The following is a 144,179-nucleotide window of genomic DNA, read 5'->3' as shown; positions in this document are numbered from 1 at the left end:
GAATAATTCTTTGATAAGAAAATTCAATAATGAATGTTTTGAGACAGGGAGGAGAGAAAGAGAGAGACATTCACAAAAAAAAAAAAAAAAAAAAAAAAAGAAAAGAAAAGAAAAAGAGAGGGAGAAAGGAAGTAATCCTTCATAAATTCCACAAGAAAAAAATACTAATGGAGGGCCTGGCTGGCTGTGGGTAGAGCATGTGACTCTTGATCTTGAGGTTTTAAGTTCTAGCCTCACATTGGGTGGAGATTACTTTTTTTTAAAATTTATTTAATGTTTATTTATTTTCAAGAGACAGAGAGACACAGTGTGAGCAGGGGAGGGGCAGAGAGAGAGGGAGAGACAGAATCTGAAGCAGGCCCCAGGCTCTGAGCTGTCAGCACAGAGCCTGACACGGGGCTCGAACTCACAAACTGTGAGATCATGACCTGAGCCGAAGTCAGACACCCAACCGACTGAGCCACTCAGGAGCCCCGAGATTACTTTTTAAAAAATTAATGAAGGGTGCCTGGGTGGCTCAATCAGTTAAGCATCTGACTCTTCATTTTGGCTCAGGTTATCATCTCATGGTTCATGAGTTAGAGCCCCACATCAGGCTCTGCACTGACAGTGTGGAGCCTGCTTAGGATTCTCTCTCCCTCCCTCTGTCTCTGTTCCTCCCCCACTGGTACCCTCTTGCTCTCAAAATAAATAAATAAACTTAAAAAAATTAATGAAAGGAAAGACCAGGTTCCAATGTTATCTATACTGCAACATATTGGAACATGAAATAAATCAGTATCTCAGTCCCCAGAAATTTTAAGACAATGGATAACTCATCTAAGACAATGTATATTTAATAGAAAAGTCCCAAAGTGAAGCACTGCGGTAATCTAGAATGAACATGAACAGCTTCTGATGTTAGGCACATTAAGAGTGAGGTGTTTTGGGAAAACAGCTTTCTGTTTTTGACAAGTACCACATCCGAGATGACATCTGAATAATTAATATGTTTAGCCTTGATAATACATTTTCAGAAGGAACGTGTTAGTCTGGATACAAATTTTCAAATAGCGAACAGCACTTCTTACTGTCACCTCCCATTATGTGTCTTTCATCATCTATTTAGCCAGCTGTGCTGTTATGTAGGCAAAAGCAAACGTATAACAGATGCTCCTAGAACTTAAAGCATGAGGTGTTTTCAAACATGGCTAGCTACATTGGTTAGAGATGAAAGGTGTCTGCACTGGAAAACAGATTAGTTTATCCACTAAGAGTAGTAGATAATGGAATAAAATTCACCACCTGCCAGCTAGCTATGTGTTCTTGGGCTAAGTTATTTAAACTTTCCAAGCCTCAGTCTTCTCTTCTTCCAGGGATGGCTATGATAATTTAACAAGATAATTCACTTAACAACAAACACATCTGGCAAAGGGTAAATGTTCAATAGATGTTAGCAATTCATTATTTAATTCTTATTGAATCGCATATGTGAGAGCTTTGGCGAGCAAGGAAATAGTTTGAAGAAAGCAAGTTGGTTTGGTGCAGTACTGCAGCTGAGGCTGCTGCTTAGTGGCAAAAGACAAACAAAACAAAACAAAGAATACCTGTATGAGTGGTGCTCCCAAACTCTCACCTCAGCTTGAAGCAGAGAAGTTCAACTTTTATCATCTATATATTGAAGTTCTGGATAAAATCTCAAAAAAAGTAGGGCAGCTGGGTGGCTCAGTTAGTTGAGCATCTGACTCTTGAGTTTGGCTCATGTCATGATCTCACAGCCTGTGAGTGCAAGCCCGGCATTGGGCTCTGTGCGGACAGTGTGAAGCCTACTTGGGACTCTCTCTCTCCCTCTCTCTCTGCCCCTCCCCTGCTTGCTCTTTTTCAAAATAACTAAAAATAAACTTTAAAAATTTATTTTCAATAAAAAACTAAATATTACTACTACTTAAATAATTTACAATAAGTGATAGTGGGTAGAGCCTCTGATGTCAAATCTGTACATTACATATCTATGATGAAAGTCTTAGAAAATTAGAGATAATAGAGAACTTACATAACATGATAAATGGTATATACCAAAAATGTACAGCAGTAATATACTTAATAGTAAAATGCTGACTGATTTCCCTCTAAAATAAGAGTGAGAAAAGGATGCCTGCTTTCCATTCAATAGTGTACCACCCAGTGCAATAAAGCAAGAAAAAGAAATAAAAGGTATAAAGAAATGAAATAACAAAAATGTCATTAACTTCAAGTAATATGATTTTAAACATAAATATTCAAAATAGTCTACAGATAATTATATTTAATATGTTCATTAAAATTGATGGGTGCAAAGACAATATACAAAACTCAATTCTATTTCTATATCCCAGCAACAAATTAGAAAATAAGTTTTTAAAAAGACACAATTTTCAATAATTTCAAAAATATCAAATACATGTTAGTAAATCCAGCAAACAAAATGTTAGTGAGGTAAATTTTTAAAACCTGAAATTTACAGATACAACATGTTCTTAGATTGAAAGACTCAATGTTGAAAGAATGTCAGTTCTTTCTAAATTGACTTCCAGTTCAATGTGATCTCATTAAAAATCTCAACAGAAAATTTGTGAATTGAAAAGGTGATAGTAAAATTTATATGAAATTCAAACAGCTAAGAATAATAAAAAAAAAATTGAAGAAGCATATAAAGTATGAGGATTTGCTGTACTGAAATCAATGATTATTATAGTAACAAAGAGAGTAAGGTGTCAGTGCAAGAATAGAAAATTACAGAGTACAGAAAAGACCCATATGCATTTTGACACTTGCTTTACATTAAAGGTAGCAATGCAGAGAAGTGGAGGAAAGATGGTTTCTCCAATGTTAGGTATCCTTATAGGAAAAACAAAACTTGACCCCTACCTCTAATACAATACACAAAAATAAATTCTAGATAAACTTTGTTTCTAAATGTAAAACGTCAAACAGTAAAGTTTCTATATAGTAACTTAGTAAATCATCTTTATAATTCTCACATTCTCCCTCTCAGATCCTATAGGGGAAATCAGCTCCAGGAGACAAAATGATCAGCTGATTTACATTAACATATAAATTCTAGGGGTTGGATGTACCATTAGAGGTCATAAGGTTCAGTTCCTCCTCATGGTGCATAAAGAGACTGGCAAGAGTTTAGCTATTAGCATTCCCAGGCCTTTCAACTCGACTATGGAGTAAGTTTCCTACTATGAAAGTTAAGTGCCAGACTGCTAAGCTGACGAGAAAATTTTAGTTCCCTGAAATATTACCCTCTGAGTTTGGGTTGTGCTTGAATTATTTCACTTTGAAGGAGATATTTTGCCTGGAGCTTTGGGCCATGTAATAGTGGAGGATCCTAAATCCTCAGAAGTTGTTCTGAGGAGGGAGAGGGATGTGGCTCATCACCTAAAGCAGGGTGACCAACCGCCTTGGTTTGCCTGGAACTGGGGGTGGTGGGGTCAGGACAGGCACTCTTGACTTGGGACCGAAATCATCTAAAGGCTCACTTACTGTATGTCTGGTCAGTGATGGTGACTACTGACTGGTAACTTAGCTGGAGTTATCAATTGAAACACCTTTACATGAACTCTCCATGTGGTTGCCAGGGAACCTTCACCACGTGACAGCTGAGTTCCGAGAACAAACATCTCAAGAGAACCAGGATGACTTGTGTTACCTTTTATGTTCTAGCCTCTGCTGTCACATAGCATCACCAGTCACCCAGATTCAAGGAGAAGGGCCCTAAATACCGCCCCTCCATGCAAGAACTCTCAAAGTACATTGTAAGATAAGTGGGTAGGATGAGAGATATTGTGGTGGCCATTTGTGGAAAATACAATATGCCACAGTCGTATACAGAATCCACTGAGACACCAGAAGGACTTGAACATACAGGTGACTGGTGTGGAGTGTGGCGGGGCAGGGAGCAAAAGAAAATCATTCTCTCAGGTGCTTCTCATTATCTTCCACATCTTATAAATCAATTTCTATCCTGTGGGTTCTAGGTTTTTAAATATGAGCTGGATTTCCATAAAATTATGATAAAGAATGAAAGCAATGTGGCTGGAAAGGACATCTGTTCACAGTTCAGGTGTGCTTTACAACTTTGGTGATATTATATGAATGCAGAGTGGGGACTGGTCACCTGATTTGGTCAGAAGACTGTCATTTTAGGGTTATAAATTCTGTCTCCTTCTACTGTTACCTCCATTGTTTCATCTTACGATGTTGGTCAAGTCACTTGTGTCTCAGGTGCCTCATTTTTGAAATAAGAGTGATAGCAATACTTCACTTATTCACTTGATAGCTGTAGGAATCAAATAAGATCAGTATAAGAAACTGCCATGGAAGCATAACATTTATAATATTATATAAATGTGTCAAGTTTAACTTGCTATCTTCAAAAAGGCTAAGTATGAAAGCAAAGACAAGAACAGCCTTGGATGGGATAGATGACCTCTCAGGCCCTATTAGATCTGTCATTAAGACCTTGAACCAAAATAATCATTTATATCTAACTTACTGAATTAAAACATTTTGACCCAATGAGGACCAAATAACAATTAGATGATAACACTGTGTTTAATGCATTACTACAGTAAATCTGTAGATCAAGTAAGGTCCAACTATACCCATTATTTTTGGAAAATAATAGAGAAGAACATAGTTTCATTTTTATAGATACAGAGCTTAACAAACTTTTAAACTTATTTTATTTAACCAATGTTCCACTCTGCTGAATTTCATGATGCAGAAAATGGACCATATTGTAGAAAAGGCTATTGGGAAACCCAAAATTGAAAAGTAATGATCACAAGCCACTATGGAAAGTGGTTGTAAAGAATTGAATGAAAAATGAGTAACACTAAAAAGAAGTTAAATCTCTCAACTTAATAATGAGTCTAGTAAAGAAGTCACAGACTGAAGGGGTGATAATAACCACCTCGTTGGATAATAAATTTGATTTCATTTCCGTTCCTAAGATAGCAAATTTATGAACAGCTCACAGTGGTGCAAAAAGTAATCTGAAATACACAGTAAGTTAATCAATGCTTGTTTTATGATTGCTGACCTAGGAAATTGCTGGCTGAGAAAGAGAAACACTCTGGGTCTCAGCTTCCAGTAGAGCCTCTCAGGCCTTCTCATCTGGTTTTTCTTCTTGGGTTGTCTCAATCCCTCTCAAAGTTCCAAACGGTCACCTTTACATGGGTGTGTGCCCTTCTACCACTAACTTCACTCTCTGGGCTCCAAGCTCATGTTAGTAATGGCCTACTTATTATAGGGCAAAAACTGTCCCATTTTGCTTGGGAATGAGATTTCCAGGATGCAGACTTTCAGGGCTCTAACTGGGCAGGGCCCAGCCACACTGGGACAGGATACAACTTACTATTAAATAACTCTCCTTGGTCACTCCTGAGGGAACTTAAACTCAGCATATCCAAAAGTTATTGACCATCTTCCCCTTCAGTGCAGTTCCTCACAGTATTCTCTCCAGCAATGCTTGGCACTCTGTCTGTGCTGACTACCATGTTAGAAACCTTGAAGTGATCACAGGCCTATCCTCCTCACCTATCTCCCACACAAAATTAATCGAGTCCTCTGTGTGCGTCTTTTGAAAGCGATGTCTCTTTAGTTGGTTTAACTTCCTTATAATCTCTTACATAGACTATTGCAAAGGCCTCTTATAAGATAAAAATGATAGGGGCACCTGGGTGGCTCAGTCGGTTAAGCGGCCGACTTCAGATCAGGTCATGATCTCGCGTCTGTGAGTTTGAGCCCCACATCAGGCTCTGTGCTGACAGCTCAGGGCCTGCAGCCTGTTTCAAATTCTGTGTCTCCCTCTCTCTCTGACCCTCCCCCATTCATGCTCTGTCTCTCTCTGTCTCAAAAATAAATAAACGTTTAAAAAATAATAAAATAAAATAAAACAAAATAAAATAAAATAAAAATGATAATTAAATATGCACTCTCTGACATGCCTCATTACTTATATTATTTGGGCTCTGTATTCATGTTTCTTTATTAATAAAAATATTAATATAAAGACTGAGAAAATGTTTCAGGGTAATGGGACATGATAGAATCTTAGATTAGGGGAGAAAGTTCCCATAAAGGATGATATTGGGACAATCGAGGAAAACTGAATATGGACTATAAGTTGATAATAGTATTTTATCAATATTAAACTTCATGAGTTAAGTCATCACTCAGTACGTATGTATCTGAATGTCTTTGTTCTTTGTTTTTAAGTTTTATGTATTTATTTATTTGTTTGTTTGTTTGTTTATTTATTTAGAGAGTGAGAGAGAGCACAAGCAGTGGAGGGGCAGAAAGAGAGGGAGACAGAGAATCCCAAGCAGGCTCCACACTGTCAGAACAAAGCCCAACACAGGGCTCAAACTCACAAACTGTGAGATTGTGGGATGCTTAACCAAACTGAGCCACCCAGGCCAGGCGACCCTGAATGTCTTTGTTTTTAAGATTTACATGCTGTTGGAATGATAGGCCATGATCTTGGCAATTTTCATATTTTCAGGAAAACATTTTAAAAAAATAAAAAAAAAGAAGGGGATAAAATAAAAAATAAAGAAGATATCTTAGATGTGTGTAAGATACCTTAGGTGTGTGTAAGCACTTGGCAACATTGTTGAAACAAAACATTAATCGCTGGTGGGCCCACGTCAGGCAATGTGTTCAGAAGTCTCATTCACAGCAAATACAATGAAAATCTTGGGTCTAGTGTGACATCAGCGTAAGCTGTAAAGCCAAAGACTTTCCAGAAGGCCCTTTCTGGTCTAAACAGATGTTAAGGGGATTTGCTAAGTAAGTGCTTACCAAAGTAAAACTTGGAAGGAGTCTAATAAGACAAAAACAACAAATATTGCTTATTGCAATTCAGCCTTCCGCTTTCTATTGCAACCACTGTCTTGCAATCCAGCCTTCTACTTACTGAATTTTTTGCGTCTCTGACATTAAAAAGTGAAGTCTTGGGGTGCCTGGGTGGCTCAGTCAGTTAAGCATCCAACTCTTGATTTTGGCTCCAGTCATGATCTCACAGTCATGAGACCCAGCCCCACATCAGGCTCTGTGCTGGGCATGGAATCTGCTTGAGATTCTCTCTCCTTCTCCCTGTGCTCCTCCCTCACTTGCACTCTCCTGCTCTCTAGCGCTCTCTCTCTCTCTCTTTCAAAAAAAAAAAAAAAGTGAAGTCTTGAAAGGATTCGTCTATAATATAGGGTCAACTGACTGTATGTCTTAAGGAAACCAGATCAGACTTGACCTTGCTGGTAATTTCCCCATTGAGTCATGAACCAGTGACTGGAGAAGATCAGGTAATAGGCAGTGAGGTCAGCCCATGAGAAGAGCACCTGTTTTGTGAATCTGAGGCTTCCAACAGCTTCCCGCAAGAAAGTCACCTCCCAAAGTGTGGTTTGGGAATAACAATGTGTTGCCCGTAGATGGCATCTTAGTTTTAAAGCCAGGATGGTATTCTCCAAAACCCAGATTCTTAGACTAATTGTTCTGCTGCCACACCCAGACCCTGAACAACCTGGTCTTGTACTTCTGCCCTACATCCAACTTCTATGCCTACTATTTCTGCAAACATGGTTAATTTTCAACTCTTTCTAAATCATCGGCCCAACATTTAACCCATACTGCCCTCATATGTCTCCATATCTTTGCTCGTGTGTTGCTTCTACTCAGATGACCCCTAAGCTTTGCACAGTGGCAGAATCATAGTCAATGAGGTTTATCCAAGACGTGATTATGGCTAATTGAAAACTTTTCCCTACTCAAAGGACCCTTACCCACTAGGCATGCAAGAAATCTCACCTTGCTTCAAAAGTTTATAACAAATGTTTGCTTTTTAAAATCTTTAGTGAAATCTTTTCTAATTCCTCCAAGCAGGGGTTGGCTTTCTCACCTATGACTTTATACATATTTCTATTATAATTTTTATTTTTAATTTTGTTTTATTGTTACTTTCTATGTCTGCCTCCCTTGGTAACTCCTTCAAGGCCCAAACTGGGTCATTGTTTTCTTTCCATATGGCCACCTTTTCAGTTTCTCTCCAGTAGGCATTATTAACACCTCATAGTTTTGTCCTTATGCCATACCAACCTTCCAGTGTCCTGCTGACACTCAACACCCACACCAATCATTTTTGTTATTGTCATTGTTCCCTCCCTATCCAGGTTTTGTGCTTAATTAGCTACTGACCCCCATACACTTAGACTGAGGGAGGAGTAAGGGTAACACCATAACTCTAGGGTAGAATACTGGCATGCAGCAGGAGCATTCTTGGGATGGTATATTTTCCTTTTGCATCACTCATCCTGATTGTTCTTTCAGTTCACTGGCTATTGTACCAGGTGTCTGTGATGCTTACTGTTACTGTTCAGGATGGTTTGAAACAAATTTCTATTTCCCTGCTTAGTATAGCAGATTGGATAGTTTGGGTGTAGGATGGAATCCCTTGGTTAGATCATGAGGCTATAAACAAGGGCAGGGATGCAAACAGAAGTGGAGACAGTAGGTAAAAGGCTATTGTGTTAATCAGTTTGATTGCAAACCTAACCCATAAGGTGAAAAATCTATATACTGAAAACTATAGAAAGCTTATGAAAGAAACTGAAGAAGACACAAAAAATGGAAAAATATTCCATGCTCCTGGATTGGAAGAACAAATATTGTTAAAATGTCGATACTACCCAAAGCAATCTATACATTCAATGAAATCCCTATCAGAATAACACCAGCATTCTTCACAAAGCTAGAACAAATAATCCAGAAAAGAGCCCAAATACCCAAAGAAATCTTGAAAAAGAACCAAAGCTGGAGGCATCATAATCCCGGACTTCAAGATGTATCACAAAGCTGTAATTATCAAGACAGTATGGTACTGGCACAAGAACAGACACTCAGATCAATGGAACAGAATAGAGAACCCAGAAATGGACCCACAAACGTATGGGCAACTAATCTTTGACAAAGCAGGAAAGAATATCTAATGAAATAAAGACAGTCTCTTCAGCAAGTGGTGCTGGGAGAACTGGACACTGACATGCAGGAAAATCAACCTGGACCACTTTCTTACACCATACACAAAAATAAACTCAAAATGGATGAAAGACCTCAATGTAAGACAGGAAGCCATCAAAATCCTCGAGGAGAAAGCAGGCAAAAACCTCTTTGAACTTAGCCACAGCAACTTCTTACTCAACATGTCTCTGGAGGCAAGGGAAACAATGCAAAAATGAACTATTGGGACCTCATCAACATAAAAAGTTTCTGCACAGTGAAGGAAACAATCAGCAAAACTAAAAGGCAACTGAAAGAATGGGAGAAGATATTTGCAAACAACATATCACATAAAGGGTTAGTATCCAAAATCTATAAAGAACTTATCAAGCTCAAAAATCAAGTAATCCAGTGAAGAAATGGGCAAAAGACATGAATAGACACTTTTCCAAAGAAAACATCCAGATGGCTGACACATGAAAAAATGCTCCACATCACTCATCATCAGGGAAATACAAATCAAAACCACAATGAGATACCACCTCACATCTGTCAGAATGGCTAACATTAACGACTCAGGCAACAACAGATGCTGGCGAAGATTTGGAAAAAGAGGATCTCTTTTGCACTGCTGGTGGGAATGCAAACTGGTGCAGCCACTCTGGAAAACAGTATGGAGGTTCCTCAAAAAATTAAAACCAGAACTACCCTACGTCCCAGCAATTGCACTACTAGGTATTTATCCAAGGGATACAGGTGTGTTGCTTGAAAGGGGCACATGCACCCCAATGTTTATAGCAGCGCTATTGACAATAGCCAAAGTATGGAAAGAGCTCAAATGTTCATGGATGAATGAATGGATAAAGAAGATGTGGAATGAATGGATAAAGAAGATATATATATATATATATATACCACATATATATATACACACACACATATATTTATACCACATACACACACACACACACACACACACACACACACAGACACACACAGTGGAGTATCACTCAACAAGCAAAAAAGAATGAAATCCTGCCATTTGCAACTACGTGGATGGAACTAGAGGGTAGTATGCTAAGTGATATAAGTCAGAGAAAGACAAATATCATATGACTTCACTCATATGAGGACTTTAAGAGACAAAAAAAGTGAACATAAGGGAAATGAAGCAAAAATAATACAAAAACAAGGAGGGGGACAAAACATAAGAGACTCTTAAATACAGAGAACAAACTGAGGGTTGCTGGAGGGGTTGGGGGGGGGCGTTAAATGGGTAAGGGGCATTAGGGAGGATACTTGTTGGGATAAGCACTGGGTGTTATACATAGGGGATGAACCACTGGAATCTACTCCTGAAGTCATTATTGCACTATATGCTAACTAACTTGCATGTAAATTTAAAAATTAATTAATTAATTAATTAATTAATTAAAAAATTGGTTTGATTGCAGAACATATATGAAGTAATGAGTGATTAGAAGAGACTAGAGCAACACTGGACTCTTACCAGTTGGATATTGCTCATTGGATTAGCCTTGTCTCTCTCTCTATCTTGCAGTCACTTGCAAGGTGGTCCAAGAGCCTTACTGAGCAGCTTAAGTTTTCTCCAGGAATAAGTTAAAGGGTGGAGCCTTCTGGAATGGGAAATATTAAGAGAAAGCCAGTATGGTAGAATTTGGTAAATATAGTACAAAATGACAATGAAAAGCAGCTTCCTGCTACTCTGTTAAGGACTTTGATCTTTGGATTTAGAGCCCTAGGATACAACTCAGTGTTTTTAAGCATGGTGGGGGTATGGTACTGGGGACATCATCAGATTTATATATGTTTAAAAACGACTTAGTTGTTATATAGAGAACAGATGGAAGTATATCGAAAAGATGAAGTTCATAGCCCCATATGTGCCAAGAAATTTATCTTCAATTTAATCAAGCCTCTAGATCTAGTTCATGGAAAATGTGAGAGCTAGAGGAACATGTTAAACAATATCACAAGGATATAGTCAGCCAAATCCAGACTGTGGGACATTGTATAGGATGAATGACCTGGTTTCTTCAACAAATGAAGGAGATTAAGAAGAAAGGGAGGAGGGATTATAAATTGTTTGGATCCTAACTGAGACAAAACAACTGCACAAGAAATTTGGGAGCAACTGAACAAATTTGAGTATGGGTGTTATATGAAAATGAAGAAATAATTGTTTTGGGGTGCCTGGGTGGCTTAGTTGGTTAAGTATCTGACTCTTGGTTTTGGCTTAGGTCATGATCTCAGTTTTGTGAGTTCAAGCCCCACATGCAGCTCTGTGCTGACAGTGCAGAGCCTCCTTGGGATTCTCTCTCCCTTTGTCTTTGCCCTTTCCCTGCTCACGCTGTCTCTGTCTCTCTCAAAATAAAGAAATAAACTTAAAAAGTAAAAGAAGTAATTGTTTTCTTAGGTGTGGTAATGGCATTAGAATTTGTTTTTGAAAAATTGACCTAAAAAATTGACCTTATATATTATTGATATTTGCCAAAGCATTTACAAATGAATATATATGATATCTGCAATTTGCTTTAAAATAATCCAGAGATAAGAAAAAAGGAAATTAGAATATCTGGCAAATTGTTGGCAATAATTCAATCTGGTGTAATGGGACGTTTTATTATATTATATTCTGTCTACTCTTAAACGTTTGAAAATTGTACATTTGACAATTTTTATGATAAATTCTTCAAAAAATAGATTAATAAAATTTGGGATTAAATCTGACTAAATTTTAATAACAGAAAGTAACCATCAAACTGTGAAATCTACCCAACATTTCACCATATCCCTAGTGATATGGGAGACAAAAGCAAGAATCAACACTACCACCACCAATGACAAAAATCAGTGATTGGAGAAGAATAAGACCATTCCCTTTTTATGCCCTTTTCTCCATCCTCTCCTGTCTCTCCCCCCCCCCCCCACCTCCCCTCTCCCAAAGAGTGGATGCAGTAAAACAAGTTAAAATGCTACTCCTGTCGTCCAGTGAAGGGACAGCCTAGACTGGGGAAGTGGCTTTGGAGATGGATGAAAAAGTGTTCGGGTTTATTTATAAAGTTGTGTATGTGGGGAAACCTACAAGGATATTGCAGTGATCTCCTGTGGTGGCCAATTGGATGCTAGGTCCCTTAAGCGTAGAGATTTAAAGAGAGGGAGCATGAGCTGGAGTAAAAGGGGAGAGTCATGTGGAGTTGGCCTGCTTCAGAAAAATAGCCTTCAGTAAGGAATGCAGCCAGCTCACAAAGCAGGAGCCTGGGAAGCCAATACCCTGACTTAGTCTCCTCCCTCTGCAGAGATAACCAGGGACAGAAGCCCAGTGTAAGACAGGCACATAGCCCTCAATACTGGGCCTTGAGTGGGCAGAGCAGGGTGGAGAGTGGATTGGGAGGGGCAAACATAAGGCGCTCAGCACAGGCTTCAGATTTTGTGCATGACCTATGCTATGAGGTTCACACAATCTGAATACTCCCTGTCTTGCCTCTTCTCTAGCCACACCCCTATAAAATGGGGGTATTAAGGTATAAGAGCATCTAATTCATAACTGTTGATCAAGTAAGCATCGCACGAATAAACTTGTGTAAAGCATTCAATTTGCATAGTGCTTGGCAACTGTATGCCTTCCTGGACATAGTTCTCTTCCTCTGAATATTTTTTTCTTCCCAGGTTTCTCTAGGAACTAGGTCTTTTTTTTCTTCCTTCGTTTTGTTGGGTTTTTTTGGTTGCCTGCAAGAGTAGGTATTTAATAAATACATGTTCAGTGAATTAACACTTACTATGTGTGCTAAGTGTTTTAACCTGCATCATCTCAATTATTACAACAACCTTATAAGGTAAATATTATTCCCATTTTACAGAGAAGGCTATTTGAGGCTCAGCAATGCTCCAGCTTGCCCGAATCAGACCACACAGGACTGTTTTACTCTAAAACCTACGTATGTTCTTTGCTTCATACCAATAGCCTCATGCAAGGAGGGTTTTCTGCATAGAATGAATGCTGGCCACTGGAGTATCACTCTGACACTCACTCCACTGTGAATCCCCAAAAATGGGCCTCTGTTCACCAGAAGCCAGGTGACCATATGCCTCTTATCTGCCAATAGATTTCTGGGTCATAGAATCTCTGTCTGAATCATCTTTGTGTCCCCACAGGACAACCCATTTCTTGGTGCTAATCAAGGTCTACTGACTTCAATAATATTAATAAATGATAGGCTGTCTTCTTCTGCTCTTGCTGACCCTGCTTCCAATGTGCTTTGGTCCCCTGAGGGGTTGGGGACCTTAGCCTCCAACTCATAGTCTGGAAGGGCTCTGCCTAACATCCAGTAAGCAATTTCACTGCCAGGCTTCCTTCTAGGTGCTTTACACGTAGTCATTTGCTCATCATGACAAATCTATGTCTTAAAGTTTCTCCTTATTCCTATTTAAAGTTTCAGGAGGGGCACCTGGGTGGCTTAGTCGGTTGAGCGTCTGACTTCAGCTCAGGTCATGATCTCGCGGTTCGTGAGTTCGAGCCCCGCGTCGGGCTCTGTTTCTGACAGCTCAGAGCCTGGATCCTGCTTCGGATTCTGTGTGTGTCTCTCTCTCTGCCCCTCTCCTACTCATGCTCTGTCTCTCCGTCAAAAATAAACAAACATTAAAAAAAAAATTTAAAGTTTCAGGAAACTGAAGTTCAGAAGAGTTTAGTGAACTTTTTCAAAGTCACACAGCTAGAGAGAAAGCCAGGATTTGGAATCCAAGCAGTCTGATCCAGAACCTGTACCTTTAGATATTAATAAAGAAGAGCTTACAATTTTCCAAATGGTCACTCTGCCCTTTTCAGTCCTTTATACCTCTTGTAGTTTTGTGGCCTTCAGCTCTTCCCTGCTCACTATTAGCCTACAGGGCAGCTTTACATTGTCTCTGCTGTTATAAGTAACCGTTAAAAGCAAAACAAAGTGAAAGCTTTTTGCCAGAATTTTTGTTGCCTACATGCTTCACATAGATCAGTCTCACTTCCTTATCTTTGTCAAGCACATTTAGAGATGAAGCTGCTGAAAGGGAGTTCAGTTCAGCGTTTTGTTTCTTATTGTCTTTTCCCCACAGAAGACATTTGGCCTGGACGGTACTAGTAACAAACCAAAACCCCAAACTTCATGGCAGAGTGTTGATTAAAGAAGACTGAAGAGAGAGATGTAAAGCAAGCAGCACAAAAGCTAGAATGGTCTGCAAATCTTTGCTGGAGACAATGTTACCTTTTTCATTTTTTTTTCTTTTTGAGAGAGCGAGAGTTGGGGAGGGGGAGAGGGAGACTGAATCTTAAGCAGGCTCCATGCCCAGCAGGAGTCTGATGTGGGGTGGGGGTGGGGGGGCGGGGGCTCCATCTCAGGACTGTGAGATCATGACCTGAGCCAAAATCAAGAGTTGTTTGTTTAACTGACTGAGCCACCCAGGCACCTCAGTACAATGTTAATTTCATTGAAACAATCACTAGTTCTTTAATGTGACCAAAATAGTAATAAACTCAATTATTTTAAATTCATGACACTAATATATGTTCCTTTAAAATTTACTATTTTCCCACCCTACACATTTTTCTTTCCCCCCTTTTAGTCTTTCACTGAATTTACATATATTTTTTTGAAGTTCCTGCTTTTAATTCTTTTGGGCATATACTTAGAACTAGAATCACATGGTAATTATGTTTCTAATTTTTTGATGAACTACCATATTGTTTTTTGTAGTCGTTACACTTTATATTCCTACCAATAGTGCACAAAAATTCCAATTTCTCCACATCTTCACCAACACTTGTTATTTTCCGCTTTTTAGATAGTGGTCCTCCTAATGGGTGTAAAATGGTATCTCAACGTGGTTTTGGTTTGCATTTTCCTAATGATTAGTAATGTTAATCATCTTTTCATGGACTTGTTGGCAATTCATAGATTTTTGAAGAAATGTCTGTTCCAGTTCTTTATCCATTTTTAAATTGGGTTGTTTTTTGTTATTGTTGAGTTGTGGTATTTTTTTTTTTATATATTCTGGATATTAGCCCCTTATAGGATCTATGACTGGCAAACATTTTATCTCATTCCATAGGTTGCTGGGGTGGGTGGGGTGTTATTTTTTGTTTTAAGTTCAGCTTGATAGACATTTATATTATCTGCCTGGTCCCTTTGGGCATTTGAATTTCTGAACCTGCTGACACTTTCTTATATGCAACACTTAACATGCCTCCCTGAAGTTAACACAAGCCTCCTTGATTAGATTTTGGGTATTTCCACATTCTTCAGTTATTATTTGAAGGCATTTCTTTTGTCGTATCATTTGTACAAGTGGTTGAACTCAACTGTTAAATTTTGAACCCACCTAATTTCATTTCTCATTAAGTTTAACTTAGGAAGTTCCTTGTTGTGATCCCTATGCATATGGGATTTTAGCTTCACTGATCTTATTCTACCAGTTCTTTTTACTGTTGAATCTTGAACAACATGAGTTTGAACTGCACCAGTCCACTTACATGGGGATTTTTCCCCATAAATATAGTACAGTACTGTAAATGTATCTTGTCTTTATAATTTTCTTAATAACATTTTCTCTAGCTTCCTTTACTTTCATTTTAATCTTTCTCTCCTAAAAGAAAAAGAAAGAGAATTTTCAAATCTGCAATTTCAGTGATACCTGAAAATTGCTTGGTTAATGGTATTACTTTTCCATATTTTAAAATTATAAGCAGGTACTTCTTCTGGAAGCAAAGTTATGTGCACAAAGGGAAACAGAAGCCATGAACTAACAGAGCTGTGATGTACTCACAATGCTGTCATTTCTCCTTTGAAGAAATGTTTCTATGATATCTGTTCTGTGGAAGGCACAGACAAATACAACTCATACACAAGACAAAAAGAAACAGACTTAAAGACCAACAGGGTGAGGGGGCAAAAATAATATTAAAAACCAGCAAACAAAGCAAAAAATTAAAAGAACATTGTTTCTGGATCTCAAGAGACATGATAGAGTTGCTTTTAATTGGCATAACAAAAGCATACAAAACTCTTCAGTTGCCAAAATCAGTCTTCAGAACTAAATTCCATGTCTAGAACCTCACGCAGACTTATTTTTTTCTTTTAGAAAAGACCTTGAGAAACACTCTGGATACCATCTCATCACTTATGTTCAAGTTTGGATTACAATGAAGGTCTTGGAAACCCCAAAGATCTTACTTAGGTCTCCAGTAAATTCTCATCCAAGGTCAAGCCAATTCATATAAGTCCTTATTAGTGTCTTGATTAAAAGCAGAAACTGATTCCTTCAACAAGCTGGGCAGGGAAGGAAGAAAATCTCTCAGAGAGTGTGCTTTTAATTTCAACCAAAAAAAAGAGACAAAGGCACGTGTGAAACATTTGTTTTAGGTTAGCTAGTGATAATCTCAGTTAGACAATAAGCCAAAGCCTCATCCAGTATTCGATGGGGAATATATTTCTACATTGGAGATGCCTAAACTGTTCTTTCTGGGGAAGGAACTATCTATGATGAAAATACAGAAGTGGAATCTCTTATATCTAGGATTGAAATACTTCTCCCTCAACTGACACATACCTCCTCTTTAAGATTCTGTTGAGCATCATTGCCCACAGATTTCTGTATATTCCTGAAGAGTCTTTGGGAGACCCGAGACTCTTAGAAGCAATATGGTATGCTTCTCTACAGACTAAGTTCTGGGTGGGAAACAGAAAGACTCAGGCATGTGAGTTCCCTTTTCAGAGACAGAAGGACACGAGGTTGAAGGCACTCTGGAATCAGACACACCTGGTTTCAAATCCCAGCTCCATTACTGAGTGGTCACGTGACCTTGCCCATGTTACTTAACTAGTCTGAACCTTGTTTCCTCCTCTGCAGACTTAGAATAGTAAGTTCTAAGTTACTTCATAGGATTATGAGGAGAATTTTTGCTACCTATAGTGTGTGACAAATTACCCCAAAACTTTGTGGCCCAAAACAATTTACTTGCTCTTAATTCTGCTTCTATGTTGGGCTCAGCTGGGCAATTCTTCTGTACATCTTGCCTGGGGTTCTCAGGCAGCTGCAATCATCTGGAGGCTCAATTGGAGCTGGGGGATCCAGAATCACTCACAGCTGGGAACGCCAGAATACCTGGAGGCTAGATGGGCCTCTCCCTCCATATGGAGCTCAGGGCTCCAAGCAAATGAAAGCATCAGCTGCTGGGCCTTTGGAGACCTGACCTCTCTAATTCATATGACATTATTTTTGCTGCATTCTTTTGACCAAAACAGGTCATAAAGCTAGTGCAAACTCAAGGGGAAGGGAAATAGACTCCATCTCTTAATAGGAAGAGCAGCAACTACACGGAAGGGAGGAATTTGGCTGCTCCCTTTGTAGACAATCCACCACAAGGAATATATGAGATAATGCTAAGCACAGTGCCTGGCAGACAGTAGGCTGTTCATAATGCACTGGATAAAAACATATTTCTGGGGGCGCCTGGGTGGCGCAGTCGGTTAAGCGTCCGACTTCAGCCAGGTCACGATCTCGCGGTCCGTGAGTTCGAGCCCCGCGTCAGGCTCTGGGCTGATGGCTCGGAGCCTGGAGCCTGTTTCCGATTCTGTGTCTCCCTCTCTCTCTGCCCCTCCCCCGTTCATGCTCTGTCTCTCTCTGTCCCAAAAAAAAAAAACCATATTTCTGGTATTATATTGCTTGAGTTCAAATCCTGCCCTTACCACATACTAATGACTTGATGGTAGATAAGTTTTAAAATTTTTCTATGCCTCAGTTTTCATCTATGAAATCATTGTAATAATTATATGTATCTCACAAAGTTATTGTAAAGATTAAATGAAATACTACATGTAAAATGCTTAGAAGAATTGATTTAAAAAAGAAACTATTTTGGTACATAAGGCTCTAAGTTCTATGGCTCTAAATTAATTTTCTCCAGATTATTGACTAGTTGTCTAAGCATTCATAAAATCATGCTTCCCTCTGCCTTTATTTTGTAGTGTCTCTTTTATTATTGCGTGTAATAAAGTTCTATTTCTGAGGTTTCTGCGCAGTTCCATGAATCTATTTTGTGCCCTTTTATAAATGCTTGTTGCATCACAATGTGATATCCTATTTTGAAAGCTACTGTCTCTTTCTTTGCTCTTCTCATTCAGGCTATTCTTTGATAGCTTAACCTGCTTAGTAAATTTCATATTTAATAAGCTTTCTATCACTTTTACCTAGTTCGACGAAAACTCCTATTGGCGTTTTCACTGGGAAGGTATTAATTTATAAATTGACTTGGAAAGAACATACTTATGGCATTTGTTTTGTTTTCCTTTGTTTTCTTTAAGTTGTCATCTTCAAATATCTAGTAATGTCAGTGTTCCTTAAGTCTATTTTATACTATCTTCATTGCAATTATCTATTATTTTTACCAAAATATTTTCAAGGCGGTTAATACTGCATAAGTGTATGGTTTTTATCATTTATTTATTACGTTTCATATTAGACTTCACTTGTAGAAGTTTTAGTTCATCATACTTCTTAATTTATACATGCACATGTGTATATATAATTTCTTCTACCTGCATAGAATTCCACATCCCCCACATTTTACGTACCCATCCCTAACATGCCTCTGGCTCACTATTTCCAGAAACACTGCAATGAGTATTACTGTAGAATTCTTCAGATCCATTCAAGAATTTCTCTGGTATATGTATACCTTGAGATAATGGAGTCTGAGGCACACACTAACTCATCTTCACTGAATTCTGCCAGATTGCTTTTCAGAATACCTGTATCAGTTTACACTATTTCCCCATATTCTCGCCAAACTGATGTGTACCATCTTTTCTAATTTTTGCCAATCTGACAGATGTAAAATTGTGTATCATTTTGCTTTTTTATTTATCTGCTTACTGGTGATGTTGAGTAGCTCTTCATTATTTGTTACCTCTCTCCTCTTTCCTTACTTCAAATCTCTTATTCATATCTTTTACCTAGTTTTCTATTCAGTTTCTAATTTTATTTCTAGTTATTTGCAGGAGCTCTTTGTATATTCTAGTTTAAGTGTCCTGTAAATGTTTGTCATTGCTAATATCTTGTCCTAGCCAGTCAGCTGTCATCTAAGTTTGTACTTTATTGAACAGAAATCCTTAAATTTTATGCAGTCGGAATTATCATTTTTCATCTCATGTTTGCATTTTTGGGCCTTGCTTAATAAGCTGTCCCCCTGGTTCATAAAGATAGTCTCTGTATTTTCTATTACATTAGTAGGTTGTAAAATCCATTTTGAATCCCCTTTGCATATGGTAACAATGCAGTATCCAACTTGATTTTTCCCTGTATAATAGCCAGTTTTCTCATGCTGCATAGGAAATAATCCTTTCTATATTGTTTTGTGGTGCTGCCTTTATCAAATATCAAATTTGCACATATTTCTAAGCTCTCTATTCTGTTCCACTGGTCTGTCTTCCTACATGACTTCTATACTATTGTTACTATTATGACTTTGCATAAAAATGACTGATTACATTTATGCTATACTTGGCCAATTTTTTAATAGATTTTCAGTGAAGCTATAATACCATTACATTTTCTTTTCCCTTTTTGCAGTTGGTACAATTTGTCTCATTGGAAGAAGCACATAATGATTGGTGTGACTCTCTTAATAGTGATAGCAATAACTTTTATTTAATCACATTTGTTTCCCCCAAGAATGGAAATATTTTTAATTACACAAGAGGGTCTTCAAGTCCATATCAAGCAGCTAGGATGTTTAGTCAAATCCTTTTCACACAAACTTTTCAGTTTTTGGGATTTCTTTCATACTCCTTGAGGCCCCATATTCTTCAGGAATATGGGTGAGCTTTATCAGCTCCCCTAGTAATTGCATGGAGTTGGTTGGCTATCTTACCTACCAGACCCATTTTTCTGGAGGTGGGGGAGGACTCATTTCTATACTCCCACTGGCTTGATTTATTTTGTTGGGTTTTTTTAATTTTTTAATGTTTATTTAATATTTTTGAGAGAGACAGAGACAGAGTGTGAACAGGGGAGGGGCAGTGAGAGAGAGGGAGACACAGGATCCAAAGCAAGCTCCAGGCTGTGAACTGTCAGCACAGAGCCCAACATGCGGCTGAATCCATGAACCATGATATCATGACCTGAGCCAAAGTTTTATGTTTAACCAACTGACCCACCCATGAACCCCTGACTTATTTTGGATAAAATTTTTAGTATGCCTATTACCTACTAACTGAATTCCTCTAGGTTTTGGGTTGCCAGACTGCCATGCCATGTTCCTGCAGATACTTGTTCTGCAAACATTAATCTCTTCCCTAGGATGTGTTACTTCTGTACCACTTTGTCTTATTCCAGGTAGCTTCCTGCTAAATCTCCCTCACTTTTCCTGCCTTGTCCAAAGAAGAAGTAGAAAATGAAATTTACACCCAGAATGTCCTTAGCAGGAGAATGGAACATGGCAAATAAAAAGTTTTTTTGTTCTGCTGAACATTTGGATAGGTTGGGATATGTAAAGTGTGTCTGGACTTTAGCTTGGAAGCAGACACCAGTGAGAGCTGCTGTGCTCTGCATAAAGAACAGGAATTTGCATTGGGGGCTACAGTCCAGGAAGGAGAAGGTGCTAATGAGATAACAGACCCAGGAGAGAGGAAGAGAAACAAGCTAGCTAGTGTATGGCTGAACCTCTATATGGGTGGGAACTGAGTAGACTGATACCTGAGAAAAGGACTTTTAAGAAGTGCCCAGTTTTCAGGGCGCCTGGGTGGCTCAATTGGTTAAGCATCCAACTCTTAATTTCAACTCAGGTCATGATCTCATGGTTCATGAAATCAAGCCCCGCAATGGGCTCTGCACTGACAGTGGAGAATCTGCTTGGGATTCTCTCCTTTCTCTGTCTCTGTCCCTCCCCTGCTCGTGTGCTGTCTCTCAAAATAAATAAATAAATAAACCTTAAAAAAATAAAAAATAGGGCGCCTGGGTAGTTGCATCAGTTAAGCATCTGACTTCAGCTCAGGTCATGATCTTGCTGTTCCCAAGTTCAAGCCCTGCATCAGGCTCTGTGCTGACAGCTCAGAGCCTGGGGCCTGCTTCAGAATCTGTGTCTCCCTCTCTCTCTACCTCTCCCCCCCTCATGCTCTGTTTTTCTCTCTCAAAAATAAATAAACATTAAAAATTAAAAAAAAATAGAATAATATATTTAAAAAAAAGAAGAAGAAAAAGTGACCAGCTTTTGGGACACCTGGCTGGCTCAGTTGGTGGAGCATGTGACTCTTGATCTCAGGGTTGTAAGTTCAAGCCCCAACTTGGGATACAGCTTACTTAAAAATAATTAATTAAAAAAATAAAATTGAGCTTTGTTGAAGCATTAGTGTAGCCATTTAAAAAAAAGAAGTTCTCAATCTTAAAATGGAATGAGTTCACACTGTTGAGCTATAAGTATTCATACCCCAGTTGTCTCCCAATATTTTCACTAAATTCTGATAAAAACAAAAGTGTTTCATGCTATCAGATACACACATCTGTGTGTGTTGAGGGGAGAGGGGGTGGTGGTGTTATGAGCATGTATCAATTGAGAAAGGGAATGGAAATGACCAACTGATTCACATGGTGCCGAATGGGACAACCTGGGTAAGAAATAGTGAGACAATCCATGAACTGACCATGTTCAGTAGAAGCAGGAACTCAGAGCCAGAAGTCATAATAATAACAAGGAGGAGGTGTAAGGAAAAGAGAAAAGGAAAAAGAATGAAGATGGAGAAATAATTACCACTTGTAAAATGTGCCAGAACTTGTTCTAAATGCTATGCTTTAGATATATAATGGTGACCATAAGAACATAATACCCAACACCTGCCTGTCTCTCCCAGCGATGCACAGAAACCTTAGGGAAGGTTCCCATAGTAAGTAGTGAGCATTCAAGCCAATCCTGTTTGATCTCATAACATATGAGACCTCAGCTAACATCTGGAGAGAGTTTAAGCATTAGCCCTTACTCCCCAAAATACTTCAAAGGCAGCATAAGTCCTGACACAGTGGTATATCACAACTTCCTTCTGGCTTCTAGCCCTGTAAGGGCCCCTTAACTCATTATTAGAACAAGCTTTTGTTGCAATTTCGTATCGTAAGACCACAAATATTTTAAAAGGAAAGATATTTCTGAAAAATAGAAAAAACTTGCCAGCCAACAGTTCCTTTTATGGATCTTGATCTTGCATCTCTCTCTCTCTTGTCTCTGACTTTGACACATGACAGCAACTTTCTGCTTTTTCTTAATCTCACTCTAGGGTACCTTAGCTGGGTTCTTAACTTCCTCTACTAACTCTATTCCTTGTCTAGTCAAGTTTGAGCTCAGCAGGCCCCAAAGTAGTCCTATATGTCTCTGGGAATTTCCACAATGGACAAGAAACACTTTCATAATCACTCTTGAAGGTCTCAGCTGGGTCTCTCCATAGTAGTTAAGGCAGCTCTTGGCTGCCCTCTTCTGGGATCAGGTCCCTAAGTCACTCACTACTACTGACCAGCAACCCTGTAAGTCCCAGCTTCCCTTTGAGCTGGGATAGGTGAGGTAATCACAGCTGTAAGTCTGTGACTCTCTTCTGTTTCCATAGAATCTCAGCAATGTTGTTTTATACATGTACTTGTTTTTTTAATTTCTTAAATGTGGTAGCTCTTTTATCAACAAGGAAGATTTTGTGGAAGAAAAAGCAAAGAAATGCTGAGGCCTCTCAGATAGTAAAGCATTAATGAATTCAATAAAAATAGATAACAATGGAGTACCTGGGTGGCTCAGTCCCTTAAGTGTCTGACTCTTGATTTCAGCTCAGGTCATGATCTCACCATCCTGAGTTGGAGCCTTGCACCGGGGCTCCACACTGAGTGGGGAGCCTGCTTGAGATTCTGTCTCACCCTCTTGTCTGCCCCCTCCCCCACTGGCACTTTTTCTCTCTCTCTCAAAATAAATAAATGAACATTTTTTTAAAGAAGAAAAAATAGATAACCTTATCTTGCACTATCTGTTAAATTATCTTTTCCATCTAGGTTGGACATAATAGCCATTAATAAATATCTCAAAGTTAAAAAAAAAAAATCATCCCTTGGGGCACCTTAGTGGCTCAGTTGGTTAAGCATCTGACTTCAGCTCAGGTCATGATCTCACAGTTCATGAGTTTGAGCCCTGTGTTGGGCTCTGCGCTGACAGCACAGAGCCTGCTTGGGATTCTCTGTCTCCCTTTCTCTCTAACCCTCCCCTGCGTGTGTGTGCTCTCTCTCTCAAAATAACTAACTTAAAAAAATTCTAAAAACAGTTAATCTCGGGGTGCCTGGGTGGCGTAGTCGGTTAAGCGTCCGACTTCAGCCAGGTCACGATCTCGCAGTCTGTGAGTTCGAGCCCCGTGTCAGGCTCTGGGCTGATGGCTCGGAGCCTGGAGCCTGTTTCCGATTCTGTGCCTCCCTCTCTCTTTGCCCCTCCCCGTTCATGCTCTGTCTCTCTCTGTCCCAAAAATAAATAAAAAACGTTGAAAAAAAAATTAAAAAAAAATAAAATAAAAACAGTTAATCTCTTACACTATTCTGAGATAGCTAATTTTTAAAGATTAAATTGAGATATACAGAGTAAGGGAATATGCTTTATGTTCCTAAAGTTCCCATTTTCCAGTTTGCCCCATGAATTATCTAAGAACACACATTCCCTCAACACACACATGCATAGACACAAGTAGCCATATCTTTTCTTTGAAATATTACTAGAATTAAATTGCTTAGGACCTTCAGACTTTCAATTGTTTCTATATTCTGGCTATGAACACAGTTTGTTCCTAAATTAAGAGCTCTCTTCTCAATTGTATGGAAATGATTATGAGGAAGCAAAAGGGCAAAATAAAAAGAAAAAAAGGAGGAAGCGAAAAAACAAAAGATTAGCATACACTGCTAATGGAAGTGTGAAAATATATAATTACTTTGCCAAACTGTGGCAATTTCTACTAAACTATATGCCACTCTATAACCCACCATTTCCACTCTTAAGTATTTATCCAAAAGAAATAAAAACAAATGTCCACATAAAAACCTGTATAAGAGTGTTCACAGTAGCTTAATTTATAATAGCTCCAAAGTAGAAACAACTCAAATATCCATTAACACTTGAATGAATAAATAAATTTGGATATATTCATCTAATAGAATACGAGCAACAGTATAGATGAATCTCAGAAACATGATGTAGGGCAGACATAAAAGAATACACACTCTTTGACTCCATTTTTAAGAAGTCCTAGGATAGCAGAAATCAGAATAATGGCAACGCCTGGTGGGGGGCTGGTGGTTACTGATTGGGAATGGGTACAAGAGAACTTACAGTGGTGAAAGCAATATTCCATATCATGCCTAGGTAGTGGTTAATGGGTGTATACATAGGTAAAAAGTCATTGAGCTACCCACTTAAGATTTGTGCATTGCTAAATGTCAATTATATATCAGTTTAAATGAAAGAGAATGGACAAAGAAAAGGAAATCAGAAAATCAAACAGTAACAGGGCTAGGGAAGAGAGCTTCCAGTTAGAGAATGTCTAACTGCAACCCATAATGTCATTACATATCCCATCTAATTTAATAGTAAAATAATTTTGGGGATACCTGGGTGGTTCAGTTGGTTAAGCACCTGACTTGGGCTCAGGTCATGATCTCATGGTTGTTGAGTTGAAGCCCCACATCGGGCTCTCTGCTGTCAGCACAGATCCCACTTTAGATCCTTTGTCCCCCTCTTTCTCTGCCCCTCCCCTGCTTGCACTCTCCCTGTGTCTCAAAATAAATAAACTAAAAAAAAAAAAAATAGAATAACTTAAAAAAATTTATTTTAGGGGCACCTGGGTGGCTCAATTGGTTGAACATCTAAGTCTTGATTTCAGCTTGGGCATGATCTCACAGTTATGGGATCAAGCCCCTTGTTGGGCTTTGTGCTGATCTCAGCATGGAGCCTGTTGTGGGTTCTCTCTCTCTCTCTCTCTCTCTCTCTCTCTCTCTCTCACCTCTCCCCTGCTTGCATGCATGCACACATGCACACTCTCTTTCACAAAATAAACTTTAACAAAATTTTTAATTTTAATTGCAAATTAGGTCCCAATATTACAATAATTTTCCAGGCTCTGTCTTTGCTCAGGACCTGGTAAACATACTGAGAGGGTTGAATTTTGGCCCTGGGACCAAGGTGGACTTCAGGGATACACAACTTAAGAAAGTAACGCAGGGTTCCCTGTTCAGAAATGTCCTGTATGTAGTTAATGTTCTGCTGTTACTCTCTTAAAACTGTTAAAAATTCTATGTTTGAACTTCTGTTTTGCAAGTGAGCTTCAATGGAATAATGAAGCCAGTGCAGAAACAGATGAGATACACACAATGTGTGTGTCTGCTGTTCCTGTCTGTCCATTTGCGCTTATCATTTGTGATGCCCATGGGCACAGAATTTCTCCCATCTACAATGTCTGGGAGTTCCCTGTGACTCAAACCAAGTACTAGATAGTATAGTACATCTATGACTGAGTAAAGTGGGAGGTTCTGACAGCCACCAGGGCCATGTTAATCTTCTTCCACCAGAACTTGTTTCCAAAACAGTAAAAAAAGCACTGGTGTTCTAAGAAGCACAAACCATCTAGATACCTCGCCATATCCTTTCTTACCTTTGCTAATCTCTTATATGAGCCATGTGAACATAATGCCATAAAAGTAAAGGGAAATAAAGGGCAACTCATTTTTTCCCCCTTTAAGTCATTCCTTACTCATCAGAAAGCTGAAAGTAAGATGTAGTGGTACAACGGATGCATGTCAAGAAGTGAAATAGTCATGCAGCCACCATCTCTTTCTAGTTTCAAGACATTTCTATTGTCCCAGAAGAGACCCTATGCCTGGGGAAGTAGTCATTTGGATCTCTTATTTACATTTATGCTCTAATTTCTCTTTGGAAAAGAATAAATGAATCTGGGTTTAAATTATAGCATTATTAAATAAATAAATAAATAAATAAATAAATAAATAAATAAATAAAATTATAGCATTATAAAAGGGAAGTGAAATAAAAACAGATGAGTTAGTTTTATACAGTGTTTCACGGTTCTGGTAAGAACAAAGTATATATACACAAATACAAACTATGAAATATAAATTGTGCAATTTTGGTAACTACGCATGCAAGTTAAATGCTCTAACATTTGCATTGAAAACTGACATTGCATACTATATAAATAATGGTAAAATTCATGCTTACTTTAATTTTTCTTACTTAGAACAACAAAATACCATGACAAGGCAGGGGAGAGACTGTAGGAGATAATGAAAACTTTATATTTTGGTGCCTTTTAGGGGTGCCTGGGTGGCTCAGTCAGTTAAGCGTCCGACTTCAGCTCAGGTCGTGATCTCATGGCTTGTGAGTTCAAGCCCCATGTCGGGCTCTGTACTGACAGCTCAGGGGCTGGAGCCCGTTTTGGATTCTGTGTCTCCCTCTCTTTCTGCCCCTCCCCTGATCATGCTTGCTCTCTCTCTCTCTCTCTCTCTCAAAATAAATAAATAAATAAATAAATAAATAAATAAATAAAAATAAACATTATATTTTAGAGCCTTTAAGGGAGCTTTTTCCTTGGTATTTGAACAAGGGAACTGACTTTTCATTTTATACCAGGTCTAAAAAATCATGTAGCCTTTGTCGCCTAGAACTGAAGCTTTCAAAAATAGATGTACTGTGGGAAGAACAGAGAAATGAGAAAAATAAGGAGATGGGATGGGCACCTAAGAGTCCCTCTTAACCTCCTAGACTGAGGGTCCCTACTGCCAAAAAAGCTCATTCTAAGTAGGAGAGTCAGAGAGCATAGTCAGATTTGAGGTAGGAAGGGTCAGCAGAGCAGTTTGATTTTGAGGGTTGTCCTGTGTGCTGTTTCTTTCAGTACCATCTGACCCAGGCTTACCAAGATATCTCCAAGTGGGACACTCACAGAAATTAAAACAGCAGTTCAGAAAAGTCTCACAACACGAGGACTGTTGTAAATGGTGGGAGGCCTGATCTAAGGTTTGAGGTCTGATACCACTGACACCACAGGTGGAGCATGGGGTTGGGTGGATCTTTTTCCGTCCTAGAGTGGGGTGTTACTTGCTAGGTCTTCCAGGGTGTTGGTGAGAAGGGTAACTTCAGTATGCAGTCTACAACAGGGCCTGAAGTCAGCTCATTTCACCGAGAGCCTCAGGGTCATCAAAAGCTGAGGGGACCCAGCTATCCAGACTTGGAGATGAAATCTAACAGACACAGAAGTTTTAAAACATGGTCCCAAATGCTTTGGTGCTTCTCCCATTGAGAGGCAGAGTATATGTCCCCTCCCCCGAATCTGGGCTCTGTGTTTGACCAATAGAATATAGCAGAAGTGATGCCATGACAGGTTCTAGCTCCAGGCCTTAAAACACTGGCAGACTCCACTTCCTGTCCCTTTTGGTTGCTGGCCCTTGAAACCTATCCATTATGCCCCAAGAAACTTGAAGCAGATTGTGAAAATACCTACACACAAAGGAATCATGTCCCTCTCCCCCGTTTTCATACCTGGCTGAGTTCTCAGTATCAGTCACCACCAACTAACCAGCAATGAAGGTGAGCTAAATGGGAAGTGGATCTTGCTGCTTCACTTGACACTGATGGATCAGAGATGAGCTTCCTTGCTGAACCCCATTCAATATTACAGACCTGGGAGCTAAATAGATTATTGTTGTTGAAAACCGAGTTTTGGCATTTTCTTTTAAGACGCGATATATAACTGATATACTTCTTAGGTTCTACTGGGAGAAAGGTGGACCTGATTTAGAACTTGAGGTTCTAGCATTTTTACCTGTGGGAGGTCCAGAGAAGATAGAGGTTAAACACATAGACCCTGGAGTTAGGCTGTCTTGGTTAATATTCCCAGTGCCACCACCTAACAGTTGTGTAACTGTAAGCAAGCCACTTATACTTGCTGTATCAGTTTCCTCTTCCATAACAGAACAATAATGAAATGATATCCTGTGACATTGTTGTCAAGGTTAAGTGAGTACTTGAGTATTTGACACAGAGAAGCTCCATCATTATTTCCAGAGCAAGTGCATCTTCATCTTTTTAAATTATTCCTCACCTGTGATTTTTACTCTCTCTAGAGCTTGAGGAAAAAACTATCTCACGTTTTACACATTTAGTAATGACCTCTCTTTTGGGATTCCACCACCAGTCTGCCTCTTTACATTCTATAAGAGAATGTTTTACTTTATTCATAATCAGAATAAATGAAAAAAAAAATCAGCAGTGCAAAGAGATGAAGCTCATGCTGAAAGCCCACAAATTGGATTTGAAGCTGTCATGTAGGTATTTAATCTCATGCATCTGTCTTACAACATATAATAACTTTGTATTACTTTGTTAGTTATAAACATTATAGATGAGGTCTAGGTTATAGGAACACAGGTATTATGTTTTTCTCAGCACTTGTCTGTACTTTTAACATCTCTTGAAGTTAAAAAAGAAAAAACCCAGATGTTTATTATTCAAAGTATGGAAAATACAAAATGGTAAGACAATCACCCATAATTTAACAGCCTGGAAGTAATTTCTCTGAAAATGTCACTACTATGTCTTAGCAAAGGGAAAATTAACCAATCTTCTAGAGATTTCATAAAGGTTAAGGAGGTGGCATCTGAAAGCAGAGGAAGTATTGCTCTTGAGAACACGTGTTATCAGGCCCTTCAAAATAAGCTGGGGGGGCATAAAGAGGTACTTGACACAGAGGCAGACAGAAGGGTAACATCTTAAGACAATCAGAATATTACAACACAATGGTAGTAATTTACGTAAATAAAATTTTTAATTCCATATGAACATGTTTCATAACTTTGTTATTCTAATTAGCAGGACCATTCACATTATATACTGAGAGTGGATTCTCATAAAACAATTTTACTTTTCCTTTGGGTCTACAGGCAGGAGAATTCTTTTTGTAAATTTATTTCTTCACCCAACTTTTAAGTAATAAAGTTATCTCTACTGTATCAGTTGTAGATACAGTAGAATTTCTGCCAGTTTGTTTATTTCTACTGACACAGGTAGACTTCTTAGGTGATTAAAATTTTGCTCCTGGCTCTTTCTACATAGATCCAATGGCATGGAGATTTCACCTGAAGGAAGGGGGTCTCAGACCATGGTTTGAGGCTGCTGAAAGTTATGTTCCTGAGGCAGGAACCCCACAAATGCAGAGGCTCCCTTCCAGCCCCGCCCAGTGTTTGCTCACAGAGACTGTCCTAATACAGGAAGGACACAGTTTGTGGTTTTTTGCTTTAAAATATGACACCATTTTCCCTTTCCCCAAATTGCATCCCCTAGAGACTAGACTCAGCTGGATTGGGGTTCCTCTGCTCATTGGTAAAAACTCTTTGATTTAGCACTCTATCTTGGGTCTCTTATTTTTTCTCCTTAAAGATGTAGGCTCATATAGAAAGTTGTTTTGGCAAGTGAGAGAGGCAAGGACTTTATATAACTTTCAATTACCTCAGTAAGGTAGAAACTGAGTTTTTCAGGGGAGTGATGGATTGGTTAGAAGACCTGAAGAAAGAGATAAGGGACCACTGCTTAGGGAATTAGGAGAAACCGGTCGCAGGAAAATACAAAGATCCATGAGAACTGAAAATGGACACTTGTGAACTTTCAAAAGGGATTTAGTAACGTTCTACAAGAGAGTCCTCAAGTGTAGAGAGATAATCTTCTGAAAACAAAATTCATATAAAGGAATGGTAGAGAACGTTCATTTATAACGATGAGTATATAAGTGAAAAGGGAGTGGTAAAGCATCCAAAATCCAATTAAGGTTTCCTTTTAGTTGTGTCCACCCAGGTATGATAGGAAAAGATACGATTCAATAGGCAGAGGGGAAAGATTAGGACCTGAGGTCCCTGGGTGGGGAAAAACACGTATTTTGGAACAATGCTGGGAGCTTCTGACCACAGCAAAGCCCCTTAGGCATAAGGTTCCTCTTAAGATTGTAACAGATACCACCTACTACCCCTCAGGCTCCTTTCAGGAATTTGACAAAAGACCTGACTAAAAATAAGTAGTACTCCACTCTAGCCATTTGTCCCAATTTAAGTTTAGAAATTATCAGTTTCAGTAATTGCTGAATTTCTGGTTTTCTCAATAGCTGTTCAAATTGTTAATAAAAGTTTTTTTGTGTGGTATAAATAAATAAATAAATAAATAAATAAATAAATAAATAATAGACCATAAGACATATGGCCCATCCATAGACCACCCCTCATGTAATAGAAAGGAACCAATCAAAAAGGAATGACTAGGCATTTAGAGTTACCTGGCCAATAAGGGTAGGACCTGAGAACGTAGGACCTGAGAAGAAACAAGGGAGAAGGAGGTGGGGGTGAAATCAAAACCTTATAAAACAAAATCCTTGCCTATTGTCACTGGCATTCACTTCCGAATGCCCCCTCTCTGTAAAGAGAACTTTCATACTATTCTTACTTTCTGATTTTATCTTATACTCGAATAAACTTTTGCCTGCTGCTCATTTTGTGTCCACCTCTTCATTCTTTGAAGCAGTGAGACAACAAACCTTGGGTATTGAGGTAAAAAAATCCTGCAACACAGGGAGGTAAAAAAAAAAAAAAAAAAAAAGATTTCCCTTTATTAACTAATCAGATCTAGTGATTTCCTTAAGTCCTTCGCATTTCTAAAAGAAAAATACTGTAAAGAGATTTGTTTTGTCCATGAATTCGCCGCCCCCCCCCCCCCCCCCCCCCCCGAAAGACAGGAGGGAGTGGTGGGTAGGAACTGAGGCCTGAGGGAGAAGTGGGGTTGGTGACCTTCACAGACCTGCCCAGTTCATCAACACCGAATATGGCAGGCCTATCCCCTGAGGGTGCCCCGAAATCTGGGAGGGTGCTTTTGATTGTTACAAAGATAGCATTTAGTAAATCCAAATTTTGACAATCTAACTTCTAAAAGATTGACATTAACCATTCCTATGCCACTCTAATGTACAATTTTGTAGAAATACAACTACTGAGTAAACTGGAAGAAAATCATACTTTCATGAGAAACTTTTTATCAGGAAACATTCTGAACTGTAGGCACTCCAAGGAGCTGTAGAAAATGGAAGACGTTTACGGGCAGAAGGGAGCAGGAACCAGGAAGTTAAACAATAAAGGGGGTTGGTTATTGCAAGGTTACTTACTCTTACAGGATGGCAGGGATCTATCTGGCAGATTACCTAACTAGTGCTGATCAGGTGACTCCCCATTCGTTTAAGATTTCATTTCTGGGAGGGTCAAATTTAATCAAGTTAAGTTTGCTTGGTGAGGTGGGACTTAGGATAAATGATACCATTTTGGGCCTGTGTTCTTATTGTTGTTTTTTCCTGTTTTTTGTTTTGTTTTGTTTTGTTTTGTTTTGTTTGTTTTTGAGTTTTTTGTTGTTGTTGTTGTTTTTTAACAGTACAAACATATGACTATCCCATTATGCATTTCACTGAAACTGGAACTAAGCATTTACACACTGAATTGTGTTTTACTAGAAATTACCGTTTAGGGGGCAACACAAAATATTTGTGATTAACAAAAGGAGAAGGACATAGATAAGTGGAGTTGAGACCCAGTGGCCTAGTATAAGCTTTTCAGTTGGGGATCAATAGACTCCTTTCAGAATATGATGGACACCAGAAAACTTCCCATCCATGCATAACCACCCTGTGCTTTCATATATGCAAACAGAGTCACTCTTCGGGGGATATTTTGAAGGTGAAGTAACGGAGGAGGATGTGCAAATAGTGTAATAAATAAGCTAGACTTGGTAGGGTGCAAACAGAAAACAACTCTATTCCTGCTCAGTCTTGGGCATTTAAACCCTCTCTCTAGAATGGTTCTTGTCTTTCTCAGGACAAAATCTCAGGCATATTCCATAGTATTTTCACCATCACTTTCAGATCATCTATATTCCAAACTGTCACCAATTCAAGTTCTCCCTTCCCTCAAACTTTAATCTTATAGGTTTTAAACCTTTGGTGGGGAAAGGGGTGTGGTCAGTGTCTTCCCTACTACTTTCCTGCCCTGAATTTCATTGCCTTCTCTTGTTTCATTGTTTTATTCATTGTTTAATCTGGTACTGATGTCCTCTAGATTGCATGCATTCCAAATGTTGATTCTCTCCCACACAGCTCTTTTCCAGGGATTTAGTAAACCCTTACCACTTTGAGAATTTCTTTTTCTTTTTTTAAGTTTATTTAATTTGAGAGAGTGTGTGCACATGCTGTCAGTGCAGAGCTGGATGTGGGGCTCCATCTTGCAACTGTGAGATCATGACCTGAGCTGAAATAAAATCAGACACTCAACTGGCCAAGCCACCAAGATGCCCAACACTTTGAGAATTTCTGACCTTAAGAACTGTATTTGTGGGCTCCCCCTGGTTCCTCTAGCTGACCAGCCTTCCTTAGCTCCTGGTTTTCACAAAGAGTTTCTCCTTGACCAAACTCCAGCCAGGATCCTCTGAGCCTCTGAGGTGGAGAAAGTAGGCTTCAATCTTGATCTATAAAAACTTAAACAAACACTGACAGTTGCTAACATTCCAAAGCTACATCCCTAGGATGGCAATAGCACTTAAAGTGCCTACCAGAGAAAACTCAATGTTGCCAAAAGAACTTACTGTGTGTTCTAGCCAACACTTAAAGATGGAACCCCTGTCTCCCACTCTCTGTGGAAAGGCAGAACTCTTAACTTTGATAAGGGCAAATTAACAAGCTCAAATGTGTTACACATAGGAAACCCATCCCCTCCCCAAACTTTTTGGGAGTTTTCATTTCCCTGATTGTATGGAGCCCCTGCTCTCCCCTCTCCCTTTTCCTTTATCCTCCCTTTATTTAACGTTTATTTATTTTTGAGACAGAGAGAGACAGAGCATGAACAGGGGAGGGTCAGAGAGAGGGAGACACAGAATCTGAAACAGGCTCCAGGCTCTGAGCTGTCAGCACAGAGCCCGACGCGGGGCTCGAACTCACAGATCGCGAGATCATGACCAGAGCCGAAGTCGGCCACTTAACCGACTGAGCCACCCAAGCACCCCTCCTTTATCTTCCCTTTAAAATGCCAGTCACTTCTGTACAAATTGAAATTGAGTTCAGTTCACACAGGACTCTTTCCCCTGTTGCGATACTATATAACTGATTAAAATTTGTCCTTACCATTTTTATCGCGTCTAGCTTTGTCTGTCTTTGATAGTTTCCAGGGGTTTCCAATAATCTACCTCTCTGCTGACATAACCACAACCTTCAAGTGTTCCTCCTGGGTAAGTCCAGCCTGTTTATCTGAGTCCATACATGGCTCATGCATCCTCTATACCACCAAACTTTGGATGTGGGCCTTTCCCAACACAGCCTGCTTGCTTAGCTCTTTTGTCAGAAAAGCAGGCCATCACAGTCTTGAGACTTTCAGACCAGAGTCAGGTGTCCTGTCTTCCAAACTTCCCTCTTCATTACCTTAGGAATAGACTAAGCACCCTCCTCCTTTTGCCCATTGCCTAGGGTGTTTGGGGAGCTTGGAGAACCTCAGTACAATAATACAGTGGGTGTTTGATATTCATTTTCTTTCCTTCCTAGAATCTAATTCTGACTCATACAAATATAGATGGACTCATTGGTATCTTACTCTTTGTTGCATCCTCAGCATTTACCTGGTGCCTAGGTCACAGTGAGCTTTATATCTATTTGTTTAATGGCAGAATGACCACGCCATTGGAAAGTACACTTTATGTAAGTTAAAGAAAAGAACCACAAAGAAAATGCTGAGTAAGGTTATTTTCCTGTTTTAGTTTTCTTGCTCATCCAGTTTTATTTTCTCATTGCAATTCTACTTTTCTCTCACTCTTTGAGTCACCAGCATCTTTCCCTCAAAGTGGGAAATTACCTTCCTTCACTACCTATTCATTCTGCACTTCTAAAAGTTTGGGTGAATTCATCCTTCGCAGTAGGAAAGAATACTAACTGTAAGGAGACTTCCCAGAATCTTTCTCAGATTCCCTTTTCATTCTGTTGAAGTGAAAAGAGCTTCTGCCCTGGATGATAGAGGAAAATTGGATAGGATAAATTGTTTCCTTTTCAATTTATTTTCCACAAAAGGGATCCTGCTTTAAACGGAAACTTATTTATAGATAGAATAAGTGGATTTGATTTTTCTTTGGGCTAGCCATAGTGTCGATACAAAGGACAGAAAAACACCAGAAGTGTTACGCTTACCCCATTGGTTGTTTTAGGTAGCCAGCTTCTTTACCAGAAACTGAAAATCTGTCACAAATGACTTTGAATATCATGGATGAAAGAAAACATTGCATAGTATCAATCACCTTACAGGACAAAGACCCTGAATTTGTAGGTACTCCTTGGACAGAAAGGGACAGAAACCCAACACAAACTAATAAACAATAAAGGGATTTATTTGCTTACATTTGCTTACATATATATGAATACATACACACACACACATATACATGTTTTGTTTTGTTTTACAAAAACAGTCCTCTTTAAACTCCTTCCAAGTTTGAGGATTTACCAGATGGCAATCCCTTATACTCCTTGGTTATCCATTCCAATATTTAATAAATTTTTCCCCTTCAAAATCATCTCCTTATTTCTAGTGAAAATCATTCATGTTTTAATTTATAAACACATTTATTTTGTTGTAATCTTGATAGTGATGTCAAACAGCAGTAACAAACATTGCTTTAATAACATTACGGCTTGGAAAAAGAGAAAATTAGAAAGAAAAAGGAAAGAAAATCAAGGAGGAAAAGACACAAATAAAATACATGCAAAGTAACTCCAAGAGTAAAGAAAATAGTTCTAAGATAACAGTAGCCTTAGTTGTCATGAGTGAGTGCTGGAGATGACTGAAGTTAACAATGGTGCCTGGAGTTAATAGGGGTGCCTGGATGGCTCAGTTGATTAAGTGGCTTACTCTTAATCTCAGCTCAGGTGATGATCTCACGGTTTCATGAGTTCGAGCATTGCTTCAAGGTTTGTGCTGACAGCATGGAGCTTGCTTGGGATTCTCTCTCTTCTTCTCTCTGCCCCACACCCCACCCTGCTTACACTGTCTGTCTCTCTCAAAAGTAAATAAATAAACTTAAAAAAAAAAAAAACCACAATGGGATATAGAGTTTATTATGGAAACTTCGCCAAGTTGTATTTCTTTCCCATTGGATTTTGTGGTTTAAGATTTGTACCCACTACATATCCCAAACTGAACTCATGATTACGTCTTCCACTTAACCTATTTCTCTGCCTCTGTCTCCTAGCTCAAGGAATGCCACCAGCATCAACTCAAGGGTTTAAATGGGAAACTCCATTTAATCTTGGATTTTTTTTTCTTGCTCTATCTTCACAAACATTTAAACATAACATTCTATGTATCCACTCTTGAATCTCTTCACATCTCTCCCTCCCCACTCACTCACACATTTCTCATGAAATCTAGAGTCCAGTGGGTGAGGCATATATCCAAACAATAACCATATAAATAACCGCTTAATTTGTAATTAAATAATTTATCATTTATAATTATGTTCAGTGCTAAGGAGGGATCAGGGTATCAAAGAAGGCTACCTAAGGAAGTGACATTTAGGCTAAGACTTTAAAGCTTGTAAGAACTGGTGGTTGAAAATGGGGGAGCATATGTATGTGTTCCAGCCAGAAGGAACAGTCTGTGTGATAACCCTTCTCACAATTGTGTGTGTTAGAAACAAAATGGAGGATAATTATGATGTGTAGGAGAAACTGAAAGATGGTTAGGCTGGTCTCAGCCACCATCACCTTTCATTTGGATTACTGCAATAGCCTCTTACCTTCTTTCTCTTCCTGGAGTCTCATTTCCTTAATGTTTTCAGAGGATCACAAGCAGCCTCCTTGTAAAGTATGAATCTTATCATAACTCTCTCTTACTTAAAATACATTAGTCTCCCCTTACCTAGAGGGAGTAAGTTCTAACAACTCCGTGGATGCCTGAAACCACAGATAGTACCACACTTTATATGTTTTTTTCCTATACATACATACCTATGATAAAGTTTAATTTTTTTAAGTTTAATTTATAAATTAGTGACAGTAGGAGATTAACAACAATAAATCATAATAAAATAGAGCAATTATAACAATATACTTAGTCCCTGAACAAAGGGATTAGGGGTGCTGACCACGTAGTCAAAAATTCGCATATAACTTTTGACTCCCCCAATATTTAGCTAATAGCTTAGCGTTGACCAGAACCTTACCAAGAAAAGTCAATTAATGTATATTTTGTGTATTATTACATACTGTATTCTTACAATAAAGCAAGCTAGAGAAAAGAAAGTGTTAAGAGAATCATAAGGAAAATACATTTACTGTACTGTACTTATATAAAAAAAAAAAAAAACCCTCACGTATAAGTGGACCTACACAGTTCAAACCAATGTTTTTCAAGGGTCAACTGTATATATAAAAAAAGTTATTTGAAAGTGATCTCTCTCAAAATATCTTATTGTACTGTACTTACCCTTCTTGTGGTGATGTGAGATGATAAAATGCCTCTGTGAGGAGATGAAATGAGGTGAAGGACACAGGCATTGTGACGTGGAGTTAGGCTACTACTGACCTTCTGATGATACATCAGAGGATCCTCTACTTCCGGATCCTGGTTTACTGTGAGTAACTGAAACCTTGGAAAGCAGAACTGCAGATAAAGGGGCACAAAATGTAAAAGACTCTCCAAACGCTTCAGAATAAACATGTGATCTTCGTAGCAGAGGGTCAAAGCCCTTTTATTATGGTCTCTGTGTTGTTTTCTAGCCCTCTCTCATGGTTCCCAGCACCCTGTATGGTGGCAGTCGCTTCTCTTTGCATCTTTGTAAATGCCGTGTTCTGGCTTATTTTCATCCTTTTCTCCTGGAAGTCTGTTTGACTCATCAGACTTAGTTTTTTCTTTTTCTTTTAAAGTACTCTCCACACCCAATGTGGGGCTCAAACTCATGATCCTAAGACCTTGATACCAAAGATCATATGCACTACTGACTAAGCCAACTAGGCACCCCCATCAGACTCAGTTTTTAAGGCTTCTTCTTGGAAAGACATGTCATAGCACTCTATGCATGCCTCTAACAGCACTTGGCACAGTCTTAAAGTTCATTCACTCAACAAATAACATTGAGTGGTTACTATTACTAGGCCCTGCTCTAGACACTGGAGGAACAGGCAGCGAACAAAATAGATATTATGTCAGCTTCATCTCTCAGGCTGTAAGAATCTGGAGGACAGATGGTGTGTGTGTGTGTGTGTGTGTGTGTGTGTGTGTGTGTGTATTTTAAGTTTATTTATTTATTTTTGGTGGGTGAGAGGGGCAGAGAGACAGGGAGAGAGGGAATCCCTAGTGGGCAGGGCACCCGACTTAGGGCATGAACTCACAAACTGTGAGATCATGACCTGACCCAAAATAGAGTTGGATGATTAACAGACTGAGCCTCCCAGGCACCCCGGACAGATTGTGTCCTAATCATTCCTATACCCTCAATAAATAGCATAGCAACAGCACCTAGTATAATAAATCTGAACTGACCTGTGCTAGGATTCAAGCCCAGGCCTAACTCTAAAGCTCAGGATGTTTCCAGTACTATGTGGAATCAAGATTAATCTGAGTCTATTAAAGTAAAAATAGTAGCAGTATTAAGAAAATGGCAGCATGGATCACAACTAACTGGGACCTGGTTCATCATAAATACTAGTAAATGATGTTATTTTGCCAAATCTTCCTTAAAACTACCATCGTTGGCTTAATGACTTACCCACTGGCATTTATCATAATTTTTCTACCACTTACTTCTTTTTCCTTTCCAAACACACTCTAAATTCAGAAACATTACTATATGGTTTATAGGAGGAAAAAGTAGATGCAATTTAAATGTCTTTCCAGAAGACACTGGTTAAATAAGATAAGGTGAATTCTTTCAATGGATTATTACATAATTCTTAAAAATAATAAGTATCAAGTATACTGACATGGAAAGATGTCCATATATTATTAAGTTGAAAAACAAATTACAGAATAGTATATATAAATCAATTTTATTAAATATATGTTTCTATGTATAGAAAAAATCTACAAGGATGGGGCGCCTGGGTAGTTTAGTCAGTTAAGCATCTGACTTCAGCTCAGGTCATACTCTCGCGGTTTGTGAGTTCAAACCCTGTGTGGAGCTCTGTGCTGACAGCGCCAAGCCTGGAGCCTGCTTTGAGTTCTGTGTGTCCCTTTCTCTCTGTCCCTCCCCCACTCACACTCTCTCTTAAAAATGAATAAACATTTAAAAAATTTTTAAAAAAAGAAAAAATCTAGAAGTATCACAACAAACTTCACAAAAGTTTCACTCTAGAGGTATAGTTGGACTTTACTTCTAATTTATATACTTTTAAAGTATTTGAATATTTTTAAGTGTATGTTATTTTCATAATTAAAAGGAAGAAAAAGGTTAAAGTATAATCAAATATGCTCTCATGATATAAACCATTATTTTATTTATTAATATTATTAAAAAAATTTTTTTTAACATTTAGTTTTTTGCGAGAGATGGGGGGAGAGAAAGACAGACAGAGTGTGAGCAGGGGAGGGGCAGAGAAAGAGAGGGAGACAGAATTCTAAGTAGGTTCCAGGCGCTGAGCTGTCAACACAGAGCCCGACTCGGGGCTCAAACTCACGGACCACGAGATCATGACCTGAATTGAAGTAGCATGCTTAACCTACTGAGCCACCTCTGCTGCCCTATTATTTTTAATATTTATTTATTTTTGAGAGACAGAACATGAGCCGGGGAGGGGCAGAAGAGGGGACAGAGGATCCAAAGTGGGCTCCGCGCTGACAGCAGTGAGCCTGATGTGGAGCTCGAATCCATGAACCATGAGATTACAACCTGCGCTGAAGTCAGATGCTCAATGCTCAACCGACTGAGCCACCTAGGAGCCCCACCACTTTAATTCCTATGAATTTTAATAAAAGCCAGTTAGTGTGAACACAGTTAGTAGTCTCAGTAAAGTTGGAGTGATCTATAATCTCTACTCCTAAAACTTAAAGGCTTCCTAAAGTATCAAAACTAGAAATTTTCAGGTTTTACTTCCATCTCTGATATTGTTTGATTGGCTTTTGTGTCATTTAGCTTCTGTCTATATCTCTATATGCCAATTAGGTAATTAGACTTAGTGTTATGGGAGGCATTAATGCATTTAAGTAGAATGGTTTGGAAGGGCTGCCACTCAGTTGCACTTGGGAAGCTACTGACTGATTCAATAAAGTTTCTGATGTACATGATGCATTTCCTTTCATAAAATGGGTGTTCAGAGTCAAAAGTGGAGGATGCTATCTAAAAATGAACTTGGAAACCTCAGAGAATAAATATGAAGGAAATCTGGCCATGGAGAATATTCCAAAGCAGTGTCCCACATGTTTATTGTACCTAGAATAAAAAGGTAGCAAAGTAAACCAGTCTGGATTCAGCTTCTCCTCAGATTACACAGTTCATGACAGGGTGAGGCAACAGGGGCAATTACACCTCCAGGGTTTTTTGTATTCCATTCCAGAAATGATAAAGGATACAACATATTGAAATCGAACACAAATCTTTTTTAAAAACTGTAAAATGTGTTTTTTTTACCTCATCTACAACCATTTACATGCTTATATTCCTACTGTAGGTGTAAAACTGTTAAAGCTGTGTAAGAGAAGGCTGTGTTTTGGAAGTCACATATTGGAAGAGAACATTTTAAAACTTTTGCTGGTAATTTGTGCTCATGCTAATGGTGTTCCTCCACACCTCCTGGTACAGAGTGGGGAGCACAGAAGTGGACATGCCAATAAGGGAAACTGGGCCACCCATAACTGAAGCCTGGAGGAATATTTGTCAACGTACATATCTGCTTTAAGAAGTAACTGTTGGGCTTCCTGTTTTTATATTATTTTTGTTTTATTTATTTAATTTTATATTTATTATTATATTTTATAAATAACATGTTATTTATGTAATATATATTATGTATTTTTATAAATAATATATATAATTATATATATTATTTTATTATTATTATATGACTTATTTTATTTTATATTATTTTGTTTGTATTTTTGTCTCCCTGTTTTTATATTATTTTTGTTTCCTTTCCCTTATGTTCATCTGTTTTGACTCCTAGAGTCCTCATATGATATAAAAACAGGGAGAGGGACAAAACATAAGAGACTCTTAAATATGGAGAACAAACAGAGGGTTACTGGAGGGGTTGTGGGAGGGGGTATGGGCTAAATGGGTAAGGGGCATTAAGGAATCTACTCCTGAAATCATTGTTGCACTATATGCTAACTAATTTGGATGCAAATTAAAAAAAAAAAAAAAAAAAAAGAAGTAAGTGTTGGGGCACCTGGGTGGCTCAGTTGGTTAAGCGTCTGACTTCAGTCCAGGTCATGATCTCATGGTACTTGAGTTCAAGCCCTGCATCAGGCTCTGTGCTAACAGCTCAGAGCCTGGAGCCTGCTTCTGATTCTGTGTGTCTCTCTCTGCCCCTCCCCTGATCACGCTTTGTCTCTGTCTCTGTTTCTCTTTCTCAAAAATAAGTAAAACAGGGGCACCTGGGTGGCTCAGTCAGTCGAACGTCCGACTTCTGCTCAGATCATGATCTCGCGGTCTGTGAGTTTGAGCCCCGCATCGGGCTCTGTCCTGACAGCTCAGAGCCTGGAGCCTGTTTCGGATTCTGTGTCTCCTTCTCTATCTGCCCCTCTCCCGCTCATGCTGTCTCTCTCTCTGTGTCAAAAATAAATAAACATAAAAAAATTTTTTTTAAATAAGTAAAACATTAAGAAAAATCAAAGAAGTGTCAATTTTCTCATCAAAAGGGAGAAAATCTTGATAATTTAAATTTATAATCACAGAGGAAACCTTAATAGAATCAGGAGAATTTTCTGATGGTAAGAAGGTCAGAGAAGTTGATCAAAAATATAATCATCCTTATTGTGTTAAAAATAAAGACATCATACAACTATCATAAACTGTTTTAAATTAGGAAATCAAATCTTACATTAGTCTTTAAAATGGAATATAGACAAAATGAAGACTTTTTAAAATATGGGGAATTTTAGAACATACAAAATAAAAAATGGACACAAAACCATATATATGGGGTGCCGGGGTGCCTCAGTTGGTTAAGTTTATGGCTCTTGATATTGACTCAGGTCGTGATCTCATGGTGGTGAGATGGAACCCTGTGCTTTAGGCTCTGTGCAGAGCATGGAGCCTGCTTGGGATATTCTCTCTCTCTGTCTCTCGTTCTCTCTCTGCTTTTCCCCTCCCCTGCTCATGCTTTCTCTCAAACAAATAAATAAACAAAGACCATGCAACTCTTGATCTTAGGGTCATGAGCTCAAGCCTCATGCTGGATATAGAGATTACATAAATAAATAAATAAATAAATAAAATTAAGAAAATTATTTTTAAAATGTTTTTATTTTCATTAACCAGTCTTTCCTCCAACCAGGTAGTATTTATGGAGTACTTACCCTGTGCCCAGTTTTGTGCCAGGTTTTGGGGACACAACAGGGAACAAAACAGGTATGGGCTCTTGCCTTATGAAATCCAGTGAGGAGAGGGACCCATTAAATGGATCAGTACAAAATTGTGAAACGTGCTAGGCAGAAAGAGTAGCATGCAAATGTATTTTTTTTTATGATACCAAAGAGAAAACCTTTGTGAGTTTCCGATTTTGTCCAATTTAGGTGGTTGAGCCTCAACTCAGACTGTCTGTCAATCACCAGAGTGTAATAGCAGGACCACAATCTGTAGTCAACAGAGAACAAGAGAGGACCTCTGCACCTAGGCAGTGACCTCAAACAGGTCAGGCTGTGTGGGTGCATGGGAACAGGAGCTGAGTGGGGTATGGATGCTTCAGTCATCTGTCTGCCAGTTATATTTATTGAGGACCTTCTATGGATTGAGCATTGTTTTAGGGACAGGTAATGAATGGAATAAGGGTCTCACCATCTAGAAAGAGGGACACACAGGAGAATAAATAGTGATACAAGTGAGTGTAAATCCATGTGAGAGTCCAGAGAAGGAAGTTCTGAGCTTTACCTGATTGTGGTTTACTTGAGTGTTATTTGAACAAGGTTTCCAGGTATTAGAAATAAGAATTTGCAAAGCAGAGAGTGGGGAAGAGAAAGGCAATCTAGTTAAAGGGAATAATATTTGCATAGAATGTTCAAGAACAAGGGAAATTCTGAGAACTGCAGTTAGTATGAGGCTAAAACAAAGACTAAAGGTAGGGAGGTGGTACATTGAACAAATATTGGAGACTTTACATCGCGGCTGAAACTTTGCTAACTGCTATGAATAAAGAAGGAAAAGATACAATTTCTGCTTTCAAGGATATTTTGAATTCAGTGGTAGAAATAAGTAAGAAAATTGGCAATAAGAATCTAGGGTAATAAGTGTAGGAAAAATGCTAAGGAAATTCCTGCACACCCTTTAAGGCTCAAGGTAGAAGTAGGAATGGATAATTAATCAAAGGGGTACGCACAGGATTGTACAATGGGAACACAGAAAAGGGACTTTGGATATAATTTTGAATGATTCAAGGTTTCCTACACAAATATTTCATTACATTCTTCAATTGTTGCAGATCACTGCATAATTAAATTTTATGTATTTAGTTTTTTATTTATTTAAAAAAATTTTTATTTATTTTTTCAACGTTTTTTATTTATTTTTGGGACAGAGAGAGACAGAGCATGAACGGGGGAGGGGCAGAGAGAGAGGGAGACACAGAATCGGAAACAGGCTCCAGGCTCCGAGCCATCAGCCCAGAGCCTGACGCGGGGCTCGAACTCACGGACCGCGAGATCGTGACCTGGCTGAAGTCGGACGCTTAACCGACTGCGCCATCCAGGCGCCCCAAGAAAGAATTTTAAGCAGGTTCCACGCTCAGCCCAATCAGGGCTCGATCCCACTACCCTGGGATCTTGACCCGAGCCAAAATCAAGAGTCAGACACTCAACTAAATAAGCCATCCTGGTGCCCCAAGTAATTAAGTTTTAAACATTAAATTACTCTAAAATAGTATATTCAAATAGCACAACAATGAATAAAATAAAGAATCCTGATTTAATGAACATTAAAGAATTATTTTTTAGGCATCATGATGATGATGAAGCTACACTTTTATCTCTTAACAAAACATATTGAACATCTCTGACAGTGTATTATAGGTCTACCTTATTTTTTTTTAAGAGCTGTATTCTGTTACATCAAAGTGCTTTACTTTTTGTTTTAAGAGACAGCAAGAGAATCTTTTTTTTTTTTTTAATATTTATTCATTTTTGAGAGACAGAGAATGAGTGGGGGAGGGGCAGGGAGAGGGAGACACAGAATCCCAAGCAGGCTCCAGGTTCTGAGCCGTCAGCACAGAGCCCAACGTGGGGCTCAAACCCATGAACTGTAAGATCATGACCTGATCTGAAGTCAGATGCTTAACCAACTAAGCCACCCAGGTACCCCAATGAGAGAGAGAATCTTAACCAGGCTCCATGCCTGATGTGGGGCTTGATCTCACGAGTGACCAGGATATCATGACCTGAGCTGAAATCACGAATTGGATACTTAACCAACTGAGCTACCCAGAAACCCTTTTACCTTAGTTTTTTGCACCAGTATTCTGTTGGCAGATGTTAGGTTTCTTAGTTTTCTCTGTTACAAATAAGTTGGAAATGTTTATATATCACTGTATATTTGGGCTAACATTAATTTGGAGCAAGTTATTTAATCTCTTTGTGGCTGATATCTATAACATCATTGAGAGAATTACCAAACTCATTTAATTAAACTCTCTTGCACAGAGCTAAAGAAATGTTCTCCTGAACTACTATATTTATTAATAAACTAATTATGTGATAAATCCTTTTAGTTTTCAGTAAATGAATAAAATAAAATAATGGAAAACATGCTGGTTGGAGACAGGTTCTTGTATTTGTTCAATTTGCTTTTTAAAAACTGATTAGAGGGGCGCCTGGGTGGCGCAGTCGGTTAAGCGTCCGACTTCAGCCAGGTCACGATCTCGCGGTCCGTGAGTTCGAGCCCCGCGTCAGGCTCTGGGCTGATGGCTCGGAGCCTGGAGCCTGTTTCCGATTCTGTGTCTCCCTCTCTCTCTGCCCCTCCCCCGTTCATGCTCTGTCTCTCTCTGTCCCAAAAATAAATAAAAAATGTTGAAAAAAAAAATTTAAAAAAAAAAAATAAAAACTGATTAGAAAAGTAACATAACCTCTTATCAAATCTAAATAATAAAAATAAAGATCCTCTATTATTCTGCCACCTAGAACTAAGCACAGTCAACATTTTTGTAATATTCAGTCAGATTTTCTCAAATGGTACATACTTTATTTTACCAAAAATGGGACATTAGTTTTATAATCTACCTTTTCTTTCTTTCTTTCTGTATTACTACCTTTTATTTTTGTTATTGGTATGCTGTGAATAAAAACGTTTTTTGGATGGTAGGCTGTGAAATTTATTTCATGTGACCATTAAAAAATGTTTGTTTTTTTATTTTGGTGGGGGGAAGGGCAGAGTGAGAGAGAGAGAATCCCAAGCAGGGTCCACCCTCAACTCTGAGCCCTAGTCCAACTCGGGGCTTGATTTCATGACCATGAGATCATTACCTGAGCTGATATCAAGAGTCAGATGCCTAAGTTACTGGGCCATCCAAGCGGCCCCTATCCCCCACCCCCTTTTCCTTCCACAAAAAAGCACATCATCATGTTTGTTTGTTTAAGTAATCTCTATACCCAATGTGGGGTTTGAACTCATCCAAAGATCAAGAGTTGCATGCTCTACTGACTGAGCCATTCAGGTGGCCCTACACCATCCTTTTTAATGGCTTTGTATTCTATACATGGTTGTCCAAAATTTATTTACTCAGTCTCTTTATTTATAGGAATTTAGGTTGTTTCCAATTTTTTTTGTAGTTATAAGCAATTTATCACAGAGTATCTTTATAAATTGTTGGAAACCTTTCCCATTATTTTATTAAAATTGATTCTAAGATGTAGAATAGCTGGGCAAAGTGTATCTTTAAAAAATTTTTTTTTAAATGTTTGTTCATTTAAAAAAAATTTTTTTTTTTTTTAACGTTTATTTATTTTTGAGACAGAGAGAGAGAGAGAGCATGAACGGGGGAGGGGCAGAGAGAGAGGGAGACACAGAACCGGAAGCAGGCTCCAGGCTCTGGGCCATCAGCCCAGAGCCCGACGCGAGGCTCGAACTCACTGACCGCGAGATCATGACCTGAGCTGAAGTCGGACGCTTAACCGACTGAGCCACCCAGGCGCCCCTTTTTTTTTTTTTTTTTTTTTTAATTTTTTTTTTAAAATGTTTGTTCATTTTTGAGAGAAACAGAGCTGAGGGGGGGCGGCAGAGAGAGAGGCAGACATAGAATCCCAAGCCTGGATGTGAGGCTGGAACCCATGAACCTTGAGATCATGACCAGAGCCAAAGTCAGAAGCTTAACTGACTGAGCCACCCAGGCACCCCAGCGCAAAGTGTATCTTAAAGATTTTTTTTTTTAAATGAAAGCCAAACTATCTTCCAGAAATGCTGTATAGATTTTGATTCTTGATATGTTTAATGCAATTATGGTTATCTATTCCTTATATCCTCATCTAGGTTTTATTCTTTTAATGTCATTGCCAATCTAATAGGTGAAAAGTATCTCATTGTTAGCTTTATTTTCATTTTAATGATTTCTAGTGAGGTAGAGTATCTTTCCTATAAAAAATTTTTTTCTTATTATTTATTTATGTTTGAGAGAGAGAGACAGAGGGAGAGACACAGAGTGCAGGTGGGGGAGATGCAAAGAGAGGGGGAGACACAGAATCCTAAGTAGGCTCCAGGCTCTGAGCTGTCAGTACAGACCCAGACACGGCGCTCAATCCCATGAACCGTGACATCATGACCTGAGCCAAAGTCAGACGCTTAACCGACTGAACCCCCCAGGCTTCCCAGAACATATTTTCTTATAATTTCTGACACACACATTACCAACTTGTTTTTGTCCTTTGACTTTCTAAGAGTTAGTATAGTTATCTTTCATGATTTGTAAAAGCTCTTGATATGTAAATATAATATCAGATATTAAGGTAGTGACTATGTATGTACAATTAAATATTAAGCAGTTTGTCATTTTATTTTTCCATTGTTTCTCCATTTTATTTTTCAACTTTATGTCTTTTGCCATAGGACAGGCAATTTGTGGATGTTCTATTATCAATTTTTTCTGTTGTTTTTACTTATACTGAAGCGGTGTAGTGTAAAGAATATGGATTAAGACTTTAGCAAATTTTAGAGGTACAGCCAAGCTGGTGGCGCTCAGCTTCCATGTACTGCAAGCTTAAACGTTACTTAACCTGAACCAGTTTTCCTCAACTGCAAAACGTGGCCAATAACACCCATTTCATAAGCTGGTATAAAGACAAAGTGCCTGGCACAGATAAGATATACAGCATGTGTTAATTGTCTTTTCTTTGCTCTCGGTAAGGTATTAATTGCCCAAAGTGTCTATTTCCCCGATGCAAACTAAACTAGAAGGTTGGGAGGTGAAATTTTTGTTGAATTTACATTCAAACATTCTTTCAGGGAGCTTTTAGAAGCCGTCCATTAAACTACAAATCCCATAATGCATATAAAAGGACTATAAAGTTACTGTGTATGAAGGCTTTGTGGCTTGGGGGAGTGCAGAGAGCCAAGGACTTAATTACTGGAATTTCTCTGGTTGAGACACCTCCCTTAACATTGTCCTTTAAACACATGTGATTACTTTCATTCCTCTTAGAAAGCTAACTTCACAGGTTTCAAAGTAAGCCTCCTGTTACAAAGGGGGAAAGTATCGCAACTAGATAACTGTGAATACCATTAAATTCATTAAAAAAAAATTGTGTGGGGTGTGCCGGCCAGAGACAGCGTTGAAATAATTCTCACCTCATGTAGACTTAGCAGAAGGAAAAATGATTATAGCACGATTACATCTAGTAGCCATTTTTACCCTTTAAGAATCTGAGCTTAGTACCCACCGAGTTAGTTCCCTTTCTTCAGCCACTGGACTCCGGTACAAATTGTTTATGTCTGACACACTCATATTTGCATTCGATGATGGATCCATTGCTTCAGGGCGCCCAATTAGCCCTGTGCCTGCACCACCAGCGTTCCGCCCGCGCAGGGCTGTGTACAGGCAAGCATGTGATCTCCCTTCCGCCCAGGCCCGAGCGCGGTACCAGGCGAGGGGCGCGCGCCGCGGCTCCTCCGAGCGTCCAGCCCGGGAAGACGCCGTTGCGCGCGCCACTACAGCTCGTGCGGCCGCTTCCCGGCTCAGCCTTCTCCCCTCACCCGCTCGGTGGCCCCACCATCACAGCCTCCGGGGCAGCCCGGGTGGGGGAGGGGCGGGAGGAGGGGCTCCTCAGGGAGCGGCGGGGAATTCCCCCTTCCACCGAACGTTCCCGATTGTTCACCGTCCTCACGTCAGCAGCAGGGGGTAATCCCCGACTCCAGCTGCTCTTGACGTCACTGCGCGGAGCCACCGCCCCCCACGCGCCCCTACCTCCGGGGCTTCCTCGACGCCCCGCCCCCAGACGTAGCCACGCCCCATTCCCCTCCCCCCAGCCGCCCCACGTAGAGGGCGGAGCTTCTTCGGCCGGGGCGTGAGCGGTTGCTTGGGCCAGAAGGTTCTCTGGTGGAGGCGCTCCCCCTGCGGCCCCGCCCAGTAGGTTCGTTCGCAGCGCTTCTTCCACACCCTTTCTCCCTCCTCCTTCTCCTCGCCCCGCCTTTTCCCTCCCTTCTCTTCAACCCGTCTAGTTCCTTCCCCGCCTCGCCACCTTCCACGATCTCGCGAGACTTGACCCAGAACATTGCGGATCGGGTCGGCGCCATTTTGGGACTGAGACTGGTTGTGGGGGAGGGAAAAGCGGCAAAAGGGGATTATTCAAAGTACCGAAAACCTTCTCCCGGGATCGAGCGCAGCGGCACCCCCAGGCCAGGGGCACCTCTGGTGTGGCAGAAGGTAACACCGTCTTCCGTGCTCCGCGCTGGAGTCTGGGGGAGGAAGGGGGTGCCCGTGTCGGCGTTGGGGTTTGAGGGGTCGGGAGCGGCGTTGGCGGCGCGAGGTGTGAGGCTGCCCTCGGACGCGGTGTGGGGGGTGGAGGAGAGCAAGGAGGGGGACGGAAAGACGGCGCCGAGAGGCCTCTATATATTTACTGGGCCCCCATGAGGCGGGGGTGGCGGTTGTGGCGAGGGGGTGGGTGGTTGAGGCTTGGTGGCTGGGGGGATGTTTGGCGGAGGCTCAGAACGGGTCCGACGCCCTCCGTGCTCGGTCTTCCTTCCTCCGGCCTCTCGCACACGCCCGCCTCCTTTGGCACTACTGCTCCTCTTAGAGAGCTGAGGGAGTCGAGGCCGAGTTGTGGCCTTCGGTTGTTTTCTTCAGTAGCGCGCCCGCTTTCCGCCTCTCCCGGGTCTGTGGCACTAGCTGTGTACGGAGTCCAGTGCTACCATGTCCCCCCGAGTCCTGTGGGGCCTGAAGGGACCTATTCTGTTTTTGGAGAGAACCACTCTTAACGTGATTTACGAGAAGGGTTGAGTACCTACCACCCCCTCAGTGTTGGGAGAAACCTGTTTTCTTAATTCAAGGAAATGGGGACCGACACGTTTCTCCCACAGTTGCCCTCTGAAGCCAGGGAAGTCTCACCCTCAGGCGAGTTTAAGGAATGTTCATATCCCGTTTCTCACCCACCTACTTTCTACCCTTAGTGGGGAAATGTGTCTTTTCTCTTAGACATTCTAATTTGGAGGGAGCGTCTTTCCTTTTACATTCCTTATTCTCTTAAGTTGCATTTACTAATGCCCCATGGCACCACACCTGCCTGTTCGTTTTTCTTCGGTAGCGTGAATTGAAAATATGGAAGATCTTTTATAAGATTGTGTGGCAGTTTCATAGTTTTAATTTTTACTCCCAAAGTGTGGGGAAGGTTTGTTTATATAATCCCCCTGTGTTATATCCGCACCCCCTTCCCAGTTGAAATCACTCCTTGTGTTCTGTAACATCATCTCCCACCTTTTCCTCTTATTCTAAAGTCTTTTTAATACATTAAAGTGTTTTTGGGCACTTGCTTGGGCAGAGCCTTTTTTTAGATCCCAGTAGAATTGGATAGAGGTGAATTTCTCTCTAGAAGTAGGCTTCTTCATGATGGGGGTTAATTTTTTGCTCAAAATTAAAATTCAGTGTGTAATTTTTTTTTGTTTTTGTAACTTTTACAGGTGATTGAATTACCCGTTTGTGAAGATCATCTTCTAGGTTTTGTGTTAAAAGGCCCCGGATATTTGAAGTGGCCATTTTGGGATTACAATATCTTTGGATAATTTTGCCCCAGAAGTTTATTAAAAGTGGCAAGAAGCATCTCTGAAGTGAATTTATAGTAGTGAACAGTTCTGCAAGCTACTTAAAGAGACCCAGTCATTTCTTCAGTATTTTGGTTCAAACGGATTATATAACTGGTTAAATTATTTCAGCTGGTGGTATTTTTTTTTGCCCCTTCCCCCCACCCCCACCCTTCTCCTGTGGTTGGTGTTCTTCAGCCAAAACTATAAGATATGTTTGATTTGTGTACTAAGTAGTTTCGGCGGTTTCAAATTACTGTTTAAGTACTGCTGAAGTTTCATGGCATTTTATTTTTACCTTTATTAAAAGTTTTAGGAATTTTTGACCTCAGCTATTTTCATGTCACAATGGGACAGCTTTTCTAAATGAAGACGTTGAAAGAATACAGAGTTTTTTTCCTTTTATCTTTTATTTACGTGGAAATTTAAGATGTTGCAGTTTTCCAGCAGCATGGTAGTATTGAGATAGCTATGTGTCTCTCTTTGTGCTGATGTTTAGGAATGTTCTTCAGATGTGAAATTTTCTTTTTGTTTTTGCTTTTTGGCTCATAAATTGGATATTTCATCTGGAGTGGATAAGTACAACAGTGACAAGTACATGGAATAATAAAGAAGACTTTAAAATCTTAAATCCAAGGAACTTGGCTAATTCTGGAGATAGCCGTATGAAAACTTTAAGACAGAAGTATGGGTAGCTGACTTGAAGTAACTCTATGTCAAATAGTCATAGGTTAAGTATCTTCAAAGAACTTGGATATTATTTCAGAGGATACAAAATAAAAAAACAAACTGGAAAACATAAAGATTACAGAGAAAAACCCAACACCTTCCTGTGCAGTCCTGTTGGAATTTGTAAGTATTAAATGGTGAGCAAATCAAGAGTTCATTTGTAAATTAATGAGTCAAGTTTATCCTATGTTGGAAGACTTTCTGTTTCTTGGAATAATACTGCTTGGCTTAGTTTCCTGGACGGTCTGAAAAGTACTGTTAAGTAAATTGAAATGAAAAAAGAGTTAAGATTTAAGAATATTTCTGATCAAACAGTCCACATTTTACATTTTTGTGCTCCGAAAGTAAAAAAAAAAAAAAAAAAAAACAACGCAAAAATCCTTATGATCAGTATTCATCTTAATTTTTATGGATTCATAGATTGTTAAAAAGGCGAGAAAAATGTTTCATGAGTCTTTCCAGCCAGTTTATTTAAAAAAATTTTTTTTAATCTTTATTTATTTTTGAGAGAGAGAGAGGGAGACAGAATCTGAAGCAGGTTCCAGGCTCTGAGCTGTCACCACAGAGCCCGACTTGGGGTTCAAACCAGTGAACCATGAGATCATGACCTGAGCTGAAGTCGGATGCTTAACCGACTGAGCCACCCAGGCACCCCCAGTTTACTTTCTTAGTGTGAGTTTAGACTGCTTTCTAAAGGCAATTTTGTGTTACAGTTTAGTTAGGTAGTTTAAATTATAACATAGGGCTTGGTTTTTAAACCTGATATTTCATAATCGTTCATAATTCTTTTAAATAACTGATTTCCTTTTCGGAAGTTTATGCTGGCTTATGTTTATAAACAAAGCTTTTTTAAAAAATTAGAAATATTGCTGTAATAGAGATCTTCTGACAAATGAGAATTCTGATTTAATAATTGTTATATTTTTCAGAATTGAATAATAGTACTTTTAGTTACCGTATAATTTTTCAGTCTATTCTAGGCATAGGAGTGTTTTTAAAAATTTATTAAAATACATTTTATAGATAGTTACTACTAGTGAATATAATAAAACTAGAGTTTATTTCATTTAATTACTTTTCTGAGATAAAAGATTGTAATTTTGAACATTTTGCCAAGATGGCCTTACAACTTGTCAGTACTTCACTTATTTCAAAACTTTTTTGCTTTGCTCTTGAATCCTTTTATCTCACTTAGAGCAGAAGAGGTAGTAGAGTCCAAAAGAATGGAAGTGTCCAAATACAGCATTTATTTCCTGATCTAAAATTGAGATTAGAGTTCATTAATTTTGTTAAAATAGACTGAGTTAGTTGTGTTTTCTCTGTCAGTGCTATGTAGTACTTTTAATTGAACTTCCACCTTGATTTATGTAAAAAAAGTGGCAAGACCATTCTCCACACCTTTTCACTTCAGATTGCCTGCTATTTTATTCATTTCTCAATTTAATGACTTTTCAAGTAATTTGTCTAAGAATATATATCTTAAATGAGATTAAAAAGTTGAACTGCGGGGTGCCTGGATGGCTCAGTTGGGTAAGTGGCTGACTTCGGCACAGGTCGAGATCTCATAGTTCGGGGGTTCAGGCCCCCCATCGGGCTCTGTGCTGACAGCTCAGAGTGTGGAGCCTGCTTCGGATTCTGTACCTCTCTCTCTTGTCTCCCTCTCAAAATTACATAAACGTTAAAAAAAAAATGTTGAACTGGAAGGGCACTTGGGATGCTCAGTCGGTTAGCACCTCACTCTTGATTTTGGCTCAGGTCATGATCTTCGGGTTTGTGGGATTGAGCCCCAGTGTGGTTCTGTGGTGACGGCACAGAGCCAGCTTAGGATTCTCTTCTGTCTCTCTGCCCCTCTCCTGCTTGCACGCGGGCTTTCTCTCTTTCAAAATAAAATAAACCTTTAAAAAAAGTTGAACTGGTAATTATTTTTTTTTCGTGGAAAAGAACAACATTAATTGTGATTATCTTCCTTTAAATTATTCCTATGGATGTTACCTGAAAGCCTTGGTGTCAGGATAAAACTAACTCCAGAGTCAGGGTTTTTAACAATTAACTGTAATCTTTGAATAGTCTGACGTTGGTGAACTTTGCTTACAGCAGTTGTTCAAGGACCTATTTACTTACTTGAACGTCTTGATAAATATTTTATTATATTCTTGGCATTGAGTAGATAACAACACTAATTGGAACAGTTGCTGGGCTGCTCCCCCTACCCTCTTAGTACCTCTTTTGAGCCTCTTTTTCTCCCCTACTCTATTGTTTTGTTGTTTTTTTTTTAATCTGTGCCTAGACTATAGACATAGAAGTAATCTAGTAATGCTTATAGATGATGACAGTGTCACATATTCTGTATAATAAACATATTTACCTAGAATACCTTAACCTTAGAATAATTCTGTGAAGAAAGTGCTGTTATAGTGGTATAGATAAGAAAATTAAGATTTAGAAAGACTGAAACTTGGAGAAAGTTACTTGGTTAGGACCAAAGTTACCTAGGAGTCTGGGCCAAATCTCTCAGGTCTGACTGGAGGGCTCCACACTTTCAGTTACCGTGCTACACTATAAATGCTAATTTGAGCATTATCCATGATATTTTTGTTTCTTCTCTTATACTGCTTCTCTTTGGTTAATATTGACTACTAGTGGAATTTGGAATTAGGCTAAAAGGTAGAAGAGAAAATATTGTTCGTATTGCTGTTTGTTAGTAACTGGTAAAATTTTGGTTAGCCAAAAATTAAAATGTGGTTTCAGGTTTTGTTCATGTCTTACACACCCATAGCCTCTTTGTACAAGTATGAAGCTCAATTCATTTTAGCTTTGTTGTACTTTTTCTCTGGTTTTGAACTGAGATTAGTCCATGAATTTTTGTGCTTAAAGTTCCTGACGCTTGAGAATTGATGAAGGGAAGAATAGTAGGGAAATAAAAGGAATAGAAAATAATAGGGAAACAAGAGTGAGAAGAAAGAAAAAAATGAAATTTAGAGAGTTACAGAGGAATAAAGATGGGAACCTCTAGTCTGAAAGTGAAATTAGCAATTGAGGATAGAACCTAAACTCCAGGCCAGGGGCCCCTGGGTGGCTTAGTTGGTTGAGGGTCCCACTCTTGATTTCTCCTCAGGTTATGATCCCAGGGTGGGTCATGGGATTGAGCCCTGTGTTGGGCTCAGTGCTGAGTGTTGGAGTGGGTTTGGGATTCTCTCTCTGTCCCCTTCTGCCGCTCTCCCTCACGCTCTCTTTAAAAGAAAAACAAAACAAAACCAGTAACATAAACCCAAGCAGGATTATCTAATTGTCTTTGACCTAACCACCTTTTCTGTTTAATTTTTTACAAAAACGTTAAGGTAACCATTTAGATCCAGGTAAGGGTAGTGATGTAGAAAAAGAGAAATGGCTGGGAGTTAAAAGAGATTTTTGGTTTAGGGATTGGAAAATTTAGAAAAGAGCCTATGTGACCTTGTATATTTACCTAATCTCTTTGGTGTTAGTGTTTTCATAAAACTGATGACAATAATATATGAAGGCTTTTTGTTAATGGAGAAGCATAATCTATAAAGTTATATTCTAATTCCAATATTTTAAGATTCTGAGTGTTACATGTCAAATCAGTATTTGTCAGTCTGAAGTTATTTCTTCTTTCAAGTTTATTTGTTTATTTTGAGAGAGGGAGAGAGTGCCAGCAGGGGAGGGCCAAGAGAGAGCTGGAGAGAATCCCAAGCCAGTTCCATACGTAGAGGGTCTCTATCCTACAACCCAGGAGCTGAGCTGACATCAAGGGTTGGGTGCTTAACCCACTGAGCCACTCAGGTGCCCCTGCAGTTTCATTTATTATCCTAGCTTGGCCTTTGAATAAGAAGGTAACCGTACTATCTCATCTCTTTGCCTTTTAGTTCCATTCTCTTTTTTCCCATAGTCTCTCCGTGGCCAGAAAAGTCTACCTAAAGTAGGGCTCTTTGTTTTGTTATCTCACTAGCCTTTAAAGTGATGGATTTGACATATTTAGGAAGAGCAGGTTGGAAAGAGATTTGTTCACTGTCCCCTTCTCCCCTTTTATAAATGTTTTATGTATCAGGATTTCCTAAAAATTTTTTTGGGTGGGGGGGAGGCAGCTACATAAGTGGGTGTGGGAGACTGTGGTTTGAGAACTGTCTAAAATTGATTATTTTGGGGGCGCTTAAATATTTTTTCTCAGGAGCGGGTCCATTGGTTTGAGCAGGACTCTCATTAGAAATTGAATGTTAGAATTACTGATAAACCTTTTGTGGTTTGATTTTCAGTTTTACCTGTTTGCTTTTCTCCTTTTTGTTAGCTGCTACACCCAGCAGAATGGTTAGAGGCTTTTGCTCTATGTCTTTTCAAGTAATTACTAGTTTCTGCATCTTTTTATACAAGGTATCCCATTCTTGTTCTTGAGTCATCTTTGTGTTCACAGCTTTGGTGAGTGTAGTGTTTTGGTATTTTATTTTCTGCCCTTTAATTCAGTTTACAGATTATATTTTTTGAAACCATATTTAAAAGTTTTTTTCAGGGGTGCCTGGGTGGCTTGGTCGGTTAAGCATCCGACTTCGGCTCAGGGTCTGTGAGTTTGAGCCCCGCGTCGGGCTCTGTGCTGACTGCTCAGAGCCTGGAGCCGGTTTCAGATTCTGTGTCTCCCTCTCTCTGCCCCTCCCCTGTTCACGCTCTGTCTCTCTCTGTCTCAAAAATAAATAAAAGTTAAAAAAAAAAATTAAAAAAAAATAAGTTTTTTTCAGACTTATTTTTTAGCAAGAAAGTTTTAAAATTGTAGTTAAATATGTTGTGTTTCCTTTGAAACTCAGAACTTGCAAATACCCTTTAAGAAATTCTTAAACTGAAAATTGTCAGAAAGTTATCTATACGTATACATATTAGTAAAAGAAATTAGTTGGTTTTTCAGTGAATGTAAATATTTTAATGAAGGAGCTTTAAAAAATAAAAATTGTTACTATCTCACATGATTTCTGTGGGTGAGAAATTTGGCAACAGTTGAGCTGAGTGATTCTGACTCCCTCTAGGTCCAAATCTAAAATCTACATCAATATGGTAACCAGGGCTGCAGTTATTTGAAGGCTTGACTGGGGCTGGATGATCTTCTTCCAAGATGGTGTACTCATTGGCCTGGCAGGTTGATGCTGGCTCTTACCTGGAGGACTCAGTTCCTTACCGTACATGGATCTCCATGGAGCTCTTTTGAGTGTCTTCTACGGTTTCTTTTTTTCTTTTTTTTTTTTTTTTAAAGTAATCTCTAGGGGTGCCTGGGTGGCTCAGTCGGTTGGACACCCACCTTCGGCTCAGGTCATGATCTCGCGGTCCGAGAGTTCGAGCCCTGTGTCGGGCTCTGTGCTGACAGCTCAGAGCCTGCAGCCTGTTTCAGATTCTATGTCTCGCTCTCTCTATGACCTTCCCCCATTCATGCTCTGTTTCAAAAATGAATAAATGTTAAAAAAAAAAAATTTAAAATAAAAAAGTAATCTCTACACTCAACTTGGGGCTCGAACTCACAACCCCAAGATCAGAAGTCCAGTGTTCCACCAGCTGAGCCAGCCAAGTGTCCTTCCTCCTTAAGTTTCTTTAAATGTGGCAGCTGCAGTTTGTAGAGCAAGTCATCTGAGAAGAGAGATAGGTAGAAAGCACAGTACCTTTTAGGACCCATTCCAGAAGTCACTTCTGCCACATTCTTTTCGTTAAAAGCAAGTTATTAAGTCTAGCCCTCAATCAAAGGAGGGTAGTTAGGCTTCATCTTTTTTCAAAACAATTTCTGGGCATACTTAAAAACCACAATAGGAGGTAATATTTCACAACCACTAGTTGTCGGCTTAATTGGAATTAGGCAAAGTCGGAGCTAAAGTCTTAGCTAAGTATGGGTAGGTTGGTCTATTACAAGTTTAGAGAAAATATATTCTAAATTTAGGAGACTTAAATCTTTCTACTTTTTAGCCATGATACGAGATTTGGAAGTAAGGGTTTTTTTTTTTCCCCCGCCTTCATACTAATCTTCCAGTCATTGTAATGAGGGATAACTTTTTTTTTTTTTTTTAATCCTGGCAAAAAAAACCTAAGGTTTACCAATTTAGCCATTTTTGAGTGTATAAGTGGCATTGAGTGCCTTCACATTGTTGTGGATTCTTCATTTCCAGAACTTTTTTTATCTTCCCAAACTGATACTCTTTGTACCCATTAAACATTAACTTTGCATTTTTCCCTGTCTGTAGCCCCTGGCAATCACCATTCTACTTTGTATTTCTATGAGTTAGGCTACACTAGGGACTTAGTATAAGTGGAATTGTGCATATTTGTTGTTTTGTCATTGCCTTATTGTACTTTGTGTAATGTCTTCGAGGTTCATCCATGTTGTAGCATGTGGTAGAATCAATTTCCTTCCTTTTTAAGACAAAAGAATAATCCATTGTATGTATGTATCAAATTTTGTTTACCCATCATCTGTAAATCGACACTTTAGTTGTTTCTGCCTTTCTGAAATCATGAATAATGTTGCTGTGAAAGAGAGTGTACAAATAATTGTTTGAATCCCTATTTTTTTTTTAAATCTTTGATTTTAATCCTTTTGGATATATACCCAGAAGTGGAATTGCTGGTTCGTATGGTAATTATATTTTTAATTCTTTGAGGAGCCCCCATAGTGTTTTCCATAGTGATTGCACCATTTTTTATTCCTACCAGCCGTGCACATGGGTTCCAGTTTATCCATATTCTTTGCAACATTTGTTGTTTTCTGTGTTTTTGATAATAGCCATCTTAGTGGTTGTGATGTATCTGTGGTTTTGATGTGCATTTCCCTAATAATTACTGATGTCTTCTCATTTGCTTATTGGCCGTTTTTTTTTCTTTTTTTTTTTTTAACGTTTATTTTTGAGACAGAGAGAGACAGAGCATGAACGGGGGAGGGTCAGAGAGAGGGAGACACAGAATCTGAAACAGGCTCCAGGCTCTGAGCTGTCAGCACAGAGCCTGACGCGGGGCTCGAACTCACGGACCGTGAGATAATGACCTGAGCTGAAGTCGGCCGCTTAACCGACTGAGCCACCCAGGCACCCCACTTATTGGCCGTGTTTTAAAAAGTTTATTTATTTTGAGAGAGAGCATGTGTGTGGGGAGGGACAGAGAGAGTTGGACAGTCCCAAAGAGGCTCCATGGTGGTAGTGTGTAGCCAGAGGCAGGGCTCAGTCTCACAAACTGTGAGATCATGACCTGTGCTGAAACCAAGAATTGGATGCTTAACCCATTGAGCCACCCAGGCGCCCTTGCTTATTGGCCATTTTATATCTTCTTTGAAGAAATGTGTATTCAAGTCCTTCACCCGTTTTCAAATTTGAATTGTTGGAGTTCGGCATATATTCTGGATATCCACACCGGTCATGATGACTAGATTTTGATAGCTACTATTTATCAGTGCTTACCATGTTCCAGGCAGTGTTCTAAACCTTGGAAGTGAATTAACTGTAATCCTCATGGACGGTGTGTGTGGGAAGGTCCTATTTTCATTTTACAAATGAGAAAATGAAAGCACAGAGATAGAAGTCACAAGGTCACATAGCCAGTAAGTGATATTTCTGAACCTACACATTCTGTATATCCAGAGCTGAGACTTCCAACTATGAGGGCTAATAGTTTAAGTTTTTAGGGTGTTAATAATGAGCAAAGTAAAAATACTACTGTTTCAGGACTGGGAAGATACATTATCGTAAGCCAGTGACTAAATTTTATTTTCCTTAATGAGATACAGTTGTGACTTGTTTATAATCTACCTTTCACATGGGTATATTCTTTATTCTCATTCGGGAGTATTTTACTTTTGGATCACTTCGTAACTAGTATTCACAGTATTTTAGATTAGAAAGTGCTTTTCCCAGTTATAATGTGAAATAACTGCTCTTTCCGCTCTGAGGTTAATTTACCCAAGGTTGTCATTAAGTGACAGCCAGAATTTCAGTTCTGTTTATCTGTATTTCCTTAGGGTTCTAAGTAGATCTTATTCTAGAGCAGTGCTGTCCAATAGAACTTTGTGAAATGAGGGAAGCAGTCTGTGTCTTTGCTGTTTGTTAGGATAATCTCTAGACCTAGGTCATTATTTGAGGTGTGGCTAGTGCCGATGAGGAACTGAATTTTGAGTTTTATTTAATTTTAATGTACATTTAAACAATCACATGTGGCTGTTAGCTGCCATGTTAGCGCAGTTCTAGAGCCAGCGGTGTAGGATCCAGTAAGATCCGTGTATCTTTTTTTTTTTAATGTTTATTTTTGAGAGAGAGAGAGAATACAAGTGCTTGTGCCCATGAGTGGGGGAGGGGCAAAGAGAGAGAGGGAGACAGGATCTGAAGTAGGCTCCATGCTGACAGCAGAGAGCCTGATGTGGGGCTCAAACTCATGAACTGTGAGATGTTGATGTGAGCAGAAATCAGGAGTCAGACAGTTAACCGATTGAGCCACCCAGGTGCCCCAGATCCATGTATGTTTTATAACAAGTACTTATCAAAGTCCCCTTCACTATCCTGAAATAAAATTTTATTCACATAAGATCATATTAATACACACCTGAAGAAAGACATTTATAATAATAAATTTTAATATGTAGTAGTACAGATGTGAGAATTCTAGAAGACAAATGTTTCCAAAACATTCTCACAAATTTCCAAACACTATTTGCCCTTCTTAAAAGAAACAAAGTGACTAGTGTTTTTTTTAATAATTTTTTTTTAAATTTACTTATTTATTTTGAGAGAGAGCGTGTGTGCACATGAGAGAGTGGGGAAGGGGCAGAGAGATAGGGAGACTCCCAAGCAAGCAGTGTCTATACTACCGGTGCAGATCTCTAAACAGGGCTTGATCTCACAGACCCTTAATGGTCTGAGCCACCCAGGTGCCCTAGGATTAGTGTTTTAAGTACTTCTGGCTTTTTAGGAAGAAAAGTATGTCGGGTAGATTAATAATACAGTGATTAAGGTACGTTTCATTTATTTTTCTAATATTTACTGCCATTTCAATTGAGTAGGCAGTTAGCTAACATTAAATCTGTCTTAGGGTGTAGTGGCATGGTATGTGTAGATATGATCAAAAGAAAAGTAATTATCAGCTTTCCTCTCATAAATTGAAGGTAAAAATCAGTATCCAATTTGGATTGGTGGCCTTGGTTGTTGATGTAGAGGGGAAATTGTGAGATTAATTTATAATTCCTCAGAGCAAAGAATATAAATATAGGGTCGAAGTAGTATAGGGGAAACACTATTAACAATAAAAATTAACATTTTAATAGTTTGTTTTTACAAAAGTGTGTGTGCCTGTTAGTTTATTTTAATGGAAGTGTGAATGCATTTTTAAACTAGGTGTTTTGAAGTGTAGTTTACATACAGTAAATTCACTCTTTAAGCGTACAGTTTGAAGATATTTTTTCAAATCAGTTGTGTAATCTTACCACGTGAGAATGTAGAGCATTTACATCACCTCAGTTACTTTATTGTCCTTTATGGACAGTCCTCTTCCCTCACCTCTGTTCTCTGGAAACCACCAATCTGTTTTTCTTGTCTTTTGTGTATTCTGGAATGTCATATAAAGGGAATCAGACACTGTGTATACTTTTGTTTCTGGCTTTTTTCATGCATGTTATTGCATATGTTATAATTCATTTTTTTTTTTTTTTATTGCTAAGTGGTATTGTGTACACCACAAATGTTTATTCATTCTCTGGTTACTAGGCATTTGGGTTGTTTCCCATATTTGGCTTTTGTGAATAAAGTTTCTGTGAACATTTGCATACCGGTTTTGTTTTGTTTTGTGGAGAATTATTTTCATTTCTCTTGGGAAAATTACCTAGCAGTGTGATTGCAGGGTCATATGAATTTGTGTATTTAACTCTGCTGAAAACCTACCAAAGTGTTTTACAGACACTAAACTGTTTGCATTTGCACCAGCAGTATGGTGCATAGTTCTGCATTCTTGCCAGTATTTGATGTCAGTCTTTTAATTTTATCCATGGAGTTGGTGCATTGTTTGAATTAGCATTGTGGGTTTTTTTTTTTTTTTAAGTTTATTTATTTTGAGAGAGCACAAGTGTGAGCTGGCGAGGGGCAGAGGGTGAGAGGGAGAATTCCAGGCAGGTTCTGTGCTGACAGCGCTCAAGATTTCATCTCACGAACCATGAAATCGATGTCAGTGGAAACCGAGTTGGATACTCAACTGACTGAGCCACGTAGATGCCCCTTGCATTGTGGTTTTAATTCGTATTTCCCTAATAATGATGCTGAACATCTTTTTATGTTTTTGGTGGTGTCTGTTCAGATCTTTTGCCTGTTTAGAAAAGATGAGATTGTCTTGTTGAATTGTAAGAATCATTTATATATTTTTAGATACAAGTGTGTGCAATACATGTTTTGCACATAATTTCTCCTAGTCTCCTAGAAATCTTTCTTTAATCCGTAATTGCAGGATTTTGTCTTGCTTTCTTCTAGAAGTTTTGTAGGTTAGCTTATAATTTTTTTTTTTTTTTTGCATGTGGTGTGAGCAGTGGGTTGAGGTTCTTTTCTTTCTTTCTTTCTTTTTTTTTTTTTTTTAAATACTGTAGATGTCCAATTGCCCCCCAAAAAAACAAAACCTTTTTTGTTTGTTTTGTTTGGTCTTTTTCCAGTACCATTTATTGAGAAGATTTTGTTTCCCATTGAATCAGTTTGAAATACCTCTTAAAATGCAGTTCTGTGAAACTGCTGATTTATTTATCATTGCCGTATATGTTAAGTCAGTAGTTGATAAATACAGATGCTAGCATAGATCTTTTCTGCCTTATTTTTAAAATCCGGATATCTCTTGCTTTCTAAAATCTTTTATAGGAAATGTGGACTTAAAAGGAGAAATTGTTTTTATGGGCATGTGAGTAAGACCTGTTGCAAAATAATGCCATCTTGAATTGATAGAGCAATCTTCTTTTGAGTGGCTTGAAATGTTAGATATTATCTAATTTGTACTTGAACATGTGAAAATATTTCTTCATTGGAAGTGAAAGGAGGGAACAAACTATCAACTTACTGTAAAACACTGACTCACCAATGGTTCTGGGATTCTTGAGTGCTAGTCTGCTAGAGATGTTCATTGCCTTAGCAGATGTTTTAGTGCCTACTGTGTGCCTGCTCTTTCATGTACTGAACATTTATTTTACTTTTATTATTATTATTTTTACAATTTACTAATTTATTTTAAAAGGATATGGTAGAGGCACTGGAGTGGCTCAGTTTATTTTTTTAAGTTTATTTTGAGAGAGAGAGAGAGAGAGAGTGAGCACAGTGGGCTGGGAGAGAGAGAATCCCAAGCAGGCTCTGCACTGTCAGCACAGATCATGATGAGGGGCTTGAACTCAGGAACCATGATATCATGACCTGAGCTGAAATCAAGAGTTGGGACACTTAACCAACTGAGCCACGCAGGCACTTCTGTACTGAATATTTAGTAGCAAGGCAAAAATGTACTATTTCTGAACTCATCTAGTCGGTCTGCTCTGAAGTTCTGTGAATGCAGAGTAAATAGAGTCCTTAAATTGGAATTGTGGTTTCTTTGCTTCTGGTAAATAATAGCTATTTAATGATGACCAGGGTAGCCTTTGTAAGACTCTTACTTTTGCTCTGATAAAACTGTTCTTTTTTCCTGCCTCACAAGATTATCCTTACAATCCAGTGAAATAATGAGTGCTGAATGCTTTGAAATTGTAAAATGATGCAGACGTTATTAGCAGTATTGTTCTGGCTTCATCACATAGATAGTCGTGATTAAGGAGCATTATGATCAACTAGGAGAGAGAGAGCTTGTAGATTGGGAGCATAGGTAAATGTAAATTGAAAGGACAGAACTAAGCAGAAACCAGGTATATTTAGATTGTATTTTAGAATGTTTGAAATTGATGAAAATATAATGCATTGCCTTCTTTTGAAGCAATATTTGTGTAATCTGGGTTATGGTACCATAGTTTATGGTACACAAATGATTTCACGTTAAATCTGCAGTCCATCTCTCTTCCCCGTATTATACTCTTGTATTTTTTAACTGTCTTCTTGACCTCTCCATTTAGTTTACAAATTTAATATATCCAAAACTGCACTCTTTTGAGTCTTAACTTAGCTCTATTCTTTCTCCATTCTTTCCTAGCTCAATAGATGGCTACATAGTCCATCTACTCAAGCTAAAAAAATGTGGCAACCACCTTTGGTTTCTTTTTTCCCATCTAATTAACTAGCAGATCTATTTGAAATATGTCCATTTTTATTCCACTGCCACTGGACTTGTCCAAGCCACCATTTTCTCTAACGAGAACTGCTATAGCCTTGTAACTTTGTTCCTCTGCCATTCTTATACACTTGTAGTTTATTATTCACAGAGCCCACTGTACATACACATAATATGTAGACTCTAGGCTGTAAGCATTTATGCATTGTTTGTCCCTTCCATTTCTTTGCAAGCTTCCTTAAGGTCTGATACCATTGGCCTTTGGCCCTCTTTCTCTTTGAACACAGGAGGCATTTTCCTTCCTGTCTTAGGGCCTTTATGCTTACTCGTTCTTCTGTTTTCCCCTTGTTAGCTCATTTTTAGTGTATATGTTATATTCTAAGTGACCCTAACCATTCTGTGTGAAATTGGCAACCCCCCTTCCTAATCCTTTGGTTTCTCTTATCTGTTTATCCTATTTATTTCATTCAAAGCCCAGTCTCTGTCTTGTTTACTTTCACCCATATTTATCACTTAACTATTCTGAGGGCAGGGACCTTGTCTCATTTATTTGTTATATTCTTAGTGCAGTTACTTGCAGAGTAAAAGAATTAACAATTTAGATAATTTAGGTTAACTTATTTTTTTCCCCACCTTTGAGTATGTGCACTTGGTATTTTTATTATAGCACTGCTGTTTAACTGTTGGGGGACTAGGAGTAATTTGTTAGGGATTATTTATAGCCCAGTTGATTTTGTTGTCAGATCATTTAGAAGCTTTTTTTCCTGCCTAGACTTAAATAATTTGTTTTATGAGCTTTTAGTCTGTTTGCTAGATTTAAGACAGGCTTTGAATTTGCTGTTAGCTTATTGTAGGAACTGCCTTTTAAGGACTTACACGTTATGACCCTTGCCTTTAAAAATGTTCCTTAGTTAGAACTGTTGAGTTGGAGGGATTAAAACGTAGTAAAATTGTTCTCTCAAGTTTGAAAAGATAAAACACACTTTAAATTTCAAGGAGTAACTTTGAAATAAGTGAGTGAGCAGAATTTTTGGCTCCTCATTTTCAGAAATGAGAAAGGCCCCGACAGTTCATTTATATTAACTAATGTCTTGTTTTGAGAAGGAGACATAATCTTTTTATGTTTCTTCCTCCATGGTACAAAAGGGGCTGTGTGCCCATAGAGTTCAATTATTTTTGGTATTAAAAATTTTCTCCGTGTGTTCTTGCTTTGGTTCTTTCTAAGAGCATGTTAAAGGTTGCTTACAAGGGGCTATACTTACCAAAGCTCTAGAAGGATGCTAAACTTGAGGCTGTTACAGTGGGTGATGAAATAATTGTTTCAAGGAACAGTAGCTAGGTTGAAAACTGCTTGAAAAATGCATTCACCTGATAATCATGATGTTTTAAAGACTTTTCGTTGTAACTTAGTTGCCTCAGTTTTTCCATTTAAGACAGACGACTGGTAGTTTTCAGATTTTTCACATGAATTACTCTTTGGTCTTTTTCATTAAAATGAATCCTTGTTATAAGAACATTGTAGAAATGGGGACAAGTGAGTGAAAATGTTTTCAGGTTAGTCCTTTAAAGTAGGACTTTGAAGGCAATTTGATGAGAGGAGCGTCGGTTGGAGACAAAGTTGGCTTAGGTTAGTGGAAAGCAAGTTAGGACTGCAGTGGTAGCTTAAACTATTGCTCTTCTATGTGTTTTGGAGATTACGATTGTATTTTATATGGTTGTAGTTGTACCTCAAGGCAGTGCCTGACAGGTGAGACTAAAACTAACACACAGAATTTAGGGAATTACTAATACAGCTCTTACTAAGATTAATATTTTGTATAAGGTAAGATCTGTACTTAATGTATTCTCAGTTACAGTATGTAAATAGGCAAATATGTAAATATGAATTTCAGGGGGACCTGGGTGGCTTGGTATGTTAAGCATCTGACTTGGGCTCAGGTCATGATGATCCCAGTGTTCATGAGATCAAGGCCTGTGTCAGGCTCTGTGCTGACAGTGCAGAGCCTGCTTGGGATTCTCTCTCTCCCTCTCTCTTCCTTCCCTGTGCTTGCTCTATCAAAATAAATTAATAAACATTTTCTTAAAAAGCTTTAAAAAATAATTTCACTTATCACTGATTGGTGGGACCTTGGAAACTTTTTTTTTTTTTTTTTTTCATTTTAAAGCTTATTTATTTTGAGAGAGAACACAAGCAGGTGAGGGGCAGAGACATGTATAGACAGAATCCCATCCAGGCTCTGTGCCATCAGCATAGAGCCTGATGTGGGGCTTGAATTCATGAACCATGAGATCATGACATGAGCAGAGATGGAGTCGGACACTTAACTGACCGAGCCACCCGTGTGCCCCAGACCTTGGGAACTTTATTTACTTATTTATTTTTGACCTTGGGAACTTTAAAATGGGTTTCACATCTATACAAAAACCTATTTATCTTTTTTTGAAGAAAAGATTTTATCAGTATCCTCAGGGTGTACTGAGCACTGAGATACTTGTAAAGTCCTATGCAAATTGCCTAGTTAATAGTGTGTGTGTGTATATATTATATATATTATATATATGTATTATAAATACATAATAAGTATATTATGTATTTTTAGCTATTGTCTTTATAATCAATAAATCAAGGTACTTGAGTTTCCAAATCTTTGATTTCATGTGAAAGATCCGATCTCTGAACTCTTTGTGAAATGACTAGTTCATAGTGTTAGGTTCATTTTATAAATTCATTGGTTGAAACTTGTTTGCTGCTTTTCAGCCTTATTTGGCTTGAGAAAAAGGTAATGTTAGTTTGAGGATTCAAGAAATGATAAAGTTAAGTCAGAGTAAACAGAATTTAAAATTATTTTGAACACATGCACCCATTACAAATTACAAAAAGTACAAAGATTTTTAGAGATCACCCCCTCATGCCTGTTTCCCAGCACTTGTTCTTATCTGAAGAAACCACTGTTTTATGTACTTCTCTGGAGAGCTGTAATGTGTGTAAGTGCTTTATATTATTTTTAACGTAAGTAGTAGTAGCATGAGGTTCACCTTGCTCTACAGCCTATTTTTTTTTTCTTAAGGAAATATTTTGGATAGTTATTTCATAATAATGCATGTAAAGCTATAGCTATTCCATTCTTTTTATATTGATGGCTTAATGTCTGTTTAACCAGATCTTTTCATGTGCATTGTTGTTTTTTTTTTTTTTTCTATTAGAAATAATGGTAGTACCCTTGTAAATGTGGGATACATTCTTTTTTATTTTTTAAGTTTATTTACTTATGGGAGCGAGAGTGAGCAGGGGAGGGACAGAAAAAGGAGACAGAGAAGAATCCCAAGCAGTCTCCATACTGTTAGTGCAGACCCCAGCACAACCCTTGGATCATGACCTGAGCTGAAATAAGAGTCTGACACTTAACTGACTGAGCCACCTAGGTGTCCCGTGGGGTACATTCTTACAAGTGGAATTTCTGAGTGCAATTTTTGAGTGCTATGCTAAATTGCTCTTCATAGAGGTATAACAGCTTAAAGTTCTAACACTATGTGGTATCAGATTTTTTTCTTAGGTGTTTTATCTTTTGAATTAAAATGAAAATTTTTCATACATATGACCCTTTTCTGTCAATTCTGTTTATATGCTTTCTTCATTTTGAAGTTCTTTTTTCTGTTGATTTGTAGGAGCATTTAATATATGAAGGGAAGTCAACCCTTTATATTTACTCTTTGTAAGGAGTATTCCCCCCATGTTGTTTGCTTTGACCTTGGTTGTGAATTTTGTTGTAGAAAGTGCTCTTTGTGTTTATGCTTATATTTGAATATATACATATATTTTTATTACTTGTGTTTTGTATGTCATACTTAGAAAAGGCTTACCTTCCCCCTTCTGAGATTATAAAAATTTTTCTCATGTTTTTTCCACAATTGTGTCAGTAATTTTTTTGTCTCTATCCCTTTCAGTCCTCATATTCAGGATTTTTATTCTTCACAAATAAATCTGATGTGGAGTTTTCAGCACAGTGTAACCAATTATGGAATTACTTTGATATCATAGTAATTTAGTCTGCTGCATTTCCCATTTTGGTAGTTGGAAGATAATCCTTACCATTAATTGCACCTTTTTCTTTTTTACCTGTAATTGCTACTCCTGGTACCAGAAAGAATGCAGTAATCCCCCTACCTTCTTCACTTTCTTCCCCTCCATCCCCCTTCCTTCATTCCATAGTAGTATGCATTCTTGTCACAGAGAATATTGTTTAAAGTGCTTATGTAGAGTAGCTGCTCCATAAATGTTTGTGAATCAATTTTGTTATTCAATAAGCAGATATATCAAATGTTTCTTTAGGGAAAGCAGAATTTTCCTGTTTGTAAAGTGAAAAGAAATTTGAAGTTATTTTGGTTACTTTCTGAAAACATATTTGGCAGGGCAAGAGAATGAGTTAACTTTCAGTAATTTATGTTGGAGAACTTGAGAGATCCTGGTATTAAAAGAGCAAGCAAGGGGCGCCTGGGTGCCTGGGTGTGTTGAGTGTCTGACTTCAGCTTGGGTCATGGTCTCGCAGTTCGTGGGTTCGAGCCCCGTGTCGGGCTCTTTGTTGACAGCTCAGAGCCTGGAGCCTGCTTCATGTTGTGTTTCTCCCTCTCTCTCTGCTCCTCCCTCACTCACACTCTGCGTCTCTCCCTCTCAAAAATAAATGTTAAAAAAAAAAAAAATCAAACAAGGCCTTTTGAGACTGGAGGGGCTTGAGTTCTTCTTGTCTGTCCAGGTTCTGTCAGTACTGGCTGTGTATCTTAGGGGTTGTTTGTCTCTTGGTAAATCAGTCCCTTTTTCAGAGCACATGTTTAAGCTGATTGCAGTGTATGTTTTCTTTTTTTTAAAGTGTATCAGTTTACTTCATTTGAACCCTCATAACTTGGATATTTTCCTCATGGTAAATACTTCAGGTAAAAAACTAATTTGCTTTTACATCTCAACCTTTCTGATAGAAGGATTTGAGGTCACAACCTACCTTTCTTTTTTGTTTGTTTGTTTCTTCCTTCTTTCCTTTCTCTCTCTCTTTTCTTTTAATAATTGTTAACCCTGTTATAATGTTAGATCTAGAGGGACGGCCTTCTTGAGTCTTTAAGGATCTTCACTGTTTTGACTTCACTTTGTTTTGAACACATAGGCTCTTCGGTAATTAAGTTTATTCAAATTAAGTTTTGTTCCAGTTGAGTCCAATTTGTTTGCGGTATTACTCTAAATTACAATATACCATTACCAATCCTTAAAGGAAAAGGGTTGAGTTAGAAAAATAAGGCTGAATTAGAAAAAAAAAAAATCAAGGATGACTTAACCTACTTGAGTTTTATGAAGAAAGAGAAGCTCAGTGAGCAAAAACTTGTTCATAGAGTAAGGCTTGTTTTTTTGTAGTGAATTTTACATGAAAATTAAATCATTTCATTTTATGTTTCAAAGATCTTGAATTCTGTGTATTGTACCTTTTAGTAGTCTAGAAACTTGAGAAATAGAAGCATCGTGTTTCTAGTAATGATATTTTGTCCTTTAAAATTCTTTTTGAAGAGTGAATGTAGCAATTTCTATATGTGATAATTTAATAATAAGAGTTCTTTAATACTCTGGTTTTTTTGTGGGGTGGGTGGGTCGTGTAAGCAAAGCATGGGAAGGTACTGAGCAATTAAAGAAGGAAACGGAGGAGCATAAGGGTCTAACAAAATTCCAGGGTAAAAGGAAGCATTAAAATGAACCTTTTTAATGGATGGAAATTTGTAATGCTCTAGATTTCTTTTTTTTTTTTTTTTTTTTTAATGTTTACTTATTTGAGAGAGAGAGAAGGTGTGTGAGCAGGGAAGAGGCAGAGATAGGAGACCCAGAATCTGAAGCAGGCCCCAGGCTCTGAGTAGTCAGCACAGAGCTCCATGTTGGGCTCGAACTCGCACCACGAGATCATGACCTGAGCTGAAGTTGGTTGCTTAACCGACTGAGCCACCCAGGCGCCCCTGTAATACTCTAGATTTCTTGTGAAGTTTTTTAATGCTTTCTTATATTTGAATGTCTAATCTATAATTTTAAGTAGAGTTCGATAACTGAAAATACTGGGCATTGTTTCATGGTCCAAACTGTAAAATAACAAACTATAGAATATTTTCCTTTAGTGTGGCCATGGTCCTTAGGCAAGTATTTTTTTTTTTCTTCTTGATGTTTATTGCAGCATTTACCATCCTTTCTTGATGATCATCACTTTACTTATTTACTTATTTATTTATTTTAATGTTTGTGTATTTTTGAGAGAGGGACAAAGCATGAGTAGGGGGAGAGGCAGAGAGATGGGGAGACACAGAATCTGAAGCAGGCTCCAGGCTCTGGGATGTCAGCACAGAGCTCGACGCCTGGCCCAAACCCACAAACTGAGAGATCATGACTTGAGCTGAAGTCAGACACTTACCGACTTGAGCTGTCCAGGTGCCCCTATGATAATCACTTTAAATGTTGATTTAAAAACATTTGTAGGCTCTGCTTAAGACCTATGGAATCAATCTATGAGGGGGGGGGGGGACTCTTTTACTTCGTATTAGGGAAGTCTGGAAATCACTTAGCACTTAGTATGTGCCTACTTAAATATTAATAAGAATTTTACAACATTGAAAACAATTTCAGTGGAACAGGATGTCCTAGTATTAGTTCTCAAAAATTAGAAATGTGACTCACAAAACTATAGAATAAATGTCACAGACTGATCATTTTTAAAGAATGATTTTCCTTTTATAACCTGATACATGAAGGTTATCGGCCAGTTATTGTAGTATAACTCTTTGGAGAGTAGCATTTCTCATTCAGACAGGCTCTGCTTCTTTGGGTTATGCATCTTTGGCTAGAATATTACAAAGTAAAGTAGTGCTTTCTTCTGCTCATTGCATTCTATCATTTGGCACACTATTTCAGTTTGTTCTGTGACTGATGATGTTCACTTTGATCTGTTGATTAAGGATTTCCCAGGCTATTTGCTTGGCTGTTTGACTGCAGAGCTGTAGTAAGTAGTTTGTTTTTGTTTTAGAGGGTGGGAGGTACTTAGAAATTGTGTAAATAACCTCTTCTTCCTTTAATTTTTCATTGTATGCCTTTATATCCAGATTCATGGTGTTTTATTCAAGGGGTTGTAGTACAGCACTCTTATTTTTATTGAAGTGAAACTCACATTACATGATGTTAACCATTTTATTTTATTTTTTTATAAACAATGCATCAATTTTATTTCAGCCTTCACCTTTTTTTTTTTTTACATTTTTAATGTTTATTCTTGACACACACACACACACACACACACACACACACACACACACACACACACACACAGCATGAGCAGGGGAAGGAGCAGAAAGAGAGGGAGACACCGAATCCAAAGCAGCCTCCAGGCTCTGAGCTGTCAGCACAGAGCTTGACACGGGGCTCGAACTCATGAACTGTGAGATCGTGACTTGAGCTGAAATCGGACGCTTAACCGACTGAGCCACCCAGGTGTCCCAGCCATTTTATTTTATTTTAAAAATCATGTTATTTTTTAGAGGGAGAGTGTGCATGCAAGCTGGGGAGAGGGGCACAGGGAGAGGAAGAGAGAATCTCAAGCAGGCTCCATGTTCAGCCCAGAGCCCTAGACGGGGCTTGATCCATGACCCTGGGGTCATGACCTGGGCCAAAATCAAGAGTGGGATGCTCAACTGATTGAGCTATCAAGGCACCCCTGAAGTTAACCATTTTAAAACACAATTCAGTGGCATTTAGTACATTCACAATGGTGTAAAACCACTTTTATCAAGTTCCAGAACATTTTTGTCATCGTAAAAGAAAAATATGTATTGATTTAGCAGTCACTCCCCATTCCTCTGTCCCAGCAATTTTTGGCAACCACCAGTTGGCCTATCATCTCTATGGATTTACTTATTGTTGATATTTCATATAACTAGAATTATGCAATATGTGATCTTTTGTTTGGCTTCTTTTCACCACTTAGCATGTTTTTGAGTTAACTCTTTTAGCATGTGTCAGTACTTCATTCCTTCTTACACTGTATATATATTATGCCACATGTTTATACACTGATGTGTGATGGACATTTGGACATGCCACTTGTTATTGTGAGTAGAGCTGGTGTTGAACACTGGTGTGCAGGTATTTGAATACCCATTTTCAGTTCTTTTAGAGATATATACATAAATATATGTAGTATTTCTGGGTCACACACACACACACACACACACACACACACAGAGACATATATTTAACTTTTTGAGGAGTTACGGGAATTTTCTGCAGTGCTTGCATCAATTTACCTTTTTACTAACAATGTCAAAGGGTACCAATTTCTCTCATATTTTTTTTTTTATTAAAAAATTTTTTTTAAATCTTTATTATTTATTTTTGAGAGAGAGAGTATGAGCAGGGAAGGGGCAGAGAGAGAGACACAGAATCGAAAGCAGGCTCCAGGCTCTGAGCTGGTAGCACAGAGCCCGATGTGGGGCTCAAACACACGAACTGTGAGATCATGACCTGAGCTGAAGTTGGACGCTCAACTGACTGAGCCACCCAAGCGCCCCTTTATATTTTTGATATTAGATCCTTATCATATAGGATTTGCAAATATTTTTTCCCATCCTGTGAGTTGTATTTCCACTTTCTAGATAATACCCTTTGCCATAGAAGTTTTGTATTTTTATGAAGGCCATTTTCCCCCCTATTGCTATTTATGCTCTTGGTGTCATCTAAAAATCCATTGACAAATCCAAAGTCATGGAGCTTTATCGCCTATCTTCTTCTGGTAGCTTTTATTTTATTTTATTTTATTTTATTTTATTTTATTTTATTAGTATTTTTCTGATAGCTTTTATAGTTGTTTGATGATCCATTTTGAGTTTATTTTTGTATGTGGTGTGAATAGTATAGTCCATTGAATATCCACCAGTCTCAGCATCATTTGTTGAAAAGACTGTTCTTTCCCCCATTAAATGTTCTTAGTGTTTTGCTCAAAAATTAACTGGCCATACATGTATGACCTCATTTCTGGACTCTTTGTTCCATCCCACTGGTTTATATATCCTTATGCTACTGTGATTTTATTTTTGTAACTTTGTAATAAGTTTTGAAATACCCAAATGTGAGTTCTGTAAATGTACTCTCCTTCGCAGTTAATGTTTTAGATGTTTGGGATCCCTTGCAGTTCCAAGCGAATTTGAGAATGCCTTTTCTGTTTCTATGAAAAATGATGTTGGAATTTTAATAGATAGTATGCATATGTTATATACTTACACTGTGGTGGGCGTTGGTATGTTTGATGGTGTCCTACATGTCTTTTTGTAGCTGGGGTGCAGAGATAGGTGCAAAAGCACCTGGCTCTGAGAGTCCTCAATACACCAGGCTCAGCCCCTCAAGGCTGACAAAATCCAAAGGTAGAAAAGTGACTGGGGGTGAAACAAGAAAGGAATTTATTTCATTGAGGCCGACACCAGGAAGACTGTGGACTAGCATCTCAAAGATGATTTGTAAAATAACCAAAAATACTTCCGGGTTTTGCATAAGGAGAATGTATGCCAAGGAGAATGTGAGATAATTAAAATTTTAATGAAATTAAAAGAATTAATGGAAAAATCCATGGTGAACACAATGTAAAAGTGTAAATGAATATCAAGATCAGTAAGTTATCTTCTCTAAAGGTAGCAGATCTTTTCACACATGGGTCAAACAAGGAACCAACTTTTAGTGCTTACAGGTTGCAGCTTTTAATAAGACTTGACTAAAGATTTATTGGTTACAGAAAGTAATTTCAGTGCAATACAATAGGAGTTTTATTTCTGCTGTCTGCACATACTGCTACTTTGAGAGCTTTTCAAACAAGAGCCACTTTTACCTAAGTAGAGATACCTTTAACCATGTTCAGCTAGTGTTTTGTTGGAGATGCATGTCTGAAGACAAAAAGGAATAAAAGGAAAATTAAAAAGTAATTTAACTTTCCCAGTCTTTGCCTGTTGGGTCTTTGTTGGGGAATTTCTTGAATGGTTAGCCACACAGTTTACAACTTAGATTTCATTTCCTGCTCTTGTTGAAACTAAAGATCAGTCTGAAGTGAAAGTTGAGGGTTTTCTCAGGGTTTTTTTCTGAGCAAGTGTCTTGATCTGGGCATATATGGTGTGGTTTTCTAAGTCTCCTGGTATAAGGGAGTTCTCTGCAATGTCATAATTTCCCAGAGAAATTCTCTCGGCTTTATTTACAGCCTTTGGGTGTGCTATTGTTTACTCAGTTATAAACCTTGGTCCCAGGGAGGAGGTTGTTGATTTGCTGTATAATGTTTTGCAGGAATGCCTCTAGTTTAGCAGTTTTTCCTTGCATGGTAGGTAAAACAAAGGCGGCTACCTCAGGTCATTCCTTAGCTCCCAGACAGGTTTATACAGATAAACATAATCCTTTGAGAATAAGGTCTACTTGACTCCAGAAGCAAACCTGGGTTTCACACTGGCTTCAGGACCTCCACTATGCTAGGGAGAGATGGGAGTCAATGACAAATAAAAATGCTATAAACCTTTTCTACTGTTTTTAAGTTTGCGTTTTCTGGATTCATTGTTTGCTTGATTGCTGTAAGCCTTTTGATTGTTTCAGAGTACTGACAAAGCTGATTTTGACAGATTTTGCTTGACTTTTTGGTGTTTCTGTGAAGGGGTAGGCTCTTGGAGTTCCTTTTTTGGTCATTTTTGTGTTGATGTCCTTCACATGTGTTTTCTTATTTTAATGCCCGTCTTGTCCCTGATTTGGCCACTGGGAACCCATTCATGCTGGTTTCTATGTCCTCTTGATATTTTGTAATCATTATTTAGACATTTCTTTGCTTTTTGCTAAAATAAAATATTCTGGGCTTATTTTGTCATCTTCTTTCCCCAGCCCTGGAATCAGCTATTTTTCAAAGCCCTGGTTTTGTTTAGTGGAAAACCATTTTTAGAAGCCGAGGCCCAGTGTTAAGTATGCTCATTGCTATTGGAGTCACTATGCTCAGGCTCTCTCATTGCAGAGTTGGGGGAGGTATATATACATAAACAGGAATATTTACCTTTATGGTTATATGTGAACATTAGTATCTTAATATTATTTTTTAGTATATTAATATTGTTAATATGACTGAATTAATCGTTCATGATAGTGATACATTACATTACAACACCACAGCATTCTCTTTAGTTTTCACCCTTTCTGTTACTAGTTGCTGTGTTCTTTGAATAGTATGAAACTTACCTTTCATTATTCTGAATACTTACTTGATTATTTCCCCTGTATATAATCAGTTTTCTGTCGTAGCCATTGTCACCTGCCCCATGTGGATACCCACCTCTCCCAGCTTAGCCTCTTGACTGTGATCACTCCTTTCTTCCCCGCACACGGATGCCTTCCTTACTACTCTTTTGGGCTCAGTGTCCCATCCCTGACTGTCCCTCTTCGTGGATACCCTTCCTCACTTTGTTTTGATATCGACATCCTGTGCTGGGCCACTCCCAGGTGTTGATACCCTCTTATCTGACTCTGCCTGTTAAGATCTGGATCCCCTGGCTCCTCTGCTTTTCTCCCATATAATAACTGGGATAATAAGTGGGAAGAGGAAGACCCACTTTTTAAATAAAATCTAATATATTAAACTGAGCTTATACTGAAAAAGTATTTCACACGTGAATTTGAATAGTTGTTTTCTGGTTCTTACCTTATTAATGAAGGATTGTGAACAGTTTGGCTAAATGAAAAAGTTAACCTTGTTAAAGGGTTCTATGTAGATAGTCTGATAATAAAGGGTAGTTGTCTTTTTAGAACTTTAATAGTTATCAAGTTGAATCTTGAAAGGTAATTGGTAGTTGTCTTAAATTTTAATAAAGAGAAGAAACATTTTGGTGTTAACTTACCAAAGTCAACCAACCTAGGAACTGAGTTGATTTGAATCTAGGACAGAGTCTGAAGCCTGTGTTCTTTCTTAAAAATCTTTCTTAGTTAAAAAGTTAAAATGCCTTAGCTGTTAGTTGGTTTTGCATGTTTTTGACGTGCTTTGTGACTTAAAGTTTATTTATGGTGTCTGAAATGTAAACCATTATAAAGATAGTAAGTTCACTGTTCATCTGAATTTGAGGTTTTCATTGAAAATATTTGGCACAAACTTTTAGTGGGTTCAGAAGTAAAAGTATTATAGGAATTAGGAAAAATCATATTACTTGTGTACTTTTTGCCACAGTGCATTTTTCAATCTGAAGAACTCCATTTTGGATATTTAAGTCTGGTGTATACACTTAATACATATACAGTATTTCAATTAGGGTTTTTTCAGAACCAGTTTTCCCCTGGAGAATTTTTTTAATAGTTGATGTTTTAGACTGAAGGCATTTATTCATGAACAGGTTGTAAGTTGGTTGAGATTAGAAATTAGTATTTTCATACCATCAGCTTTTTTTGTAACTTTATTAAAAAAATTTTTTTTAATGTTTATTTTTGAGAGAGACAGAGTGTCATTGGGGGCGGGGGTGCAGAGAGAGAGACTGAGACACAGAATCTGAAGCAGGCTCCAGCCTCTGAGCTGTCAGCACAGAGTCAGATGCGGGGATCGAACCCACAAGCTGTGAGATTATGACCCGAAGTCGGACGCTCACCTAACTGAACCACCGAAGTGCCACCATACCGTCAGCTTTTAAAACTCTTAATTATTTATGTCTACATGGGCCCATCAGACCTAATGGATCTGGTGGAAGTTTCCTAATAACCTGGAATTACTGGTTATTTACCGCCCCCCCCCCAGCAGTTTCCTGTAAGTACTAGTTTTTATATACAAACATTTTTGATGAGCGTTATTTCTGATACTGTTTGTATTCATTTGTGTTAAGAAACAATTCATCATAGTAAATTTAAAGATCAAATTGGTTTTATTCAGTTTCATGAATGGGGTAGCATCCTATCTATCAAATAGATAAGAGCTTCTAGGAGCTGTACAAAATGGCAGGCTTTTATAGGCAGAAGAGGCTAGGGACAGGGAAAAAGTGGACTACTATATCTTTCATTAGGGAATGGAAGGGGTCTATCAGGTGATTACCTCACTAGTGCTGACCAAGAAATTCCAGACTGACCAGCTAAGATTTGATTTTTGGGAAGGTCTGAAAGCACAGTCAGGTTACATAGTAATAAGTCTTGGTTTGTTGATGTGGGGCTTAGAATAAGTGACTCAGTTTGGGTCTTTTTGTTTCTTTTTAACGTTTACTGGGGAAGCCATAACAAAAACAAACTGAGTGTCTTAAATAAATTTATTTTCTCACAGTTTTGGAAGTTTGAAGTCCAAGATCAAGATGCCAACAGAGTTGGTTTCCTCTGAGACTTCTCTCGGTTTGCAGATGACCACCCTCTTGTTGCCTCTTCACATGGTCTCTTTTCTGTGCAACCCTGGTGTCTTTTCATTGTGTCCAAATTTTCTCCTCTTATTAGGGCACAGAGAATTGGAATGGGACCCACCCTAACACCCTCATTTAAGTTAATCATCTGATTAAAGCCTTTATCTCCAAATATGGTTACATTCTGAGGTTGGGCAGTTAAAACTTGGATATGGGAGTTTGTGGGGGCAAGGGGGCACAATTTGTCTCCTAATATTATGCAAGGAAAGTAAGAATGAATTCTGATGGCACTAAGTGTGGCTAAAAAGAAAATGATAGGGTGGCACTTGCGAAAATTTAATTTGCCTTTATACAGGTAAGGGGGTAAAATTTCTTGTAGCCTCCTAGGTTCCCTGGTTTGGGGCACTGTAAATTAGACTGACAAAAGACAGATTAACAAGAGAAAAGAAATAAAAGTTTGTTAGAATATTCTCTCATAGGGGAGTAATTTAGGGATGGTTAGAATTTGCTTAATAACTCTTTACCTAATTCCATTGGGGAGAGAGGGAGGGGAGAAAGGGCAGTAATGGAAAAACAAGATGGCTTGGGAAAGTTAGGTAAGTGGACCCTTAGGAAAATTGATGGGAGAAATGATAGTTTGTGGCAATATCTCCGTTTGGGACTGAATTTTTTTTTTTTTTTTTTTCCTTTGTAGAGAAGAGTTGCTCCAGGGGAGCGGAATCATAAATCCTTTGGGAGGCTCTGCTTTTAGATAGATAAGGGATTTCAGGAACTAAAATGCTTTAGCTCAAAGCATTTGAGCTTTAGCTCAAAACTGTTAGGTTAAAATGGCATATTTTGGGGTGGCATATCATAATTCCTTCACACACTGTAAATGCCTTAATAATTAAGCGTTTTTTACCTTTTTTTTCAGAACGTGAAAATTTCTGCCATTAGCTATTCATACTTTGTTCGTTAAAAACTAGGTTCAAATCACATTTAAAGATATTGCAGAAATGAATATGTAATAATAGTGATTTGCCACCTAGGGATTGTTTTTAGCATATAAGTTAGTGAAGATTGTTTAAAATAAGCTTTAAATTATTGGTTATTTTAGGTTATCTGCATTTCCCTGTGAATTTTTGATATAAAGTATAAAAACTTTTTATTCCCATTTAGTTACTGAAACTGTGATTTTAAAGAGTTTCCAACAAAAAGTTGTTGGAAAAGTAACATCTTGTCACAAACATCACAGAGCAGCTTAGTTTGTAGCTTCATTTCAGAATAGATAATGAAAATCCTTTATACATCCAAAGACACTTAAGTTTTACTTTTAATTTCAGAAAACTTGAAAATGTAGTGTAAGATGACAGTAGAATTAGAGTTTACTGGGTTGTTTGAATTTTTATGTAGTTAAGTATACTCTTCCATTTGTTTCATAAACGTATTACTGGAATTTGTCTCATATTTTTCAGATTTTATCAAGGTTTTTCCACATTGGGCTCATGGCTCATACGAGCATTTAGTATTTGAACATTTTCATTACCATAGTGAGTTAACCATTTGTATCTATTTCTGTATCTGGCCACTCTTAACCTTAACCTTTAAATTTTTAAATAGGTCCCTACTGTTTGGAATAGTAAAAAAAAAGACTACTTCTGTAATATTTGAGAATGTTTTTTTAAAAAGTATTTTAGCAAATTGGTGTGACTAAAGGATTCTGGCATAGAAATTATATTTGAAAGAATTTGGAAAAAGGAAGATTAACAATGGTATCGATTATTTTTTTTTTTTTAATTTCACTGTTGAGATTATGCAATTGTAAATACATTAGTCATTAGTAAACTCAGACCTTGGTAATGCATAGAAAATTTGATTCCTTCATCAACTGATAGTCTAAACTTTATAATGAAAGGAGTACAGTTGTCCAGTTGGCTTCTGCATTATTTAAAACAAACAAACAGAGGCGCCTGGGTGGCTTGGTCGGTTAAGCGTCCGACTTCGGCTCAGGTCATGATCTCGCGGTCCGTGAGTTTGAGCCCCGCGTCGGGCTCTGTGCTGACAGCTCAGATCCTGGAGCCTGTTTCAGATTCTGTGTCTCCCTCTCTCTCTGCCCCTCCCCTGTTCATGCTCTGTCTCTGTCTCAAAAATAAAAATAAACGTTAAAAAAAAAATAAAAACTATGAATTTCCTGTTTAGATTGGGCTGGCAACTTGAAACTTTGATGGAGTTGATAGAGGCATCCAAAAAGTTAAATTTAGAGTGCAGAAAAGCTGTAGCTCCTGAAATATTTAAGATGACTGTTGTGATGATTATAATTTTAAACAACCATTTTAATTATGGGCATTTTCAAATACACCTGTGACTAGGGAAAAAGTATACACCTCCTTGTACTACCATTTATAAACATGTGCAGCCTTTTTTTAGAAAAAAAAATTTTTTTTAACATTTACTCATTTTTGAGGGACAGAGAAACAACAGGAGTGGGGGAGGGGCAGAGAGAGAGAGAGAGAGAGACAGAATCCGAAGCAGGCTCCAGACTCTGAGCTGATAGCACAGAGACTGACGAGGGACTCAAACTCATGAACTGTGAGATCATGACCTGAGCCAAAGCCAGACGCTCAACCGACTGAGCCTCCCAGGTGTCCCAGCCCGTACCCCTGTTGAACATTATATGATTTTTAAAGCAAATTAAAAAAAAAAAAATGTTTATTTATTTTGAGCGGGAGACCGAACTCATGTCTGAGCAGGGGAGGGGCAGAGAGAGAATCCCAAGCAGGCTCCTCTTTGTCCACTTAGAGCCCCACTGGGGCTCAATCTGAGAAACTGAAATCATGACCTGAGTCTGCATCAAGAATTGGGACTCTTAACTGACTGAGCCACCCCAGGTACCCCTAAAGCTAATTTTAAAGCAGATCCCAGGTGGATCAATTTAATAGACTTCAGTATTTCTTTTAAATACCACCATCACACCATTATTATATCTAAATTGACTAATAATTTCTTAATGTCATTTAATGTTCACTTCATGTTTAAATTTTTGATTCATAATATTCAGTCTTTAAAGGTTGTTTGGTTTGAGTAAGGATCTGTATAAGGCCCACCTGTTGTGTTTGATTATTTGCATATTGACAGCCATTTATTTGTTGGGAAAAAAAAAAAAAACGCAGATCATTTGACCTGTCCAGTATCGTGTGATCTGGATTTGCTGGGTTATTTCCCTCAGATGTCCTTAATTTGTTCCTGTTTGTTGAGCTTCCTGAAAGTTGGTAGTTAGATCAGATTTCAGGTTACATCTGGGGTGGGAGCAAGAATGTATTATAGGTAACATGGTTGTGCATCGTCATGTGTCACATCTAGAGACACTTGATGTCTAGTCTATTTGTGATTAGACCATTGTAATTTTAAAAAATAAGTTTTATTGAGGTATAGTTTACTTACACTGAAGTTGGCCAGTATTAAGTGTACAATTTGATTTTTGACAGATGGGTACATTTGTATAACTACAATCAATATAAAAACCTTGTTAGCTCAAAAACTTCCTCCTTCCCTTTGCAGTCATACCCGTACGCCTCGGGCCCTCACCCCCACTCTTCTGATCTAGTTTTTGTTACTGTATTTTTGCCTATTTCAGAATTTCATTATAATTGGAATCTTACAGTAGTAAGATCATTGTCACTCAGAAGAGAGCATAAGAAGATAAATTGGGCAAGGAGCTCCAGGTCTAATTTCCTTCCGTTTTAATATGACAGGGACTTGCCATGAGGTGTTGAAGCCTTGTTTCACTGAGTTGGAGAGACTGGACCTAAATGGCGCAGCATGACTTTGCTCCAGCCTGGCTTAATTTTCCTACTCCACCATCATCAACAAAGGTACTCTTTCTTGCATTTCTCTTTGTCTTTTTGTGTGCCTCTCAGTTCATGTTCTACACAAAGGTAGCTTAAATGTGAAGCCTTAGTATTTTTGAGGAGAAAATTTGTGTTACCGTCTAAATTCTTTCTTTTTTTTTTAATGTTTATTTTTGAGAGAGACAGAATGCAAGTGGGGGAGAATCAGAGAGAGGCGGGGGGCACAGAATGTGAAGCAGGCTCCAGCCTCCGAGCTGTCAGCACAGACACTGACGCGGGGCTTGAACTCACGAACCGTGAGATCACGACCTGAGCCAAAGTCAGACGCTCAACCGATTGAGCCACCCAGGCGCCCCAAAATTATTTCATGTTGAATTTGTCAGTTTTAGTATATCATCACCATACTTGTTTCATTTACTTTGGTTGTCTTTTGTGCTAATCAAATTTGTACACATTTTGTTTTTTCTTTTAAAGTTTATTTATTTATTTGAGCCCATGCATGTGCAAGGGAGTGAGAGAATCCCAAGCAGACTGCATGCTTTCAGCACAGAGCCCGCTCAGAGCTCTATCCCATAAACCCTGTTATCAAGATGATTGTAAATTGAAATCAGGAGACAGAAGCTTAACTGACTGAGCCCCCCAGGCATCCCCCACACATTTTTATTCAGACCTGTTGGATACATTGAACTTTACTTTTGGATCTTACCTTTGCCTATACTATTCTTCAAAGAAAATTTTTTTTAATATTTATTTTGAGAGAGAGAGAGACAGCACGTGAGCAGGGAAGGGGCAGAGAGAAAGGGAGAGGCTCCAGGTTCTGAGTTGTCAGCACAGGGCCCAACACCGGGCTCAAATTCCCCAGCTGTGAGATTATGACCTGAGGCAAAGTTGAACGCATAACCTGCTGAGCCACCCAGGGCCCCCTGTCTGTACTATTCTTAAGAAAAATTTGAGGACTTTGAAGTCTTTCCATGCAACCAGAAGACTTTTTCAGATACATAAGACTTTGGCACAGCTCTAAAATTTCAGGAGTAATGAAAACTTTGCAGTGTTATAGATGAGGCCTCAGTAATGTAAGAAATGTTCCTTTTACTTAAAAACCCAAACATAATAGTTGGAATAAGACTTGTGAGGCACTGCAGTTGTCTTCCACTTAAAGACTTTTTTAAGTGTGGTGCCTGGATGGCTCAGTCCGTTTTGTCCGACTTCGGCCCAGGTCATGATCTCATGGTTCCTGAGTTTGAGCCCTACATCAGGTGTCTGCTGTCAGCCCTGAACCCGCTTCTGATCCTCTGTCTCCCTCTTTCTCTGCCCTTCTCTGTCTCAAAAATAAACACTTAAAAAGCTTGCTAAGTAAGAGAGGGACCTTGGAATTTGTTAGAATCCATCTGTCTGGCTTAATAGTTGTCTTTGACTTTGTTTTTTCCATAATGCAAAGGAATTGAGAGAGTCTTAATCATCTGTTTGCCTGTTAATCATACTCTACCATGCTAAGGTGTTCACCTAGGACCTTTTGAGGTACAGACAGTTCTTACAAAAACAGTTTGTTAAAAGTAGCTCTTATGGGAACAATTTTTGTACTTTGGAAAGTCGTTCCTCAGTCAGGACATGTCAGATCATAATAATTGGTCCATAGTTTTGGCTCATAATTTTGTACAGATGGATTCTCTGGAAGGTTAATTGAGTTCCTTGTTGTTCATACAATTACTGTGAGCCTAGACTAGAATCCAGGGTGCATTTCCTATTCCATTTCTTGACATAGGACTTATTTTGGAATGCTGTCAAATGATTAAACATCTCATTTCATAGCCTATAAAATGGGATTTGAGATTGGAGACTTCTGTTGATTAAGCTACTGAGATCACTTAAAAAAAAATTTTTTTTTTTTAACGTTTATTTATTTTTGAGAGAGCATGAGAAGAGGAGGGGAGAGAAAGGGGACACAGAATCCGAAGCAGGCTCCAGGCTCTGAGCTGTCAGCACAGAGCCTGACATGGGCTCAAACCCTCTAACAGCAAGATCATGACCTGAACCGAAGTTGGATGCTTAACCAACTAAGCTACCCAGGTGCCCCTGAGATCAATTTTTAATGTTTATTTATTTTTGAGAGAGTGTGAGCGAGCATGAGTGGGGGAAGGGGCAGAAAGAGGGAGACACAGAATCAGAATCAGGCTCCAGGCTCTGACCTGTCAGCACAGAGCCCTACCAGGGGCTAGAACTCACAAACCCCAAGATCATGACCTGAGCCACAGTTGGGATGCTTAACCAATTGAGCTACCAGGCGCCCCTGAGATCACTTCTTACAGATTTTCCTCCTTTCCTCTTAGGTATGGGTCTCTGCAGTTTGCTCCTCACCCTGTTAAAACCCAGCTGCTCTAATCTAGCCATTTAGGGGTCATTCTTAATTTCTGCCCACTTCACAGCCTGGATACATAAGAGTTTCGTGCTCCCCACCTTCCTTTTTTCTTTTTTTGTTTCCTTTTCTGAAATATGTATAAGACTTGTTTTCATTTGCGAGCCAATTAATAAAAATTATCAGTACCTGGAAAGTTAGTTACAACATATTAAAAAGTTTGGGAATACATCTTTTTTAATCAAAAGTGATTACTTTAACGTATAAATGTTATGGTCTGCCATTTTATTTAAAATTTTTTAGCTTTATTTACTTTGAGAGAGACAGTGTGAGCCGGGGAAGGGACAGAAAGAGAGGGAGAGAGAATCCCAAGTAGGCATCTCACTGTCAGCTCAGAGCCTGATGTGAGGCTCTAACTCATGAACTGCGAGATATGACCTGAGCTGAAGTTGGACATTCAACTGTGCCAGCCAGGTGCCCCTAAAAAATTTTTTAAGTATATCCATTTATTTTGAGAGAGGGAGGAAGACAGGCAGGGCAGAGACGCTGGGGGAGAGAGAATCCTAAGCAGGCTCTGTACTGTCAGCGCAGAGTCCAGTGTTAGGCTCCAACTCACTGACCTGAGCTGAAGTCACGAGTTAGATGCTTAACTGACTGAGCCACCCAGGTGCCCCTGTGGTCTGCCATTTTAATCTGTAATTCTTTTTTATGTATGTATTTATTTGTTTTAAACTTTGATTTAGTTTTTATTTGAATTATAGTTATTTAAAGTACAATATTGGTTTTAGGAGTAGAATTCATTGATTTATCACTTACAGTGCTCAAAAAATTGAGATTAATTTTTGTCTTTGTTCAGATGTTAATCTGAGATTTATATGTGGTGAAATCCTTACTGCTTTCCTGAACCTGACTCTTTCTGGATATAGGTCTACATGAATGATGATGATGATTTTAGAAATTGGGATTGCCTATTCTGAATCTCAATTCTAATTTGTTCTGAATTACCTACAGAAAATAGTATTTGAAGTCTTAACTAGCAGTAGTTGAAATTATTTGTTTAGACCTTACCCAGACCTTTTGTGACAAACACAAAACTTTTAGTAATGACTTCTTAAACTTTCCATCTTATCCTTTCATGTCTCAAAGTCTCACTATTCATCGAGTCTCATTTATAATTAACCTCTTGTTTTCTGCCAGAGCCCTTTTAATCTTCTATGAAATAAGTGGAACAGACATTAATCGACTGTGGGTTTCTCTATTTCAACATAACAGAATTCTTTCATTTATTTGTTGTTTGAAGGGATGATAAGAGGACTTGAAATAAAAAGAATGTTTTTAGAAGAGCATTTTAGCAGTTTTCTGAGGTGTGTAGAGTTTTAGCCCCATCATGTGGTGAAATTATAAATTGCATGTGGTTGATTATATGTCTGGCATAACCTTGAGCTGTTGATTGGGACCCAGTAAAAAGTAAATTTTACATAATGTTTTTGTATACACACAGTTGTAACTAAAAAGTCAGTATACCTGTGGTGCACTAATATATTCTCTTGTTTTCTGTTCTCTTTTTTTCCATTAAAAAAATGTAAATTGTTACTGATACTATCATCCTTTAATAGGTCCTGAGTTGCATTTTAAAGAACATTTAAAAAGTAGCAATTTTATTATTGAAGCATTACTGAATTGAAATGGTTGTAGATACTGGAAAGTTTTAAATAACTCTTTGGTTTAGAATCTTCTCCTTCTAGTTGTCTTACTTGAGGAAGGATGATAAAATGATCCCTGTAATAGGCTGCTCTGAAGTATCCTTTCATAGTATTGTTAGAAGGAGAAAGACTCCAGGGGCACCTGGCTGGCTCATTCAGAAGAGTACGTAACTCTTGATCTTGGGGTCCTCAGTTGCAGCCCCACAATGGGTGTGAAACCTACTTAAAAAAAAAAAGTAGGGGGGAAGGTGCCTGGGTGGCTCAGTCACTTAAGCTGTTAAGCGTCTGACTCTTGATTTCGGCCCAGGTCATGATCTCACTGTTCAGATGGCGCAGAACTTGTTTGGGATTCTCTCTCCCCCTGACCCTCCCTCTCTTTCTCAAAATAAATACACTTAAAAAACAAATTAAAAAAGAAGGAAGATTCCAGGGGTGTGATACTAAAAGAGCAAATGGGTGGTAGGAAATAAGAAAATATGGGAATTTTTATTCTTCTTAAATAAAAAGTGACATTAAACTTGTGACCTTCCACTGCAGTTAATACATATTCATATTCAGTATTCTGTAGTTACTTCTGTCACTAGCATTAGTGCATTATGGATTCTTTTTTGGCAGCATCTAAAAAATAGTGGTTTAATATTTACCAAAACTTTTTTATTTTCCAAGTTTATTTTTGTGAGAGAGTGAGTGAGCATGAGGGGGCGGAGGGGCAGAGAGGAGACAGAATCCCATCCAGGCTCTGTGCTGTCAGTGCAGAGCCTGACTCGGGTTCAAAGCCAGGAACCGTGAGATCATGACCTGAGCTGAAATCAGGAGTTAGAAATCAAGAATTTAAAGTTCAGGCTAAAGAGAGGATCAGAAAGTTCAGTCAGACTGGTAGTGGAGTTCATTGAAACTTCTTGTTTACTATGTAAAGTTTTTATTAACTAGGGACTCATATTGTGAGCATCTGAGAAAGCATTGCTAAATTAATTTTTTAAAAGGAATCCAGGATAAGATTTAAAGTATGTAAAAGGTAAAGAGGGATAGAGATGGTTTCTTCCTTATTACAGATGTTGTAATAGCTTTTTTTTTTGAGTCCTCATTATATGCCAGTGACTGTATATAACACTTGATGTGAATGCTAATAGAAATCATAGGCAGTAAATTCTCTTTTTTTCTCTCCCATTTACAAAGGAGGGAACTGAGGTTGAGAGAGAGGAATATGTGCCCCAAAGTGCTAAAGCTAGGATAGGAGTCCAGGTAGTAGCCTAATTTTCAAAAGTGCTTTTATGTAAATGCTTTTGTTAAATACTAGAATGCTTTTGTGTAAACATCAGAATATATATATTTTCAAAGTTTGTTTTGAGAAAGGAAGAGAGGGAGGGGCTGAGAGAGAGAGACAGGGGATGGGAGTGGGGGGAGTGAATCTCAAGCAGGTTCCATGCTGTCAGTGCAGAGCCGGATGCAGGGCTCAATCCCATGCACTGAACTGTAGTATTGTGGTCTCAACTGAAACCAGCAGTCCTACGCTTAACCGACTGAGCCAGCCAGGCGCCCTTACACCAGAATATCTTTATTCTGGTTTGGATAAATGAAATTTTCTTCAGAGATGGCCTCTCCAATATCTTTCTATGATCATCAGTACATACAGATTGAACTATTCAGTGGCTGTGTAATCTTTTATTGAATATTTCTACATGGGTTATTTAATTAGTTTACATATTAATGGACTAAGCTGTAGGTTTAGGCATCTCTTAGATATATTTGTAGGGTGAAATTTAGCAGTATAATCAGTGGATCAGAGGGTTTGTACATTTTGGTTGGTAATGTGTAATTGCTTTCAAATTTTATGAGGGGGGCTAGTGTTCTCAGTTTTGGCAAAACTGGATGTTTTCACATTCTGTGAAATTAGATGTAAAATAGTACTTCATTGTTTTGATTTGCATTGTTTAATTATGGTTGAGTGTATTTTGGTGTTACGAAGAGTTTCTTAACTGCTTGTTCAGGGACACCTAGGTGGCTCAGTCTGTTGAATGTCCAACTCTTGATTTCGGCTCAGGTCATAATCTCTTAGTTGTGGGATTGAGTCTTGGCTTTGGCTCTGCTGACAGCACGTATCATGCTTGGGATTCATTCTCTGTCTCTCTTTCTGCCCCTTCCCCACTCTTATCCATGTACTCTTTTTTTTTTTCTCTCTCAAATAAATAAAAAAAGAACTGCTTATTCATGTAATCTGTTTCTTAGTGATTTGCAACATCTTTTTTCATATTGGAGAATTTGCTGTATGTAGTAAATATTTGTTTTGATAATTCTTCTTACATTTATTTTAATTCCTGTGTAGTTAACATGCAGTGTTACATTAGTTTCAAGTGTACCAATGTAGTGTTTGAACAATTCAGTACATGTTTTGATAATTCTTTAAAAAATCATGTAGAGGGGTGCCTGGGTGGCTCAGTCAGTTAAGCGTCTAACTTTGGTTCAGGTCATGATCTTGGGGTTCATGAGTTCAAGCCCTGCTTCATGAGTTCAAGCCCCCCACATCAGGCTCTGTGCTGACAGCTCATAGCCTTGAGCCTGCTTCGGATTCTGTCTCCTTCTGTCTATGCCTCTTAATCCACTCGCGCTCTGCCTCTCTTTCAAAAATAAATATTAAAATTTTTTTTAAAAATTAAAAAAAAGTGACTTTAAAAAACCATTGTCGATTTTTTTTTTTTTTTTTTTTTTACATTTATTTATTTTTGAGAGACACAGTGAGAGCACGAGCAGAGGAGGGGCAGAGAGAGGAGACCCAGAACCTGAAGCAGGCTCCAGGCTCTGAGCAAGCGTTCAGCATAGAGCCTGTTGCGGGGCTCAAACCCACAAACCGTGAGATCATGACCTGAGCTGAAGTCGCATGCTTAACTGACTGAGCCACCCAGGTGCCCCACCATGTAGAATATTTTAATGAAATACTCAAGCATACAAAGGAGTACAGATAATAATTAAATGAATACTTATTAAAAACACAAGACAGTCCTTTCTTAACATTTTGCTATGTCAGCTTTTATTTCTTTGGGAAGTAAGGCATTATGTATGCAGTGAAGTCCACTGTTGTTATTTCTTCACAGTCCTTTGTTTTTATTTTCCCCAAGTATTCTCAGTGCATGTTCTTATAACTACATATGCAAATGTCAAATAGTATTGTTATATATGTTTTTTATTAGTAATTATCGTTTATATAAAGTCTGCATCTTTTACATTCATTATATTTTTGAAAAATTTTCTCCCATGTTGATATCTGCAGAATTAGTGTAATTATCTTAAAACTCTATATGGTATCCTATTTTTTGTCTCTGTATTAGATTTAATTTGTCCATTTAAGTTTAGATTGTTTAAAACGTCACTCCATTGGAATGTTCTCGTAATATGTCCTTGTACACATGAATTAAGAATTTTTTAGGTCACTGCACTGCTCCTCACACTTTTTTTTTTTTTTTAAACATTTATTTATTATTGAGAGACAGAGACAGAACATGAGCATGGGAAGGACAGAGAAAGAGGGAGACACAGATTCTGAAACAGGCTCCAGGCTCTGAGCTGTCAGCACAGAGCCCAATGTGGGGCTTGAACTCACCAATTGCGAGATCATGACCTGAGCCGAAGTCAGACACTTAACCGACTGAGCCACCCAGGCGCCTCTCCTCACACTTTGAATGGATAAGAAAATAACGTGGGGATTTTATTAAAATGCAGATTCTGATTTCAGTAGTTCTTGGATGAGACCCTAATTCCAACATATTCAAAGTGATGCTGATACCTGCTTCTCTGTAGACCAGTTTCAATAGAAGGTTCCAACTTACAGTTAGAAGAAAAATTGTTGGGACTTGGTTAGATATTGCCAAATTCATTTTTGTGTGGTGTAGTGATGTATACTCTTGTATGCTGTGTAGAACTATTGTCTTTACTTTAATTCTTGCCAAAATTTTATCACAGTTAACTTCTCTGCAAATCCTTGTTTCTTGGACAAGGAGTTAACATTTTTGTGAAATGCCTCTTCACGTCATTTGTTAACTTCTTTTGGGTTGCTTTTTTTCTCTTATTAGTTTAGGACAAAATTATACACATCATTACACACATGTATGTATATATTATATGTATATATGTGTATAGGTCATCTTTAATGTCTTTAAAATTACAGGTTTTTTCCAGTTTTTCATGAATTAGGTATATTCAAGTATTTCCCAGTACTTGTTGCTATTTTAAACAGTATTTTAAAAAGATTTATCACTGGGGAGCATAGCTGGCTCAGTCAGAAGAGCATGTGACTCTTGATCTTGGGGTTGTGAGTTCAAGATCCACAATGGGCGTAGAGCTTACTTAAAAAGTAGTAAGTGGTGCCTGGGTGGCTCATTAGGTTAAGTGTCCAGTCCGACTTTGACTAAGGTCATGATCTCACAGTTGGTGAGTTTGAGCTGTGCATCAGAGAACCTGCTTTGGATCCTCTGTGTCCCTTTCTCTACCTACCTCCCATGGGTTTGCTCATTCGCTCTCTCTCTCAAAAATAAATAAACATTAAAAAAAAATAAAAGACTTCATTATTACTGTTCGTTGCAGATATATTGTATCTTGTGCTAGTATTGTATCTAGCAACTTTAATTCTTACCCTGTGTTATATTTTGGATTTTTAAGCCTGGGCAATCATTTATTCACAAATAATAAGTTTCCTAGCTACCTTTTTGGTCCTATTGTATTTCTCTTTTTTTTTCCCTTGTTAGTTATATGTCTTATTCTTACGTTACTTTGCTGACTATATGTCAATCTGTGAAGGATCTGGGTTTTATCCTACTTGCAAGGTAATATAGATGCAGGGAGAAGACTGCTGAGTCCGTGACCAAGAGCTTTATTACTTATTAGCATGACAAATATGATATTGGCACTGATTCTTTATGCCCCCTAAAACTTTGGGTAGTTGACGTTGAAGGGCCCACGTGGATGCTACCCTTGGTGCTGAGTGGGGAATTTATTATAAGCCTGCTCTTTGTCCCAGAGAAGGACGTTACCTATCATCCCTCAAATGGTGCTTACTGCAAACGTCACCTTGAGAAATGGGCCATAGAAAGAGCAGTGAAGGTCTTGCATTTTTGGCATATTAGAACAGAAGGAAATGCTCACCGTCTGTGGTGGATTGCCTGTCCCAACAGCTCTACAATCAGCTCTATGTGTTCTTGGCCAAACTTGTATTTTCATATGACTACCATTCAGCCAGCCACTCTGATTATTTTGATAGAGGCTAGAACAAAATTCATTTAATTGTCTTAAACAGCATTTAATTAAGGCTACTGTTAACATCCCTAACAGCCAGGTGAGGCCAGGATTCAGCTGGATGTGAACAAGTCCTAGAGTGGATCAATAGGTAATTTTTCAGCCAGACAGTATATGGTCTATGCCTGCTGTATTATCCATTAAAATGCACTCAAGAGAATTTAAACTGATCTGAATTTTGGTGTCATTAACCTACATTTATAAGGATAATAGGTGGTCCAAAAATCAACTCTCATCCTTAATAGAAGACAATCTGTAACTTATTTTCCCTCACATAGAAACATTGAAGGGGTACACATCAGTTTAGTTAGGGATTTGTTATTAACCTTGTTTTGGATAACTTTTACATTAGTTCAGTTAAGAAGCATAGACGGTGTCACCATTACTTGCAGCATCATTTGCCATATGTGGCATAACAGAATACTGCTCAGGTGTTGGGAGAATCATGAATTTTTATCAGAATGAAACCATTTTTTTTAAGCGTTTTTTACACATTGACTTTCAGGAGCTGCTGTTGATATCAGGCACAGGAGAATATTTAAGGATTGTTTATGGCCATCTGAGTTTTTCTGATTTTGAAGTATGAGTAGGGATGACCCTTCTAGCAGTAGATCAGTGTTTTCTTCTCTGTTTCTGTTTGAATCAGGCCTTGGTGCTGTTTCTAGGGGATAGAGCATTAATTGTTTTCCTTTCTTCCAGTACTTTCTGGGGTCAAAGATGTTCCCTCTACAGATGCTAGGGGTTTTCTTTTTTAATATTATTTTATTATTTTTGAGAGAGAGAGACAGACAGTGTGAGTGGGGGACAGGCAGACAGGGGAGACATAGAATCCAGAGTAGCTCCAGGCTCCGAGCTGTCAGCATAGAGCCCGACGACATGGGGCCCGAACCCACAAGCTGTGAGATCATGACCTGAGCTGAAGTCGGACGCCTCAACCAACAGAGCCACCCAGGTGCCCCTAGCGTTTTTTCTTTTACACCCATGAAATTGGTGTGTCTCATTTGTTGTTGTTGTTTTTTTAATGTTTATTTACTTTTGAGAGAGAGAGTGAGACAGAGTGTGAGCAGGGGAGGGGCAGAGAGAGAGGGAGACACAGAATCTCAAGCAGGCTCCAGGCTCCGAGCTGTCAGGACAGAGCCTGATGTGGGGGTCGAACCATGAACCGTGAAAACATGATCTGAGCCGAAGTCAGACACTTAACTGACTGAGCCACCCAGGCACCCCTTATGTGTCTCATTTGGATAGCTGACTTCACTTAAAAGAAAATTCCCTACTTGTACCCAAATTTTTTGGTTTGGAAGAGTTGGATGTGAGTGGAACCAAGGACATTTTTACGTAATTGCAGTGATGTATCATATTGCTCACCCTAGTCCACATTGGACCTTACTGAGGACTGGGTGAGAGATGGTCACACAAATGGTCACTGTCTTCAGATACAGGACCATCTTCCTCCAAAAAGAGAATCCAGGTAGCCAAACCAGATTATTTGAATTCCTTAGATTTCTTTTTTGGCCAGTGCATCACCCTGAGAGGTAGATTGGCCTGCAGTTTCTCTTAGGAGAAAGAAACAACATGTCAAGGGATAATCAGGGCAAATCCTGGTATTTTGTTTTTTTAAAGTTTATTTTATTTATTTTTGAGAGAGAGAATTCCAAGTAGGCTCCACGCTGTCAGTGCAGAGCCTGGCGCAGGGCTTGATTCCATGAACCTGTGATATTAAGACCGGAGCCAAAAGCAAGAGTCAGATGCTCAACTGACTGAGCCACCCAGGTGCCCCCAGAATCCTGATATTTTAAAAATAGGTCTGTATTATCTCTCATAATTCATTTTTTAAAATCCTAAATACTACCTAGGAAATGGCTAAGAAAAGATGATTTCTTTATGGGTTTGTTGCATTCATTGACCAAAGTGTCTCATTAAGGTGTGTGAAATGAGAAATGTAGAGTTGTAGATTGTCCAGAGTTGAACGTTGAGACTGTTAGTGTTGCTTGACATTACTGGATGCCTGCGGATAATAGAGGGTATAGAGTATCCATTTAGTATTTGAATATCGAACCATTGCAGGTTGAACTTTATGACAAAAGATGTACTATTACTGGAATGTTAGTGCTCAGAATACCAAAAACATGACATAGATTTATTTCAAGGGTCACGATAGTGTGACCAGAGTTAGAGTTAGCCAGTCAGATTGCAGCAACAATACTGTAACCTGAAAAAATTTCAACAGTGAAGAAACACTATAGATAGCTCCAAGAAGTGATCAGTGATTTGATGCAGTTCCTCTTGTGTAGCGTGGCCTCCTTTGCAGCCTCCTTTGCAGCACGACAAGTAGATGAGCTGTTGGCAGGAGTCTCAGGCTGGCATGCAGAGGTGGCTTCTGCATCAGAAAGGAAAAGTCGTTTATTTTGTGACCAGTCTACGGTAGTGGATTGTTACAGGTCTGGTGTGGTGGATCTAGGTAGCATGCTACAGACTTCAGCAGTATTCTGATTTTAGTTCTTTATGCTAGCGCATCTTACTGTGAGCATCTGAGTGACTCAGATTGTCTCATCAGCTATAGTTTCAGTTTGTGACTCCAAAGAATTACCTTTAATCTGCCAGTCTCTAGTTTCTCAGGTGACTGGCCAGATGACTGGACGTTGGCAACAGTGGAAGAGGCAGAAAAATAATAGAAAATGTCTAGTCCTTAAAGCTTATCTAAGGCCAGGGTCCTGCTTTTCATTTTAGCCCTTTGTGCTGACAGTCCATTTGGTCTTCCAGAGTTGTTGAGGCTGGATGGCTGCTGCCACCCAGTGGACACTGTCCTCTCTTAACCTAGTTGAACCAGACCCGGGGAATTAAGGGAACTATGATTTGAGAGCCTTATTGAACCAGGAGCTTGTTAAGGTGGCAGGCAGAGGAATAAGGTTTACTGTAAAGGGTAGTTGCCACTTCTTTGTGCAAAACAAATGTCCCAGTAGCCAGGTCAGCTGCATGCTCAAATACTTTTCATTAGGTTGAGAGCCCTAATGGGCCCCTTTTTTTGTTCTTAGTTTAAGTTGTTCACTTTAAGGGCTCGGCAGTAGGGCAAGAGCCATATTCCCTTTAGAAAGGGGATGTATGTGTCAGGCACATGGCACTTCTGTACTGGGAAATAGCCTCTCTGAATATCCCATTACCCATCAAATCTTCAACTCTCTGATATTTTTTTCTTTCTTTTGAGAGGCTTTGGTGTTTCTGCTAGACGACCTGGAAGGGGGACAGAAATCACCTGTCATCCTGTCATATCCCTGAATGGAAGAATCTTGAGCATTTTCATTACAAGCATGTAACATTAGTACCAAGTTAAAACATAACAAACAATGGTAAATTGAATTGGCCTAAAGGCCCCACCTGCAAGATCACTTTAATTTCCCTTTCCTACTGCTGAATTTTCTCCAAACTCCAAAATCAGTCAAATTGGGTTTTAGTGGCATCTTTTCTCATTATAGTGACACTGACGGAGAAGTTTCGTCCATGCGCTTTAAGGTTACACTCTAAGCTTTCAGGAAATGATTTCTTCATCTGTGAATGAGGGAAAGTACAGGGTGGACGAGAAAACCACTCCTTTGGGCATTGGATAGGTAGCTTGTAGGCTTTTTGTTTTCTGATTCCTCAACTCAGAGTTGATGTTGCCTCTTCTCTTGTGTACCTTTTGGCTTCATCAAACACCCAGGATGGGGCCTTTCCTCCCCCCATACACCACATTGACTTGGCTTTGCCCCACATTCCTCAGTATTTTCAGCCACCCTTCGCTTAGTACTGTGTTGCTCCTCATGGGAGTGAGATGGTGACTTGAGCATGTATGTCTAGCAGAGCTATAGAAGTTTGTCAGTTTCCTTAAATATCAGTGTACTTGACATTCTCATTAAAGTTGCTAAGGTTGATGTAGTGGGAAGTGGGGGGGGGTGGGATCAGGGAGTACAGAAGGCACAGAACACTTCCACTCCAGCATGCTAGGCTCTGCATTTACTTTGTTTCCAAGAAGTCAGTAGTGTTAACATAATTCCTTCTCATAAGTTTTTAATCTTCCTAAAACTCCATTTATCCTCATTGCTGACACCATTTATTTCAGTGTGTAGTTGCTTTGGCTCAGCAGCCACAGCAGTATTGCCTTTCACTTGGGGCCCCAGTCATAATAAAAAATCCCTTTGTTCTACCATTCATGGGAGAATTACAACAACTAAGGCACTGTTTGGGTGCCTTGTTTCAGTTCTACTCCTTGCCACTTGGCTGTTAAACATTGAGGGATGCTTACTTCCACCTATCACTTGGATGATAGCAGTTGCTGCCGGGATCATGAGAGTATTCTCTTACCCTAATCTGGCCTGCAGACCCTTGTTTTAATTTTTTTCTAGAGAATTTTAGCTCTGTTAGTGTTGCATCCTCATCACCAAAACTGTAGGGTCTGTGAAAGGTTTGTGTTTTTATCATACTTGCAGGCCTAGCATGGTTAGCCTGTTGTTGTTTCATGGATGCTGGTGAAGACCTGAGATGGTCAAGGACTATCTTTCATGGCACAATAAACAGCATCAAGATAAGGCTGGGGCAATAGGGGAATGATACCACAAGGTCCCACAGTGGCAATGTGGAAAGGCCCAGGGGATGACACAGTATGTGCAGTGGTTTACATTTCAACTGATGTACTCTGCTCATTGTCCTGGAGATGGTTGTAACAAAATCCAACCCAGAGAAATGGTCAGGGCATTTAAAAAGTTGGAAGTTTTGATTGTGATTTTATCAGATTCATGGGCTAATGCTGGGGAAGAAGAGCAACCTTTAAAAACAGTTGTGGCTTTTTATGTTCTTTGTAAATCCCTAATTTTTAAAAATAGTTTTTATAAATAATTATTATTTTTTTAGATTTTAGTTATAAGTAATCTTTACACCCAATGTGGGGCTTGAACTCACAACCCCGAGGTCCATAGTCACATGATCCACTGACTGAGCCAGCCAGGTGCCTCTATACATTCTTTAGATAATTTTCAAAAAACACTTGTTGTGGGGAAGAGGAGTTTGGAAATCAATCTGGAGAACTTAAAATAGAACTTAAGCTTCATTTACCATAACTTTCTGTTCAAGAAAATCTTGAGCCATTTATATTTAAATTAAGTAATGTATGATACAGAATGTCAAATTCTGTTACTTAAGAGAAGTGTACTACGTTTTGCCTTGTTTCCCTTACAGTGGTATTTTACTTTTAAAGTTTTTGGGTAAGTAGATGTGGTTGTTAAGCTCTTTCAAAATAGCTTCCATTAGACAAGGAAAATAGACCAACAGTGGAATCCATCTTTTAATATGTTACCAGTTAACCAAATACATGGACAGTAAATACAGAATGTTCTTAACCATTTAGAATTCTTGGAAATAATGTAGGCCGGATTATTACTAGTTTTTAAAGTTATATTTAGGTTTTATGTGTATGTTCATGTATGTGTTTATGATTTCAGTCGTCACTGAATTTTGAGAAGCATTCTGAAAATTTTTCATGGACAGAAAATCGTTACGATGTGAATCGTCGACGACACAACTCTTCAGATGGCTTTGATTCTGGTATTGGACGTCCTAATGGAGGTAAAATTTGCTAAGAAATGAGAGTGTAGGATGATTTTCTTCATGTTGTTTTAAGAATGTTTTGTGATTCAGTAGTTAACTAGAGCCATCTTTGAATTTATGTTACTTTACCATTCTTAAATAAGGTAACTTTGGAAGGAAAGAAAAAAATGGATGGCGGATGCATGGAAGAAATGGTACTGAAAACATAAATCATCGAGGGGGATACCATGGTGGAAGTTCTCGTTCTCGTAGCAGTATTTTCCATTCTGGGAAAAGCCAAGGACTACATGAAAACAGCATACCTGACAATGAAGCAGGGAGGAAAGAAGACAAGAGAGAACGCAAACAGTTTGAGGCTGAGGATTTTGTAAGTTTCTTGTAACTTTAATACAAATGAAGTTTCTGCAAGCGCCATTTTAACATCAAGGCTTTCTTATGAGATTTTATCACTATGGTTCATATCTATAGAAATCACACTTGGTTCAATTATGTTTAATCTTTAACATTTTGTGAGGCTCTTTGTTTATATAATTCTCTTTCCTCAATTCCTCTCCCTCCTCCTACTTACTCCTGTGTCTTAACCATATAATCATTTAAAAACTTTCGATAATCTGTGTCATTTTATTCCTTAAATTTGAACAGTTTCCCTTAGAAACAGTGGCTGAGCTTGCTAGCTTTTTTGCAAGTGCATCATAACATCTCTGAAAAGCTTTTAAGCTTTTGGAAAGAATATTTTACTAGTACATTTTATTTAGACTGTCTCTTTTAAGTAATGTTTTATTATTCATTTATTACCTTTTTTTATAAAATTATTTTAACGTTTATTTTTGAGACACACACACACACACACACACACACACGCACGCACGCACACAGAATGTGAGTGGGAGGTGGTGCAGAGAGAGAGGGAGACACAGAAGCTGAAGTGGGCTCCAGGCTCTGAGCTGTCATCACACAGCCTGATGCAGGGCTTGAACTCAACTAATGGTGAGATCAGACCCAAGGTGAAGTCAGACACTTAACTGACTGAGCCACCCAGGTGCCCCCATTCGTATATTACTCTTAAGTTACTTCCAGGATAGTTCTCCTTGTCTTTCAGCTACTTTATTCAAAAGTTTCTTAGTGGTTAGGGAAGGTAAACCACTTGTTGGCTTAGGTCAGATACAATTAGAAAAGTTAACTCCACTCTTAAAAACAAATTATGAACTAGTTACAGACAGAATTTTTTCTTTCTGTATGTCTGTCTCCCTTTCCTCCCCTCCCTTCCCCTCCTTTTTTTGAGAGAGCACGCGCAAGTGAATGATGCGGGGCAGGGGGGAGATAGAGAATCCCACAAGGGGCAGAGGGAGAGAGAAGTGGGGCTCATCTGAATTGGGGCTCGTGCTCACCTGCTGCAGGACTCCAGTTCACTAACTGTGAGGTCATGACCTGAGTTGAAGTCAGATGCTTAACCAACTGAGCCACTCAGGTGCCCTACAAAAATTCAGAATTTTCTTAATTCTTCTTTATTTTTAAATCTCACTATGTGACTGTCTAAACACACTGCTTCTCTAGTTGCATGAAAAATTGGTCTCGTGTAAAATCTTACTGATCTTGGCATTTTTTCTTGTGGTTCATCTCTGGTAATTTATTATTTGTATATGTTCGTTTTTCATTCAGTATATATTTGAGTGGCTCTGAGTCTAGCTGTTTTGAAAGGTGAAACAAGATAGCAAGGTCCTACTCTCACTGAGTTTCTGTTCTATTAGATGTATTCACAACATAAAAAGAAAGTAATTAGTATTTTGTAGAAAATTTAGGTAAAAAGTGACAGGACGGCTACTTTTTGGAGATCAGGAGACGTTTCTCTAGGGAAGTGACATTTAATCTAGGGCCTGGTTGGTAAGGAGTCAGCTTTATTAATCCTGGGAAGAGGGCCTAAGGTGGGGAGCAAGCTTGTAATGTTTGAGGGGGAAAAGGTCAGTATGGGTAAAGTGACTATTCAACCAGATTAGATAGGTAGCAGAAGGTTTTGATTGAGTAGGACCTGGGCAGGTAAAGGGAAAGACTTTCAGTTTAATTATAGGTGCAGTAGGACGAAGCTCCTTTGGATCAAAGGAAAACTTTCGATCATTTGATCTGATTTTAATTTTTTAGAAGAATATTTTAGTTGTTCGATCTTGAATGAATAACAGTGAGCGAGAGCAGGGAGACCAGTTAGGAAATAGTGGTATTAGTTCAGAAGAAAATGATGGCTTGGCTTGAACTGTGTAGCTGTGACTAGCAAAGATAGTGTTTTTGTTACTTTATTACAACAGCCTTGTTGTCGCCGTTGCTGATAACTTCCGAGGTCATGATCCTAGCCCTGAAGATAGATAGACCTATAGTGTAATTTCTAATACTGTATTTTTTAGAAAGCACCTATTGCTTCCACGAAAGTCTTCTCAGTCTTGTTAAGTTTGTATCAAGGAATCATACTGGTATGCATGTATACTCTTTTGGGACTTTACTTACAGTAATGTCATTAGAGTGTAAATAGTTTACTTTTGTTGGTAAGTAAAATATATCAGGATTCATTTTATTCAACATGTGTTAAATACCTTCTTTAAGGCAGGCATTGTTGCTAGGTAACACAGAAAATACCTGGAAATTTAGGATTCTAAAATTGGTTTTGAGTACACATTCAATGCTGAAATCACTTTTCTTTTTAATATCCTGTGAATCACTTGTTGAAATGAAAATTTGTACTTTGTTTTGAGAATGAGTGTGTTACAACGAATGCATCCAGCAACGAAAACCTAACACCTGTTGGGAGTAGTCTGATTTTTCTCATCCTTGCTTTTGACCTTAGGCTAAGAAAGGGTGATTTTTTCCAGTTGATGAAAAGACCACATTGCCTTGTTTGCTCTTTTTTTTTTTTTTTTTTTTTTTAATCCACACATTCTCAAGTAGTTGGGGATAAGAATATTTAAAGACCATTTCCTTGTTTTCTCTTTAGTAGAAGTGAGTATAGATAGTAACCATTTTGATGGTTAGCAGAATAAGTTAGTGAGGTTCCTGAATGGTCTTTAATAGTTAAGAGTTCATCGTATCATATCAGGGTTTTTATCAGTATGGTTTTGAGATTACTTTTAAAACGTTTATTTTTAAAAAATGTGAGCAGCGTGAACATTTATTTTCATTCCAATTTTTTCAGCCATCTTTAAATCCTGAATATGAAAGAGAACCAAATCAGAATAAATCATTAGCTGCAGGTGTATGGGGTAAGTAATTTTTAATTTAACTTTGAGGGGTATAAAATGTTATTTGTATGTTTCACTTTGTTGTGTTTTTAAAAATAAAGAGTAGTCTAGAATTAAACTTACTCTTGTAAATATGTTTTTGAGTGCTCAGCTACACAAAACGGTAGCACTTACCTTTTAAAAAGATACTGGGGATAGGAGTTTGATTTGAAATACTTGACTTGCACAGATTAGTACCATTAAGTATACTCACGAGTTTTTTTTAATGGTTGTAAGTTAATGTAATGAATCAATGTTGTTTCAAACGCAGCCTGATAATCTTAAGGAAACAAAAAACTTAGTTTAAATTTAATTTTTAGTTTTTCACAGTTGAAAACTTAAACTGAAAAGATAAGTACTTCTAATCATAGTGTGACATAAAATTAATCTTTTTTACTTATGAAAATGGTTATACGTAGAGAGTATTAAATACTTGTATGAATTTGCCTATGGAACTAATCTGTTTGGAATTATTTGTCTTTTTGATTGTCAGAGCTTAATGACTTTTTTTTTTTTGGTAATAACCCCTTTTCTTTAAAACTGCTGAGTTTAATTTGATAGCATCTTACAGAAGATTAAAGCGCACTCATATAGTACAAATCAGACAGCTTTTTAAAGATTCAAGTGAAGTTTAAAATAATGGAAAAAATTTTAAATATGAAGATTTGATATCTGAAAAATAAATTTAATTATTTGATGCCAAATTCAAAGGCGACGAATCCACTTTGGAACTTATACACATGTTCATTTGTATTTTCCTATTGAAAATTATCAACTTACCAAATAAAAGGATTGTGGCTTGTGACAGCATACATAGTGCTAATGATAAAGGCATTATTTTAAACTTTGCCACTTCCTATGCTGTTCTTTAATGTATTTATGGGTGATAACTCTGGGGCATTACTTTGTTTTCTTTTGATCTCCCGATTTATTTAAGGGCTTTTTGAGGGTGGGGGTGGGGGTGGTCAGACACTTTTGTTAGAACCATGTGAATGGCATTGTTTTTTCTGTATTGCAAATTAGTATTTCTACCACTCTCCCCAGGCCTACACGCCCAGACACACACATACCCAACCAAAAAAATCTCCCAAGCTCCTCTCTTAGGTATGTTTCCTTATTATTCAGTTTTTCTGGGAACAGCTGATTGCATAAGAATATAGAACCACCTGGAAGGTGTTAAATAGAGTCTCTTAAGAAATTAGGAATAATTTGGATTTGATTAGAATGAAAGTAAATAAAAAATTAATGTCAGTGAGCTTTTGTCATATAAAATTACCTATAGATACTATTGGTGCTGATCCTTGGTTAATTTAATAATTTTAGAAATGATTTAAAGGCAAGTACATCTTTGAAAATATTGAGAATAAAATGTATTAATATAAAGATTTTGGTTCTACTGTTTCAGGGTTGGTCTAAGGATTTTGAGCACTAGTTGAAAAGATGTTTAAAAGGAAGATGTTCTGTGCCTTAGGTAAACTAAGAAGTGTGTTTGCATTAGAAAAAAGAAAATGGTTAATTGTGGCTTGATTAACTGTTAAATTCCCAGTACTTCCCATAGGAATACAATGAAGTTTTCATTGTATTACACTTCACTATTCCTTTCTCACTTTCCCCCCTGGGTTCCCAAATATCGTTTTCCCCATTGCAACATTTAAAATAGCAATGTTCCTGAGGAAGACATGAGAGAATTTTAGGAAAGACTTCAGTAGAACTTTTCTAGTGCTACTTCCTTCCAGGTAAGTAAAAATTTAATAACCAAAATGTAATATGTATTAAACAAACCAGTTTGTCCCTGAAACTGTCCTTTTGTAGATCAGAAATTGCAAGAATCTAAACAAAATATCCCAATTAAAAAAAATACCTTGAGGGAAAGTAATTAAACTGTTTAAAATGTAATTACATAAGTGTAATTCTACTTAGAACTTATTTAGCTTTTTTAAAAACACCTTCCTGCAGCTTATATCTGTGACTTTTTTATTGTTTTGATCTTAATCAGGAGCACTGTTGTTGGGTGTCCAAGATTAATGCTTACTAAATTAATCTATATCTTTAATACTTGAAAACTAAAAGGTACTTGAGTGTGCCTGTGACCTTTTTAAAATACTCAGTTGTGTGACTGATATATTTGGGAGGTGAGAAAGAGAAAAAATGATGTGTATATGTTTGTATACAATTTGATACATAATTAGTAATTGTTGATTTGTGTGTTTTCAGAAGTACTACTGGCTATTTTTGTGTTGATGAATTATGTCAGCAATATATTATTGGCAGAGTCTGACATTTAGTTCTAAAGATACTAAATAATGAAAAATTTCACTCATAGTAATTAAGCATAGTGTTGTTTAAACTTAGCATTTATTTTTGTGTCTGTTCCTTGATAACTTGATGAGCTTTCCTGGTTTTGCTTATATTTGATATACTACTTAAGAGCATCAATATTCATTTTTAAGAATTTTATTTGCTTGGCTTTCTAACAGCAAATTGGTGACTATTTCTTAAAGATGGGTTATTTTCTAGAGAATTCCAATTATAGTAGCCAAAAGCATACACATTGAGTGACATGCATGTTTGCATTAAGTGAATTCGATTATGATGAAAGCCAGTGAATTTTGTTTTTTAAAGGAGCTCTGTAAGTAGAATTAGGAGAAAGGAATAATCCTTACCGAATTTCTTTGTAAAAGTATCTGTTGGTAGTTTATACGTGGAAATGACTCCACTTTCCTTGAATGTCTTACGAAAATAGTTTTTAAACTTAGAACAAGAAGAAAAAGGTAATGCAACATACGTTAAAGGTTGATGAGGGAAAATTAATAGAGTTTGATTAGACAACTTGACAGAAGTCAATTTTACTTGCTTGGAGTTAGAAGTATTATTTTGTTCATCGTGTAAGTTCTTTTAGAAGTATGAGTGATGTAGGGGGCCTTATTAAAGAAAAAACACCATACCCCTATTGTTGGCTTACATTATAAGTTAATGAAACTCATTTGTTTCAAACTTCTATTGTGAAACAAAACAGATTTGTACATTAAAAAATTGAAAACCAAGAAGATTCAAACCACGTCAGTTTCTTTAAGTCGGAAACATTTAGTTTTCTGCATTAAAATTAGCGTTCACGATAGGAATTTGTTTTTATTGCTGAGGTTTGGGTTTGATATTTGTGTATTACTGTATTTTATGTGACTAAGTTTCTTCTTCAAATTAGTGTGAAAACTTAATTCACATGTGATTCACCCTTCATTTGGCCATATGCTTTTGTTCACCCCTTAAAGTTAACTCTTTTGTCAAGATCATGAAACCAAGTCAGTAACTTGGCATCAGAAAAGGGTGGACTTTGATCTCACTTGGTAGTACGCAGACTTTTTTTCTGACCATTTAGTTACAGGCCTAGTATGCTTATTTTTAGTTGGGGATGGTAACAATTTGAAGTATTTGGCATAGCAGTAAATACTTGAATTCCCATTTTCTCCACTAGTATATAATATAGTAGTTAAGGACATTTGTTATGGAATGAGATAGATCAGGGCCCCTAACATTAGGTGTTTTACCTGATGGTTAGACTTTTGGGTAGATTACTTAATCTGAGTGAATTTTTTCATCTCAGAGATGAGGGTGATCACAATTTTAATGAGAAAAGCAGTATAAATATTAAATTGCATAAAATATTAAAATTATTGTGTAAATCAATCTTTGTAAAACACTTGATCATGTTAGAGTTGTTTAATGAACCTGAACGTTAGCTAAGTTATGTTCAAATCTAGTTAAGTGATGGATATTCTTGTAGATTCATTAAAAGGCAAAAAAAGAGGAATTTTTAGGTTAGAGATCAAAGAATAAAGTAATAAGTGATTGAATCAGAAAACGTATAGAAGACACTTGGAGGGAATGTAGTGAAAGACAAGAGGATGAAGAATTGAAATGTTTGCTCTTAACTACACATGTTGCCAAATTAGTTTGTATTATAGGTGGCAGTATTTTAATTGTTTTTTTATAGAAAGAATTGAGCCAGTCCTCCTCCCACCATTGACTTTGTATTTAAGAAAAAAAATCTCTTGTATCCATAGATATTGGGAGAGTATAAATAACAAGGAAATAAAGGGATATTTAAAGTCAGTTATTGTCAGATAATAGTTTGTGAGGGTAGCAGAAAACAGGTATATGAAAATCTAAAACTCCTTTGCATTCAGGTGTTTTTAACTTAAATTTCAGTGACGATGCCTGCTTATCTGAGTTGGAAATAATATGGACGTGTAATTTACAGAGGAAGTCACTGAGATCACTTACTTTCTAGTTTTTTTTTAATACAAGTGTTTGCATATTGTTAACCAGTTGACAAAGTAAATGGAGAAAGAATAGAAGGAGACATTGGATACTGTTTGAATCTAACTGCTTCAGCACTTGAAAGATTAATGTCAGAATTTGTAGGGAGAATCTGAACAGATGAACATGTTTATGTTTATAAGTACATTTGAGTCTTGAACAGTGCAGGAGTTGGGGGCCTTAATGCCTCTTATCCCACCCCTTTGGTCGAAAATCCCTGTATAACTTTTGATCCCCCCGCCCCCCAGACTTAAGTACTACTGATAGTGTACTGTTGATTGAAAGCCTTACCAATAATATAATTGATTAAAACATATATTGTGTATTACATGTATATTGTGACAGAGTAAGCTACGAGAAGAAAACCTTATTAAGAAAATCATAAGAGAAAATATACTTATAATACTGTTATGTATTTATTGGAAAAGTACTTGCATGTAAGTGGACTGGTGCATTTCAGACCTTGTTATTCAAGGGTCAACTGTAATATAAATGACTCAAAATTTGGACAGTTAGTGCTGCCATCATCCTTTCCATTACTTTTATTGTAATGGTTGCTATTAAGAGCTCTTGTTATTAAATGGGCAGGTTTATGTAGTATATTCAGCACAGTTACATAGGATATAGGTTAGTCTGTGTTTATTTCTGTTAGGATTTTTCTCATCTTCTGTAATTTTGTAAATCAACTTAAAGTTTAATACAATATTGAAATATGATTGGAAGCATACTATAATGGAGATAGTCTGACTTCTAGATTTTTTTTCTAGTATTTTAAAATATTTTACAGTAATTCTCTGACAGGAGCTATTGTTTTTCATTTTATAGATGAGAGAATTAATAGAGTTGGAACAAGATTCTATCAGTCTGGTATAAATGTCCATGTTCTTAACCTCTGTACTGTACTTACTTTGCTACTTAGTCTTCTATGATTTATTTCTTAGGCTTCACATTTCTTCTTTTTTTTTTTTAAATAGGTTTCACACCTAACGTGGGGCTTTAACTCAAGACCTTGAGATAGAGTTGCATCCTCTACCGACTGAGCCAGCCACATGTCCCTTCACCTTCCTTCTTTATAGAATATTCTGTCTTTGCCCTGAAGGCTTCTTTGAGGAAAAAGCCACATTATTTTTTGCTCTAGATGTCCAGGAATCCAGTTTTAGGAAAGTGAACTTAGTAGTCAGGAAGTATGTTGAGGTTTAAAGATAACATACCTGTTTGCTTGTCTGCTCTCTCTCTTCTGCCTTCTAATTTTGATTAATGATTGCTTATACACAAAAGTTTTCTTTATTTTTTTCTTGAACCTTCAGCTTTCCATGTGGGATCATTTTTCGCCTGCCTATAGTACATTGTTTAAGATTTCCTTTAGTAACTTTCTTTTCATAGCGATTGATCTTTGAAAAGTTTCACTTCTGCCCTCTGCCATGTGTGGCTTTTTCAAGTACAGGTCTGTAATCCAAGATTCAGGGGTGGATCAGTCCCATCCTCAGCTGTTAGGTTCCTTTGTGCACACTCAATAAAAGTTTTTTTCTTTACTTCTTGATAAATGTGGGTTGACATCACCCCTTGCTGATGATGGTGACTCTTTTCCTGTTGTATTTGTTTTCCTCCATTATAGTAATTTTAACATAGGACCTACTTTAAGGTAAAGAAGGTAAACTTGTGTGCTTAATGGGCCATTTTGAACTGGAAGTGTGCTTATCAGTCATGTTTGAACTTCTTTAATTGTGGTGTACTGATAGAAATGTCCTCTGTTTCAGCACTTGACTTTCTGAGACCTTGCAAACTCTTACTGCCTTTTGCATTTCCCAGTATCAGTCATTACTAATTCTTGAGATTCCTTTTAGCAATCTTTTTTTTCCCCAGTTTTATTCTCACCATCATCATCTGTTTACTAGAATAATTGCAAAGCTTAAATGGTTTAGTGCTGTTTCTAGGGTTCTTTTTCACCTGTGAGATCTTTCTTTCCCTTCTTTTTTCTTCTTCTTTCTTCTTCTTTCTCCTCCTCTTTCTTCTTCTTCTTCTTCTTCTTCTTCTTCTTCTTCTTCTTCTTTCTTCTTTCTTCTTTCTTCTTTCTTCTTTCTTCTTTCTTCTTTCTTCTTCTTCTTCTCTTATTTTGACAGAGAGAGCACGCATGCGTCTGGGCAGGGGAGGGGCAGAAAGACAGGGAGAGAGAATCCTAAGCAGGCTCCATGCTGTTAGCACAGTGCCTCTATGGGGGGCTCGATCCCATGAACTGTGAGATCATAACGTGAGCCAAAATCAAGAGTCAGACACTTAATCAGTGTTGACACCCGGGCACCCTGAAACATCTTTATACTTAATTTTTGTTTTGTTGACTTAATTGTGTAAATTCTTTAGAAAAGCTGTATATTGCCGATTTAATTTCTGTTTGTGTGACCAAAGATTTCTTTCTTAGCCTTTATTCCTTGGGCCTTGTAAGGCATCCAAGAAGTTGGAATATTTGCCTTAGTAGATTAGCCATGTGTTTAACTTTTAAGAGGATTTGCTCAGTTTGCTCTAGGTTCTTGTTCTTTTTTTTTTTTTTTTTAAATTTTTTTTTTCAACGTTTTTTATTTATTTTTGGGACAGAGAGAGACAGAGCATGAACGGGGGAGGGGCAGAGAGAGAGGGAGACACAGAATCAGAAACAGGCTCCAGGCTCCGAGCTGTCAGCACAGAGCCCGACGCGGGGCTCGAACTCACGGGACGCGGGGCTCGAACTCACGGACCGCGAGATTGTGACCTGGCTGAAGTCGGCCGCTTAACCGACTGCGCCACCCAGGCGCCCCTAGGTTCTTGTTCTTTTATACATCAGCAGTAAAATGAAGTAGCATACCAGCTCTATATTTTGAAGATTTTGAAGCCTCAGATGAAGTTTGAGAGTCTCTTCATGCCCCTATAAGTCCTTGTTTAGTTTTTGAGATGATCCAGTAGGAATTTTGGTTTGGTTTGTTTGAGGTGGGGCATCATCACAAACATTTAGGCAACTCAGCATGTCACAGGAACTTATTTAATACACAATGCTAATCTTGATTTAGATTTCCTAAGCTTTCTCCCCTTAATTCTTTTATTCTAAACTCTTCAACTATGAAACTGACACCTAGAGAATTTTTGTAAAGGAAGAAAGACATACTTCACCACAATAATTGTGAACATGCTCACGTGTAATACCTACACTAACTAAATTCTAGGATTAAAATTAAACTCTATGGGCAGTTTTTCATATTTTAGCAATTGAATTTCTCTTGAGAAAACAGCTCTGTTAGCAATTATTCCTAGTACTATCTTCAGAAGAATTGAGTTTGTTACCCTATAACTTACATAATGCCTTCATTATAGTTAGATGGCCAGTAAATATTTGAATGACTTGGTATTGTGAAAATAGAATTCTGTTTTCTATTAGTCACAACTTGAGTAGCAATTTAGAAATTGAGGGACTATAGTTCTTTGTTTATTGATAGTAACTTTGTGAGATAAGAATGAGAAGGAGTTAGAAAAACTATTTTTTGAAAATGGAGAAGAGGAAAATATAATGTACTTTATATTCTAAGCCTTAGGAGACTAGAATGAAATTTGCAATTAAAAAAATTAATTAACGTTTTAGGCCAGTGTTCAGCTGAATTCATTTGTATTACTTGACATTGTGCAATCCTTGCTATATTCTGTTTATGTTTTAGCTTTATTTCTGAAGCAGGAATATAGCTTATACTTATTTAGCTTAATTATTTTGCCCAGGAAGCAGCGATTATTTTTAAATATAATCAAGGATTGGATTATGCTGTTTGTGTGTGTGTGTGTGTGTGTGTGTGTGTGTGTGTGTGTGTGTGGTTTAATTTTATGCTAAAATTTAAACTGTATGTAACTCTTGCTCGTGCTTTATTTATGCAGAATATCCTCCGAATCCTAAATCTAGAGCTCCAAGGATGCTGGTCATTAAGAAAGGTAATACAAAAGACTTACAGCTATCTGGATTCCCAGTGGTAGGAAATCTTCAGTCACAACCAGTTAAGAACGGGACTGGTCCAAGTGTTTATAAAGGCTTAGTCCCTAAACCTGCTGCTCCACCTACAAAAGTAAGTTCTAAATTGTTTAAAATGCAAGTTTTAAGTTGGTACCAATTGGGTTACTTTGAGAATAGAATGTTAAAAAATTTTATACCAAAGTGGGAGGGGTTGTTGGTGGGATACTGACTTTAAAGTGGAAAGAGTTCACCCATTGTGTATCATTAGTTTTAATTATCTTTTAAATGATGTGTGTGTTTGCTCATGTATGTGTTTTCTTATATTATTGGTAGTAAATCTATAAAATTTTGTTTTGCTAAATAGTACATAGTGCTGTTTCCTTGGTGTTCAGTTTTAGGTTTTTGGAACTCGTACTTGTGTTTTCTTGATATTAGGCAAAACAAACCTAACTTCAGGTTTGTAAGACCTTGTAAAAATAGTAATGTAGTCAGATTTTTTTTGTCTAAATACCAGGCTTTGATTTTAGTTGTAGAAAAAGAAGAGAAATATGTAGGAATGATGTAATACAATAATTATTTTTATGAGTCACACACAGTCATCTGTATTGTGTTCACTTTGTTTTTCTCCTCTGAATAATCTGTTTTTGATAGACATTAATGTTTGATGTTTTCCTCTAGCCTACTCAATGGAAAAGCCAAACTAAAGAAAATAAAGTTGGGACTTCTTTCCCTCATGAGTCTACATATGGTGTTGGCAACTTCAATGCTTTTAAATCAACTGCCAAGAATTTTAGCCCATCTACAACTTCAGTGAAAGAGGTATGTTATTTAAAATTATTCCTGAGGAATGCAACATATCTTAATTATACAGTGTAATAGTGAACAAAAGGCATAGATTGATTAAATGAATACATTAAAATGAGATATTTTAGTTATTCCCTAAAACTTGATTCAAGTACTTTGCTCTTTGCTAATCAGTTTTGCACTTTAAGTATGGATAATTTAAATATATATTTAAAAGTTTATTAAAAAATTTTTTTAATGTTTATTATTCAGAGACAGAGGATGAGCATGGGAGGGGCCGAGACATGGGGAGACAGAATGTGAAGCTGGCTCCAGGCTCTGAGCTGTCAGAACAGAGCCTGATGTGGGGCTTGAACGCACAAACTGAGATGATGACCTGAGCTGAAGTGGGATGCTTAACTGACAGACACCCAGGCACCCCTCTTAATGTTTTTTTGAGAGGCAGAGCACAAGCAGGGAAGGGTCAGAGAGAGGGGGAGACACAGGATCCAAAGCAGGCTCCAGGCTCTGAGTTGTTAGCACACAGAGCCCGATGTGAGGCTCGAATCCATGAACCATGAGGTCATGACCTGAGTGGAAATCAAGAGTTGGACACCCAACCCATTGAGCCACCTAGGCTTCCCATTGCCACAAATAATTTTTAAGAAAAGAATTATGAGGGGCGCCTGGGTGGCGCAGTCGGTTAAGCGTCCGACTTCAGCCAGGTCACGATCTCACGGTCCGTGAGTTCGAGCCCCGCGTCGGGCTCTGGGCTGATGGCTCGGAGCCTGGAGCCTGTTTCCGATTCTGTGTCTCCCTCTCTCTCTGCCCCTCCCCCGTTCATGCTCTGTCTCTCTCTGTCCCAAAAATAAATTAAAAAAAAAAAAAGAAAAGAATTATGACAGTTGCAGTTTTGACATTTGTGTTAAGAGTTAGGCTATGCTGTAGGATTGAACTTTGACTGAAAATGAGGATTTGTATCATATAATCTTCCATTGGGTATGATGGACATTTCATTATTTTATTAACATGTTTTATTAGTGTTAACACTTAAGGGGCAGGAGAGGAGAAGAGGGAGGGAAAGGTGCATATTGTTACTTTATGGACTTAATATGCCTGGTAGCTTAAGTATTTTTTTGTCATTTGGCCAGGTTTCTGAAACTTCTAGACCAGGGAGTTCTCTGATTAGTTGAGGATCAAAAGACACTTGTGACTATGTTGCTACATTTGAAATTGCTCTCAGTACTTTGTTGGAACATCATAGCCCCTCATAATCATAGAAATTTAGAACTGGAATGAAGGGACCAGCATTCATAGCTGGTAATTGTGGCTTAGATTCCTTATAGTTTGTAGATAGTGTTGCCAATAGTTAAGCATTATGGTAGTTTTCCATGGCTACAAATTTTTGTGACACGGAGTTGTAACATTCTATTTTCTAATGTATTCCACTGTCAGAACCCCCAAAACAAAAGGACTCTAGTATACAGGTCTCTCCCTACCTCCCTCTTGCCCAACCACAAATATTTTCCTTGGTGAAATCCTACCTGATAAACCCTCTGTGTATCTGTGTGTAAATAATTATAAAATAGGTTTTATTGGAACTATTATTAGGACCCTAAAACTGAGGAACACAGTTTTAAAAACCACTCTTATATGTATTTTAGGCATATTTAAATAGCTTTAGAATATTTTATAAAATTGTATTTAAACTCTCAATTTAGGGGGCACCTGGGCAGCTCATTCAGTTAAGCATCTGGCTCTTGATTTTGGCTCACATCATGATGTCATGGTCGGGCTCTGTGTTGGGTGTGGAGCCTGCTTTAGATTCTTTCTCTCCCTCTCCCCACACCCTGCTTGCACACATGCCTTCTCTGTGTCTCTCAAAAAAAAGTAATTAAAAAAAACCCTCTTAATTTAAAACAGTAGTTTTTAGTATTGCCAGACCTTAATTGTTTTATGCTATAACAAAATTGGTTTGGTTTGGTTTTGTTTTTAACGTTTTTATTTATTTTTGAGACAGAGACAGAGCATGAACGGGGGAGGGGCAGAGAGAGAGGGAGACACAGAATTGGAAGCAGGCTCCAGGCTCCGAGCCATTAGCCCAGAGCCCGACGCGGGGCTCGAACTCATGGACTGCGAGATCGTGACCTGAGCTGAAGTTGGACGCTCAACCGACTGAGCCACCCAGGCGCCCCTGTTTTGTTTTTTTTAAAGAAAAGTCTTTTGGGCACCTGGGGGGCCGAGTCGGTTGAGTGTCCCACTTCAGCTCAGGTCATGATCTCGCGGTTCGTGAGTTCAGGCCTCACATCGGGCTCTGCCAACAACTCAGGGCTTGGAGCCTGCTTCGGATTCTGTGTCTCCCTCTCTCTTTGCCGCTCCCCTGCTCACGCTCTGTCTGCCTGTCTCTCAAAAATGAATAAATGTTAAAAAAAAAATTTATAGAAGAAGAAAGAATCTGCTCATTCACTGGGGTAGATAAAACATACAGGTATAGAAGAAAATAGAATTAAAATCAGTTTTGTATTGTGAATAAAGATGAAATAGGAAGTTATGGTAGTTGTGAACTTTATATTGATACGCTTTGTCTACATGTTTATTAATATTTGAATTTTTTCTAGTGTAATCGCTCAAATTCCTCTTCACCTGTTGACAAACTTAATCAGCAACCTCGTCTAACCAAACTGACACGTATGCGCACTGATAAGAAGAGTGAATTTTTGAAAGCATTGAAAAGGGATAGAGTAGAAGAGGAACATGAAGATGAAAGTCATGCTGGCTCAGAGAAGGTAATTGAACTTGTAGTAACTCTTGGTTTGACATTAACATGTCATTGAACTATTTAGACAAATAATCATTTAAGACCTTTGAATAAACTTTATCAAAATAATCATCTTCCTGAAAGCAACGCTAGTTTGTTTATTTGCATAAAGAATGACTTCCTTTCTGAAGCAGTTTTTGCTCATTCTGGTGTTCCTGTGCAAAAATAATGTTTTCTTCTGTTTTCCACATTGCCTATCTTCATCCTTTTGATTTGCCTTTGTTGAATAGTCGTGAAGAAATAGTTGGAAAGCTTTGGGGTATCCTTCACAGCTTAAGTTTACATGGTCTGAGAATGTCTCCTAAATTTAATGATTATAACATTTATGTATTGTCTGGAAATGTAACAAGAGTCTATTAAAATTTTAGCAATTGTATTCTCTATCTCATTCTTTTTTTTTTAACTCCCCCCAAACCAGGATGACGACTCATTTAATTTGCATAACAGTAATAGTACTCACCAAGAAAGGGATATAAACCGAAACTTCGATGAAAATGAAATTCCACAAGAGAATGGCAATGCCTCAGTAATCTCCCAGCAGATCATTCGGTCTTCAACCTTCCCACAAACTGATGTTCTTTCAAGTTCGCTTGAGGCAGAACACAGGTTAGTATTCATTTTTATTCTTTTCTTTGTGTTCTTTACAGGATTTTGATATTAGTATGGAAACGTTGTGATCTATTTAACAGTTTTATTGAGTTATTTACCACAAATTTTGGTGGTAGATATTGGGAGCGGAATTGATATGTTTAACATTTTGAGACTGCCAAACTATTTTCCAAAATGACTGTACTGTTTTACATTTTCATCAGCGTTATATGAAGGTTCCAGTTTCTCCATATTCTCACCAACATTTGTTACCATCTGCCTGTAATTTAGCCATTCTTTTTTTTTTCTGTTTTTTTTTTTTTTTAAGTTTTATTTGAGAGAGATAGCACAAGTGGGTAGCAGTGAGATCATGACCTGATCTGGCCCCTAGAGTCAGATACTTAACCAACTGAGCCATCTAGGTACCCCTAATTTAGCCATTCTAATGGAAATGAAATGAAATGAAGTGTTATCTTTTTGTGGTATCTTTAATATGTGGATAACAAGAGGTATCTTTAATACGCATTTCCCTTAAAACTGACAGTGACGAACATCTTTTCAAGTACTTATTAGCCATTTGATGTCTTTTTTGAAGAAACTTCTGTTGACATTCTTTGTCCATGTTTAAAGTATTTGTCTAATTGTAAACATTCTTTTTATATTTTGAATATAAGTCCTGAATCATAGGCATAATTTGCAGGTATCTTTTCCCATTGTGAGTTGTCTTTTCACTGTTTCAGTGGTACTGTTTGAAATAAAAAACTTTTGATGAAGCCCTTTTACCAATTTGTGTGTGTGTGTGTGTGTGTGTGTGTGTGTGTGTGAGAGAGAGAGAGAGAGAGAGAGAGAGAGAGTGAGTGAATGTTTGTCCTGCCTCCCCCCTTACTCTCCCGGCCTTCCTGTAACTCTATAGTTAAGAACAGGTATTTTTTTGTAGAAATGCCTTACCCTTCATGTGGTCTTGAAATAAACCACATGGTTTAGCATTAGTAAATGAAAGATTTGTGGACTTCTGCTTAATTGCTTTTGATTGTTTTGTTTGTTTTAATTTTAAAAGAAGACTTTAGTTGTGTTACAGAAATATACTTCAACTGATTTAACTCCTCCATGAAGGGAGAAATTATGGCACCAAAACTTAAGCTCTTCTGCCATAGATACTAGGATTATTTTAGATTACTGTTCAGTCTACAGCTTTCATTTTTATAAGCTTGATTCCATACATATTTATGCAGTTTGCCAATACAACTTCTAAAGCAAGAAAATGCTAATATATGCAGTTATATCATCATGTATTAGTCTGCAACTGCTTTGTGTAAGATGAAATTTAAAAAATTTTGTTTATTTTATTTTGAGGGGGAGAGATAGTTGGGCCGGAAGGGGCAGAGAGAGAGAGTGAGAAATTCCCAAGCAGACTCTGTGCTGTCAGCAGAAAGTCCCACGAGGGGCTCGAACTCAGGAACCTGCGTGCAGATCATGACCTGACCCAAACAAAACCAAGAGTCTGACGCTCAACCGACTGAGCCACCCAGGTGCCCCAGTTGTCAGGTTTAATTATATCATCAAGATAGTTTGAATGGCTCCAACTGATAGATTTGTGGTATCATGACTTGAGCAGAAGTCAGGAGCCGGACATCTAACCAGCTGAGCCACCCAGGTGCCCTTGAATTGTTGTTGACTAAAAATTCTTAACACCTTCTGGGACCAGGCTAAGTGTCAAGTGATACTTGTTAACTGCCTTAGTGATCAACTTGACTTTCTGTTTGGTTTAATGCCATTTCTCAGAGAATTTCATTTAATTCTAAGACAAGGGGAAGTGGGCTATACCTACTGTGGAATAACTTAAAAATTTATATTAAAGACTCCTTTAAGTCTTTGGTCTTTTTGGCCCAGTTCATTATTATTTATTATCCTGATGATTTTGGTTCCCTTTTACCAAAGTATGTTCTGCTCTTTTTAGATGCAGCTGTAACTATTGTATATTAGAATACAGGCATTTGTGTTGATTTTTATAATCCCATACTAACGTGGACTTCATTTTTCCTTAAAATAATTTATTGGGCTGATGATAAATGCAAATGCCCTTTTGATGAGAGTTAATTTAGCTAGATGAATTTCGAGCTGACTTAACTAGGTAATATCTATAAATTTCCTTGTTTGGGCAAACTATATTTTATTACTGTACATTTAGTATGAATGGATCAGTAGCTACACTTTTTATTCCCACCCCAGTTGTAGAATTCCCGTTTACCTCATACTATATAGATTGTGGCTGAGATTAGGCTGAGTAATGTCTGCAATGTACTGTGATGCAGAAAATAATAGTAAGCATTAATTCCTTGTTTAGAATATAGGCATAAGTAGACATTCCAGTTTTTTTTCCCATTATTCTAGTATATCATCTTATATACCCCCTTTGAAGCTACTGTTCTGTAGTATAGGTATAATTTGTGACACAATTTCTCTATCAGGGATCCCTCTCTCTCTTTATCTTTTATAAGTAGTGCTGGTGCGATCATCCTTGTATTTATATCCGTAAACATTTGTATAAGTGTGTATAAAACATTACTAGGAATGAAGTTGATTGGTCACATGGGCACACCTAATTAGACTCTCCTTTGTTAGTACCCAAAGATGTTTTTTCCACTTTCCATTTTTACCAGTAGTCCTTTAAATATTTCTATTCAGACAGTTGATAGAAAAGAAGTCTTGTCCATAGAAAGGAAAGCATACAAACCAGACGTTCTAATGATAGTAAAAGATGAGTTTTCTTTTAGGGGAGATACAGTATAGGCGATAAAATAAAGGTAAATTATTTACCTATAAAATCTCTTAAGACTGTGGTAAAAAAAAGTTGAAACTTAATGCCTTTTGATTTTTATATATGCCTTCATTATTTTGTAGCAAAAGAAAGTTGAGCCATACTTGTTTGAAAATATTCTTGATAACCCCGATACCTATAATGAGTGTTTTAATTTTAACACTTCATTATTATTTCTTCATTTGCAGACATATTTAGTGTAGGAAGTATTTTGGTGGTTTCTTTGATTCATGAAGACTCCGGGAAGAGAGATTTGAAGTTCCACACCTCAATACAGTTTGATCCTCTGGTGGTGACTAACAGGAGAAAATGGAGAGAATAGGGTTTAGGAACCAAGCTAAATAGAGCAAGAAGAGAACATTCTAAATTGGAATAAGCTGTAGCGGGGATGGGTGGGAACCCATGCTGCATAAGGAGATTATCAATGATGACTACTTAAATGAATATTTCATTATATATATGTCTTTTTTTTTTTAAGACCTAATATTATTTTGTGGAAATGTTGTGTGTTCTAAAAAGAATTCCAAATCAGTAAAAAGAAGTAAACCTACTACTACTTTGGAAACATTTTAACTTTTTAAAATGTTTATTCATTTTTGAGAGGGTGAGTGGGGGAGAGTCAGAGGATCCCAGGTGGGCTTGGCGCAGTGAGTCCAATCCAGGGATTGAACTCCTGAACCTTGAGATCATGACCTGAGTGGAAGCCAGAATTTTTTAGCTTGAGTTTTCTTTCTGCTTAATATAGTATATGTTGTGTATGTGTTCCACAGATAATATATTAATACATTTTTTAGGTAACAAAGTTAATGGCTTCTTCTAGATGTGGGGTTTTATTTCTTTGAAAGGAGGTGGTATTTCTTTTCCATGGCTTTAGATTTCTTGTAAACTTTGGTTCTTGAGTTGTGTGCATATTAAGTACTTACATTAATTGAATTTAACAAACCAGGTGTCAGCGATACAGATCACAAGGATGAAGATTGTGTTGCTCACATGTGTAAACTAAAATATAAAATGAAAAGTTATAGAAAATGTAAAATAGGAAAAATACGGTATTTTTAATTTGGTGTCAAGTTTCTTAATTATTTTTTTAAGTTTACTTATTATGAGAGAGAGAGAGAGAGAGAGAGAGAGAGAGAGAGAGACAGACAGTGTGAATGGGGAAAGGGGAGAGGGAGAGAGAGAATCCCAAGCAGGCTCTGTGCTGTTAGAACAGAGCCACATGTGGCGCTTGAACTCAGAAACTGTGAGATCATGACCTGAGACAAAACCAAGAGTTGGACGCTCAACCAACTGAGCCACCCAGGTGCCCCAGTTGTCAAGTTTCAGTATATCATCCAGATAGTGAGGATAGCTTGAATGTTAGAGGGGGTAGTTGTTGTTAAAAACATCAAATGAATTAGCACAAATGAGTGCCAGAGAAATTCAGGGGGAGTTTGGGGTAAATCTCATAGCTTGAGTACCAGTCAGAAAGTTGTAATTCAGAGCTAAATTAAATCTTTAAAGGTGAAACATTATCTTATTAATGTGGATAACTGGATAGTCGTTTTGGAAGAAGAGGGTGTGAAGGGATGTTTAGGGTTGAATACATAACCTTGTTTGTTTTAGGAGCAAGGAGTGGAGTATCTTGACAGGAGAGTATAGTCCTTAATGGAATTAGAGATGATGTTGAAGAGGCAGGGCCTTCCAGATTAGTCAAGCACTGTCATTGCTTCAGATGAAGAAATAGCTCAGGGAAGTGAAGGAATTTACCTTTGTTCTTTACCTGTTTGTGGCCCAAGTCTTCTGCTTCTAAACCTATGCTTTTTCTAATGTAAGGAATTTGAATTTGTGGTCATGGTGTTCAAGTTAAGGAGTTTGTTCTTGAGGAAGTGGAAAGCCTTTGGAAACACTTAGTATGTAGTTATTGTGAAAGTGGTGTAAGGGTGATTTGGTAGTAGTTTGAAAGAGCACAAGGAGAAATGCTAATGAGAAGTAAAGGTACAAATAACAGTCACAGTATATTCCTAACTGTGGGGAAAATTATTTCTTTTGAAAGCTATTTCAGGAACAGTTAACAGTTACACCCTCTGGAAGGGGAAAGATGTGAGAATGGACATTTAGGAATACTTGTTTTTTATACAATTTGAAATAACTTGTTTGCATTATTGTTTGGTTAACATGCAGTTTTTAATAGTGAAACTAGTGAGTATCTAGCAAAAGAAGTTAGATTGCTTTACCAATCTAAATATGTAGACTCTGGTCTGGATGGCATTGGGAATGAAAATACCATTCCACAGGGAAGCCATCTAGGTTAAAGAGTGAAGACTGTGTTGGAAAAGTAGTGTTAAGTGATTAAAAGGATAGTAATTAACGATGATTATGACATTTTGGTCTAGAGGGTTTGGTACAATATATACTAACTTGGGAAGCTGGAAACCAGAATTCTGTTTCCTTCTTTGCTGTCAGGTAGGCAAGTTATTTTACTTCAGTGATCTTGGTCTTTTTACATTTAGAGTATGAGTGTAGTGTTAAATTTTATTCAGATTCTCTGAACATTGATATTCTGAGATTATTTGAAAAGGTACAGGACTCTTGTGGCAGGCTCAAGTTGAAAGATGAGTAGCCATAGAGTAACAAATATTTAAGAGATATAATTATTAGAAAACAAATTATTAACAGACCAATACATGCTATATATATATAAGTGGCCGAAACTTTGAAATTGTTGAGTCAGATACATCAGCTATGACTATGGTGGTGGTGTTTACCTGAGTGGAGAAAGCGGTTGGTTCCCCCTCTCTCCCCTTTGGGATTCTCTTTGCCTAAGATGGAGGTATTTTCTTTAAAACATGGAAGGAAAAGAGAATAACCTTATGATTTTACTTATTTGGATCCTAGTTAAGAGTGTTTAAAAAAGTTGTCTTTCTGTTACTGTAGAGCATAATGCCAGTTTCAAATTGAATTATGTGTTAAGGTTGATGACAGGTGGTATCAACAGAAAAATACAGTATAAAATGCAAAGTAGGGGGTTACATAACTCAATCTTTTGTCTTCAAAGTAAAAAACTTAATGAGTAGCTAAGAATATGATGGATTGTTGTGGTGTTAAAGAAAATGAGTATTGCTTTTACTTTTAGTGTAAGAATTTAGCAAAATTTTTTCAGTGTCTAGAGACCCTTTTGCAAATTTCCAGCCTAGAGAACCTCTGACAACAAGGTAAAGCAATTGTGCCATTTATTCTGAAGCTTATTGGGGTTTAAGCTTACTGGTTCATTTTCAGAAAGATTAAAAAACAGAGTAAAAAGGCTCTTTATGTATTTTGAGGACTGTGTGTAATGGATCTGGATGGTGTTTTCTTGCACATAATATAAGTGGAATTATCTTACTTGGGAGAAGCTCTCATTTACTTATTTCCTGTCCTTTTTTCAGATTATTAAAGGAGATGGGCTGGCAAGAAGACAGTGAAAATGATGAAACGTGTGCTCCCTTAACTGAGGATGAAATGAGAGAATTCCAAGTTATTAGTGAACAGGTAAGAGGACCTGAATCATACAGGTTCATTTTAAATTGCCTTTTCTTAATGAGAACAACATATTACATTAAGCATTTTTTAAGGAATTTCCTACTTAGGAATTTATTAGCCATCACAGCATAGGTCAGACTGCACTGACAGTGTGGAGCTCTTTGTGAGACTCAGTCACGGACTGCGAGATCATGACCTGAGCCAAAACCAAGAGACAGAGGCTCCCCAGGCACCCCGGAATTGCCTTCGTTTTAAACAGGTCTGCAGTGCTTGGGAATTAGTGTAAATAATATGTCTATGATTTGTCATGTTCCAGACTTTTTTTAAAAAATAGTATAGGGATAAAAAATAGAAAACATCAGTAGCTTCCCAGATGGCTTCACCTTTTACCTTTTCCTTACATAAGAATATTTAATGCTCTAACACATCCTGGTTTTTTTTTTTTGTCTCCATAGTCTCCTTTTTGAAAGAGTATTAGGAAATGTTTGATAGAATTGGAATTGCTAAATCATGTGGTCATCTGTGTTTAACTTGAGGAACTACCATGCTATTTTTCCACTGTAGCTATACCATTTTACATTCCCACCATTGGTGCTCAAGAATTTGTTTGTTTATGGTTAGTAGCTATCCTAATGGTTGTTAACTGGGTATCTCTTTGTGGTTTTGATTTGCACTTCTGTATTGGTTAGTTGATGTTGACTCTTCATGTACTTACTGGTCATTTGTGTATCCTCTTGGAAGAAACGTTTATTCAAGTACTTTACCCATTTTTAAATCAGGTTGTTGCTGAGTTGTGGCATTTCTGTATGTGTTGTGGATTTTCAATCTTCTATGATTTACAGATAATTTTCTCATACTCTGTAGTTTGCCTTTTTTACTCTTTGGATTGTATTCTTTGATGCAAAGAAGCTTTAAATTTGATGTAGTCCAGTTTATCTCTTGTTTTCCATTAGTTTCCTGTACTGTTATGTCATATTCCAGAAATTATTGCCAAACTTAATGTCATGAGTGTTTTCTTCTTACTGTTCTGTAGTTTTGGCTCTTACATTTAGATCTTGGATCCATTTAGTTAGTTTTTTGTTTGTGTTGCAAGGACTACCTTAATTCTTTTGCATGTGGATATCTCAAAACTTTGTCAAAAATCATTGAGTATGCATTGTCTCTTGAACAACACAGGTTTCAGCTGCCTGTGTCCCATTTTATATGCACATTCTTCACAGTAATATACATGTATTTTCTGTTATGATTGTCTTAATGTTTTCTTTAGCTTTATTATAAGAGTACTATGTCTAATATATACCATACAAAATATGTTAATTGACTTTTTGTTATCTGTAAGGCTTCCAGTCAACAATAGGCTATTAGTAATTAAGTATGGGGAGTCAAAAGTCATACATGGATTCTCAGCTGTGTTAGGAGGGGAGTTGGTGGATTCTCAGCTGTGTTAGGAGGGGAGTTGGTGCTCCTAACCCCTCCTGCATTGTTCAAGGATCGACTGTATATGAAGGGATTTATTTCTGGGCTTTCTGTTCCATTGGTCTTTGTTTTTAAAAAAAAAAAAAAAATTTTTTTTTAATGTTTATTTTTGAGAGAGAGAGAGAGAGAGAGAGAGACAGAGACAGAGCTCAAGAGTGGAAGGGCCAGAGGAGAGGGAGACACAGAATCTGAAGCAGGCTCCAGGCTCTGAGCTGTCAGCACAGAGCCTGATGCAGGGCTTGAACCCACAAACTGAGATCATGATGTGAGCCGAAGTCAGACGCTTAACCGACTGAGCCACCCAGGTGCCCCATTGGTCTTTGTTTTTATGCCAGTACCACGTTGTTTTGATGATTGCAAGTCTGTAATAAGTTTAGAAATCAGAAAGCATGAAACCTCCAACTTTGTTGTTTTTAAAGATTGTTTTGGTGATTTGGAATCCCTTGAGATTCCATATGAATTTTGGATGAGTTTTACTGTTTCTGCAGAAAATACCTTTGGGATTTTGCTAGGGATTGCATTGAACCTGTAGATTGCTTTGGATGTAATATTCACATCTTAGTAATAGTCTTCTAACCCAGGACTGTAGGATGCCCTTACATTTATTGGTCTTTTTAAAAATTTGTCAGCAATGATTTGTAGTTTGTCTTGTGGAATTTTTTTGCTTTCTTGGGTTAAGTTTATTCCTTACACTTATTCCTAAGTATTATCTTTTTAATACTATGGTAAATAGAATTGTTAATTTCCTTTTCAGATTATTTATTGTTACAGAAACACAACTGACTTTTGTGTATGGATCAGTATGCAGCTTTGCTATTTTTGTTCACAGTTTTTGTGTGGAATCTTGAGGGTGTTCTACATAAAAGGTCATGTCATCTGTGAACAGATAATTTTACTTATTTTCCATTTTCATATTTCTTCAGAATTTAAATTTTTTATTCAGAAGTTCTTACTGAGCCATGTGTTGTTCACAACATCGTTGTGAAGTTAATGATGGGTGATAGTTGTGAAGGGTTTTTGGTCAAGTTTATTGTACTGTATATTTTACATATAGAAGTTTGACTTTAAGTGTTTGGTTGGCTGAGTTTTACAGGTGTATATAGTTGTGTAAACCATCATCTCTTTTTGCATTCAGTTCTTTTACTTCCAGTTCCAGTCCCTGGCGGACATTGATTTGTTTTATGTCACCATAGCTTGCTTCTAGGATGTTTTTAGTAATTGAACCAAGCATTAATTATATAGTCTTAGATTTGGCCACTTTCATGCTTTTGAAACTCACCCGTGTTTGGTGAGTTACTAATCCATTGTATGGATTTACCAGTTTGTGAATCTCTCTAAACAATTTGTTCTGAACTAGGAAAAGGCCATCAAGAGAAATCTACCAGGTGCTGTAACCTCGTGATAAGTACAAGGTAGTAGTTTCAAAGAATACAAATATCGTCTGAGATAGTTGGCTTTAAACATTGTCATAACTGGGGCAGGTAGAGAAAATCTTACTAAAAATGTGGTAATAAAATATGACATAAGAATTTTGTGCTTACTGTATGTTGGAGAGCAGTGGCATGTAAGTATAAATTTTTCTGAACCGATGATAAGGACGTGGATACATCTGTTAATACGATATTAACGATTACTTCTCATTTGACATGTAGATGCCTGAAAAATCATTAGGGCCTGATACTGTTAATAAAAGGATTTATATTTTATTTGATAACATAGGAGCATCTGATTTCAAGCTTCTGTTTTTAAATTTCACAAACACCAAATAATCACTATGCCCGAGATGTTATGGACTTTACATAGATGAGCTTCTTCATAGAGTGACAATTAAATGAGGGTAAGAAGTGTTCCCACATAAAGCAGAATGTGATAGTTTTCAAAATATTTAAGGTGAGGGCAAGAGAGAGAGGGAGGGCCAGCATGCGTGCATACGTGTCATGTAAATCCATCAGATGTTTCTTGAGTGCTTACTGCATGCCAGGCCCTGACCTAGAATGGAAAACCACAAGATTTTTGCCCACATAGAACTTCTATTCCTAGGATTAATCTAGGCATTAATTCCAGTTGTATTTTGGGAGAGTGTATCTGAGGAGTTGGATTTGAATTGGCCTTTGACAGGTAAGATGAAGGAATGACATTCCTTCTGCAAGGCGTGAACAAAGGCAAAAAGAGTAGAACGTATGTTGGGATTCACAGTTCTTGGAGCATGGGGCAGAAAAGTTATTAATGAAAGATTATGTTAACAGTAATAGGGTAAGTGTTAAGTCCTGGTTTATTCTAGGGAATCCCAGTTTGTTATTCTGCTGTAGTTAGTAATAGCAAGTGCTCTCTTTCATTCTCAAAAGTGCTCTCATTTGAATGATAAGTTACATGGCCTTCTAATTTAAGTAAAATTATATGAACTCTTTTTAAAATTAAAATTTTTAAATTTTTGAGACAGAGACCGAGCATGAGCAGGGAAGGGGCAGAGAGAGAGAGGGAAACACAGAATCTGAAGCAGGCTCCAGGCTCTGAGCTGTCAGCACAGAGCCTGATGCGGGGCTTCAACCACGAACTGTGAGATCATGACCTGAGCTGAAGTTGGATACTTAACTGCCTGAGCCACCCAGGCGCCCCAAAATTATATGAACTTTTAATGCCTTCTAGCTATTGTGCTAAGTGTGTTTTTATAGCATTTGTATGAAGTAGGCACCCATAGTAGTCCTGTATAGATGATGAAACTAAGGTGCACAGAGGTTGTGTAATTTTCTCTCGGTGGTAACAGTTTATTAGTAGTAGAGTTGGAAGTTGAGCCCAAATCTGGTTGATATCGTATTCTGGGAGTTTAATCAAGATACAAGGTTGGAAAATACATTGGGGTCCTGTTATAAAGGTGCTTGTATGCCATGCCAGAAGTATAGATTGTGTTCTATGATTAGAAAGTTCTGAAGGTTTTTTAGGGATGTGAAACAGTCATTTGTACATGAGGAAGTACAGGTGTAGTGTGAAGTGTACCTTGGAAAACTAGAATCAGGATGATCAGTTGGGAATATATTGTAATAATTAGAGGAGGGATAAATGAGGGCCTGAAGTAGAGGAATGATAGTAAGAAATGGTCTTGATGAAACTAAGATCTGAAATAGAATCAGCAGGATTTGAAATTTCAAACTATGAGCCGACTATTGTTTGATTATCAACAGAAATAAAGGAGGTTTTTAAAAAGAACATACTAAGATGTTCTTGGGGCCAGTGCAGACATTTACAGAAAATACATGTATTTTTGCTTTTTTTATCATCAATATTCTGCAGCTGATTGCAAGGTGTGGTAAGATTAGGCAGCGTTGATGATAACGATGTGAAAAGCAAGGATAGAACTTTGGGGGATGGGAAAGGTGTACCTTTAAAAAAGGGACAGAGTGTATTTGTAATCATCACAGTGGCTGAGAATACCGGAGGATGCATACATAGGCCTTGGCTTTTCTCAGTAAAGGTGGTAGGAGGTTATTTGTTCAAAGTGAAGGGGAAGGTAATTTTAAGATAAGTTCAAACTGTAGAATATAGGTGGGAAAGAAAATCTGCTATGGAAAATAGAGAATTAAATAGGGTTAAAGGAAAATTGAGGGCTAAGACTCCAGACTTGTTATCTCTTGTTTGTCGGGTCTGTGACAAAAGTAGCTATGATGTAAGCAGCCCTTGTCATTTGGACCCTAACCTAATACAATTAAAAAAAGAAGCCCTCTAGAGTGTCAAACTTACAGTTTCCAATAATATTATGTAGCTGGATTTGGTCTTATAGAAGGTTGTATTTAGGGATTTTGGTGTAAATTTCCAGAGTCTCTTTTTCCATTAAAGAAATTCAGAAGACCAGAGTTAATAGAGTGTATGTTAGCACTATTAATTTTGTGTCTTTTAATTGCTTCCAATTTGGATTCCCCCCCCCCCCCGCCCCAAATATGTGATCTTTGGACCCTGTTCTTATTTATTACCATACCAACCCTTTTATTTCTGATTTCTCATTTTCAGAAAGAAAAGACTAGTTTTTTCCCCCCAGTATCAGAATGTCTTCGGTTAAGCAAAGGGCTCTATTTGATTTTGTTATTTTGTGCACCTTAACTTGAATACTTAGTACTGGAATAGTTAGTATTCTTCTAATTCTGCAAAGTGTGAATAAAGCGGTTTATAGGGTGTGTTAATAGCCTGGTTTGGTCAGAATAATAAAAACAGCTAAAGCTTTAATGGCTGCTGATTATTTTCTGGTTAACATCTGAAGGTATTTATTACAGCTTTCACTTAAGGAAATTAAAATTTGGGAATGCTTATTAGTACCTTAACAAGTGATAGTGGCACTCACCCTGTCTGTATCTACAATCCATGTTCTTTCTACTATGCTAATACACACTAATTTTACTTATTTTTTGGTTTGATAGATGTTAATTGTGGTTCTCTCAAAGGTAAAGGTTATTCCTGGGAAATATTTTTTAGTACAGTTGGATCAATTACCTATATTTAACTAGTTTTTCAGAAATGATACCATCTGGGATTTTCAGGGTAGAATACAATTTTATTAATATATTCATGGTTACATTGAATTATTACAGTATTTTTAATTTAGAAGTTACCCTTGGAGGATAGATTGTTTATTTAATTTACTTATTTTTGATCTTTTAGTTACAGAAGAATGGTCTGAGGAAAAATGGTATTTTGAAAAATGGCCTGATCTGTGACTTCAAGTTTGGACCCTGGAAAAACAGCACTTTCAAACCCACTATTGAGAATGATGACACAGAGACAAGTAGCAGTGACACATCAGATGATGACGATGTGTGAAGGATTTCCTAACAGCTTTAGAAATTTTAGTGTGATACATCTCTCATGCAGTTTGGGGTGAATTGTAAAAATGAAGAACTATAATTTATGTAGTAAAATACCCCATTAGAAGATGATTTTTTTGAGGGACTTCACTATGAAGAAAACCAAGAATGTTGTGTTGGGCTGTGTTGAACATTATTTCTTTGTAAATGAATGTTGTAGAAATGAGGACTTTGGTTGATCCAACATTGACTATCTTCATCACTGCAGCATTTCTCTGACTAGCAATGTGACGATGTAACAAATGAGATTTTCTCATTTAATAATAAAAAATTGTGTAATGTTTTGCAAAGCTTCTGTCTTAAAATGTCCAGGTCTTAAGAAAAAAGGCAGCTTACACTGTTTGCTTGCAGAGTCATATCTTTTCGTACAATGGAAATCCTCAAGTCCACTTTGTGCCCCCCCCCACCCCCACCCCCAAAGGACAATGTAGCATGTTGGCTAAAACTGGAGCAAAGTGCACTAAAACATTAATTTCCTGAACTCAAGTGTTGTACTAGTCACCTTTTAAAACATAAATTGCTCTTTAGCCATTTGTAGTTCAGTAAACTTTACAGGAAAGACTTGACACACTTTCTTCCAAATTTTAAGAGACGATTTTCAAGAATTTTATTTGGGTATGTTGTCAGACCAGGACTTTCAGACTTGATGGAAGAGTCTTGTGGGAAAACTTATTTTGATAAATTATTACACATGCAGAAAAACTGATCACACTGACTGGATCTGTCCACACATGGAAAATAAACTGGATTTTCAGAAGATTGTCGTTCTCTGTAGTGTTCAAGGTATTGGTGTCTAAACACAATGTGCTTTATTTACTTATTAAAACAAAGTTATACTTTCTTTATTAAAGATAGTGATTACTTTCTTAGTTTAGAAAAAGAAAGTTAATGGAAAATAGCCTTTTTATTATCAAATGCTTAACAAGTTTATTAAATGAATGTTAAACAGTCACTTTATTTTTCACTTGCATATTAATTTTAGAATCATTTGTTTCATTGGTGACTGGAAGAGTAATTTGGCTGTGTATATTTGTATTTTGATTTTTCTGGTTTTGTTTACCTGCATTTGCTTTTAGCTTCCCTCATCCCATTTCCATCCATGTTTAAATATATGTTGATTGTAAAGAGTGTAATCTCAGAGCAAAAATGTAGGTTTTAGGTCAGGTTAAGCTAATTCTCAGAGTTTTTTCATGTTTTAAATTGTATTTTCTCAGAAGGCTGCAGTGTTTTTTGCTGTTTCTACCTCAAGATCCTGCCCAGACCCCCCCAGCTTTCAACAGAAGCCAGATTTTTTTGTTCACACTGAGACTGGTAGTGATGGGGAAATTAAAAAAAACAAAAACAAAAACACAGTTTTACCCCCACAAAACCCAGAGGATGAGTTAGAGTGGTAACAAAGTGTTCGATCTAGCTTAAAGTTCTCTTTTAAATTACTATATAATATGCCACAATGCAATCTAGTCATCAAAAGTTAAATGTAGTGTTATGGCCACAGAAGAACTAGAAGTATGTTTTGACAAAGCTCTGTCAGTATCACATATTGAATGTTTGGGACTCTTAGATTGCACCATTTGGTTAACAGATTAATGAAATCTATCAGATGGAAAATGTATTTGGTAACAACATAAACTAGAAGGGACCTGAGAAATTTGGTTTACATTAAAATCTACCTGTGTCCACGGAATAGCTTTCAGGAAAGATTTCTTAAAAATGTTCTGGAATTTTCTGCTTTATATTCAGATAAATTTTTTTTGGCCTTAATTCTCATTTATCAGTAGCTAAGTAATGTTTATCGTGCATTCACACATTGATAAAGAATGTGTTTAGTAGTTTACCTTTTATAAGCATGGTAAGATATGGTCGTGTGGTTATTCTACTTATTAAATGATAGCTGCAACAAGTTTGGTTACTGAGCTGGTGGATCCGTACACATGTATTTCAATAGAACCATTAAAGCTTAGCATAATTTTAACTTGCTGTCTGAATAATGGGTAGCTAGTAAACAGTTTGGACCATAATTGAAATGGAGCTCACCAGCACAGAAACTAGTTCAACTGTACATCTGATGTGGAATTGTTGAACTCTGAAATCGACCAGGGAGGTATGAAAAAAAAGTACTTTGGGCCGCTTCATACTCAGTTTCTCTGTAGCAGGTTATTTTTTTACAAACCACTTTATTAAAGTATAACTTGACATAAACTACACATTTAAAGCATATAATTGGATAAGCTTTGACTTGTGAAACCATCACTGCAATCAAGGTAGTGAACAATATATGTCACCCCCTGAAGGTTTTTGGTGTTCCCTCCTTTGTAATCCTTCCCTCTTACTACTACCTCCCTGCTCTCAGCGCCCCCTGTTTTTTGGTATGAAATGTAATTAATGAACAAAAATCTTATGGTAATGGGTTTAAAATAGCATTTCAAAAATTGTATCTTATTTGCTTTATATTAAGATAAGGATTAGAATAATTTATATTTCCATAAATATTTCTATTGAAGTTGAAATAAATGTAGAAGTGTTAACCTAAAAATAATATTGATTTGATAACATCAGATTTGTATTAACTATTAAAATTCACTGTCTTGAAGGGCCTGATTCCTATATACAAATACTTTTAAGTTCCTTTTACTAGTGTTTATTATATACTGTTGTTAAAATGTGGTTATATCAACATATTTTAAACTTAGTAATATGTCAGAAATGACTTGTTTTTGGACCCCCCTCCCCCCAAACCTATATTAACCTGATACCACATTCTCATTGCTCCGTATTCTCACAAGTTTTATAAAAGATGTTTGATTAAGAAGTACTCTTAGAATCTAGGTACTTGGATTAGAAAAGACACACCCTTTAGAAGTTTTTTTTTTTTTTTTAATGAGATTTTAATTTTATTTTGGCTTATTACATGATAAACTTAAGGCTATATTGCTTGGGCTATTTAAATAATAGGATATCACTATTTGAGAGCTGGATATTACTTTTTTTTTTAAGGTTTTTTTTTTTTTTTTTTTTTTTTTTTTTTTTAAGGTTTATTTTTGAGAGAGGGGGACAGAGGATCTGAACCAGGCTGTGTGTACACAGCAGAGAGCCCTATGTGGGGCTGGAACTCATGAACTGTGAGATCATGACCTGAGCTGAAGGCAGACGCTTAACCTACTGAGTCACCCAGGCGCCTCACGGCTCTTTAATAGTTCTGTTTCTGGAGGTTATAGTGGCCACCTAGCCATAGGGGGTGGGTGGAGCATATCAAACAAATCTTTATTCTATTTTGCTATTTGATGATACTTCCTTGCTTTAGGACTGCATGCTAGAACTTAAAAAAATGATGATCCAAAAGACATAACGATTGTTATAAAATATGGCACTTTGGGACACATGGACCTGAAAAGTTTTTAGTTAAGAGCTTGGAAAAGTGTAAGTCAGTACCTACTTTAAAAGGTTTTGTAATTGGGTTTTCCTTGTTAAGAGCCATAAATTTTGCAGTTAGTCGTTTGATGATGTTTAATTTAGCCTGTAGGTTCACTCCACTTACCCTTGGTATTTGTAGAAACAATCTGGCACAATGATTGAAGTTTATAGCATGTCAAATCCTAAGATCTTTTGGAAGGACACTTCTGTGGCATGTTCAGTGCAATAGTATCCTATTGGTATGCATAAGAGCCCAAGGAGTAATGATTCCCAAACTTGTCTGTACATTGGTGTCACTAGGAAGCTTTAAAAAAATGGTGAATCTAACATATTGACAGGTAGTAGTATGGTGGAAATAGTCACACTTAGGTTTGAAAACTGACTTTGCACCTTGGGATCTGTGATTTTAATCCAGATACCTAATGCTTTTATTTATTTATTTATTTTTTTTTTCAACGTTTTTAATTTATTTTTGGGACAGAGAGAGACAGAGCATGAACGGGGGAGGGGCAGAGAGAGAGGGAGACACAGAATCGGAAACAGGCTCCAGGCTCCGAGCCATCGGCCCAGAGCCTGACGCGGGGCTCGAACTCACGGACCGCGAGATCGTGACCTGGCTGAAGTCGGACGCTTAACCGACTGCGCCACCCAGGCGCCCCTACCTAATGCTTTTAGATGTTAGTATCCTGAAGAGCTACTATGAGGACAAAAATCATGTAGACCACCTGATGAAAATCCTGGGCACACAGTAGCTGTTGTGTAAATTTTAGCTTCACTGCTTAATTAATTTTCTTCACTGCTTAACACCATGTTATTCAACATGAAGTCCAAGGAACATAGAGTGTATCGTTTTAAAAGTACATGTTAGATTACACAGGCAGATCCTATTCTAATTGGTTGCATATGACAAGAAACATCTGGTTGAGTTCTCTGTGAACTAAAATTTAGCTATTTGAGTCTTTGCTTCATTTTTTGGCATTATCTTCAGCTATAAGTTAAGCTTGATCTGATTTAATATTTGAAGTCAGTTTCACCAGTTTCCTGAAATGTAATCGTTGTACTTTTAATGGTAAATCATGTCCTTGTGAACTAATTACAAAGATGGAGTTCAGTGCTTTCAAATCTTTAAGAATTGCATTCTACACATCATGCTTTTTGTGGAAATAACAGTTCTAAGCTGGAGTTTGACCAGCTACCTCCACTACATTTCTCTTTCCTTTTTCTGGGATGCTAAAATGAACAGATAATGGGCTGGTGAGTTGGGATGAAAGAGAACCTTTCTTTTGGCTTTGAGAGTGTGCTTTCGCGTAGGGGAGGAGCAAAGGGGGGGACAGAGGGTCTGAAGAAGGCTCTGAAAGCAGAGCACTCAATGCAGGGCTCAAACTCACGAACCATGAGATTGTGACCTGAGCCAAAGTTGGATGCTTAACTGACTGAGGCCCCCAGACGCCCCTTGGCTTACCGTTCTTAAATGGACATTATATTAATAGAACAAGCTCAGTGAGACTAGGTGACGTTGATTTGAAAATAGATTATAGGTGCTAGCCTTAGCATAAGAGGTTTATGATTCTGTAATGGCATTTTTATTTAGATGTAAGCATGCTTTTTCAATAGGGAATATACTTTTGTCATCAAAGCCTTAATTACGTTTTAATGTTTAATGACCGAGAAAAGGGCAAACTGGTATGAATTGTAGTCATATTGCAAAATAGATAAAACCTATGTGTTGCAAAGTAAGAATAGAGACCATTTCTTGTGCCTGAAAAGAGGCATAGAGGTTTCATGCCACCTGTTAAGATGTATGCAGTTTAATTTTAAAAGATAGTTTCTCAGTTGGGTGTTGGCAAACTTTCTGTAAAGTCTATAAAGGGTAGACAAATATTTCTGCCCATATAATGTCTTGCAACTGCTCTGCATCTTGGCACAAACATAATACCTAAATGGATGTGTCTTTTGCAATGAAAATGGCCAGCTCGGGGCAGTAGTTTGGTGATACCTCTTCTAAATATTAAGGATCAAGTATCTATAAACTTTAAAGTGAAAGAGATCTGGTATTGGATCATTATACCATTACCAGGATGATTTCTCAGTCTTAGAAATTGCTTAACTTAAACGTGTTTATTTATTTTAAAGTTTGTTTTGAGAGAGCGACAGAACCAATGGGGGAGGGGCAAAGAGGGAGGGAGAATACTAAGTAGGCTCCATGTGGTCAGTGCGGAGCCTGATGGCAGGGCTTGAACCCATGAACCATGAGATCATGACCTGAGCTGAAACCAAGACTGGGATGCTTAACCAACTGAGCCACCCAGGTCCCCCAAATGTTCATTTTTGAGAGTGTGAGCGGAGAGGAGCAAATGGGGACAGAGGATCTGAAGTAGGCATTGCCCTGATAGCAGGGAGCCGGATGTAGTTCTCAAACTCATGAACTGTAAGATCATGAACTGAGCTGAAGCTGGATGCTCAGCTGACTGAGCAACCCAGGTGCCCTAGAAACTGCTTAACTTTTAAGAAATTAATTTTGTCCTTTTTAGTAAACATGGTTGTAGTATTGTGGCCACACAGGATAAAATATATTGCATACTGAATCACATGGAAAGAAACGCAGGTTTATCAGTGCAGTACAAACGAGTGTTTTAGTGAGAAAGTGGGAAAACCTTAGTAAAACACAGGGATAGTTTTAAAGGAGAAAAATCTGATTTATTTCCTGACTTCTGTTACTCTGCCAGTATTCTCTATTTAGCATTTTTATAAAGATAAAAATTTTTGTCTTTTTGTCATTGGTATTGTGCCACTAATAATACAGACCATTTATTTTAAAGAAAGAGACTGTCTTCCTTCCTTTGGTGGAAATAAGAGCTTTTCTCTAAAGCGAGGGAAGTATTTGGTAAGGAGAATGTCAGCTCTGTTCTGAACATGAGTTGAGAAACAAGCATCTCTTTATCAGTAACAGGACATAAAATGGGACAAGAGCTCTCAAATAAGTGAGGGTACAAAGTTTGGTATCGGAAGTTGCTATTCCAAGGCCTCAGGTTCCCCTCAGAATTTTGGTGCCTGCATTGAAGTCTGGTGGATGCTGGTTAGACAAGACCCAGATAATAACTCCAGTAATTGAAGTGATGAAGTTAAGTCTCAGTGGTGCATGCTTCAGGCTAACAACTGGGCATGTAGAAGAGGGCAGTACTGAAATTCTTCCTGGAGTGGAGGTGACAGAGAGATCTTGTGTCTGATAGAGGAAAAGTAGGGTAAAAAAAAAAAAAGCATTATCAGTGTATTGAATCTGAGCCCAGGAACTGGACGTCAGGAGCACCTTCCTCAGCTAATGGGTTAAGCCACACCAGAGGTACCACACATGGGCTCTAGGTCCATAGAATAGGGAACAAGTTGCTTCTGGTTTCATTGATCTGTTCTACTGTTTGGTTGGTTGGTTTCAATAGCATTGATTTCTGCTCTAATCTTTATTATTTCCTGTTCCTGCTGGTTTGGGGTTTTTTATGTGCTATTCTTTTTCCAGCTCTTTAAGGTGTAAGGTTAGGTTGTGTATCTGAGACCTTTCTTTCTTCTTCAGGAAGGCCTGGATTGCTATATACTTCCCTCTTATGACTGCCTTTGCTGTGTCCCAGAGGTTTTGGGCTGTGGTGTTTTCATTTTCATTGGCTTCCATGTACTTTTTAATTTCCTCTTTAATTTCTTAGCCCATTCATTCATTAGTAGGATGTTCTTTGGTCTCCCAAGTATTTATCTTTCCAAATTTTTTCTTGTGGTTGATTTTGAGTTTCATAGTGTTGTGCTCTGAAAACATGCATGGTATGATCTCGATCTTTTTGTGCTTGTTGAGGGCTGATTTATGTCCTAGTATGCGATCTTTTCTGGAGAATGTTCCATGTGCACTCAAGAAGAATGTATATTCTGCTTTAGGATGAAATGTTCTGAATATATCTGTTAAGTCCATCTGGTCCAGTGTGTCATTCAAAGCCATTGTTTCCTTGTTGATCTTCTGTTTAGATGATCTGTCTATTGCTATAAATGGGGTGTTGAAGTCCCCTACTATTATGGTATTATTATCAATGAGTTTCTTTATGTTTGCGATTGATTTATATACTGAGGTGCTCGCACATTTGCAGCTTAGTTACAGCATTTTTTAATTTCATCCTGACTAGTTTTTACTTCTTTATCTCCGCTGAGAGGAATTCTAATCTATTTTCAACCCCAGCTAGTATTCATATTATCATGATTGTAAATTCTGCTTCATACATCTTGCTTGTATCTTTGTTGATTAAGTCCTGGCTGTCATTTCTTCCTGCTCTTTGTTTTGGGGTGAATTCATTTCATCATTTTGAAGGAAGAAAAGTAATAAGGAAAAAAAGATTACAGGTCAAAAATTAAAAACAACACACACAAAAAATCAAATAAATGATGCTAGATCCTAGGTGCATTTGGCCTGGTTGTTGAAAGATGCTTGATATATTAGAGAAAAAAGGGAAAGATAAGAGAAGAAAAAAAAAATGTTTGAAAATTTGAAAAAATGTAATGAAATATAATAAAATGAAATGATGGAAGTAAAATAGAATTTAAGAAGCTTATAAAAAAGTAAAAAGTATAGTAGAAAAAAGTTAAAAATATTTTTAATAAAAATTGAAAATCAAAAATTTTTTTTTTCTGTATTCAAGAAAAAGCAATGAAAAAGAGAAAAAAATTGAATAGATGGATCAGCGAACAGATTGAAATACTGAAATTACATCGTTTTCCCCTAGAAATCAAACTAGAAGCACTTTATATAGTCCGTAAACTAAGCAGGCAGAGAGACTTGTGTTCATCAAGAGTTAGGTTGGCCCCGTTGGCCCCGTTGGGCATGGCTTAGTGTAATGGCTCCATTCTCCACTAGATGGCGCTGCTTAGCTTACTCGGGTAGATTGTGGCGCTTGTAGGTGTGTGCGCGCATGTGCTGGAGGGGTGAAAATGGCGTCGCCCAGCTACCAGTCTCTAGTAGCAGAGGTCTGTTCTCGATCAGCAATCGGGCACCCGTCTTCTGTTTCTGGCTTCCATCTACACTCCACTTTTACACGGTGACCAAGCAGTCAGATTGCCAGGCAGCATCTTCCTTCTGAGTTTTATCACAGATACTGCTGTATTTCCCAATCCCTCACTTCTGAGGGACTGCGGCTTTCACCTGCTCAGACCTTCTGGGGGAGGGTCTCACCGAGCAATGGCCAGGTGCCGGCCAGGCGGGACTGTGCTGCTGCCGATTCCCAGAGACTGCAGCTGGGTGCCAGCCAGCCCCAGAAAAAGTTAACACGATTGTGTAGCAGCAGTACTTCAGGGATTATGGAAAATCACAACACACATTTGGTACTGGACTTCACCCTTAACGTCCTTGTGCCGGCACCAGCAAATGTGGCTGTTCTCTGGGGTCCGCTGGGACGTTTGCCTGTGGGGAGGCCGCACAGCCTCTACCAAATGTCCTCCCAGGAGGGGACCCAACTCTCCTCATGTGGTCCAAGGACCCAGTGGACCTCCCTCTCTGATCCTGGGGATTCGCCCTTCCCATCACAGCATCACCAGGTATCCAGCTGTGGAGTTTCGGACTCTGACCTCCCCGTTTATAGACTCTTAATGGAATTTAAACCCTCTCCTTTCTCCCTTTTTTGTTCAGTCTCAGCAGCAGTTTCCACTTTTCCACTTTCTCTCCAGCTGCTTTTGGGGGGGGGGTGCTTTTCTCATACTCTCCCCCCATCTTTGTCCTCTCTCCACAAGAAAAAACAGTTCCCTGCACAGTGCAGTTCCCTGCACTCCATGGCTTCTCTTTCCCCCAGTTCACCTCTCTGTGTCACATATCTGCTGAATTCTGTGGTTCAGGCTGTGCAGATTGTTGTGTTAATCCTCAAATGAGTTTTCTAGATGTGCAGGATGGTTTAGTGTTGACCTGGCTCTTTTTCATGGATGCAAGAGGCGAAAAAAAAAAACCCCTTCCATGCTGTTCCGCCATCTTAAACATGTTCTTCTTTGAACCTTAGACCATTGCTGGAGTGTAGTGAATAGCCTTAGTACTCCCCATTCATACAATCTGAAACTCAAGGAGGTTAGCAAACTGCCCAAAGTCTTCCTGCTAGTATATGAGTGCACTGGAACTTGAATGAGGGCTTCTAATTTCCTAAATCATCGTGTTTTTTACTATATCAGGCAACCTTAATGAAGCAGTTAGGGCCAATTCAAAGATGTTGGATGGCTGCAGAGTTCTGTCACTGAATGAAAAACCTTTACTAGAGTTCTTGCAAAATGGTTTGCTTGTAAGGAGAGAGTGAGCAGTGGCGGTATTCAAGCAAGAATTTGGTGACTGGTTTTCATAGATACTGTGAAGGACCTCTTGCATTTGGGAAAATCTTGGTGCTGATCACTGTCATGGTCCTTTTGACTTAGATTGTTTGGTCTTAAGGAAATTAAATGTGTTAGCTCATACTTTTAAAGTTTTCATTATTTTTCATTGTGATTCATCTCAGAGTTGTAAGAAATGTAAGCTGCTTTCACTTAGATGTTTCGTGTAATTTATTTGCCTTATGTTTTCTGATAGCAAAATGTGAGTAACATGACCTGGAATATTTAGCCTTATGTCTGTCCCAGTGCATCACACAGAATATTAAAAAGGCATGCACTCAAGTGTTGAAATCTAGCAAAATTAATAACTTTTACTGTTTTAGCAGAACATTCCTCTTTTTTAAATCTTTATTTGTTTTGTGAAAGAGAGATGAGAGGGAGACAGAGCATCCCAAGCAGGCTCTGTGCTGCCAGCGTGGAGTCAAATGCGGGGCTCAAACCCACAAACTGTGAGATCATGACCTGAAACAAAACCAAGAGTTGGATGCCTAACCGACTGAGCCACCCAGGTGCCTTTTTAGCAGACATTCTTAAAAAAATTTTTTGGGGGCTCCTGGGTGGCTCAATTGGTTAAGCGTCCGACTTTGGCTCAGGTCATGATCTCAAGGACTGTGAGTTTAAGCCCCATGTCAGGCTCTGTGCTGACAGCTCAGAGCCTGGAGCCTGTTTTGGATTCTGTGTCTCCTTCTCTCTCTGCCCCTCCCCTGCTTATGCTCTGTCTCTCTTGCTCTCAAAAATAAATAAAACATAAAAACAATTAAAAATGAAAATTTTAAGTGTTTATTTTTAAGGGAGAGAGAGAGAGAGAGAAACAGAGTGTGAGCAGGGAAGGGGGAGAGGGAGAGGGAGACAGAAAATCCAAATCAGGCTCCAGGCTCAGGGCTCCAACTCATCAACTTTGAGATCATGACCTGAGCCAAAGTTGGACACTTAACTGACTGAGCCACCCAGGTGCCCCAAGCAGAACATTCTTAAGTGACTATTTTCCCCCCTCACCTTCCTATTTGTGTCTGAGAATTAAAAAATAGAATTATTACTAATACTGTTTGGTGTTACCACCTTGATTCATAGTGAAGTACCAGCAGTTTACCCGTTTATTTTCTGCCTGGAGTATGCACCCTTACCTGAATGTTAAGGCCTCCTTTTGTATACTGTAGAAGGAAGGGAGGCATAGGCACACGCATAACGACGGCCATACCCAGGATGGTCCCAATAAAGGCACTTTTACTTCAATTAAAGGGCTGGGAGTTGGCTGGGAGTGTTGTGGGGCTGGGGAGGAGTTATTTAAATGGAAGTGTTTTTTGCAGGTTGCAGAGAGAAATGAAGGGAGTTCACCTACATGGCACCATCTGCAGGTTCAGTAGGGGCTGCTCTATGTCTGTGCTATGTCAACTGGAAGGTGATGTAAGGGCATGATAGCCACAGAGGCACGTACTGATTAGGCCCGTACCCCTGCAATGATTTTGGAGTGGTTCTTCAACAAGGATGAAAATAGAGGTGATCAGGTAGAGGATGGCTGCTATGAGGGTTCAGAAGAAGTCACTTCTAGGCCAGTGATGATTTGTATCTTGGTGTGCAGGTCACACATGTAGATGACAAAGAAGATAGCAGCAAGGATCATCTCCACTACTGCCAGGGAGGAGTATCCTGGTGTGGAGGCACTGAAGCAGATCAGAATAATCACCAGGTACCATATAATCTCAGCAAAGAGGAGAATTCCCTTTCACGTTCATGAAAAGTTGGTACAGGATGCTCACCAGCTGGAGGCTGACAGGGGCTTGGAATCTGGCTCGGGGTGGGCTGGAGTCCCTTGGGGCACAGATCTTGCTTGCTTGTGTAGTCAGAGATGCTTGCATACCCTGTCGTCTTGCTTGCTGTCTGGCCAGAAAGGGGGCTCCTGTGGCAAAGGAGGGACTGAATCACCTTGCTACCTTAGAAATTTCTTTTCTTGTTTTTTAAATGTTTTAATGTTTATTTATTTTTGAGAGAGAAAGAGACCATGAGCAGAGGAGGGGCAGAGAGAGAGGGAGACACAGAATCTGAAGCAGGCTCCAGGCTCTGAGCTGTCAACACAGAGCTCAATGTGGGGCTCGAACCCATGAATCATAAGGTCGTGACCTGAGCTGAAGTCAGATGCTTAACTGACTGAGCCACCCAAGCTCCCTTGTACCTTATAAATTTCTTTAAAAACACAGTATATAAATGCATTTCATTAGCAGAGCAATAACATTAGTATGCCTTGAAGTCTCTGGAAAGTCTCACTGTACATGCATGAGAAAAGGAAAGTGACAAAAGTGAAAACATGTTGGTATTATAACAAAAATAGTGTGAACTGAACTAACCCTCAAAGAGTCTCAGAGATTCTCAGGAACCTGGGCTCTAGTTAGAGAACCAGTGTCGAGGATAGATGGAATATACTTACACCAAATGCCAGTAAGTAATTCAAAACATGACATTTTCCTCTGTAGCACTAAGACCACTCCCACCAGACCTTGAACTCACTCACTGAGGGCACTGATCATACTTTATTTGTACTTATATCCTTGTTACATCTCCTTGTTCATAAAAAATGAACAATGCTTAATAAATGTTCATTGAAGAAATTTGAGGAACTTTTTATTTCAGAAAACGTGGTGAAAATATTTTTAAGTCTCTGGTGCCCTCAGGTGGCATAATATTGCAAGGCAATTTAGAAAAATACTGCACGTATTATTTTTTAATCCTTAAACCCAGTTTGAGTTTAGGTTGCTACTTCTATGTGTTAATAAATCTTTTCTTCCACCCCAAATTATCTTGCATAATTCAAACAAATTATTTGGATATATTCTATCCCTCATGTGAAACAAACAAATAGCTTTCATTATACAACAAAACCATAAATCTGTATGCCCTTTGATCCAGCACTCCTCAGAAAAAAATGGCAGGATGTAAAGATAAGTTCTGGTTCTTTCTTTTTGCTATTTCATATGAGTATATATTTCCTCACATATACCTGTATTTTTGCCACCATATTACATACAAATGATATGTGTATGTATCATATACCTCTATAATATAGTAGCAAAAAGTCAGTCAGTAGAAACAACCGAAATGTTCATAAATAAGGGAATTTTGAATAAATTATGATACATCCATTCTATGGATTATTGTGAACCTATTAGAAAGAATGAAGTATATCTATATATTACCTGAGGAAGTATCTTTGAAATATTATTAAGTGAAAAAAGAAAATTATAGAATATTATGTGTAGTTTAATTCTATTTTAGAAAAATAAAGAGGAGAAAGAAGTCTATGTGCATCTATATTTGTGTATCTTTGAACATAGAGAAAGTTATGGAAGGATTCTTTAAAAAATTTTTTTAAAACTATACATTTTGTATGTGTGTGTATTATATATAATATAACACACATATATACACATTATATATAGTATATACACACATATATACATATATATTATATATATTATACATATAATATACACACACATATATACATATATATGCATATATATATGTATATATATGCATATATATATGTGTATATATATATATATATATATATATATATTTTTTTTTTTTTTTTTTTTTTTACCAGAGGCCATTCTCCACCATTTCCTAAACTAGTTTGGGATTAGAAGGGCAGAACTCTTTGGCTGACTCCAGTCCTACTTCCCTTATCCTACTGCACCGAGAGATGGACATTGCAGATGCAGTAGTTAGGGAAGGATTCCTAAGGTTGATTACTTCTGTGGAGTAGGGATTGGATGGGGATGGAGACAAGATTATCTTTACATTAATTTTTAATTACTGATGTAATTAATGAATCCATATATTTGTAACCTGGAGCCTTTGCATACTACTCCTGGCCCTCTTTCCTTCTCTCTCCCTTGCTATCTGTTTAGTATGTGGCCTTCCTGATATTTTCTGCATATTTACATGGTTATGCACATGGAGAGAATTTGTAGTATTAAAAAAAGTACATGACACCATGCCATATGGATCTTTCTACAATATACTTTTTTCCCTTTATTGTGTTTTTTGGATATATATCCATGTTAGCACATGTAAACTACCTTATTCTTATGAAATGCTGAATAGCTTAAGTAATCAATCATAGCATAGATAATCCACCATCTATTTGGCTCTTCCCTTGCTGATGGGTAGTTAGATTGTTCTCATTTTTTAGATATTACAAACAATGTTGCAGTCCCCACCCTTGTAGCCTTGTATACATGTGCCTGTTTTTCTGGGAGAATCACTAAGTGGCGAAATCGCTGGGTCATAGGGTATGCAATTAAAAAACAACAACAACACAGTTTTAGGGCACCTGGGTGGCTCAGTCGGGTGAATGCCCAACTCTTGATTGTGGCTCAGGTCATGATCTCACTGTTGGTGGGTTTGAGCCCTGAATTGGGCTCCACAGGGACAGTGCAGTGTGGAGCCTGCTTGGGATTCTCTGTCTCCCTCTCTCTCTGCCCCTACCCCATTTGTTCTCTCATTCTCTCTCTCTCAAAATAAATATACTAAAAAAAAAAAAAAAAGTTTCAAAAAGGATTTTGTGGAAAGGATGCTATGACGATTTAAAAATGGGTCTAAGTTTTAAAGCCAGCATGTATTCCAGGTAATGAAAAAAAAACAAAAAACAAAAAGAAAATCCATAAAAGTCTTTGCTAACTCTCTCTAGACATGTGAATGAGATTAGGTGGATTTTTGCCTGTCTAGGCTTTCTCTAGGGATTCTTCCCATCTGAGGCAGGAGGTAGAGAAAGTCCCCTTAGACAGCAAAGACTAATGAATCTTCAGAGAACTTATTTCTGACCATATGGCATCTGGAACTTAACTGCAAGGATGAAAAAAATCTTTAAATTTACCATTTGATATTCTCTTACAGTTTTGGCATGAGAGAAAAGCATCTTTGAGCACCAGATGATTTTATTGATTTATTTACTTTGTTTATTTTTCTTTTAAAGTTAATTCTACCCCTAACATGGGGCTGGAACTCACAACCAAGAGTGATCAAGAGTCACATGCTCTGCCAACTGAGCCAGCCAGCTGGCCCAAGATTTTGAGTATGTGAAAATAATGGCTGAGGGGAAAAAGTTCTTTAGAATTCATAGAAAAGTGTCAAATGGAAATGTTTCGTTCTATGACACCACCAGTTGTTGTAGAACATACTCAGATAATTTAGTGGTGGTTTTAATAGAAATAAAACCACTCAGCTAATGAATTTGTTAGCTTACAGGATGTTCTGAGGGAAGACATCCAAGCAGTATTTTCATACTTGTTGACAAGTGCATCACTTACCAGCAGAGGGGGCCAAAGAGCTTTCCATGATTGGGAAAATCCTTGACTACAGAATTCCGGTCAGGATCACCTTTGCTAGCCTAATGGTGCAGCCTATACAGTGTTTAAAACTTTGGTGTCCAAGAAACAATGTCATAGCTTTCATTAACATTATTAAAAATTTATACATAGAATAACATATGCTTATTTTTAAAAATATAATACTAAAATATAATGCTAAAAAACTAATGCAAAAAATCTTTTTGTATATAAAAATAGAAAATGATACAAGACATACCTACACTCTCCACTCCTTCATTCTCTTCAATTCTACTGTCCAGGGGCAACCATTTTCAACTCCTGTTTATTTAGCCTTGGAAAAAAAAATCATGTATCTTTTTCATAATACAACATCAAAGCACAGATTTAAAAAATATAGAAGGAAGCTCGGTGAAAAATATTTTTTCTCTCCCACTTGTTTCCCCAGCCTCCTATTTCCCTTCGCTAGTGGCAGCCATTGTGAGCAGTTCATTGACTATCCTGCCAGAGGGAATCCATTTGATGCATCTTTGACAAAATAATTGCAGAAATGCAATACATGCATATGGTTCAAAATTCAAAAGCTTCCATTAGGAATTCAGAGAATAGTCTCACTCTCACCTCTGCCTCTCAGAGGTAACATATTAACTCATATTTGTGAATTTATCAATCTGAGACTTTAGCTACTGGCTTTATATTAGGGTAGATGGTTGGCCTCTACCTCATTCCCTTCTCCAATGTCCATCCTCATTCCCTTCCCCAATGTCCTGATGTAAACATAACAATGGCATCATTTTGTAGACCATACTTTTCACTGCTGAGCTTAATATTGGGAGTAATTTTTCCTTTCGTTTTTAAAAAAAATTTTTAATGTTTATTTATTTTTGAGAGAGAAAGAGAGACAGAGTGCGAGCCAGGGAGGGGCAGAGAGAGAGGGAGACACAGAATCTGAAGCAGGCTCCAGGCTCTGAGCTGTCCGCACAGAGCCCGACGCAGGGCTTGAACCCATGAACTGTGAGATCATGACTTGAGCTGAAGTTGGACGCTTAACCAACTGAGCCACCCAGGCGCCCCCATAATTTTTCCTTTCTTATATAATATTTAGTTAACCCAGTATTAATTGCTTCACTTTTTCATTGGCTTCACTTTTTTATGCACTTGGCCTTGATTTTGCATGCATATCATCCGATTTGTCAAATGCCAATGATATTTTCCAAATTAGCAAACGTATTTTTTCCCCTTCTCTGTCTTCTTGCTTTAGGCTGCACTGCTTGTGCTCTGAGCCTGGACAGAGCTCCTGTCCTCCAACTTGCCTTCATCCCTTAACCCTGTTGGAGCTCCTTTTGCCTGGGTCCCATGTGTTACATTAATTAAACAAGGAGGCCACTAGACTGAAGAGGTTTTAATGCATTATGGCCTATGCAAACAAACCAAAATCTAAGCCCACAAACGCCTCAAAGTTACAAAATTGAAATGCTGAAGACAACCAGTCACAGACCGCCAACTCATATAAGTTATAACCACTTATATGATTTCCTTTCTTTGCCTCCACACCTTCTCTATATAAGTTTTTCCCCTGCTCCTGTTGGGGAAGCCCTCCTGCCCACCTCTGGTTTGACACTACCTGAATCAATTTTGGCTTTAACTCTTAACAGTTTTAATGTTTAATGTTCAGTTTATCTTTTAACACATTTAATTTTCTGCGTTTATTCCCTTATTTGCTGGAGGGAACTTCCCAAGGACCTTCCTAAGAGAGAGTGCCTATTTAATATTTTGAGTTCCTTTCAAGTCTGAACATGTCTTATTTCTTGATACATACTTTGGCCTGATGTGTATATGTCTAGGTTGGTAATCTTTTCCCTGTGAAATTTCTCCATTGCCTTTCAGTGTCTCTGGTTGAGAAGTTTGATGGCATGACAATTCCTGATCCTTTGTATGTGACCTGCTTTTTTTCTTTCTTTATTCCCAGGCTCATGGAATTTTTTGCAGATATTACTTTGTGTAGGTCTTCCTTCATTTATTCTTCTAGGCATTGAGGAGATCTTTTCAGTTCATGGAACTTTCCCTATATTTCTTTAGTTTCTTCCATCCAGCAAGTCACCTGCTGTTGTATCCTCTCCTGTAAAATTGTCCCTGTGGGTTATAGGTCTCCCATGCATTTCGTATTACTTTAGTGAAGTCCTGGAAAGATTGAGGACATAACATGGGTGCTTAGTTGTCCACAGTAAACCAAGTGTTTGTGTCCCTTTACTTGTTGGAGGATTCCTGAAAGAGGGACCCCCTGGGAATCTTTGGAAAACATCTTTCAAAACACAAAACACAGAACCAGCAGAATATCTTTAAGTAAATGGTTTTGTAAGGGGAACGTTATAGAAAAGGCCCCCTTCTCTTTTGACCTTGTCCCGTCCTCAATGCCAGAATTAAAGTGGGCACTGTAGACATGGAAGGGCTGCATTTTAGAGAAATTGACAGGGAAGCATAAACAGGATGTGGTGGCTGCCTGGCTACGCAGAAGAGGATCCAAGAGACTACCAGTGATGGTGTGAGCTTTGCACCTGGCCCTGCTTAGGGCAGATGAGCAACAGAAGCTTCTTTCTTTCTCCACTGCCTCCAGCCCTCCCATAATGGGGCTCTTTCACCTTGGGTGCCAGATCCCAGATCCCTTTATCACCCTGGTGGGCCCCTTCTTGGCCCCAGACAAAATCCTCGACTCCATTGTGCTGCCTTGCTCTTCTCTGCTATCAAAAATTGACTTTTTATTTCTTTTTTTAAAATTATGTCTTGGGGTACCTGGATGGCTCAGTCGGTTAAGTGTCCAACTTCGGCTCAGGTCATGATCTTGCGGTCCTTGAGTTTGAGCCCCGCGTAGGGCTCTGTGCTGACAGCTCAGAGCCTGGAGCCTGCTTTGGATTCTGTGTCTCCCTCTCTCTCTGCCCCTCCCCTGCTTATGCTCTGTCTCTCTGTCACTCAAAAATAAATAAACATTAAAAATATTTTAAAAATTCTGTCTTTTAGATGTTGTATACACATCAATCCTTGCTCATGTAGTAGTTCAGTGGTTCTCAAATCTGAATGTTTAGTGGAATTAGTTGGGGAGTTTTAAAAAATACAACTGTCCCATCTCTACTTATTCACAAGATCTGGCGGTGAGGCCCGGGAGTCTAGACACTGCTCCACAGATGCTTGGCCTGATAGGGAAGTGCTGGAGTAGCTTATGGCTTTTCTTAGGTAGACAATTACCCTCTCCTTAAAGAGACCATGTTGAAGTGACATGATGGTGACTTTTGTGGTTATGGTTTTGTCATGTGGTCCTTTGGAGTCCTTCCTGCTCCCATGTTGATGGCACTGATTGGTGACTGACAACTAGGAGGAGAAGCAGAAATTGTGTTTCTACTGTAAGCAACTGTCATGTATGTGGTAAGAAGACCCTTGTCTTTTTTAAAAATTTTTTTAATGTTTATTTTTGAGAGAGAGAGAGAGAGAGAGAGAGGGAGAGAGAGAGAGAGAGAATGAGCAGGGGAGGGGCAGAGAGAGAGGGAAACAGAATCTGAAGCAGGCTCCAGGCTTTGAGCTGTCAGCACAGAGCACGATGTGGGGCTTGAAGCCATGAATCACAAGATCATGACCTGAGCCAAAGTCGGATGCTTAACTGACTGAGCCACCCAGGCTCCCCAGAAGACGCTTGTCTTTAATTTAACCGAGTTGTCTTTTAATTTGGCTATTTCAGTGACACTCGAGGGATAGTTATCCTTAGAAAGACTGGGAGGGAAAAGAAAATGGAAAGTTAATAAGGATTATTATAAGGATTTGTTAAAGTTTTTTTATAAAATAAAATGAACACGAGGGGGCAGCAAACCACTGCTCAGAGGAGGGTCTGTACAAAATTCAGTAGGGCAAAGATTGTTTTCTTAAAAATTTCATGTGTTTGTTAAATATCTTCTAAAAAAGGTGGCCCTGATATCAGAGCCACTCTTCCCTGAATGATAGTTTCAGTCTTTTCAATGTTCCCTTCCACATTATCCTGATATCCCATATCTTCTCATGAAGCACATTTGAATGTAATACTTGACACTTGAGTGTTTCCACACACTGGGGCCCTCATAGGGAACCCTCCTCGTTCCTTTCCCAGAGACTCCTCACACTGATCCTCCAAGGACACCCCATCTCTTCTGGAAAGAAGCAGCTTGGGTAGCTCACTGACTGCATCTTGAGGGATGAGGAAGTGGAGGTCTTTGAGTATGGAGTTGACCAAAGCCCTCACACAGGTGATAGCACTCGGGCAGACCCGATCAGGTGTGTATGTGTGCTGAGGGATGACCCTGAGGCCCTGCGATATACTGAGGGACATTCTGGATAGCCAAAGGCTAAGGGGTGTATGGCTAGGTATTTTATTCTACATCACCTATGTCTGTTTCCTCTGCTAACTCTGGAAGTTATTACCCAGGTTATCTTCTTAACTAGAACTTTCCATAGTCCATCCAAACATGGAAGACAAAAACAAAAATTATGTCCTGCATTTTTACTGTTTAAGTGGCCTGATATGGTTGTTTTTGCTGAGAGGAAGGAGTTTTTCAGTTGGTATTCATAGGGCCTTGGTACCATATGATGTTTTCTGATAAGTACTCCTAGTGGAGACTCCGCCAGAGTGTGGGGTGTTTGTTGGGTTATGGTATTCTCTTCCATGAGCTGTGTGACCTTGAACATGTCACAGAACCTCTATTTCCTCATTTGTAGAAGGAGGGAGTTAGCCTAGAAAGTGGCTCTTAATCAGAAGTGAAGACCAGTGGGTCTGGTTCGAAGCATCTAGGTCCCCAAGCTACATACTCTCCCACAAAGTCACAGTGTCCACAGGTGGGCCCCTGGCATGTGTAAGTGGCTGGTGGGGGCAGGGAGACTGGGAACTTAGCCTACTCCAAGTGATTCTGGTTAGCTCCCCAGGGGATGAACACTCAGGTTAGGATATTGCAAATATTCCTTCTAACAGACATTCATTCACTCACTCATTCATTAATTGACCAAAAATTCAGCAAAAATATGCTGATGTAAAGGTATTTATAATTACATTTGGAATTCAGATCCACTAAAAAGTTGCCACAAAGATTATACAGAGCATGCCAAATACACACATGAACTGTTCCAATAAATATAGTAATGGGTACTTGGTCAGGTAACATTAATATTATTTATTTTTTAAGTCTCAGTGACCTGATAGTAGCTGATGAAATGAAACCCCCTGGGACATATGAACCAAGAAGTGAGTGACACTGAATGAAGTAGCTGTTGCATGGAAGGTTCTGGAAAGAGAATCTGAAGTTCTGTGCCAGATACCCCTATGCCACACAGCGATGGTGTGATCTAGGCAAATTGTCTTGGGTTTCTTCATCTTTCTTAATTATTCCTTTCCAATGGGGTTTATAAAAACTACTGTTTATTGCCTGGGATGAAGACTGGGATTAAATGAGATCACGTGTGCAAACACACTTTGTAAACTATAAAAGCCACAGGCCTTAATAATAATATTGCCTTCCCTGCCATCTGGTCTTCTATCAAGCAGGAGTGGTGAGAATTTTCCCCTCATCCTGCATCTCTTAAAGACAGCAGTAGACTGAGTGGGTTTTTTTTTTTAAATATATGAAATTTATTTGTCAAATTTGTTTCCATACAACACCCAGTGCTCATCCCAAAAGATGCCCTCTTCAATATCCATCACCCACCATCCTCTCCCTCTCACCCCCCCATCAACCCTGAGTGGGTTTTTAGTTTGCACATGGTGAGTGGCCACTCTGTGTTTTCTCTCTTTTACTTTCCATGAACCACAGCAGTGCACATTTTCATGTGCTCGGCCTCAGCCAACTCCTCTCTGAAGTTCCCTTCATACAGCATTCATCTCCTCCACCAAAAATTGTGCCCTGTGGTCCAAAGTACCTCAGCCGAAGCCTTTTCCATTTTATTGTTTAGTTTCCCTGTAAATGTTAGGCTTGTGGTGAACTGGGGCCTTGGAGCTACAATAGCTCCATTTTGGTTTATTTGGGATAAGATTCCTGAGAAAACAAAGCTGAGTGAGC

At 38.1% G+C, this 144,179-nt stretch overlaps 1 protein-coding gene, 1 long non-coding RNA gene and 2 pseudogenes across 4 annotated transcripts; 3 read left to right on the top strand and 1 right to left on the bottom strand.

The window, feature by feature from the left end:
- The first annotated feature begins 7,714 nt into the window (after positions 1-7,714).
- Positions 7,715-7,797, top strand: LOC131489330 (U4 spliceosomal RNA; annotated as a pseudogene).
- Positions 7,798-47,941: 40,144 nt separating this feature from the next.
- GPBP1 (GC-rich promoter binding protein 1) lies at positions 47,942-123,767 on the top strand. Of its 3 annotated transcripts, none has more exons than XM_058732040.1 (13): positions 47,942-48,188; positions 49,439-50,410; positions 79,630-79,749; positions 94,533-94,656; positions 94,782-95,005; positions 97,814-97,880; positions 98,943-99,002; positions 106,104-106,288; positions 106,855-106,995; positions 109,578-109,745; positions 110,196-110,383; positions 116,591-116,693; positions 122,808-123,767. In XM_058732040.1, the coding sequence occupies exons 3-13, from the start codon at positions 79,687-79,689 to the stop codon at positions 122,964-122,966; spliced, it is 1,482 nt and encodes a 493-aa protein (XP_058588023.1). In that variant the 5' UTR covers positions 47,942-48,188; positions 49,439-50,410; positions 79,630-79,686; the 3' UTR covers positions 122,967-123,767. The 3 variants fall into 3 exon arrangements, with proteins under 3 accessions (XP_058588023.1, XP_058588032.1, XP_058588039.1); XM_058732049.1 differs by having other exon boundaries at positions 49,439-50,424; XM_058732056.1 differs by lacking the exon at positions 98,943-99,002 and having other exon boundaries at positions 47,943-48,188.
- On the top strand, positions 104,307-105,752 carry LOC131512904 (uncharacterized). Its single transcript, XR_009262374.1, has 2 exons — positions 104,307-104,736; positions 105,008-105,752. It is a non-coding gene; the product is annotated as an uncharacterized LOC131512904 (long non-coding RNA).
- A 10,292-nt stretch (positions 123,768-134,059) lies between the features above and the next one.
- On the bottom strand, positions 134,060-142,462 carry LOC131517813 (proteolipid protein 2-like; annotated as a pseudogene).
- Positions 142,463-144,179: the final 1,717 nt, after the last annotated feature.

This window comes from Neofelis nebulosa, chromosome 1 (assembly GCF_028018385.1).
Source record: "Neofelis nebulosa isolate mNeoNeb1 chromosome 1, mNeoNeb1.pri, whole genome shotgun sequence".
NCBI lineage: Eukaryota > Metazoa > Chordata > Mammalia > Carnivora > Felidae > Neofelis > Neofelis nebulosa.
This window is presented reverse-complemented; position numbering and strand designations above follow the sequence as displayed.

Bases quoted from the DNA above. Each gene is read 5' to 3' on its own strand.
- GPBP1 (XM_058732040.1), top strand. From the start codon at position 79,687: ATGGCGCAGCATGACTTTGCTCCAGCCTGGCTTAATTTTCCTACTCCA. The intron at 99,003-106,103 runs GTATGTTTCCTT...TTATTTATGCAG, and splicing joins CTCCCAAGCTCCTCTCTTAG to AATATCCTCCGAATCCTAAA. The intron at 106,996-109,577 runs GTATGTTATTTA...AATTTTTTCTAG, and splicing joins CTACAACTTCAGTGAAAGAG to TGTAATCGCTCAAATTCCTC.